Consider the following 141416-nt stretch of genomic DNA (forward strand, 5'->3'; position numbering starts at 1 on the left):
CCCTATTGATGGACATTTAGGTTCTCGGCACTGCTCATTATTACTGTCAGTTCTGTAACAAGCATCCTTATGTCTCCTTATGTACAGATGTGAGAGTTTCCTTAGGGTATAGATCTAAAAATGTAATTGCTAGGATAACTCTTTGGCATACAGATTGAAAAAAATGAAGATGCAGGATTGTGACAAGTCAAGGCTTGAGGACAGTCACATTGTAGCTCATTGGATAAGGCTCTTCATCATCAGAGAACCGCATAGTGACCTAGGTCCTCATGATTTCAGAGCATTGTGAGCTGATTTTGAAGTGGTACTAGAAGTGTGGGAAGATGTATAAACATAATGAAAACAAGAATTAGCTAGTGGGGTCTCAGTCCAAGGTGTGAGTGCTTTAAGGCAAAAGACCTACTTTTACCAGAACTTATTATGATAGCACTAATTTGTAATGTCGCCAGTAATATTGCTTGTTTATAATCTGTCACCTTAAATTTTTACAAAATGCAGAATGTTAAATTCAAACCCATTACGGAATGTCTATTGTCTGAAAAAAGATACTTTCTGTTTGATTTCACAAGATTTATTTTCCATTTAATTTCACAAATCAGAGGGCTCCAGGTTGTGACACAAATTGTATCTGTTTGCTGTGTTCATTCCTGTACACATCTTAGTGAAAAACTGTGCTGGTCGGGTTGGCTCAGGTTCTGCACATTCTGGAACTGGTGGAACTGGATTAGGACATTGCAGTGGCCACTCCAGTGGAGCTGGGGTGGGGGACCCACATGCCTGGTGTCTGCTAATCCATCTCATCCCCTTAGATTTCATTTCAATTTCATTTCATTTCATTTCATTTCATTTCATTTCATTTCATTTCATTTCATTTCATTTCATTTCATTTCATTTCATTTCATAGAAATGCACAAGAGAGCACACAAGCAGGGGAAGGGGCAGAGGAAGAAGGAGAAGCAGGCTCCTCACTGAGCAGGGAGCCCAATGCTGGACTTGATCCCAGGACCCTGGGTTCATGATTTGAACTGAAGGCAGACACTTAACCGAATGACCCACCCAGGTGCCCCCATCCCATTGTCTTTTAATCATCTCACTGCTTTCTGTGGAGGAGGAATCCTATTGTACACCCGTCTTGATAGGCAGAGGTAATTATATATATTTGCTTGGGTAAGCAAATCGATAAACTTGCAATAAAGTGTATCAGACCATTTCTTTGGCAGGACCAACAAGAACAGCTTGTGAAGCAGAGCCGTTTCCAATGGAGCATGAAAAGTTTTGAAAATTCTCAGTAATAGCAGAGAGCAGCATTTGAAACCATCCTTAAACAATTGTTTGTTTTCCTCTTCCGCAACCACGTTTATAAAAATTCAGTCAGACAGGCGTTTTGTTTTGTTTTAAAATATTTTCAGTGAATTGTTATCTGCCGAATGCACATGTGTTCCTGCACTTTTTCTTTCACGATTGAAACTTTAAACCCTTCCCTTAAGTCCCCCTGAAAAACCTTGCTCTGCCCAGTAAGGTTTGCATATGTGAGAAGGGCTGAAGGGATTTGGACCCTGGAGAAACCTCCCAATTTAAAATCTGTCCTGTGTAGTTGTGCACCAGAAATGGCCATGGTCAGTGCTGCAGGGGCTCTTTGTCTTTATCTTCTACCAAGATTACTCACCTCCAAAAAGATCTTGGTTAATTTGGGTGTTTCAGTTTAGTTAATCAGATCAGGAGTGCTTGTGAACATAGCAAGAGGCATGATTGAAACATTTATAAAAATTTGGCTCATAGTAAGCACCATAATTTGTTGGAAAGAATTACCTCTTCAGTGACGTTAAAAAAAAAAAAAAAAAAAAAAAACGACCCCAAAGATTGTGGTTTATAACACCACACCTGGTCCAGATTGTACTGGACGAATCCATATTTGCTTCGCTGTAAATGATTTTGAGGGTGGAATTCCTGGGTTGTTTTCTGTCTTGTAAGCCCTTGACATTGTACTGGTACCTGTGTGCACACAAACCTCCTGACATGGGAAAGGCCAGCTCAGCCTCCCACTGAAATGCAGGTTGGCTGCATTTATTCTGCATGTTCCTAGAATGAGGAAATGATATGACAATAAACAGAAATGCCCTTGCTGAGGAGAGAAGGGAAGCTGGTGTTTATCTGGTCAGGTGGTTTAGATTAGCCATGATGCGGCTCTGTATTATGTTACTTTAAATCTTTGTGTCCCAACAGGACATAAATTATGAAGATTGTTACAGTATGTTTCATCCTCTGTAAGATCAACAAATTGGAATAATTTTTTTTATAGGAAAATCACAGTGCTTTTGGCAAGGCTATTGAAGCCTTTAATTTGACTTGAGTTTTTCTCAAATATTATGGCCCGATGGAGAAAGTAGGATTTGCATAAGGTATGCAATAATAAACTTTGGAAAAACAAAAGGGAAGCATTTCTCTTGAGGAATTGGATCAAGTGGCAGAGTACTCCCTCTCCAGCAACATCTCTGTGTCTTCTTTGTGCCGGTGTGTGAGAGCCGGTGGTGTTCTTCTCCGGTGGTGTTGCAGGCAAGCTGTGCAGGTCTTGGTGTGGAGATGGAGCTTCATCGGGTGCTGCCGGCCCGTCAGCCCTCACGTGCACAGAGAAGGCAGCTGCTCCGTGGTGGGACTGGATGGGAGCCTGCTTGAAAGAGGGAAAGCCAACTTTCCCATTTATATACTTCCAGGAAAACAGACTGTTTTTCCCCCTCCTCAGGATATTATGAATGATTAAAAAAAATACCCCAAACCCTAAAAACCCAACGTGATCAACAATTGAAGCTAAGGTAATTTATATAGGAGTACTGTAGAAAGAATTGACCTAAGTAAGCATTTGTTCTTTTAAAGATTTCTTCTGTCCATTACTATTTCCTGAATTGTTAGCCTTACTTGTGAATTTTTATCACAGAGACTTAATTTTTTCCTTCATATCCAGGATGCAACCAAGTTTACTTGGCCACACAGAGCAACTTTTCTAGAGGAAAAAAATTGCATAAAATTACTTTGTGTAGGATTCAAGCAGATTGGAACCTTTGCAGTATTGCCCAGTAACATGTTTTCTGTGCAAAGCACTCTGCATGTTTTTATGAGAACACCTTGCACAGTGAAGCTAAGTAGTAGAGCTTCTGATTTACAGGGACGGGGAGAGGGAGGTGAGTGAGGTTTAGGATTCGTTCAAGGCCAGAGAATGAGACAGAGCTGGGATTAGAACTTTTCAGGATGAGATGACACCATCCACCAGACCCTCTGAGTCTTTTGATACCAAAAGCAGGGTAAGTGCTAAGTCTGTTTTACTCTCTCTGTGTGTCCAGCCCTGAGATTTTTCTTCAATTCTTTAGTAATACTGTTTAAAACAGAAACAAAAAAGTCCCTAGTTTCAATCTTTTAACTATCCAAAGGTCTCTCCTTAAGCCTCATCATAACAGGTTGAGGATAAATTCTGAATATATTTGTGGTTTGCTTTAGCTCAGTGTCTGAAGACTCTGACAGGTTCAGGGACCTTTTCAAGTTCACAACCTATGTGTGCACTTTGAAACAAATAAATACAGACGAGTTAAGAGATGGTCTCCTTCTTCACCAGGCTTCTTCTGGATTGGCAGTGTTTTCTGAGAAGTGGGTCTGGCAGGCTGTTTGCTTGCAGTGATGCATTGCAGCCGTCTATCGCTGGAGGTCCTCTGCTGAATTATCTGGAGGTCTGATCGGGCTTGAATGTTTCAGTGGTATATTTTTCTCACAGAAGATATTGGCAAATGTCATCAAAACTGTACTTAAAAACCCTTAAAAGGAGAATTGATCCAATATAGAAATAAGCAAAGACTAAGTATGAATTTGTTGATGGTGGGATAGACCTTTTTATACAGTTACAGATTTTGTGATGTGAGATGAGACTCTGTTTTGCAAAATGTGTACTGCTCATAGAAAATGTATTTTCTGGACAGGTAAGCCAAATAGGTATTGCTTTGTTTCTTTAAAGTATTTTTTGAGTACCATCTCTCCCTACCCCATGCTGTGAGAGTAGGTGTTCTTTCTGCTCTGAACCCTTGTTCTATTCCTTCAACTCTTTTGGTTTTATTGTTGGAGGATCTTGACTTTCAGTTTAATTTAAAATACTCCAATTGGAGCAGAAGCTTTTTTGCCTTCTCTCTATTTAAACTTAGGTACAATAATAGGGCAGGACAGTATCATGTCAGATAATATATTGGAATCACATAGTGCAGGTAGTAGTAGCATCTCTTTAAAAGGAGCCAGTTGATTATAAAGAAGAAAAGGTCGGGAGTAGACTGCCATTTGCCTGTTATTTGATTTTTTAAAAATGTATTTGGCTAGATATTCCATATATCTTAGTGATCTGGATGCATAAAGTTGAAGCCTAAGGATATTTTTCTATATAAATTTGAATTTTTATAAATTGCATAATGGTGACAATGACAAGGAGCCTGAATTCTAATTCTTGAAGGATTTAATTCATGAATTCTAATTTGACTAAAACAAAGCAAAAAATATTTGGAAGTCTTTGCCATACCTCTTATTTCATGAGACTCCTGAAGGATAACAAACAGGAATTATCAGCTGATTAGGAAAGACAACTTCCAATGAGGCTTTTCCCAAGCACCTAACTGGTGGTCATAAGCAGCCGTAGAGAGAACAGGGAGGCATGAGAAGTTACTTGATATTAGGGAACTCCAAGTAAATGGCTTCTCTAGTGAATTCCTGTTGGGATGATTTTGAAACCCATATTTTCACTTTGCTTTAGAGGGAAATGATGGATAGGAAACTGGTGAAGTGTGCTGATTCCAAGAGAGCAAAACTGAAGGATTGTGAGAAATTTCAGATGAAGCTAATCACACAGAGCTGTTGATATGCCCCATAGTAGCTGATGATGATATGGGGAAATGTAATTTAAACTTACATGCAGAGGAATTTGGAAATTAATCATGTCTTTTTAGGGAAAAGATTCTCAGCTTGTGATCCTCTTGTCCATAGCGCTTCTTTGGCTCACATCAGATATGTGGTATTTGTCTAGTTAGAGGACTTTCCTTAAAAACAAAACAGAAATGATGGGCTCTTAGGTATAATTGTGGGTAGAGGTGTTGATGTTGGTTCAACTCTGCTGCCTGGAGAAGCGTGGATACTAGTAGACCTCTGTCAAAGAGTAGTCATCTAGCCTAGGAAGTCAGGAGGAATTTATTAATGTAATTATAAATCCTAGTTCTGCAAAAGAAAACTGTTTTGCACCTTGCTTCATTTAACAGTATATTTTTGAAGATAGTATCATATAATTAGCTAAAAGCTATCTTATTTTTCCACATGGCTGTTTGGGATACTACGGTAATTGCCAAAAATGATGACTTAAGAACTTTTCTGTAAGGCTCTGGAATGTTACGGTTCTGTGAGCACAGCTTTTGAGGGTAATGTTTAGAAGTGAGCATGCTACCTCACAGGTTGTATATTTATTACCAACAGCTTAAGGGGCACTAATTTAGCCTACAGTACAGTAGAGCCAGCTGCTCATTTGGTACCTTGTGGGCATTGTTTCAGGTGCCTCGGAGAAGCCAGTTTTAAGAGAAAAGTGGGATAGTCTTGGCATGAATTATTGGAGATAATTCTCTACAGTGGATCAATTTGAAGGCAGGTAGAGTAGTGGCCTGGGATTGTTGGGGGTTGTGTCTGTCCCCAGACACCCATACTAAACTGCTTAGGTGTTGGTCCTCAGGTAAGGTCTTTAGTCTGGCTCTTCAAGGACACAGGAATCACCTGCTTGCCTCATATGCTCACCGACAGATTGCCATTTCCACTGGAAATCTTTCTATGAGGATACTTACTTAGAGAAACAGTTTTCAGTAGGTTTCTGATTTTTCATCCTTGTGAGGGTGAATTTCTTTGGTCTTCAGTGGTTCTTCTCATAGGTTTGGAAAGGATCTTCCTGTCTAGGCCCCAGACATTGTAAAGTTAAAGTGTTGGTGATGATAATAATCAGTAGCATTCACTGAGCGTCTCATAGAATGCCTGGCACATACTCCATTTTTACATAATAGGAAACTGAGGATCGCTTCAAATGTTAAGTGGTTTCTCTGAAATCAGATAGCTAGTGAATAGCAGCACTAAGATTTCTTTTCTTTTCTTTTCTTTTCTTTTCTTTTCTTTTCTTTTCTTTTCTTTTCTTTTCTTTTCTTTTCTTTTCTTTCTTTCTTTCCTTTCCTTTCCTTTCCTTTCCTTTCCTTTCCTTTCCTTTCCTTTCCTTTCCTTTCCTTTCCTTTCTTTTCTTTTTTCTCTTTTCTTTCTCTTTTCTTTTTTTTTAGCACTAGGATTTCAATCTAGGTCTCTGACCCTAACATTTCTACACTAGACCAACATGCTCAAAATATGAATGACACTTCGGAGAAAAAAAGCATGGATCAAATACATCTTTGGTTGGGTCTGTTCCTCACAATTCTCATGTTGCTAGTCCAGAGTATTCTTCTGTTGCCGGCAAATTAGTATCTGATGTTCCCTTTGCAGTGGCTAGAACAGTTAACAGTGTTTCCATGAGAAAGTCATGGTGAGTCATGTAATATTCTGGGGCAAAGAATGCCTTTTCTTGGTGCACCAGGCAGTGTTTATGTGGTTGATCAGTCACAACACCATGGGAAGGCCCCGTCCTGTGACATGTGCGTGCTTGGCAATGATCTTGCTGTGCATTTTGCTTAATAATTTTCATTATTTTTAATTAAAGTTGAAGAAGTGCAGACTCTAGCTGAAATTAAGGTAGGTTGTATTGCCGGAATCTGGTAATTACTTTAATTGATCACAAGATAGTTTCCTTGATCACCAATTAGACTAAATTGCCGATCATGTTTCAAGACGTGAAGAAATGCCCAAACTGATTTATGTAATAGTGTTTTCATTTCTAATCAGACGTAAATATCCTTTCCTTCCATAGCAATTGTGTTTTCTAAAAGAAGAGTTGTAGGCCTACAAACATAAAGGTGATTCACAAACAATAGAGTTCTAATTCATTGAATTAGTAAAGGAAGTATTTAGAGGCTTAATGGAGATTGTACTGGGGAAATTACTTTGGAGTCGCTGGTGCTCATTTTCTTAGTGGGAGATATGTTCTTTTTTAGGGCATAATTACAATAGTCTATAATCAAAATATAAAAGGCAGCAGATTTAAAGAACATCTATCAAAGAGAATTGCTCTGGGTAATGAAAGATTTGTATTGTAAATATGTGCTAGAAGTTAAGTCTTAGAACTTTAATAAATTGTACATGTTACTTGGGCTGAAGCTGCATTTTACATTCAGGGTACTTCTGTTAAACATTTCACAGATTGATACAGGGTTTTTGTTTTGGTTTTGTGCATCTGATAGTCTTTCATATTTTCATGGAATAAAATGGAACAAAAGGAACTTTAAGAAAAATTAAAGTTCCCTAGGAATACTTGATTTGGGGTTCATGGAAAAATCTTTTAATTGCTGATGGTTTGGAGATTTCCAAATGACAAACTTCATTGGGCCCAATTTACCGTGATTGTTGTGCTTACATTCCTTAATATGGCAGAGTGACTTAAAAAGTCATACTTCATCATGCATTCATTGACTTGTTCATAAAATGTTTGTAATTTGCAAAAGAGGAAAGACTGAAACTATTATCAGCCATTATATGTTATTTGTTGGCCATATGTTTGTTTGAAATGGCCATAGCTCAATAGAATATGGCTCATGGATAAACTATGTTGTAAATTGGCACTAAAAACCCACCCAAACAGGTAGGCATATGTTAAGAAGCTAACATGAGCCAAAATATTTTAATATAAACCAGGTTACATATGTTGCACTATCTCAGTTCCCTTTAGAGTGAGATCTTCATTTGCATGACGTCTTCATTTTTCCCCAAACTAATTTTTAAAAGTAGACCAGGTATCTATATGGCACAAATTCAGAGGCACCAAAGAGATAGTAAGTCTTTTCTGGTCCCTTCTTCTCAGCCACCCAGTTTCCCCTCTCCACTGCTGTCATTCACAGTTACCAATCTCTCATGTATGGTTGCAGAGGTATTCATGCATATAGTTTCCTCTCCTTTGTACAATTCACAGACTATTGTTATGCATTTGGTTTTCATGTAGTAATGTATCTTGGAGGTTTTTCTTTTTTTTTTTTTTTTCTTGGAGGTTTTTCTATGTCAACAGAGAGTTTCTTCATTCCTCTTAATGGCTGCATAGTATTCCTGTGTGTAAATGGACCATCCTATATTTAATCAGTTTCTTGCTGATGGACCTTTAGCTTTTTAAAACCTGTAACTCTTACAGGCTGTGCTGCAGTGACCATTCCCCCCCCCCCTTTTTTAAGCCATTTATTTATTTTAGAGAGAGACAGAGTGGGAGGAGAGGCAGAGAGAGAGGGAGAGGCAGAGAATCCCAGGCAGACCCTGTGCTGAGCATGGAGCCCCACATGGAGCTTGATCTCAGGATCCCGAGATCATGACCTGAGATGAAACCAAGAGTTGGAGGCTGAACCAACTGTGCCACCCTGGCGCCCTGCAGTTACCATTCTTCCAAGTCATATATAAGTGTTCCTGCAGGATTAATTCCTAGAAGTGCAGTTACTTAGCTGAAAGGCATAGGCATTTTTAATTTGGGTGGATATTGTCAGATTCTCTTCCAGAGTGATGATATATTAGTTAATATTCACCAGCATCATGTGAGTGCCTTTTCTCCTGTATGCTCATCAACAGAATTTTTTTTTTTTTTAGATTTTATTTATTTATTCATGAGAGGCAGAGACATAGGCAGAGGGAGAAGTAGATTTCCTGCAGGGAGCCTGATGCAGGACTCAATCCCAGAACCCCAGGATCACGCCCTGAGACAAAGGCAGACGCTCAACCACTGAGCCACCCAGGCCTCCCTCATCAACAGAATATTATCATACATTTTGACCTTTATCAAACTGGTAAGTTTAACTTAGTTCCCACCCCCTGCAGCTTTATTGAGATATAGTTGATGTAAAAGTTAGTATTAATTTGTGCTTCTCTGAACATGTATGAGTCTGAACAGTTTTTATGTTTAGGAACCATTTGCTTCCTTTGTTACCTGTTATGTCCTTTGCTTATTTAAAAAACTGGTGGTTAATCTTTTTCTCATTAATTTGTTTTTTTGTTTTTTTTTTTTGTTTTTTTGTTTTTTTGTGTTTTTTTTTTGTTTTTTTGTTTTTTGTAGGAGTTCTTTATATGCTAAAGAAATACGTACTGCAAACCTGGCTTGTTTATCTTTTAATTTCATTTGTTGGTTTTTATTGCTATATAGAAAAAAATTTTTAATGTAGTAAGATTTACCTGGTTTTTTTTAGGAGTGGTTTAAAGTTTTCTGCCAATAGAATTCATATATTTTTTGTTAAGTTTACTCCTAGGTGATTTTTGGTGCCACTTTAGATGGGATCTTTTCTTCCAATATATTTTCTAGTTAGTTGTTTGTATAAAAGATCTTTTTTTTTGGCTTGTTTTATTCTTGACTTTAATGGGAATCTTTTAGTGTTTTCCATTTAAGAATATAACCTTTAGACCGAGAACATAGTCTATTAAAGAAGGATCCAATTTGGGTTCTTCCTAACTGCTGCTATTATGAACAAACAGTGATACATTATCCATATAGCCAATTTTGGTATATGTATTTTGATGCTGTGGTTACATGCTCCTATATACCTTTCAAATATAAAGCAATTTTTGTACTCATTACTTGTTATAAATAAAACCATTGATAACCACAAAAAGAGAGGCCCATATATTTTTAATTCATTAAGAATTTTAATACATAAGAAATACTGAATTTATCAAATATCTTTTCAGAATTTATGGAAATCATATGATTTCCCTCTACATTTATTAATATGGTAAATTATATGAGTATATTCCTTATATTGAACATTCCTTGCATTCTTAGAATAAATCCCATTTGCTCATGGTTCTTTGTTCTTTTAGTATATTGCTAGGTTTTATTTATTAAGATTTCACTTAATATCAGATCAACTTGTACTTTCATTGTTACATGCTATCTTTGTGAGAATTTGGGCATAGTGTTATGGTGGTTTATAAAACTAATTTGAAAATGTCCTCCTTCTGTGCTCTGGAACAGTTTAATTAGTATTAGAGTTAACTCTGCCTTCAAGGTTTTATAGAATGGCTCTGTGAAATGGCTAGAACTGTCATTTTTTGGTGTTATTCTTGTTTATATGTTTTTTTTTCTTCTGGGGTCAGTTTTGATTTTTTGGGGGGTAATTTTTATTGGAGAACTGTTTTACCTATGTTTTGAAATTTCTTTGTATAAATACTTGAATTTGTTTAAAATTTATTTTTTTGTATGTTTTGAAATTTCCTTTATCTGTAGTTACTTCTCTATTCTCATTTCCTTTTTTTTTTAAGATTTTATTTATTTATTCATGAGAGACACAGAGAGAGAGAGAGAGAGAGAGAGAGAGAGAGAGGGAGGCAGAGACACAGGCAGAGGGAGAAGCAGGCTGCATGCAGGGAGCCTGACGTGGGACTTCAGGATCACGCCCTGGGCTGAGGGTAGTGCTAAACCACTGAGCAACCCGGCTGCCCCTGTTTTATTTATCTATACTTTTTCTCCATATCTTTTTGTTTGTCTTTAAATGAAGTAGCCAGTTTCCTAATACATAATTGTTTCAGCTATTGGATTTAAAAGTTCTGCCATTTTTTTCTTTGCTGTTCATTTACATTTGCTGCTTTCTTTATTTTATTTTATTTTTTAAAGATTTATTTATTTATTTATGATGGACATAGAGAGAAGAGAAAGAGAGAGAGGCAGAGACACAGGCAGAGGGAGAAGCAGGCTCCATGCCGAGAGCCCGACGCGGGACTCGATCCTGGGACTCCAGGATCGCTCCCTGGGCCAAAGGCAGGCGCCAAACTGCTGAGCCACCCAGGGATCCCCTGCTCTCTTTATTTATATTCATTCTTGTTTTCCTCCCCAAGTTTATTTTTTAAATTTATTTTCTTATAAGTTCTTAGTTTAAATATTTAAAGGTGTTTATTCTGATTACTGTTTTACATGTGTCCTATATATAGTGCATACATTAATAATTTCTATTCAGTTTCTGTTTTGATTTCTTCTCTGAATCAAGACTTTATTTTTTTTTATTTTTTATTTTTTAAAATTTTTATTTATTTATGATAGTCACAGAGAGAGAGAGAGGCAGAGACACAGGCAGAGGGAGAAGCAGGCTCCATGCACCGGGAGCCCGACGTGGGATTCGATCCCGGGTCTCCAGGATCGCGCCCTGGGCCAAAGGCAGGCGCCAAACCGCTGGGCCACCCAGGGATCCCTGAATCAAGACTTTAAAAGAAGAATTTAAAAACATTTCCAGATAGTACTTTTGCTACTTCTGCCTTCTCATTTTGTTTTTAATTTTATCAGAGAATGTTGTCAGCACTATTTCTACTTTTTGGAATTGATTGAGATTTCCTTTGTGGAACAGTGTATGTTCAATTTCTGTGAATTATTTTTTTAAGATTCTATTTATTTATTCATGAGAGAGAGGCAGAGACATAGGCAGAGGGAGAAGCAGGCTTTCTGGACGGAGCCTGATGGATCCTGGATCCCAGGATCACGCCCTGAGCTGAAGGCAGATGCTTAACCACTGAGCCACCCAAGCATCCCAATTTCTGTGAATGTTAAGTAGATATTTTAAAAGATATATTCTCATTGTTTAGAGTTGAAAGTATACTGGTTAGATCTACTTTATTTTTTATTTATTTTTATTTTTTTGTGGACTAGATCTACTTTTTAAATGATATATTTAAGTAGTTCATCTTCCTTTTGTTTGGTTATTGTGCTGTGGGTTAGGAAATAGTAAGTAAAGTTTCCACTACAGATGTTTCTGTTTGTCTTGTATTTCTTGCCATTTCTGCCTCATTGATTTTGATGCTGTGTTACTTGTAGTATAGCATCACAATTATTCAATCTTTAGGGCAGCCTGGTGGCTCAACGGTTTAGCACCGCTTTCAGCCCAGGGCGTGATCCCAGATCTCCCCTGGATCAAGTCCCATGTCAGGCTCCCTGCATGGAACCTGCTTCTCCCTCTGCCTGTGTCTCTGCCTCTCTCTCTCTCTCTCTCTCTCTCTCTCTCTCTCCTCTGTGTGTGTGAGTGTGTCTCATGCATAAATAAATAAAATCTTTTAAAAAAATTATTCAAGGGCAGCCCCGGTGGCGCAGCGGTTTAGTGCCGCCTGCAGCCCAGGGCGTGATCCTGGAGACCCTGGATCGAGTCCCACGTCAGGCTCTCTGCATGGAGCCTGCTTTCCCTCTGCCTGTGTCTCTGCTACTCTCTCTCTCTCTGCATCTCTATAAATGAATAAATAAATAAAATCTTAAAAAAAAAGGAAAAAATTATTCAATCTTCATTGTGGATATACTTCATCATAAGTTAAGTATTTTTTTTTACATTTTTAAAAAGATTTTATTTATTTATGCATGAGAGACATAGAGAGAGAGAGAGGCAGAGACACAGGCAGAGGGAGAAGCAGGCTCCACACAGGGAGCCCGACGTGGGACTCGATCCTGGGTCTCTAGGATCAGGCCCTAGGCTGAAGGCGGCACTAAACCACTGAGCCAGCCAGGTGCCCCAAGTTTTCTGTTTTTTAATTAGTTGTATTATGGCTCTTTACATTTATTGGTTGGAAAGATGTTTGGTCTTATAAAATATGATGCAACCAATATACCTTTTTTTTTGCCATTAATTAATTATTTAATTTTTAAAGATTTTATTTATTCATGAGAGACACAGAGGGAGAGGCAGAGACATAGGCAGAGGGCTTGCTACAGGGAGCCTGATGCAGGTCTCAGTTCCGGGGTCCCTGAATCACACCCTGAGCGAAAGGCAGACATCTGCTCAACCACTGAACTACTCAGGTATCCCTTTTGCCCTTAATTTAAATCATAATATGGATTGTGTTTTCTTTGCTTCATTTTAATTGTGTTTTCTTTCACTTAATTGTGAATTTTTCCATTACTATTTTTATTCTTGTGGATACTGTTATACCTATAATTTTATTTAATTTTTAAGATTTTATTTATTTATTCATGACAGATGCACAGAGAGAGAGGCAGAGACACAGGTAGAGGGAGAAGCAGGCCCCATGCAGGGAGCCCGATGTGGGACTCCATCCCGGGACTCCAGGATCGCGCTCTGGGCCAAAGGCAGGAGCTAAACCGCTGAGCCACCCAGGGATCCCCTACCTATAATTTTAAATAGCAGACATAATCCTCTACTTCTTTAGATAGCATTTATTTATTATTTATTTTTATTTTTAAAAGGATTTTATTTGGGATGCCTGAGTGGCTCAGCGGTTGAGCATCTGCCTTCGGCTCAGGCGTGATCCTGGAGTTCTGGAGTTCTGAGATTGAGTCCTACAATGGGCTCCTGCAAGGAGCCTGTTTATCCCTCTGCCTATGTCTCTGCCTCTCTCTCTGTGGTTCTCATGAACCACAGGGTGGGGAGAGTGCACATATACAAGCAAGGGGACTAGCAGGCAGATGGAGAGGGAGAAGCAGGCTCCCCACTGAGCAGGGAGCCCAATGATGGGACTTGATCCCAGGACCCTGGGATTATGACCTGAGCTGTAGATAGATGCTTAACCAACCTAGCTCCCAGGCTCCCCATATATAGCATTTCTCTAGATAGTGTTCTCCCCACTAAGCAGTATCAAAACTAAACTTCTACTTTCTCCTACTTTCCCTTCACCATGCAGTTTTGTTACATTTTATTTTTAGTTCTAGTGCTTAGTTTTATACCTTGAAATATGCTTGTGATCTCTCAGCTTTCAGGCTTTTTACAGTTTCATCTGTCTTCCCTATTTCTTCTCTTTTTTCTCCATATCTTTTAACAGTTTATAACATTTGCATTCCATTCCATGACTACAATCCCCACAATTGTCTTAAATATATTCCTAGAGCTGAGTGAGTTAGTTGCTCACTGCTGATGTGACTCTTCAAATTCACTAACCTAACTAGGATATCTAGAAATGGTTAAATTTTTGCAATCTATAAGTTTAAATCTTATTTCTGGAAATTTTTTTTGAATTACATCTCTCATTTCTTTCTGTGTTTATAGTTCTCTTTTTTACAATTAAAAAATATTTATTTATTCATGAGAGACACACAGAGGCAGAGATACAAGCAAAGGGAGAAGCAGGCTCCCTGTGGGGAACCCAATGTGGGATTTGGTCACAGGATCACAACCTGAGCTGAAGGCAAACGCTCAACCACTGAGCCACCCAGGAGGCCCTTTTTCGCAAAATTTATCTATATGTTAGATCTACTTTGTCTTCTGTACTTATTTTCTAATTCTTATAAACTCTTGCTGACTTCAGTTTCATTTTTTCCACTCTTTTAGTCCTGTCATCTAAGCTTCTTATTGGGTTGTTAGTGGTATATATTCTGCCTTGGGCTTTTTGCAGTTTTTATTGATGGAATGGTTTTAGAAAGCCTAGACTTTTAGCTGGCTCAAGGCCTGTAGGTTCCAACTGGCATCCTGGGAACAAGTAGCTAGGGCTTTAAAAAGAAATTGTAGAAAAAAAAGGACAGATGCTTTTCACCATCTGCCAGTTTTGCTGTTTAGTCATATTCCTTCTTTATTAATAACAGATAATCAAAATTCCCTTTTGAGGTTCTGCTTTTTTTCTTCTCCTCTCATTTCACTTCCTTGCAGAAATCCTTTTACTTTAATTTGAGTGTGTATTGTTGTGAATGTTTTTAATTTATGGATTTAAAAATATAAATATTTGGGGGATTATTTGGTTCTGTTACATGGAAGAAGGATTTTGAAATTGTCTCCTTGCTCCTAGAGCAGGAGCAAGTGTTCTTTCCCTAGGGAAAAATTAGGAGTAGATCCTATTTATCAAGCTTTGTGTTATTTTATTAAATGCAAATATTAGGTGATAGTTGAAGGGAAACATGTAAAGCTGAGGAATACACAAATTTGGAAGATCTTTGGAAGTCTTTTTTTTTTCTTTTCACATTGTATGTAGATATGGTAGAAAGTTTTTCTTTGATCAATGTACTTCTTAGAATCTGGGTGTTCTCTCTCTATATATATCTCTCTCTCTTTTTTTTTAAGTAGGCTCCACTCGTGTGGAGCTCATTGTGAAGCTCAAAGTCAGGACTGAGAAATTGAGACCTGAGCTGAGATCAGAAGTTGAATGCTTAACTGACTGAGCCACCAGGTGCCCCAATGAGCTTTTTCTTTGAAGTCATTTCTGTGCTAAAATAGATTGTGCTACCATGCTGATGGCATGCTAGTAATCAAAGATTTGAGGAGCACTTCTATGTTCAAATCATCCCTTGATCCACTTGGTTCTTGGAAGTTGTTAGGGATGCTAAACATCACTTTGGACCTTTAAGATAATAGTTAAAAGAAATGATGGCCACAGGCCAAGAACTTGAATGGTGACTGACTTTACCCAACTAGTATCTTGTCATTAGGCTGTTTTCCCTGGTCAGTGTGCATCAGGGGATTACCCTATAGTGTGTTATCTATTTCCTTGTGTGTGGGTTACAGTCTCTATTTATGGCATGTGGGAAAAGGAAAGCGCTATTCTTCTGGGAGACAACAACTGAAATCTTAGATTCTTAAGGCCGTGGGAGGGCTTTTCACCTGTCATTACATTTTATAAAGTTTATCACGTGCAGTTTGGCCAGAGCAGTCTGGGGTAGCAGTATCTGCCATTATTGATCTCTTGCCCAGTGCCAAGTGCTGTGCTAGGTACTTTTATATCCTATATCTCATTTTTATTTTTTTATTTTATTTTATTTTATTTTTTTTAATTTTTATTTATTTATGATAGAGAGAGAGAGAGAGAGAGAGAGGCAGAGACACAGGCAGAGGAAGAAGCAGGCTCCACATAGGGAGCCTCATTTTTAATTAGGGTGATTATGTGAGCTTTTTATTATTATCTTCAATTTACTGATTAGAGAACTGAGGCTCACATGACAGGTTGTAGAGATGGAATTTGAATTCAGGCCTCCCTGGCTCAAAAGCCTATGCCTTTTTTTTTTTTTTTAAGATTTATTTATTTATTTAATTATTATTTATGATAGACAGAGAGAGAGAGAGAGAGAGGGAGAGAGAGGCAGAGACACAGGAGGAGGGAGAAGCAGGCTCCATGCCAGGAGCCCGATGCGGGACTCGATCCCGGGACTCCAGGATCGCGCCCTGGGCCAAAGGCAGGCGCCAAACTGCTGAGCCACCCAGGGATCCCCAAAAGCCTATGCCCTTAATGACTGTGTTACTATTTCTCAGGGATTGTGGTTAACTTTTTTGAAAGTTTTTTTGTGTGTGTATGTGGACATATTTTAATTTTATTTAAATTCATTTAATTAACATATAATGTATTATTGGTTTTAGAGGTAGAGTTCAGTGATGCATCAGCCTTATATAACACTGAGGGCTCATGTGCCTTCAATGTCCATCACCCAGTTACCCGATCCCCCTTTACTCTCCTTCCTTCCAGTGACCCTCAGTTTGTTTCCTACGATTAGGAGTTTCTTATGGTTTGTCTCCCTCTCTGATTTGGTCTTGTTTTGTTTTTCCCTCCCTTCCTCTATGATCCTCTGTTGTGTTTCTTAAATTTCACATGAGTAAGATTATATGATAATTGTCTTTCTCTGATTGACTTATTTTGCTTAGCATGATATCCTCTACTTCCATCCACATCATTGCATATGGCAAGAATTCATTTTTTTGAAGGCTGAGTATAGTATTCCTCTGTATATATATACTGCATCTTCTTTGTCCATTCATCTGCTGATGGACATCTGGGCCCTTTCCATAGTTTGTTTTGCTGCTGTAAATGTTGGGGTGCAGGTGCCCCTTTGGATCCCTCGTTTGTATCCTTTAGGTAAATCCTAGTGGTGCAATCTGGTTCATAGAATAGCTCTATTTTTAACTTTTTGAGGAATCTCTATACTGTTTCTAGAGTGGCTGTACCAACTTGCATTTCCACCAGCAGTATACGAGGGTTCCCTTTCTCTACGTCCTTTCTAACATTTTTGTTTCTTGACTTGTTCATTTTAGCCATTCTGATTGGTATGAGGTGGTATCTCACTATGTTTTTGATTTCTATTCCCCTGATGTTGAGTGAAGTTGAGCATTTTTTTCATGTGTCTGCTAACCATTTGTATGTCTTCTTTGGCTCGTATCTTCTGGCTCATTTTTGATTATTTGTTCTTTGGGTGTTGAGTTTGATAAGTTCTTTATCGATTTGGATACTAGCCCTTAATCTGTTATATCATTTGCAAATATCTTCTCCCATCCTGTTGGTTGTCTTTTGGTTTTGTTGACTGTTTCCTTTGCTGTGCAAAAGCTTTTATCTTGATGAGGTCCCAATAGTTCATTTTTGCTTTTGTTTCCCTTGCCTTTGGAGATGTGTCTAGTAAGAAATTGCTGCGGCTGAGATCACAAAAGTTACTGCCTGTGCAAAATCCTCTAGGAATTTGATGAATTCCTGTCTCACATTTGTCTTTCATCCATTTTAAGTCTATTTTTATGTATGGTGTGAGGAAATGGTCCAGTTTCATTTTTCTGTGTGTGGCTGTCCAGTTTTCCCAACACCATTTGTTGAAGAAGCTGGGTTTTTTTTTGTTGTTGTTGTTTGTTTGTTTGTTTTGCCATTGGATATTCTTTCCTGCTTTGTTGAAGATTAGTTGACCATTGAGTTTAGGGTCCATTTCTGGGTTCTCTTTTCTGTTCTATTGATCTATGTGTCTGTTTTTGTGCTAGTATAAAAGTCTTTTAAAGCTAAATAAGAATAATGCTTTATAGGCAAATAGACTAAAAAATTCTCATTGTACATAATTTAATGCAGGTTAACTCTGTATTTGGATAATTAAAACAGACTTTGCACATTTGACAGAATCTGGAGAATCACATTATGAGATTAAGAGGTAGGAGAGTGAATATTTTTTTTCCACTGATAATTCCAAGAGTGATTAGATGGATTTTGCTTGAATTTTCTTCTTGACAGGGAAAACCTTCAGGCCTTTAATTAAAGGCCAAAATGGGAGCCTTTATCTGGAATACAATTGTTCTGACATAGGAACCATTTTGAATAACATAGAATGGTTTAAAATAGCATCTTCCATACTTCGCATATTTACTTGGAAATGTGCTCTATGTCAATTTGGTGATCCAAAAAGCATAGCTCAGCTAGCATCAGATCAGTTTTTCTGGATTGGGGTAATGTAGTTAAATATTTATTTATGTGGCTACAATGAGTACTGCCCTGTGAATTCCACTGTAAATTTGTAGTTAATATACCATTACCTTAGAGTCTTACCAAGTATTTCTGCCTTTGGACACATTAGAGACAGACTCTCCTATTGTTTGCATTTGCCTTCATAAAAACTGGAAAGCAAGCAAAAGAAAAGTTTTTTGTCCTTTCAGGACAAGTTTACCTTCTGCTTAGCAAAATTAGGTTTGCACTTTCCCTATGGAACGAAGACAGAGCCCTACAGGGCCACTGTTACTCATGTGCCTAAATCTGCCATCCTCTGCCCTGAGGAAGAGCGTGTTCTGTTCCACATGGCATTGCTGAGCAATTCCAAGAAGACCCAGAGCAGGCAAGCCAGACTTCCCTGTCTCACTTTACATGTCAAAAAAAGTCTTTTATCCCATCCTGCCCTGTCTGGGAGATAGGATGGGGAAGGTGTTCAGTTCTGCCAGCGCTTTTACTGAAGACAAACTTGGAAGATATTTTTCCATAGTTTTGGGATTGATGCCTTAGTTAGCAATCTGTTCACCAAACACAATGGAGTTGTGACCCAAGAAAAGTAGCCCCGAAGCTTTAGGGCCAGGTAGTGAGATCCAGGGTACTTGGTTGAAGGGAAATTACTCCTGTGCTATTTTGGCAAGTCTTGTCCTGAGGACAATTAAATAGTCCAGACAGGTCACTGGGTGAGACCAATTTCCTGGTTTGTTTATTTGAGCCTGATTGTTTTTCAACATTGAGCCAGCAGGTCATGGTCCTGCTACACCGTTACCCCAACTCTGTGGAGAGCAATCCCTTTCATTTCTGATTTCTGCAGGCTTCCCTAAGGATCCTAGCCTTGTCTTTATCGGGCTGGATTGCTCTGGTCTCGCTCGGGCAGGTCCAGAGTAGAAGGCAGTGCCACTAATCAGTTTCAGCTTCATTTTATGCAGGCATTTGGCTTTATGTCCCGAGTCGCCTTGCAAGCAGAGAAGATGAATCATCACCCGGAATGGTTCAATGTGTACAACAAGGTAACTAAATTGCCTTATTTGGGGATCACCTTCACTGTGAAGTTTAAGAAATTTCATTCTTCCTTGTTATCCTGTGCAATGATGTGTCAAGTGTCATTGTGCTTAGGAAAGGGTTCTTTTATTCTTTTGCTGTGAATCCCTGTGTATTATTGCAAATTAGTAACAAATTCTCAGATCTACTCAAGAGAGCAGTGACAAAACTCTTTTATTTTCATGCTTGTCTTCTACTGAAACTAATGTGAGTGAGTTCGGCCAAATAAGGCTTCTGAATTAAAGTTGAAAATCAGCCATGCAGATACATTTTAAACTCTCCTAAGGTAAATATTTGAATGTAATGTAGCAAATAAGAGAGATATGGCCTTATTATCTTACTGAAATAACTACTCAAGAACTGTGCTTTAAAAATAACTGTTAAATTCTACATTCTAAGTGGGAACTGACCTTCATTAGACAAAGAGCAGGCTAAAAAGAAAGATTTTAAGTAGTTTTGAAGGGGGCTCAAAGTAAGAACAGTCATGCCCCCCCCCCCCCCATGTCCTTGCCTTTATGGTCATGCCATTTGAAGTATCTTATCTAGACTTCTGCATGATTCTCTTTTCTCTCTCTTTGAAAGAAAGAACATTTTCTGATGTACTTGTGATTTATTGGAATAATTCAGAATACGCAGGTACCATGATAAACCTTTCTTACCTAGTTGCCTCTCTCTGCCCATAATTTTACTTTTGCTTTTTAATTGATTTTTCAAGAAGCCACAGTCTGTTCCTCCACCCCCCACCCATTTCCCTAATTTGGAAATGGGCTTTTCTGACTGTAGTTCCTAAGATACTACATTTGATACTTTGGTTTTTCTCAGTGGCCTTAAAATAGTTGTGTAATTAAAGTAATGGGAGTCAAAATGGAACCGTAGTCTGTCTCTTTTTTTTGAGGGACAAGATTACAGATTCCGGCAACTGGATTGCCCTTCACGTGAAAGGACCTTTTTTTTATCTGTGGGCAGCTGCTGGGCCCAGCCTGAAGCCCACGGTGCCCCTGCAGGAGACTTGGTTTTGGAAATGCTGCACTTATTCATAATGTAGTGTTTTGTAAATTATTTAATCTCTGCACTGTGTATTAGATGTGAATGTTGAATAATAAAATGACTTGTGAACTACCAAAAATGAGTAGCATGAATTGTAGCTCTAGCTTTTTAAAACTGCTTCTCTGTTTCTTAGGTGCAGATAACCCTAACCTCGCATGACTGTGGCGGACTGACCAAGAGAGATGTGAAACTGGCCACGTTTATTGACAAAGCAGCTGCTTCTGTGTGATTTCTTGGAAAATGCAAACCCTGTGTGCCTCTTAGCCATCATGTATGTGAAAGGCAGTTGACATAAACGAACTCAGTTGTCAATTTAAGTTCACCTTTTGAACAGTCTTTTGTACAATCAGTGCTTAATTACAACATGATTAAACTTGGGCCTGAGGATTTCTCATTATTTCTAATCATATACATGAGGTAAACCAACTCAAGTAATTATTTTCACAATATTCACAGAGAGAAATAACATTCTTTTAAAAAATTTTTAATTTATTTAGTTTTTTAAAAAACATTTTATTTATTTATTTGACAGAGAGGGAGAGAGCGCATAAGCAGGGAGCAGCAGGCAAAGGGAGAGGGAGAAGCAGGCTCCCTGACTTGATCCCAGGGTGCTGGGGTCATGACCTGAGCTGAAGGCAGACACTTAACCAACTGAGCCACCCAGGTGCCCAAGAAGTAACATTCTTAAAGACTGGAAATTGTGATGTGAGAGTATGCACACATTTTATAACCCAGAAGTTTAAGTGATTATGGTGACTTTACCAAGGCATTATGATGGAGAATAATTAGAAGTAGAAGAATGGTGAACTCTGTAGATAAAGGGTTTTAACCATATATAACGATCTTATGGTGCCGAAGTTGATTTGGATTGTAGCTATTTTAGTTACATAATTAGATTACAAAAGCCACAGAAATTGGGTAACAATACCTTGTGTTATATCCTGTTCAGAGAGGGAGTTGAAGGAGAAGACTAAGTGTCTTATCCATGGCCTCTGGCAACTTGGGGCATTATAAGGATTCACCATCACAGTGACCAACTTGGCAGTTCATTATTTGACTTACTGCCTTAAGGGGGAACTAAGTGTCAGGGCACGTGGGTGGCTCAGTTGGTTAAGCCTCTGCCTGTGGCTCAGGTCATGATCCCAGGGTCCTGGGATAGAGCCCACATTGGGCTCCCCACTCAACCCAGAGCCTGCTTCTCCCTCTCCCCTACCTATTCCTCCCCATGCTTGTGCTCTCTCTCTCAAATAAATAAATAAGATTTTTTTTAAAGGTCTTATTTATATATTTATGAGAGACACAGAGAGAGAGGCTGAGACATAGGCAGAGGGAGAAGCAGACTCCCTGCAGGGATCCCAGTGCAGGACTCAATTCTGGGACCTCAGATCACGACCTGAGCCAAAGGCAGACACTCAACCACTGAGCCACCCAGGTGCCCCAGATCTTTTTTTTTTTTCTTTTTTTAAGGAGGAACAAAGGGTGGCTCAGCAGTTGAGCATCTGCATCAGGCTCCTCCTGGTATGGAGCCTGCTTCTCTCTCTGCCTATGTCTCTGCGTCTCTCTCTGTGTCTCTCGTGAATAAACAAATAAAATCTTTTTTTTTTTTTAAAGAGGAACTAAAGGTCATTTTTGAAAATCATCTATAGTTTGTGACTCCTGAACTAAGGGTCTGTTACTACCAAGTTAGAAGCTACTGAGCTTTTATACAGGATTGAACTCTGTTTATTCTGTGTGTCATAGATAGGAGAAAAAATGGAATGCAAAGTTGTCTATTTAATGAATACCCAGCATTTGCTTCAATGTGGATGAAACTGGAGGGTATTATGCTGAATGAAGTAAGTCAGTCGGAGGAGGACAAACATTATATGGTTTTATTCATTCGGGGAATATAAAAAATAGTGAAAGGGATTAAAGGGAAAAGGAGAGAAAATGAATGGAAAATATCAGAGAGGGAGACAGAACATGAGACTCCTAACTCTAGGAAACGAACAAGGGGTAGTGGAAGGGGAGGTGGGTGGGGGGATGGGGTGACTGGGTGATGGGCACTGAGGGGGGCACTTGATGGGATGAGCACTGGGTGTTATGCTATTTGTTGGCAAATAGAACCCCAATAAAAAAAAAAGTTGTCTATTTAAAAATTACAGTTACAGTGTTCTTTGAAGGAACTCATGAATGTACTTATTATTTTTTAACAATTTTATTTATCAGAAAGAGGAAGAGGGAGACAGAGAATCTGAAGCAGACTCCGCACTGAGTGCGGAACCTGATGTGGGGTTTGATCTCCCAACTGCAAGATCATGACCTGAGCTGGAATCAAGAGTCTGACACACTCAGCCAACTGAGTCACCCAGGCACCCTAGGAATGTACTTATTTTTTTAATGTATTTTAATTTTTTAAAAATTTATTTATTTGAATGAGAGAGAGAGCATGAGATGGAGTGAGGGGCAGAGAGAGAAAGAGAAGCAGGCTCCCACTGAGCAGGGAGCCCGATGCGGGACTCATGACCTGAGCCAAAGGCATATGCTTAACCAACTGAGCCACCTAGGCGCCTATGGAATATACTTATTAATAAGATTAGAATGTAGATTAAAATAATATATATATCTGCCCAAGGAGGTTGTGTTAATCCCTTGAAGCATTGTGGTAGCAGGATTTAATAGGGATCATCTTTGTAACCCACCTTGTTTCAGAGACCAGAAAAATCTGTATGTTATAACAAGTAAACCTTCCCCTCCCTACCCAACCTTGGCGTTAGTCCGAGAAACCATATGGAAACAGGACAAGGAGGCTGAGCTCTCTGAAGCTGGTTCTTGATTGAGTCTGTTGGCTTGGGGGAGACAGTACCACTCTCAGGTACTGTCAGTGATAAACTGACAGTACCTGAGAGAAGAGAGACAAAAGACACCCAGGTTCTTTAGCTGTTGGGAGATCCAGGTTTATTGCCTCTTAGAAATTTACTTTAGAGGAAAAAGCATAACTTTTTTTTTTTAAGATCTTATTTTTTAAGTAATCTCTATCCTCAACTTGGAGCTTGAACTCACAACTCTGAGACCAAAAGTCACATGCTCTTCCACCTGAGCCAGCCAGGTACCACCCTGTATTGTGTTTTTATAAACTCTTTCCTATATTATAGATTTTGGAACTTTTGTAAATTTTATTACCAAAGATTTTTAGCTCAGTTAGTTTTTTCACATGAATTTTTAAAACATGAACAAGTTTAAGCATATTTAAAAATAAATGAGGGGATCTCTGGGTGGCTCAGTGCTTTAGCGCCTGCCTTTGGCCCAGGGCATGATCCTGGAGTCCTGGGATTGAGTCCCGCATCGGGCTCCCGGCATGGAGCCTGCTTCTCCCTCCTCCTGTGTCTCTGCCTCTCTCTCTCTCTATGTCTATCATGAATAAATAAATAAAAATCTTAAAAGAAAATAGAATGAATAGTACATCGAACCCTTGTGCACTGAGATTTAACAGTTACCAAGATTTTATACCAGTTACTTCATAGAATTCTTCATTTTTCTTTGCTAAAGCATTTAAAAGCTTTAAAATAGCTTTAAAATGTAAAAATCCCTAATAGCATGTCATTTTGCCCTTATATCCTTCAGTAAATATCTCTAGATAATACAGTCATTTTCCTGTATAAACCATAATGCCATTATTACACCTAATAAAATAAACCATGATTCTTTGGTATCACTTAACACCCAGGCAAAATCAGATTTCCCTGAAGGTCAGGAATGCCTTTGGACAGTAATTTTGATCTAATCATGAAATTCACCTATCACATTCGGTCTCTGTCATTTCAATCTACAATGAGCAAGCTCCCCCCTTTGCTCCCTTTTCCGCATGTCATTGACTTACTGTAAAAATGGGATCATTTGTTGTTGTCCTGTGGAGTATCTGACTTTCTGAATTTGTTTGCTCCTTTTGGTGTCCTTTGACTTGTTTCACTGTACCCTGAATGGAAACTTTTCCCCTTATCTTGAATGTAGGCGTGAGAGGCTCACCTTGTTGGCTGTTAACCTATACCACACATTAGCACGATGGAGAGAGCAGGATAGGGCTTGTGACTGCAGTGGTGAAGACCCGAGAGTGCATCTACTAATTAGCAGCTCCAAGAAGGTTTGATGTAAGGTCCTTGTTAAGGGTTGTTGCATCTTTTGGAACTCACAGACTTTAGAGAATCAGCGATCCCATAGTAAAAGGCTGTGGAAGTACTCACTAGGGTAAATGGCAATAGAACGAATCTCCAGACTGTTCAAGTAACTGACATTTCAGCTCAGAAGACACTTGTCAAAGTTGGAGACTCCTGGGTTCCCTTCTATTCCACATCCTTGTGCGATGGCAGTGTTTTTTCTGATGCAGTAAGCTTCCGATTTCCCTCCATTTTCTTTGTAAATGATCTCTGGCGTAGAGAGGAGTTACAAAGACATGAACTATGACCCCTTGTATGACCTCCACAGGTAACAAAACAGGTGGCGGGATGTTTGACAGTTCCCTTTTCTAAACTGAAGTTAATGTTATGAAAATAATGGTTACTTTCTGGCATCGATAGGAGTTAGGAAATCTTTGGATAAACAGAATAAGGATGGTTCTTTATGTTTTTGCTCTAGAGAAAGCAGCAGTGTGTATATTGTGTTTGGACACAAACCTGACTCCCATTAATGTCCTGCAGGACTAGTTTAATTATGCAACAGTCTATATGCTTTCTCATCCAGTGTTCAAAAAGACACTGGTTAAACTCTATCACTTTAAATTTTGTGGAATTCCCTGCAAAACACCAAGAGCTGGAATAGGGTTTGGTTATAAAATGTGAGCTTTTTGTTTCATTGCCAGTTCTTGAGACAAGTAAAGGAATGACACTTGGCCCCGGGACTTGAGCCACCAAGCTGCCATGCCTGCGTGCTTGACTGCTGACTTCCCTAGCTGTGTGTGGCTGGGGTGGTGATGCAGAAGTCAGGCACGATGTGAGTTGCTGCTGGAAGGACAGAAGAGATAGATGGCCCTTTGGCTTCTTGTCCAGGGTATCTGTTGTGCCCACCTCTTCATGAGAAAATATGGATGATTTCACTTGGCCCTGGAGAAGCTTTTCACTTCTGATTCTACTCACCAGCTGAAGTTCCATTCCCAGACTAGATATCTTCCTCAGTGACTTCAGAGACCACATTCAATTGTGCTTAGCTGTGCTGATGTATACTAACAACAATTGGACTTTGCGCTTCCAGCTGGCCATCTTTTCTCACCCCTCCAAGCATCTTGAAAGAATTCTTTATATTCTTAATCTCCTCTCAATTTCTCTCCGAAAGTGTGCTTTTGATGCTTAAAGAGGGAAGGTATGGAAGTATACCATTGGGGTTCCTGGAGATGGACTCCCACCATGCTCACTCAGGTGCTTGAGTGAGCATAAGGACCCCTGATGTCATTCATTTGTATATTCATACAGCATACATGTACCAAGGGCCTTCTCTGTGTCCCAACTTGAATAGGCATATTGATGTATGGGGCAGGTGGAAACAGACTCAGGTGGAGTACTGAGTCAGGCTTTTTCCCAGCAGCTGCTTCAGAGGGCTGTTGTGGGGATGTTGGGCATTAGCTAAGAAGGCCTTAGGGGGCATATGACCCCCTAAGGAGGCAGTAGGAGGTATAGGAGGAGCTGAATAAATATGTTATTTCCCAGTTCAGTATATTGGTTGTTGACAAGAGTATTTTCCTACCAAGAATAGTTATATACACTTGTTTCAGAATGCCTGGGACTACAGAGATATTGTGGTGATCATTTGCTTGTTCTATGGTTCAAGAAGTTATGTTTTTACGACTATGATCAATTTAGCCACTGAAGATTTAATACAACAAAGGGTTACCCAGATTGCTCTGTCTAGATTTGCAGGAGATTAAAAGAAGGAAAGCAAGGAGAATATACTGATCCCAAGAATTGAACAGAGCAGAAACACTATTGCTTCTGTACTTAAAATATATCTGACCCACAGGCTCATGAGCTCCTACGCTCTATCTAGGCGAGTCATATGTGCACATTACATGCCGCCCGCCCCATAACCTAGTGCTGGGCATGACTAACCTCTGTTCCTTTCCTCCCACTTCTTGTGTTCTAGCCCCAGATCCATAGAAATCTTTTCTGTCCATCCTGCTGTTTCCAGTCCTGTGCCCTGGATGTATGCTCTTAGCTCTTAGAGCCCCCAGAGAACTTTGCTCTTCCCTTTTATATGACCCTTAATTTACTCTAACACATCATTAAGAGGATGTGGATGGTAGAGATCAGCCAGGGAGTATTTGACTCTGTGGGCCTCCAGGCTAGTAAGGTACTAGAATGTTCAAGAATGACCTCATAAACAAAGCGTTCCCTTCCTGGGCTTTGCTCTCTGGCTTCTTAGAATCTGGATGCCAAGGAAATCCCTAAGCAGAGATTTTTTTGTTAGATAATCAAGGAATAAAAATTAGAAATTTGGAAAATGTCTCAACAGTTTCATTACCAGAATGATACAACAAGAGTCATTTCCAGCTCACTGTTGGATAATCCATCACTGGTGTTCTGTGCAAGATTCGGGAAATTTCAGTAAATATTCTTTATTTCTATTGTTTGTTTAAGAAATGTGCAGATGGCAGCTTAGGGGAGCAGGCTGCCAGTGTTCTCTTAGCTTCTTCACAAACATACTCTTCCGCTGCCTAAAACGAGGTATGTGCCCTTGAGGACTGGCCTTCTGTGACTGGTAAGGTTGGTGAAGGCTCAGCCAGACATTTTGCTTCTTTGGCTTTAATACCATGACTGGCTAGTTAAGTCAGCTTCAGTCACTCTCTCATTTGACCCATATACTGCATTTGACTCAGTTTAGTCCTTTTTATCTTTTTGTCCTTCTTACTTTCCTTTTATTAGCTACTAGGTTAGAAAATTTGAAGGTTTTTTTGGAGGTATTAGACCTCAAATCAGACAAAATTATACATCCTGTTTTTATAGATTATAAAAGTATATACATTCTGTATTTATTTACTTTTAGGAGAGTGTGTTAATTTGTTGCATATAGTGGGGAAGTAATACATGATTTTGAGAAAAATTGGAAAGCACAGGTAAATATTAATAACCAAAAAAAAAAGTATTACCTGTAAGCTCACCATCCACAGGCAGGCACTATCAACATTTTGGTGTGTTTCCTTCTCAGTTTTTTCTACTTGTTTTTGCACAGTTGAGATAATATTGAGTAGAGAATTGTGTATCTTGTTTTGTTTTTATCCGTTGCCACCCAGTGGATCATAAACATCTTTTTAAACCATAGAAAGTGCATAGGCATATTTTAGTATTTATATAATATTCCATGAGATGGATATGCCATAATGTACTTAACCAGTCTTTTTTGTTAGACTTTTAAAGTGTTTCCAAGTTCTCACTACTTAAATAATGGTGGGATGAACATGTTTGGCCAAAGCCACTTTATTCCAGATTGCATTCTCTTGGGATAGGTTCCTTGGATCAAAGGATACAAACAGTACTAAGGCTTTTCAGAAGAGTTGGCCAATTTACATGCCCCCAGGCAGTTTATGAGACTGCCTCATCACAGTAACTACTCCCAGCATTAGATACTATTATGTTTAAGTCTTTGCTAATTTCTTTTTTTTTTTTAAGATTTTATTTATTTATTCATGAGAGACAGAGAGAGAGAGAGAGGCAGGCAGAGACACAGGCAGAGGGAGAAGAAGGCTCCATGCAGGGAGCCCAGAGTGGGACTCCATCCCGGGTCTCCAGGATCACGCCCTGGGCCGAAGGTGGCGCTGAACCGCTGAGCCACTCAGGGAGCCCCAAGTCTTTGCTAATTTCATAAGCAAAAACAATCATTGTACCTAATTTGCATTTCCCTGGTTAGTAATGCTACTAAACATTTTGGGGGAAGTTCATTACCATTTGTATTTATTTCATGAATTGACTGTGTGTTTGCCCATTTTTTTCTTAGGGTGTCCAGTTTTTTAATCATTGATTTGTGAGCACTTGTATGGGTGATGATTTGATTATTACCAGTTTTTCCTACTAGACTGACAATATTTAGTTTTGTTCACCTTGTATCCACAGTGCCTGCTGTCTGCTGCCTTGCTTGGCATTTGTAATCACTCAGTAAAAATTTGTTGAATGAGTAAATGAAGATAATGCTTTGTTTTGCTTAAGAAGAATTGGTAACCTCTCCCCCGCACCACCCCAGAGGTCCAAAGAAAAGGAACTAAGTAACTAAGTGGGAACAGATCAACTCAGGAGTCATCATACATATTTTATTGGTCATTCAATTAGCATTGTGTTACAATTTAAAAATGCATTTATTTAAGTAATCTCTGTACTCAGTGTGGGGCTCAAACTCATGACCCGGAGATCAAGAGTCACTTGCTCTACTGACTGAACCCGCCAGGTGCCCTGCATTGTGTTGCAATTTAAAAATATATTTAAATTTATATTGACAGAGGGGATAAAGCAGACCCTAGTCTCTGCAAATGTGTGTAATGTTTGGGATCTAGTTTTATTGTAAGATAATCACACCTCTTATTCAACTTTTTGACAGGAGGAAAGATACCCAATGTCAGGCATTTGTGAAGAGAGTCATAATGAGTCGTCTCTTTAAGATAATGATGATTAGCATCGTCTCACTGAATGCCTTTTTTGTAGTCTTGTGGACTGATTATAACACAAAATACAACTTGTTCAGACTTTTTGAGGTAAGCAGACAAAATGGGTTAACTTTCTTCTGTTTCATCCTTTTTATTGGTGAAAACATTAAAAAAATTTTAAGACATTTCGTTCAAGAAAATTTTCCATAGAAAAAATTCTCAAGGACTTGAAAAATATAGTCTAAAATCTAGGAACATGATAGCAATAGTAGCAGTGATGACATGGTTTTTCAGTCTCTGAATTTCCTCTTAAAAAAAAAAAAAAGCATCACTTCTCGGCCTTTTGGCTAAGATCAAGTGTAGTAAAAAAAAAAAAAAAAAAAAAAAAGCAACTTGGAGGGTCTCTGGATGGCTCAGTGGGTTAAGCATCCAATTTTTGGTTTTGGCTCAGGTCATGATATCAGGGTTGTGACACTGAGCCCTGTGTCAGGCTCCACACTCAGCAGTCAGTGTGAGATATTATATACATATATCTTTTAAAAAAATGAGCAACTTGGGAGCAAAACCAAAAACCCATGGGCAGCATCGAAATCAAAACTAGTCAAAAAAATATCCTTACTCTGAGCCACAGCTGCACAGTATGAGTCTCTGAGAGGAAGCAGAGGACATTAAAAAAAATAGTAATTGGAAAATATGGGCTGATATGAGAACAGCATTTTTTATTAACATATACTGTATTATTAGTTTTTTTTTTTTTAAAGATTTTGTTTACTTATTCATGAGAGACAGAGAGAGAGAGAGAGAGGCAGAGACACAGGCAGAGGGAGAAGCAGGCTCCATGCAGGGAGCCCGATGTGGGACTCGATCTTGGGACTCCAGGATCACACCCTGAGCCAAAGGCAGATGCTCAACCGCTGAGCCACCCAGGTGTCCCTATACTGTATTATTAGTATATAATGTAGAACTTAAGTAATCTTAAATTACTTAATTTAAGGTAGAATTTAGTGATTCCTCAGTTGCATATAACACTCAGTGCTACTTATATCATGCCCTCCTTAATGATGTCCATCTCCCAATTACCCTTTCCCCCAATCCATCTCCCCTCCAACCACCCTCAGTTTGTTTCCTATGATTAAGAGTCTCTTATGGTTTATTTCCCTCCCTGTTTTTGTCTTATTTGTCCTTCCCTTGCCCTATGTTCATCTGTTTTGTTTCTTAAATTCCACAAATGAGTGAAATTGTACAGTATTTGTCTTTCACTGACTTATTTCACTTACCATGATACCCTCTAGTTCCGTCTACATTGTTGCAAATGGAAAGCTTTCATTCTTTTTGATGGTTGAGTAATATTCCAGTGTGTGTGTGTGTGTGTGTGTGTGTGTGTGTGTGTATACACATCTCATCTTCTTATCCATTCATCTATTGATGTACAGCATTTGATATTGGGAAGAGTGTTGTTCAGTCCAGTACTGGGTTAGTACAAGAGGTTCATAGTAATTTCTGAAGGGCCTAGAACAGTCTAAACCTTGTGAACTTTGAAGACTGACCAGTTAGGGCTCCCTTCAGGGACACACCCCCTGCTCTCCACCCACTTAGGAGAAATAGTGGGAGTGGAATAAAAATTGAGCAGGGTAGAGACCCAGAGCTGAAGGAAGAGAAGGCCCAGATAAAATTGGAGGAGGGGAATGGAACAAAGAAACCTTAAAAATCAAGCTAGCACATCTTAAAACACACCACCAAAACAGATGAGTTATGTGAAGTTAGAGCCATAGCATCTAAAAGTTCAGGAAAACTAATGTCATATAAAAAAAGTATACTAGAAAGAGATTGAGGTAAAATCCCATACAGAATTATGAAACGAGAAAAGAGAATGAAGTACAGAATAATATCCATGTAGATAGTAGAAGCCCACCACAAAGACATGTCCAAAAAACAGATAAAAACTGTAGCATGTTATTTCAAAACAAGGTAAATTTTCAAGATCATGAGACAAGGGGTGCCTGGTTGGCTCAGTTAAGTGTCTGCCTTTCAGGTCAGTTGATGATCTCAGAGTCCTGGGATTGAGCTCCCTGCTTGGTGGGGAGTCTGTTTCTCCCTCTCCCTTGGCCTCTCCCTCTGCTTGTGCTTGCTCTCTCTGTCAAATAAATAAATAAAATCTTTTTAAAAAGAAGGAAAGAAAATGATATGAGATAGGAAAGAACAGAGGTGAGGTAACAAAACTCAGGAAAGAATTAGAAATAAAAGTCACTTCAAAAATGAAGATGAAACTAAGAGTGAGTAAACATAATGGGTAAGCTTAGAAGTATTGGATTAATGGAGATTTTTAAAAAAGATTTATTTATTTATTTATTTATTTATTTATTTATTTATTCATGAGAGAGAGAGAGAGAGAGAGAGAGAGTTAGAGACACAGGCAGAGGGAGAAGCAGGCTCCATGCCAGGAACCCAACGCGGGACTCGATCCCGGGACTCTAGGATTGCGCCCTGGGCCAAAGGCTGGCGCTAAACCGCTGAGCCACCCAGGGATCCCCAATGGGGGAGATTTTTAAAACTCAATCAGAAATGAAGAAATAAAAAGGATTCAAGAGAAAATGATGAATATGGAAAATGAGGGAAGGGGCACCTGGCTGGCTCCCCAGTTAGTGGAGCATGCAGCTCTTAATCTTGGGGTTGTGAGTTTGACCCCCCATGTTGGGTTTAGATTACTTTAAAGTTAAAAAAGAAAAAGAAAAAAAGATTAAAAAGACAAAGAAAATGGGGGGAAGAAAAGATCCAACATAAGGATAATAAGAGTCGCTGAATTTGAAACAAAAAGTAAAGGGATGGAGCAAACAAATCTATAAGAAATGCTACCTGAAATAAAAGAATTGAAATTCTTTATTGAAAGAGCACGTGTTGCACCCCTGAGTATATGGATTTAGAACAACAAACACCAAGACATTCTAGTAAAAAATTGGATGGAGGAAATTGTGAGCATCTGGGCAAAGGGGCTGATAAGGAAAGGGAAAGTATTGGCAGGCTTTGCCGTGATAATGCTGTATGGTAAAAGAAAATAGTAACGTGTTTAAGATACTTAAGGGAAGAAAGTGTAAACCAAGAATTCTAGATCCATTATAATTGACTTTCAGATCACGCACACACACAGAAACTGTCAATAATCATGAAAACACTTGGGTGATAGTGTTCCCTTAAGCCCTTACTTCGGAATCTGGCAAAGAATAAGTTGCATCCAACCAAGATGACTAGAGACACATCAACATTAGGATGGGTGGTGAATGCTGATTACAATTATTGGTAGAACTAATCATAATTGTGGGTTAACAAGAAGAAAGCATATAATGAATCTATCCCATGACAGTGAAGATATAGTGTGACTCAAAACTGGAGGAGAATGGGGAGAGTTTTTTTTTTTTTTTAATTTATTTATGATAGTTACAGAGAGAGAGAGAGGCAGAGACACAGGCAGAGGGAGAAGCAGGCTCCATGCACCGGGAGCCCGATGTGGGATTCGATCCCGGGTCTCCAGGATCGCGCCCTGGGCCAAAGGCAGGCGCCAAACCGCTGCGCCACCCAGGGATCCCAGAATGGGGAGAGTTAAAGCAAAACAAATTTTAAACCATTTTTAGAAGTCAATTTAGTGGCGACACTAGTAGTAGTGCCATTTTGAAACTGTTGAGTCTATAATATGGAATAAAGCAGGTGGGTAAATATGTGGCAGTTTAGTTCTATTATCTTCAGTACTCTTGAGAACTAGGATACTCATGGAAGAAAGGACAAACAGATAAAGATAACTAAAAACTTTCTTTTGACATTTAAGTTGGAAATGTCAGGATAAATTACTAAAGTATTTTATCCTTAACCATGAAAAACCGAGAACATTGCCACTCAGTAATTATGCATCTTTAGTGCTCATAATGTGATGTTGAAATGCTGTTTCTCTAAGGGATTCTTAGAGAAATGATTGACTGCCAGTCAAGGCAAAATATATACCAGATGTATCAGGAATATCTTGTCATACACATAACAAGGAAGCTATCAAAGATTATGGGAGTCCTATCAAAAGGACTTAGGAGACTACTTGAAGAGACTCCAACTTGCAAAAGATGGGACACTTTGAGCTTCAAAAAGGATAATAATTACAATGGATTGAAACTCATCAAACAATCCATAAGTTTATAATGAAACCAGAAAACTAATGTTGCTTTTGGAGAGTAAAAAAAGAACTAATCCTTTATTTAAAAAACTATTAAATTAAGATAAAGAATCAACCATTACTGACCTTACACGAACCATATTACTGAGTGACCATATAATCAGTAAGGAAAACTCTATAGAAGTATCCCAATTAATAAATGAAAAAATGGTAGAATTAAAATATCACTATTTTCAACCCCTGGTGAAGTAATGAATCTAGGCAATGAGTATGAGTGGCTGCTACCATATGTCATAAAAGGAGAGACAAGCAGACATATGCCTGCTATGAAAGAACAGAGCCTAAAATTTTGCCAAAGAGATGAAGCATGAATCTGATCTTGCCTTTGGATCCAACTACCTACTTCTGGGAAATAGAGGACAGAGGAGCATACTGAGCTGCACTATGAGTGTGTAGTCAGCAAAATCCAGACTGGAAATTCTACCAGTCAAACTGCTTGGATTCATCAACAAGTAAACTGAAAGGAAAAAAGGAATGGAAGACTTAAAAGACTTAACAAATTTTTTAAAATTTTAAAGGAGAAGACTAAAGTATTAGTTCCAGGGATCTACAGGGGTACCTATCTATAGAGAAATGCAAGAGAGTGATTACTATGAAAATCAGGATAGTGGTCACTTTGGGGGAAAGGAAGGAAGTTGTAATTGGAATGGGGCACATGGAAGGACTTTTGGGATGGCTGGTGAACAAAGTTGCTTTCCTTGACCTAGGTGATAGTTACCGGGGTATTGGTCTTGTAACAGTCTATTAAGCTATATATTTGTTTATTTGGTTCTATATGTATGTTTTATTGTAAAATAAAATGGTTAAAAATATACTCTGTCTTTATTTATGGTAAATAACAAATTTCTTTCTTGGTGGTAAAAATGGCCTGCATCAACATAATGTGGGGTCAGAAATCATGGAGGTGATGGAATACCCTAATCAACACCTGAAATGTGAGGATCAATGTTCATTTGGTACTTCTGTGAGCTTGTTGGTATGGCAGTGCATCCACACCAGTATTCTATAGTGTTTGGTAATGGACTGTAGAACATCATGTTAGGTATAGGATTTGATAGGAGTCAGGGAAAAAGCTGAGTTGAGGAATCTGAATCTTTGATTGCCTTACAGAGGCCATATGGGTCACAAAACATACATCCTGTAGGGCCCTGGTTTGCAAGCCTCAGGGATGTTCTGTGCTGTGGAAGGGATGCAGACAGATTTCAGTGTTATACGAATTGAGGTTTTTGGCAAGTTACTTAATCTCGAAATTGTTCAGCATCAACATTTGTAAAGCACTGTTATTAATACACACAGGATGGCTGTGAGGTCATTGGAAATAACATGCATGAAAAACCTTGATTAGCTATGAAACTCTGAGAAATTATTACTATTTTGGAAGATCTCAATGAAGGCATCAGGAAAGTTCTGAGAAGACCCCGATCTCTCACCTTTGGAAAATCTTGAGACTCTGCAAGCAGAAAATGAAGGCTGAGACAGAGATGTAAACTGCTAGAACATTAAATATATGCCCCAACACTCAGAGCCTCATAGAAAAGGCTCAGAGACTTAGTGGGTCCTGACATTTATAGAAACATCTATCCATTTATTAGCAGGCCATTAAGTTAGCTGTGGAGACTTTGTTCACGTATGATAAAGAATACAGACTTCACAGAAGTACTTCTGGAAAGTCCCTTTAAAAGGGGGGGCACCTGGGTGGCTTAGTTGATTGAACATCTGCCTTTGGCATGGGTCATGACCTCAGGGATCATGACCTGGGTCATGGGATTGAGCCCTGCATCAGGCTCCCTGCTTGGTGGGGAGCCTGCTTTTCTCTTTCCCTCTACTCTTCCTCATGTTTTTTTTTTTTTCTCTCTCTCTCAAATAAATAAAATCTTAAAAAAAAAAAGGAATGGCAACAGTAAAATTCTAAGGAGAGGGCAGCTTCTAATTTCCAGGGTTCCAATTTTCTATAATTTAAAATGTCCACTTTCCAAGAACAACAAAATCATGAAACATGCAAAGAAACCGGAATGTATGGCCTCCACACAAGTAAATAAAAGTACACTCAGTAGAAGCTGTCTCCAAGGAAGCCCATCTCTTGGGCTTACTTAAGCAAAGATTTTTTAAATTAGCTATTGTAAATATGTTCAGAGGACTAAAGAAAAATCATATCTAAAGAACTAAAAGAAAGTATGAGAGGAATGTCTCATCAAATAGAGAATATAGAGAAATTATTAAAAAGAGCCAAATAGAAATTCCTTAGTTGAGAAGTGCAATAATTGAAAATTTCACTAGAGGAATTTAATAGTAGATTTGAGCTAGTAGAGGAAGAAATTGAAAAACAGAAAGATTGATTAATTGAGATTCTCCAGTGTGAGGAACAGAAAGAAAAAATGAAGGAATGAAAATGAGCAGAGACCTGTGGAACACCATCAAATATGGTATCCCAGAAGGAGAGGAGAGAAAGGACAGAAAAAATACAAAGAAACAATGGCCCCAAATTCCCCAAATTTGATGAAAAAACAATCTGCACATCCAAAAATATTAGTAAACTCTAAGATTCAGAAATTCATCTAGACACATCATGAACAAACTGTTGTAAGTCAAAGAATTTGAGAGTACCTGTGGAGAAGTGATTCATCACATACAAAGTATCCTCAATAAAATTAATGCTTATTTATCCCAAGAAACTACAGTGGCCAGAAGGCAGTGGAGTGTTGTTTTCAAAGTATTGAAATAAAAAGACTGTCAACCAAGAATTCTACATCCAGAAAACCCATCCTTCAAAAATGAAGGAGTGATATTGGTGAAAATGGTAGAGTAGGTAGCTCTAAGGGGTCCATCTACCCCCAAAAAAATACCTGAAAAGAGGCAATAACTGTCAGAATTCTGAAAAATCGTCAAAGTTTTATAGCAAATGAGTAAACTGTGAATCAAGAAAGAGTCAACTTTTATTTACTTTAAAATTTTATTTTAAGAAAATATTTATTTTAGAGAGAAAGTATGAGTGCTGGGGGAAGAGGCAGAGGGAGAAGGAGAGAGAATCCTAAGCAGACTCCCTGCTGAGCTTGGAGCATGACCCAGGGCTTGTTGCAGGGCTTGATCTCATGACTGAGATCATGAGCTCAACTAAAACCAAGAGTTGGACACTTAACCAACTACATCACCCAGGCGCCCCAAGAAAGAGTCAACCTTTAAAAGTGAAGAAAACTTTGCAACATTTTTATATGTCCCTGACCCACTCCCTTTTTCAGCATGGTGATAGTCCTAAAGATGGCAGCTTGAGTTCTCAGTGAGGGACTCTGGTCTCCTTGGGTCCAGAAGCAGTAGAGCAGACTTTGTTCTTAAAGAATTGTATTGTCTACTTTATCCCTTCCTTCTTTCCTTCCTTCCTTCCTTCCTTCCTTCCTTCCTTCCTTCCTTCCTTCTCTTGTTCCTTCTTTCCTCCCTCCTTTTCTTCTTTTCACTTGAAGCATTTAAGAAAATCTCTCTTTAAACACTAGCTAAAGGAAGAGACTTCAAATACCACATATGACAAAGAATACAGTTTTTAAAATATTTTATCTTTAAGTAATCTCTGTACTTAATGTGGGGCTTTGAATTCACAACCCTGAGATCAAGTCATATTCTCTACTGGCTGAGCCAGCCAGGCACCCTGCAAAGAATACAATTTTACAAAAACAACTACTACTCAGAAAAAGTAACAGACTCTGAGGAAAGGGAAGAATATGATTTTTAGAGTTACTACATTGTAGGGACACCTGGGTGGCTCAGTCAGTTGGGCATCTGCCTCTGGCTCCGTTCATGACCTTAGGATTCTGGGATGGAGATCTCTGTTAAGCAAGGAGTCTGCTTCTCTCTTTCCCTCTGCTTCTGCTCATTCTCTCTCTCTCTCTAATAATTAAAATCTTAGTTACTACCTTATATTTAAAATGTCTAGTTCAAAAAAATTAAGTGTGCAAATAAACAAATAGGTATGGCTTTTATACAGGAGAAATGAATAGAAACTGTCCCTGAGAAAGCATAGACATTGGAATTGCTAGACAAAGACTTTAATAAGTCCACTGTGTAAAATATGCTCTGGGAGCTAAAAGAAACCTTGGGCAAAGAGCTAAATAACCAGAAAAAGTGTCTCAAGAAAGAGAATGTCAATAAAGAGATAGAAATTAGAACCAAACAGAACCAAACAAATTCTGGAGCTGAAAAGTACAATAACAGAAAAATTCACTGGAGAGTTCAAGAGCAGACTTGAGTAGGTAGAAGAAATAATCAGTGAACTTGAAGACAAATCTATTGAGCTTAGTCTGAGGAACAGAAAGAATAAAGAATGAAGATAAATGAACTACAACAAAAAAAGTACAAAAAAAAAGAAAGATAAATGAACAGTTTAAGAGACCTGTGGGACACAATCAAGCATATCAACATATACATATTGGAAGTTCCAGAAAGAGAGGTGAGAGAGGGAAAGAGGCAGAAAGAATATTTAACAAAAATGGTAGCTAGAAATTTCCCAAATTTGGTAAAGGATATATGCATCCAAGAATCTGTAAACTCCAAGGACAAACATAAAGAGATCCACACTGAGACACATAATTGAGCTGTCAAAAACCAAAGACAAAGAGAATCTTAGGATCTTGAACTCTCAAGAGAGAAGCAATTTGTCACATATAAGGTATTATCTATAAGATTAGCAGCTGGTTTCTCAGAAACTGTGGAGGACAGAAAAAAGTGACAGAACATATTTCAAGCACTGGGAGAAAAATATTGTTGACCAAGAATTCTATATCCAGCAAAACTGTCTTTCAAAAAATGAAGGAGAGGGGTACCTGGGTGGCTCAGTTAGCATCTGACTTTTGATTTCAGCTCAGATCTTGATCTTAGGGTCATGAGTTCAAGCCCTGCATTGGGCTTCACATCCAGCATGAAGCCTACTTAAGAGAGAGAGAGAGAGAGAGAGAGAGAGAGAGAGAAAATAAGACATTTCCAGATATGCAAAAGCTGAGAGAGTTTGCTGGTAGAAGCTCTACACAAAATGCTAAAGGTAGTCTTTTAGGTGGAAATGAAGTTAGACAGTAACTGGGTTGCCCGGGTGGCTCAGTGGATGAGTGTCTGCCTTTGGCTCAGGTTGTGATCCCAGGGTCCTGGGATTGAGTCCCACATTGAGCTTCCCACAGGGAGCCTGCTTCTCCCTCTGCCTCCCTCTCCCTATGCCTTTCTCTCTGTCTCTCATGAATAAATAAATAAAATCTTCAAAAAGAAGGTTAAAAAAGAAAAGAAACTAGACAGTAACTTGAAGCCACTTATAGAAGTAATTACATAGGTAAATATAAAAGGTCAGTATTATATTTTTAATTTGTAACTATATATGTGTGTGTGTATGTGTATGTGTGTGCATACACACACTATGTGTATATATGGTTTAAAATAAAAATGCATAAAACAATAATTATAGTTAATGGGTGTATAATGTATAAAGATGTGTTTTGTGACAACAAAACGTGAAAGGGGGAGATGAAATTCTAAGGAAATAATTGTTATATACTATTGAAGCTAAGGTTGTATTAAAAATGGATTGTTAGAAGTTTAAGAGCTTAAATGTAATCATGAAAGTAACCACCAAGAAAAGAACTAAAAAATATATAGAAGAAGAAAAGAGAAAGGAATCCAAGTGGTACACTACAAAAGAATCAAGCATGAAAATGAGTTGTAATAGAGAAATTGAGGTACAAAAGAGATGTGACACATATAAAAAATTATAAAATGCCAGAGGTATTTCTTCTTTATCAGTAATTATTTTAGGGGAGTCCCGGTGGCTTAGCGGCTTGGTGCTGTCTTCAGCCCGGGGCATGATCCTGGAGACCTGGGATCAAGTCCCATGTCAGGCTCCCTGTATGGAGCCTGCTTCTCCCTTTGCCTGTGTCTGTCTGTCTGTCTGTCTGTCTCTCTCTGTGTTTCTCATAAATAAATAAAATCTTAAAAAATAGAATGGAGAAAATTATTCCATGCAAGTAGAAATGAAAAGAGAGCTCAGATGGGTTTAAAATATCAGCCAAAATAGACATTAAGGGAAAAATTGTTACAAGAGACAAGGATATTGTATTTTGACAAAAGGGTCAATTCACTAAGAAAATACAATGATTTTTCTCAAATGCAGATGGAGCGTTCTCCAGGATAGACCATATGTTAGGCCATAGACAAGGTGTAATAAATTTAAAAATATGAAATCATACAAAGTATTTTTTCTGACAAAAATGGAATGAGGGATCCCTGGGTGGCGCAGCGGTTTAGCGCCTGCCTTTGGCCCGGGGCGCGATCCTGGAGACCCGGGATCGAATCCCACGTCAGGCTCCCGGTGCATGGAGCCTGCTTCTCCCTCTGCCTGTGTCTCTGCCTCTCTCTCTCTCTCACTGTGTGCCTATCATAAATAAATAAAAATTAAAAAAAATGTTTAAAAAAAATGGAATGAAACTGGAAATCAGTAATAGCAGGAAAACTGGAAGAATGTTCAAATATATGGAAATAAACTTAAATAACCAGTAGGTCAAAGAAAAAAATCACAAGGGAGGTTAGAAAGTAAGGTAAATGAAAATGAGCACACAGCATAACACATAAGGATTATAGTCAATAATATTGTAATAACTTTGATGACACATATACCTACCCTTACTATGGTGAGCATTGCATAATGTATGTGTCAAATCACTGTTGTACACCTGAAACTAATATAAAATTGTATTTCAATATACTTCAATTAAAAAAAACAAACTTATGCAGCAAAAGCAGTGCTCAGAGGGAAATACATACCTGTAGATGCCTGCATTAGGAAAGAAAAATTATTATTTATTTATGATAGTCACAGAGAGAGAGAGAGGCAGAGACACAGGCAGAGGGAGAAGCAGGCTCCATGCACAGGGAGCCTGAGGTGGGATTCAATCCCGGGTCTCCAGGATCGCGCCCTGGGCCAAAGGCAGCCACTAAACTGCTGCGCCACCCAGGGATCCCAGATTGTACCTTAGTAACCTAACTTTATACCTTAAGGAACTAGAAAAAGAAGGGCAAACCAAACTGAAAGCTAGCAGAAAGAAGGAAATAAAAAATTTTAGAGTGAGATAAACATATAGAGAAGAGATAAAACCAAAATTTCCTTTTTTTTTTTTAAAGATTGACAAAATTGACAGTATTAGCTAAATTGGCTAAAGAAAAGGGAAGACTCTAATTACTAATAATAGAAATGAAAGTTGGGACTTTACTACTGACCTTATAGGAAAAAAGGGTTAGAGAAGAATAAACAATTGGATGCCAACAAATTAGACAACCTAGATGAAATGGACAAATTACAAGAAACATACTAACCGCAAAACTGACTCAAGAGAAAAATAGAAGACTGACATGTTGGATCAGACTTATATTAAGTAAAGAGGCTACATTACTAATCAAAAACCTCCTAACAAAGGAATACCCACATTCATATGGATGTGCAAAGAGCCCTGAAGAGCCAAAACAATATTACTGAATACGAAGTACGGAGTTGGAGGACTTGTACTTTCTGACTTCAAAACTTTAGACTACAGAGATATAATAAAAAACAGTGTGGTATTGGCATAAGGATAAACATAGACCTATGGAATACAATTGAAATTCTGGAGATAAAACCAAATTAAGTAGGCTAATTGATTTTCGACAAGAATGCCAAGACTGTTTAGTTGGGGCAAGAACCTTTGGGCAGCCCAGGTGGCTCAAGCGATTTAGTGCCGCCTTCAGTCCAGGGCCTGATCCTGGAGACCCTGGATTGAGTCCCACATCGAGCTCCCGGCATGGAGCCTGCTTCTTCCTCTGCCTGTGTCTCTCCCTCCCTGTCTCTCTTTCTCTCTGTGTGTGTCTCTCATGAATAAATAAATAAAATCTTTAAAAAAAATAGTCTCTTCGTCAGGTTCTAGGACAGCCTGCTATCCACATTCAAAGAATAAAGTCGGACCCCTACCTCACACCGTATTAAAAAATTAACTGTATAAAAGCTAGAATTCTTAGAAGAAAACATAGAGGTAAATGTTTATGGCCTTGAATCTGACAATAGATTCTTAGAGATGATACCAAAAGCATAGGCCACAAAAGGAAAAGTAGATAAATTAGACTTCATTAAATAAAAACATTTGTGAGTCTAAGAGCACTATCAAGAGAGTGAGAAGATAAGCCACAGAAAGGGAGAAAGTATTTGCATATCCTGAATCTGATAAAGGGTTAACATGCAGACTATATAAATAACTCCCACAACTTGACAGTAATAACAATAACAACATATGAGCAACCCAATTACAAAATGCCCAAAGGAGATGAGCACTGAGTGTTATGCTATATGTTGGTAAATTCAATTTAAATTTTAAAAAATGCCCAAAGGGCTTGAATAGTCATTTCTTCAAAGAAGATAGTAAATGACCAATAAGCACATTAAAAGATGTTCAGAATCACTAGTCATCCCTTTAGAATGGGAGATGCAAATCAAAACCACAATTAGATACAACTTCACACCCTAATTATTACAACTATTATGAAAACAAAAACTGCAAAATGGAAAAGAACAAGTGTTAGTGATGTAGACAAGAAGAAATTAGGACATTTGTGCATTGCTGGTGGGAATGTTAAATCATGTAAAAGCTCTAGAGAACATCTTCTCAAAAAGTTAAACATAGAATTGCCGTATGATCCAGCAATTCCACTTCTAAGTGTATATTCAAAAGAATTGGAAACAAACTCAGATACTTGTACACCAGTGTTTATAGCACCATTGTTCACAGTAGCCAAAAGGTGGAAGCAAGTCATGTGGACACATGAATTGCCACATGACACATGATTGACAAATGAATAGATAAAGAAAATGTGGTCTATATGTAAAATGGAATATTATTCAGCTTTTATAAAGAATGAAATTGTGATACATGCATGCTACAATGTGGATGAACCTCGAACACATTATGCCAAGTGAAATAAACCAGGTATAAAATGGCAAATATTGTGTGGTTTCACTATAAGTGAAAGTATTAAAGTACCTAAAACAGGAAAATTAACACAGACATAAAGAATGGAGTTATCTGGGGGCTGGGGAAGAGGGGAATGTGAAGGTACTGCTTATTGGGTAGAGAGCTTCTGCTTGAGAAAATGAAATAGTTCTGGAAATGGATGGTAGTGATGGTTGTACCATATTGTGAATGCACTACTTCCACTGAACTGATTGTACACCTACAAATGGGTAAATGTGTACTTATCATGTTATATATATATATTTTTTTTACCCTAATCAAAAACAAAGGTTATGAGTACTCAAAAGTTAAACCCCCCTTACGAATTTTACTTTTTAAAATGATGAATTTTATGGTACAAGAATTATACCTCAATTTAAAAAATTAATGAGCTGACCTTTTGGAAAAGAGCAACCGAATAAAATCAAAAAGAAGGAAAAAGGAAGGAAAAATAGAAGAAAAGAAGGAAAGTAGAAAAAAGGAAATAATAAAGATAAGAGCAAAAATTAATGAAATAGAAAGCAAAGGGGCAGCCCGGGTGGCTCAGCGGTTTAGTGCCGCCTTCAGCCTAGGGCGTGTGTGATCCTGGAGACCCGGGAGTGAGTCTCACATCAGGCTCCGCCCGCATGCAGCCTGCTTCTCCCTCTACCTGTCTCTGCCTCTCTATCTCTCTCTCTGCGTCTCGTGAATAAGTAATAAATCTTTTTTTAAGGAAAGCAAAGATTCAATAGTATTAATAAAGCCAAAGTTCGATCTTAGAAAACGATGATAAAATAGCTTTCTTCATGAGACAATCAAGACAAATGACAGCCCTGAATCATGTTAGGATTTTTTTTTTTTTTTAGATTTTTTATTCGTTTGAGAGAGAGCAAGAGTATAAGCAGAGGGGAGGGTCAGAGGGAGAGGGAGAAGCACAGTCTCTGCTGAGCAGGGAACCTGATGTGGGGCTTGATCCCAGGACCCCGAGGATCATGACCTGACCTGAAGGCAGATGGCTGATCAACTGAGCCATGCAGTCGCCCCTAGGCTTGCGTTTTATTTTTTATTTTTATTTATTTATTTATTTATTTATTTTTTATATTTATTTATTTATTTATTTATTTATTTATTTATTTAAAAAATTATTTAAGTTCAGTTTGCCAACAAATAGTATAACCCCCAGTGCTCATCCCATCACGTGCCCTCCTTAGTGCTCGTCACCCAGTTTCCCCACGCCCCCTTTCCTCCTCCCCTTCTGTAATCCTTATTTGTTTCCCAGAGTTAGGAGTCTCATAATTTGTCTTCCTCTCTAATTTTTCCCACTCAATTCCCCTCCTTTCCCTTAAAAGCCCTTTCACTATTTCTTATATTCCACACATGAGTGAAACCATATAATTGTCTTTCTCTGATCGACTTATTTCACTCAGCATATCTTCATGTAAGTATTTATTTTATTTCAAAAATATTTTATTTATTCATGAGAGACACAGAGACAGGCAGAGGGAGAAGCAGGCTTCCTGCGGAGAGTCTGATGCAGGGCTTGATTCCAGGACCCTGGGATCATGATCTGAGCCAAAGGCAGGCGCTCAACCACTGAGCCACCCATGTACCCTCATGTTAGCTAGCTTGTTTGCTTGCTTGCTTGCTTATGTATGTATGTATGTATGTATGTATGTATGTTAGCATTTTAAAATTAAAATAACAGATACAGTAGATGTCAGAAATCTAATAATTTTGCCAATAAAATTTGAAAACCTAGCTGAGATAAGATAATTTTCTAGAAAAAAATTGACAAAACTGACTTTCAACAAAAAAGCAAAAAACTGAGCTAATTTTTATATGTCCTTATATTTCTTTTAATGGGTATAAAGTGTTGAATTAGTTGCTAAAACTTTATCCCCAAAACCTACAAACTAACCTGTACTAGATGGTTTTACATTCGTGGAAGATATAATTTCAAACATAAAATGCTTGCAAGTGATCAGATAAATGAGTATACCTGCCCTGCCCACATATAGTTCATCTTGTAAGGCTGACATAATCTTCATGCCAAAACTAGACAAGGACAGTATGAGAAAGAAAATCACACCCAATTACATGAACATTAACACAAAAATCCCATGGGGATCTGTGGGTGGCTCAGCTGTTTGGTACCTGCCTTTGGCTCAGGCTGTGATCCTGGAGTCCCGGGATCAAGTCCCACATCAGGATCCCTACATGGAGCCTGCTTCTCCCTCTGCCTGTGTCTCTGACCCTCTCTCTCTCTCTCTCTTTCTCTCTCTCTCTCTCTCATGATTAAATAAAGAAAATCTTAAAAAAAATTTAAAAAAATACAAAATCCCAAACAGAACATTAGGAAACTGAATTAGAAAATGAATGAAAAAGAGTATATGTTATTGCCAGGTTTGTTTTTTTCAGGAATGCAAGTATTAGAAAAATCTACATATTTTATTAACCAGCTTAAAATATTAGAGGAGAAAAAAAGATAATTTCAAAAGATGAAGAAAAAAGTTTATCATGAATATCCTTTAAGATAAAAACTTAGCAAACTAGGAATAGAAAGGGCTTATTTTTAACCCAATTAAGGGTACTTTGTAAAACTTGGATCAAAATTCACACTCAGTGGTGAAACTTTAGCAGTATTCTCTTTTAAGGATTAGAAAAATACTGTCATTTTTGCATAGAACTCTCAAAAGAATCTGAAAAAAATTGTTAGTAAAGTTAATACTAAGTCCAATAAGTTTGCTGGATATATGATTAATAAATAAAATTAATTACATTTAGTATATTAACTGTAAAACAGCACTTCAAATAGCAAGATATGCAAAGTATTTAGACAAAAGATGTAATAAAATCTAATAGATCTAATAAAAGATTTGTGAATTTTTAAAAAAGATTTTATTTATTTGAGAGAGAGTGAGCAGGAGCATGAGTAGTGGGGGAAGAGCAGAGGGAGAAGCAGGCTCCCCACTGAGCAGGGAGGCCAGCCTGGAGCTCTATCCCAGAACCCTGAGATCATGACCCGAGCACCTGAGTGGCTCAGGAACTGGCTGAGCTACTCAGGTGCCCCTAGATTTATGTGATCCTTAAGGAGAAAACAATATTCAAATATATAAAGGTCATTAAAGAAGACAAAGAAATGTAAAGATCTATCAGACCATGGATAGAAAAGCTCAATTTCTTAGAGATGCAATCTCCCCAAATTAATCTGTAAAATCAGTGCAATTCCAATAAGAAATAAAGGCAGTGTGTTTTTCATGGGTTGCCAAAAGCTGATGCTAAAATTTAGAGAAACAAAGAGAATCTCTCTGTCTGTGTCTATAATAAATAAATAAATAAATAAATAAATAAATAAATAAATAAATAAATCAATCTTTAAAAAAGGCGGGGGAAAAAAACAAAGCGGCGGGGGGGATCCCTGGGTGGCTCAGTGGTTTAGCGCCTGCCTTTGGCCCAGGGCGCGATCCTGGAGTCCTGGGATTGAGTCCCGCGTCAGGCTCCCGGCATGGAGCCTGCTTCTCCCTCCTCCTGTGTCTCTGCCTCTGTCTCTCTCTCTCTATCATAAATAAATAAATAAATAAATAAATAAATAAATAAATAAGTAAGTAAGTAAGTAAATAAATAAATCTATCTTTAAAAAAAAGAATTAAAGAGAAAAAGCAAATAAGATGACTTTGAAAGTTAAAAGGGGGAGAAAAGGGTAGACTTAACCAGATAAAATTTTGTGTAGAGCTTTAGTAATGAAGGCAAGAGTGATGACGTAGTAGACAAAGAAGCCAGTGCAATAGGTAAGAGTGCTGGGAAATAGATCCTGGCCCATACAGAGACCTGGTACCTGTCAGGGGGCGCTGTAGGTGAGGGGCAAAAGGGTACCTACTGCTAGAAACAGTACTAGGACCATAGGGTGTGTGTGTGGGGAAAGCATGTAACTGGATCTCTGCCTCACAGCGTACACAACAGGGTTAAAGACCCAATGTGAAAAGTGACACTTCAGAATGTTTAGAATAGAATATTTATAATAATCTCAGGAGGGGAAGTTTTCCTTTTTTTTTTTCTTACAGATTTTTTTAAATTATTTTTATTCATGAGAGACAGAGAGAGAGGCAGAGAAAGAAGAAGAGGAAGAGGAAGAGGAAGAGGAAGAAGCAGGCTTCTTGCTGAGTCCCCTGATGTGGGACTCAATCCCAGGACCCTGGAATCACACCCTGAGCCAAAGGCAGCCGCTCAATCACTGAGCCCCCAGGTGCCCCAGGAAGCTTTTTTAAAGCTTGTATTATAATATATATATAGTATATAATACAAAATATATGTCATGAAAAAACAGTTTGGTTCTTTTGATTCCATTAAGATTTTAAATTTTTGTTTATCAAAAGATCATTGAAAAGGTGAAAACATAAGTCAGTGTAGGAGAAGATATTTTCAGTACATATAACGGGTAAAGAATCAGGATTCAGAATATCTGAAAAAGTGATCATTTGGTAGGCCAATAAGAAAAAACCGAAAACAGTCCAGCAGGCAATTTGGCAAAAGATAAGAAACAGGTGGTTTACAATTTAAACATATAAAGAGACATCCAACGTCATTAATTAGAGAAATGACAAATATTCATCAGTCTGACAAAAATGAAGAAGCTCAGCCCTGGGAAGCGTTGGTTAGCAGGGAAGACAGTGGGAACATTGCTGGTATTAAATTGGTACAATAGCTTCAGAAAATACATCTCACTATCCAGTGAAGTTGCAGTTACTCATATCCTACAACTTGCTAATTCTACCCCGAGGTATATAACTGAGAGAAGCTTTATACACAGATATGATAAAACATACAAGAATTTACTCACTCTTTTTGTACTCTTAGGTTGTTTGCAATAGTAAAAATTACCAACAAGCCAAATATCACCCAGTGGGTAACGGGTTAAATAAATTACAGTATTTTCATGAGTGGTGTTGCTACATAGTAGTAGAACTATAAACTACATTTACACATACCAACATAGATGAATCTCGTAGTTTTATTTATTTTAAAAAAGATTTATCCATTTTGGAGAGACAGAGCACACATGTGTGCATGTGCATGCTGGTGGGAGGAGGGACAGAAGGAGAGGGAGACCCTCCGGCAGACTCCCCGCCAAGCACAGAACCCAATGGGCATGGGGCTCAATCTCATGACCCTGAGAACATGAGCTGAAATCAAGAGTTGGATGCTTAACTGACTGAGCCACCCAGGCGCCTGAATGTAATTTTAAATGAAAAACAAAACAAAACAAAACAAAACACAAATTGCCAAAGAATACTTCAGGGTCTATGCTGTTTCCATAATGTATAAAAAATGCAAAAAAAATGCCATGTACTTTTGGGGTACCTTTGTGGTAAGAGTATAAAATACATGAGCATGACCTGCTGCCGACTTACAGTAGGGTTACTTTTGTGAGAGGGAAGGGACTTGGTCAGTGGAGACTACCTACAATGGTAATAATATTTTATTTCTTAAAGCTGGGTGGTAGTATATGGTTCATTATATTATTCTTTATACCTTTTTGTGTATCTTAAATATTACATAGTCATTAAAAAATAGAAAGGTATGTAAATGGTTGCCAAGTAGAGGGCCACAGACACAAGTATGCAGGACAAATAAAAACACCAGCTGGGGATCCCTGGGTGGCGCAGCGGTTTGGTGCCTGCCTTTGGCCCAGGGCGCGATCCTGGAGACCCGGGATCGAATCCCACGTCGGGCTCCCGGTGCATGGAGCCTGCTTCTCCCTCTGCCTGTGTCTCTGCCTCTCTCTCTGTGTGTGTGACTATCATAAGTAAATAAAAATTAAAAAAAAAAAAAAACACCAGCTGCCTTCATGTTATCTAAGTGGGTAGCTATGGCTTGAGTTACATTTTCCAGTGGTAGTGTCTGACATGTATTGAAAAGGTGACATACCTCACAAACTTTTCTGTTTCCCTCCAGAATCTCTCTCTAGCCCACTTCAGCCCACCCCAAATTCATCTCCGAGAAAGCATCACCGCTGACCCTTCTGTCTGAAGCACTAAAGTCTTCCTTGGCCTCTTGCCTTTCCTGAACACCCCAACTCCGGCAGCCAGGTCCTGACATGGTAGCCTCCAAAACACACACTCTCTCCTCTTCCTTTCGATGCCAACCATCCCCCAGTCTAATCATTTGCCTGCCACCTGCCTCTTCCTCCGTAAGTCCCCCCACCCCACTAGTCGTCAGTCTTGCCAGTCTTCCCACTAGTCTCTTTTCCACGGAGGTCTCTTAAGCATGCCAATCAGTTCCTATCACTCCCTTGCTCAGAATCCTCCAAGGTGGGTGTTAAACTTCAAAGCTCTCACCAGGCCTATAAGGGCTTCCCTATGTGGCCTGCCCCTCCAACGGCATTTCCTGCTCTGCTCTCCCCTTTCTCTTCTAGTATGCTAACTTCTCTGTTCTTTGAACCAATCTTTGCTCACCTGAAGTTATAGATGCATGAAAATTTGAATAAGATTAGATTATTTCATCAAGTGTAAAAGTGGGAAAAAAGCAGAATGTTCGTCAGAAGTAGTTAACTGATTTTCAGTATTGTGATGAACATTACTAATATATATTAGTAGATATTTGAGTATTTCATCTCTATTCCTGAATATTCAGGTGGGCCAGAAAACTCTTGGGATCTTCTCTTTGGGAAAGCTTACATTCAGGTCACCTGATATGTTGAGTTGCCTTATACTGGGGTCTAGATGGTCATTCTGTTTTCTGGTCAGTCCGTCGTTCTTGAGCAACCTGGGTGTGACCTGGCTGTGACCCCCAGGGCTGAGGGCTGCAGGGAGGGGAGACGCAGAAGGGGAAGAGAATCAGGCACAATACTATGTCTCCACTGTGTGCCTGGGGCTCTGCCTGGGTTTCCCTCACACACAGGGGACCTAGGAGTACACTCTCCCCAAGATGCACACAGCCAATTGGGTGCCCCAGGTAGGGAGAGGACAGAACTATGGGGTGCTGCAGCTTGGCCTGACCATCTAACCCTTGACATCCCTGCAGGTCTCAGAGCTGGTCTTTGTGTCCATCTATAGCTCCGAGTTCTGCATGAAGCTCTACGTGGACCCCATCAACTACTGGAAAGATGGCTACAACCTGCTGGATGTAATCATCATCATCACAATCTTCATCCCCTATGGTCTCCGAAGATTCAAGGGCAAGCACTACCCCTACCTCAACATTGCTGATGGCATGCAATCCCTGCGCATCCTCAAACTTATCACCTATAGCCGTGGCATCCGGGTGAGTGACCTAGGGGTGCCATGTCTGCCCACTAGCCCCTGATGAAGTCATCATTCTACCACCATCATCCAGTTACTGAATCCTACTGTATGGCAGGTTGATCTTTACCAATGGTATCTCACCTAATCTTAATGAGGAAAAGTGTCATCATCTCTGTTTTACAGATGGAGAAATTGAGACTCACAGTCCCTCAGCAGTTAGATGACACAGCTGAGATTTGAGAGGTGTGGCTGGCTCCAGTGGCCACACAAACTTTTCCTCTCTCCCATGCTACATGGTGCAAGGCCTTTAAACTATGTTCCCAGGGGTCTCTTGCTTTTTGGTGGCACTGGTCACACACTTTCAGTTGTATGCTTTCCCCATACAGCTAAAAATCTGCTGCTTCTCTGGATGAGAACAATCTCATTACTTTGTTCAGGCAGCTCTAGAGATGGTGCTCCCGCTGAGAGGTCGTGAGGTGACTAGTTTTTCTTTGCTCAGAAGGTATCAGAAAAAACTTCATCACTGACCCAACCTGCCATTGAGCATTCACCTCGGGGACAGTATGTTTCCCTGGCACTGTGCCCTGTGTCCACGCTTCTCCCGAAAGGGGCTGCTTTGGACTCATTGGACCAGCTAGGGTGTGTGTCAGCCTATTCTGCTGAGAGATTGCCCCCAGCCAGGCCTGGGCTTCTGTCTAGGACCTGGGCCCTACACTTAGCAGTCCCAGGCCTGGGGGACAAGATGAGGAGAATGTTAAAGAGCTTCCCCTACCACAGATCCCCATTCACTCATTTTATGCTCTCATGTAGTGCCATGGCTGTGTGTCCTCTCCCAAACTCAGGCCAGCCCTCCTCTCCTCTCCTTCCCTTGCATCCTGGGAAGATGTGTCTGTAACTCCTAGTCCCTGCTTCCTCACTGGTCATTTATGCCCTGGCTTCTTCCCTCCAAAGGAACTAGCCTCTCTGAGGTTGTCAGCAATCTCTTTGTTGCCAAGTCCACTGGCCAGTTCCATTGTCCTCTCACTGCCTCTTTTTGCTGTTCCTCCAGCCTCATGAGCACTTCTTGGGTGCCTGCTTGCTTTGCCTGGTCTTTATGTGCGGTTTTCTCAGGACTATACCCTAAGTTCTTTTCGCCGCTCCCCTAACTCTGCATATCCTCTTTGGGTGATCTTTTCCACATTTCAGGGATCTTCACCTGCCCATGGCTCTCTCTGACCTTCAGACTCACAGCTTCCTGGACAACTCACATGCTCCTCAAACCCATCCTGTCTAAGCTGGAAGTCATCGCTCTCCCGAAGTCATATCCCCAGACTCCAGCCCCTCCTTCTGTATTATATCTTTTTGTGAAGGCTGTGCCCCACCCCCATTCAACTGCCAGGTCATAAATTTGAGTGTCAGCATTGAGGCCTCTGTCTCAAAGTCCTGTTGCACGGCCTCCTACGTGGTTAGTGACCTGTCCACATCTTATCACCTCCTCCCACCCCACCCTGCCCATCATCTTTTCACCATTCTCACCCGCCTTCATCAGGATTCCTGCACTGGCTTCCCATACTCCTGCGAGAGCCCTGGGGCAGAAATGCCCCTGCAGAATATAAATAATAGTGAAAGGGAATATAAGGGAAGGGAGAAGAAATGTGTGGGAAATATCAGAAAGGGAGACGGAACGTAAAGACTGCTAACTCTGGGAAACGAACTAGGGGTGGTAGAAGGGGAGGAGGGCGGGGGGTGGGAGTGAATGGGTGACGGGCACTGGGGGTTATTCTGTATGTTAGTAAATTGAACACCAATAAAAAATAAATTAAAAAAAAAAAAAAGAAATGCCCCTGCAGCTGGGGAGAATCTCTAAAGGGTACATCAAATCATGGCAGCCTTCCTTTCAAAGCTGAGAGTGGCTCCCATTGTTTGTAGGCCAGAGATGGACCCTATAAAGTGTCCTAGAAGCAGGGGAGGGATGTGTCAGAGGTGCCAGGCATTGGAGTCCACGTGGACAGGAAAAAAGACTGGAGGTCCTTGGGAGGCAGATACTGGGTGATAGATACCTCAGATTGAGGGCACAATCAGGCGATTGGAAATGTAGTCTGCTTAGTGCAGTTGTTGGACAGACACCAAGATAGTGGAGGCCTAAATTGGTGCAAAGGTCACTGGAGATGAAGGAGTTGAGGGACAAAGAGGCCTGGGGGATGGTTGATATTCCATAGGGATACTGAAGGCCTCGAGGATGACAGCAGCATGTTGTGGATCCTGCAGGCAGAGATTCCAAGACATGAAGGGGAATGGTTAGCTAGAAGGCTGGCTCTTTCTAGAAGCAGGAGCTTCACCAATGGAGATAGCGTCTCTGAGAGAGAGGCAAGGGTGGCCTCCTGAATCAGGCTGGGAAGAATAGGCAGCTTCCCTTGAGAGGGCTGCTAAGGAATGATGTCCTGCCAAGGAAAGGGTTTTCAGGTGAGGCCAGGAGAGAAGTCAGCACAGAATGAAAGTGGCAGAAACTGGTGGGAAACATGTGAGGAAGAAGGTGATGGCTGTGAGCTGAGGGAAAGGAAGCCCAGGGCTGCGTGAGGAGGAGGGAACCATATAGGACTGAGGTCTGGGGCAGGGACACTGACCCAGACTGACTCCTTGTGAAGCTGAGGGCATGAGCTATCTGCCAAGTGCATCATCTTAGCTATGTTGTGGCAGCCTTGTTAGAGGCTAAGGCCTGAGGTTTACAGCGTGGCAAGGATAACCCTTATTTGCAGGGCAGGGATCTAGTAAGGAGAGGACAGCCCTTCCCACTGGCCAACATCTATCCCAAAGCTCAGCCTGGCTTGCTTGGTGACCACAGCCTTTGGTTCTTGTAGACATGAACAGAGACCCATGGGCATGCAGATAGAATATTCACACAGACATATGGCCCATGTTTGACTTCAGGGGTTTCTGTCATTAAGCAGAGCCTTGTATCCCAAAGTTGTTCCCTGGGGATCATCAGGCCACTTGGCTGTGGCTCACCTATGGCCTTTGGGATATCATAGGACCCCAGATCCCTAGGAGCACAGAAGTGACTCTAAATTACACATCCTCTGTACACTGGCCAGGTGGAGCTGGAGGTGGAGACCTGTACCTCTGTGCTAATTTATATTCCTTGAAGTCTAAATGATGCTTTAACAGAGTCATAGCCTCCAAGCCCACAGAGCTGGTACTCTGGCAAATTCTTGGCTCCTGTCCTCTGATTAATTAAAATGACATTCTGTCTCCCCCACCTCATGACAATAAACCTGGACAATGAGGAAATAGTTCCTTGTTATTTTGCACACAAAGAGGTTCTGTTGGCTGGGTACCAGGAGGCCACACTACCCCTGTTCATCTGTATTTAGGCCCAAAGAACAACCATCAGATGCTGGGCTCCTACTTCTTGGAGCTCATCACTTTCCACACATCTAAGCAGCAGCACAGAAGGGCCCTCTGAGAGTGGCCAGGCCTGGGCACCTGCCATGCCTCAAGATCTTCTCCTTACCCTGAATGCCCCAGGGCCAGGAGGGCAGCTGTGGCTTAACCTAGAGCTTTGGATGGCTGAGCTAGCAGCTAGGAATTGCTTCCCCAGAGAATTTGGGAATTCAGAATCAGGCACTTATGGGAACCAGGTCATAGCTTTGAAAGCCCAGGACTTCCATGGGGAGGAGTCATCAGCCTGTGGGGTTCTGGGCAGTCATCCACTGGGACTGGATTTCTGTACCTCTGGACTGCAGACTAATGGAGCCCGCCTGGATTGTGTTTGAAGGACATTGTCAGGGCCAGCTGTCAGGAGTCCCACATGTCAGGCCTTCTGGTGAGCGTGACCTCTTCTCCACTGTTGTTCTCGAGGCTGCTCAGCTTTGGCCTCAGGTTGCACTGGGCCTCACGCTGGCCTGGAAGTGCAGCCCCCAGCCAGGGCCAGTCCTCCACTCTCCTGTCCCTGGTGCTCTAGGTTCTCTGGCTCAGGGCTGCCCCTTCCAGGCCCACCTGGGCAGACGTCATCCGTACTGTATGCCTGTGTAGTATTTTCTCATGGCCACTTCCTTCTTTACCTGCAGTAGTTCTTGTGAAAGAAGTTCTGTCTCTGTGTCACAGGGAGGGAGGCAATTTTGTACATCTCACCTCTTGATTTTCTTCTCCCAAAGAGAGGAAATGTTCACCTCTGTGGGCAGCTGTCAAGCCAGTCCACACGTAGGGTAATGCCGGGGCTCTCAGCTTGTCTTTCTGATTCCCACATTATCCCAAACTGTCATCACTTCCCTGTCCTGGGGCCCAGCTCTCTCGAGTGCTTCTTTTCATAGTGTGAAACCAATAAATGGTTTCTGGACCTGGAAAATGAGGCTTTAATGGTTGAAGTTGGTGGCACAAGGCAAAGGGCTCAGGAGTTGGTTCTAGCTCTGCCACTTATTGGAATGTGATGCTGGCCAAGGCTCTTTGCTTTTCCAAGCCTCTGCTTCCTCATCTTGAAATGTGACAAATGATAATGGTCACCTGCCTTGAAATCATGTCTGTGGCAGCATCTAGGTAGGTGACCATGTCTTAAGCACCTATTGTGTGGAGTGTAGAGAGTGAACAATGAGGAGGCATCTGCTGTGTGGAGGCAAGCCAAATGCCCACTTTCTAGGGCATCTGAAACAGAATCCAGAAAGAATGGGAAGTCATATTCCTCTCAGCCTTCGTCATTCCCACTCCCAGGGTAGCTCCCCTACTCCTCCTGGGCTTGGCAGAGCATTCAGGGCTGGCCCTCAGCTGAGAGGCAGGAGCAGGACACCTTGCGATGACCACAAAGGCAGGCCAGGGCTCAAGTGGAGTGGCCAGTGGTGCTGCTGGAGAGACACCCAGGCCTGAGGCAACCAGCACCATCTGCCCATGAGTGACAGAGGATAGAGGCCAGGCACCAATCAACCACTATTGGATTGGTCCAGCCTTCAGTTTGGACACAGTTCACAATCATCCATTCATCCATCCATCCATCCATCCATCCATCCATCCATCCAACCCTTTATAGAACATCTACTGTGTGCCAGGCCTGGCACTGGATACTGGGGACAGCTGGGGTCTGGGCAGACTGGACCTGTCCGCTGAGCCCCACCCAGTCTGGCTATCTGGCCTAGCCCCAGTACCTCTGCCTTGCAGACACTCATCACTGCCGTGGGGCAGACAGCCTACATCGTGGCCTCCGTGCTCATCCTGCTCTTCCTCCTCATGTACATCTTCGCTATCTTGGGCTTCTGCCTGTTTGGAGTTCCAGACAAGGGTGACCCGAATAACTGGGGGAACCTGGCTGTGGCCTTCTTTACCCTCTTCAGCTTGGCCACGGTACTGTGTTTGGGAACAGTGGTGGGGGCAGAGGCCTTACAAAGGGAGAGCCAGCTGGGTGTGTGGACAGGCTGAGCCTCACATGGGGTCCTCCTCATGTTCAGATACTTAGCTGGGCTGGGGAAATGGAAGGCTAGCCTCTCAGGAGAGGCCAGGGCCCTGCCCAGGGGTCCATTTCTCTCTCTAATCTTGTGACTCCCTAGAGCATTCCCATTTGTCCCACAGGGTTGTAAAACTTTAAAAGAGTTCTCAAAAGAGAACTCTTTTGGATTAAGTTTACTTTAGAAATGAAGCCCATGTCACATAGGCTTTTTGGGACTAGGCTATCACAAATCCACCTAGAATCAAGCTGCAAAGCCCAAGTCTGGAAGGGTAGACTCTGAAATCTTTCCAAAGGAGGGCCTTGCAGAGAGACAATATAGTTCTTGGAAGGATGGGAGGCCTTTTGGAGAAGAGCCCCCAGGGCACCTTGGCCAGTAGTGTCTATATCCAGTGGCACCTTGCATCCCCAGCCATCATGTATGGACTGGAGTCCTTGGACAGTGGGTGAGGGGCTGATGTGAAGGCAAAGCCAGCTGCCTCCTCAGTGGGGCTGGGGCTGCTGTAGCACAGGTGAGGAGGAGGCCTGCCCCAATGAGCCTTGGCACTTGGCACACCCTGCCTTGCCCAAGCAGGTTGATGGCTGGACAGACCTGCAGGAGCAGTTGGACAGTCGGAACTTGCCTCTCAGCCGGACGTTCACCATCACCTTCATCTTGCTTGCCTCCTTCGTCTTCCTCAGTATGTTCGTGGGTGTAATGATCATTCACACTGAGGTGAGGCTGCCCTTGTGAGGCTAGGGGGTCAGCTTAGGTGTGGCAGGCAGAGCCATAGGCCAAGTGTCCAGGACGGGGTGGGGAGGTGGTCAGGTGGGCCCTCCTGTCCCCAGCCCTGCTCTTCTTCCTGAGCCAGTGCATTTTCCTGTCTCGTGATGGTAGTCAGCAGGACAGGGGCTTGGGGAGTCACTGCAACTGCAGATGGCAGCTTGAGTTGAGGCTGGCCCTGTATGGGGTGGGGCTCCTCCTGCTGAGGAGCAATGCAAGGCTAGGGAAGAAGAAAGATGGGGGTAGGTGGGTGGGGAGGCAGTGAAAGCCTGTGTCTCACCTCCATCTTTCCACTCTCTAGGACTCCATTAAAAAGTTTGAGCGGGAGCTGATGCTGGAGAGACATGTGACACTCATGGAAGAGAAGCAGGTGATTGTAAGGCGGCAGCAGGAAGAGGTCAGCAAGCTGATGCAGATGCAGGTAGGCCATTTCCAGGCACATGGACCATCAGACCTGAAGGAGTGACCACAGAGAGGCCCTTGGGGCCAGTGTAGACAGCAGGTGGTGTTGGGCATCTCTGGTCTTAGGCCGGGCAGGTTCCAATGCTCTGTGTTTTCCACAGTTTGGCTTTATTCTCTATATTTTTGTATTTCTCTGGACCTCTTAGAGAGTTGAGAACTATAGTTACGGTTTCTCCCTTCTCCCTGGGCACAACTCCACTGCCAGGCCCACTGCCTGGAATGCTTTTGTGACTGAGGCTCCTTGATCACCAGGCAGCCCATAGGCCCCATTTACGGAGTTGAGTGAGGTCATGGAGGTCCTGATAGGTGCTCCTGGTTTTTCTAAAGTGGAGTGAGGATAAGCACACCAGGCTGGAGGTCTCCTGTCAAGCATGATACACCTGTGAAAGCTTGGGGAGGGAACATTCTTTTTTCAGCCTAAGCTCTCTGAGCTCCTCTTGCAGAGCCCTGGGTTCTCTGCTGGGGGGTCCTGAATCTCCACCCTTCCTCCCCTGTGCAGTCAGTGCATCACTCCTCAGACCCTTCTCTGAGCTAGAGACATCTGTCTGGATCATGCCCATTTGTCCAGGGCACAGTGAGAACACGCCCAGCCATACTTGGGCTCTCCCTGGCTCTTTTCCATGTCAGCTGTACTCACTTCAGTGATGGTGGCTTATGAGGCTATGGTGGTCAGGGGGATTGAGGCTTGGAAGGAGTCAGGGCGAACCCAAAAGTCAGCTCAGGCCTTTGCCTGGGCCCCTTGTGAAGGGTCCCCAGGTCTCTCTGCATCTTGGCTATTGCTTCTTCATTTCCATTGCCCTCTTTACGCTCCCCTCTCTAGAAAAACGCTGACTACAAAAGTTTTAGTGAGCTGGTGGAGAACTTCAAGAAGACCCTGCGACACACAGACCCCATGGTCTTGGATGATTTTGGCACCAGCCTGCCCTTCATCGATGTCTATTTGTCCACTCTGGACAACCAGGACACCACAGTCTACAAGTCAGTACCCACCCCGCTGCCCCTGGCCCCTTGGAAACCAGGCCTTTCCTAGTCCTGAGGTTTCCTTCAGGGTGGGGCCAAGTCAGGTGGTCTGGGAGAGCCAGGGGGCGGTGGCCGATGTGCAGGGTGGGTGAAGCGAGGTCCTTCTTGGGGGTGCAGGACTCTGTGTGCACAGGGGCGGCGCTGCAATATGGACAGGCCTGTGACCCAGAGGCATCTGTCCCCCTGCCCCTCCCCTGGTATCAAGGTGCTGGTCCCTTGGACTCTTCCAGCCCCTTTCTCACTGCCCCCTTTTGAGAAGTCAGAGGAAAGAGTGCTGCTTGGCAGGGCAGGAGCTGAGGCTCCTGGCCTGGTTCTGACACAACCTTCTTTTGGGACTCTGGGGAGGTCTCTGCCCCTTTCCCATCTGCCACATGGGGGCTGATTCTATAAAAACAGTGTGTGGAGCTTTGAGTTGGCTGGGCTCAAGGCTATGCTACGTGTGCATCAGCTGGAGTTATACCTGGGCCATTACTGAACAGGAAGGGGAGGGGCATGAGTCACAGTGAGCTCTTGATGAAGGGAGGGAGAATGAAAGCAGGGTGGCTTCATGACAACAGCCCCCTGGAGGGCTTCATAGGCTGGAGGAACTCCAAGGAGGGGGTCAGGGAACATCCACTTGCGGCCTAAGAGTGGGGCCAGGCAGTGTCTGGTCACCTTCACACAATGTCACCAACCCCACACATGGGTTAAAATCACTTACTCTGGGGGCCACAGGCAGAGCAGCAGACCCAGATTTTAGCTGATCTGATCCAGTTCTATAGTCCCTGCTCTTCCCTGAACCCATACCTACCAGATGTGGTGAATCCACAGGTGCAAGCATGTGGGGGGTGGGGCTGGGGCGGCATGGAGTCCCCGCCCGGAGCCCAGGCCCCCTCTCCTCTGGCTCCTCTTCCAGGCTTCAGGAGCTGTACTACGAGATTGTACACGTGTTGAGCCTGATGCTTGAAGACCTGCCGCAGAAGAAGCAGTCCCAGTCCTCCGAAAAGGCTGATGAGAAGTAGAGGGGGCGTGGGCAGCCAGGCACTGAGGTGCCTCGCAGGTCGAGCCAGTCTCTTGTTCAACACAGGCTTTCTGAATTGCCCTCTCTGCAGTTACTTGGGATCATGGTATTTGCCTGCCACTGCGGGATGGGTCCGAGTAGGCACCCATGAAGTCTGATTGCTCCCCATTCCACATGATGCATTCAGGCCTGGGGAGTGGAGAGAGGGATGCTCAAGACTTGCCCTTGGCTAGAGGCCACATGCAAGGGTCATACTGGCTGTCTCATCCCTTGACCCCAGCAGCGAGGGCTCACTGGGTTCCTGGAGGACCCCAGACAAAGAAAGGCCTCCAGCAACCCCATAAGTGTGTATGGCTTCTTTGGGCTGGTATAACCACACTAATCTTGGAACCTCTTAAAGCTGGGCTCCTCTTTGTGGGTGCCTCACACCAGGGAAAGCAGTATTTCTATGTACCTACTCCCTTGGGGACCCCTCTTTGGAAGTTGACTTTGCTTTTTCTCTAGGCTCACAGTGGTCATGTTGCTGCAATGGGTGTGGTCATGACCAGTAGGACTGTATTGTGTGGGCATGGAGCTCACAGTAGCCTGGCCTGGGGCAGTGGCCCACCAGCAGTGCTGGGGCATCTCATATGGTGTCCACGGAGCAGCAGTATCAGGCCCTTTGGGCTGTTGCCCCTCCTATGGTTAATTAGGACTCTTCACTTAAAAGGTGACATTTTCTGTGTCATTCCTGGCCACGTGACTAGCAGGGTTGCCCCTGTCCTGGCACTACCTCGATCCAGCCATGATGGAATCTTCTGAAGGCATAGGAAGAGCAGGATTGGTTGAAATGACACCCCCACTGCCCCTCTGCTCCCATTTCTGGGGGCTGTTCTGGAGGTTCATCACTTTAGCAGTGCCCTGTCTGACAGTGGGAGGAGTATGTTCTGGGTGGAGCTGGGGTAGGACACTGGCATCTATAGTTGAGGGGAACAAAGCCCCAAACCCATAGTGGGGAGTCAGGTCAGCAGAAAACACATGGGGTAAGACAGAGCAGCAGGACGAAGAATCCCTGTGTGGACCCATGGTCTCCCACTATGGGTGACAGCGCCTTCAAGGCCTTGGGACAAGGGCACATGGAAACCTTTCCTCATGGTTTTGTTCATACATCCGACTCCTCCTTACTGAGCTGTGCTGGGTCCTGGGGGTACTGTAATGAGAAACCCACAGTCCAATCCTGGTTCTCTTGGGGCCCTCGGTTATGCGGAGGAAGCAGTAATCCAGCCAGACTGGAGGAGAGATTTTCCCTGAGGAAGTGACGGTTTTTTGAATGCAGAGAGCACATGTCTTCTAAGATACTCAGGTTGTTGGCATTTGCAAATGTTCACACTCTCAGGGCCAAATTGAAAATCGTGTAAAAGTGCGAAGAAGGCTTGCTCTGGAGGGTGAGACCCATCACCATGCTATAGGGGAGCCCTCTGAGGGCAGGGGCTGTAGCCTCGCTGTTTCCTGAGGCGCAGAAGAGCTTATGCCAGTGCATTGGAGGGCTCTGGTTCAGGCCTGAGGCAAAGCAGGCATTGCTGCTGCCCGCCCTGCTGTGCACACTGTTGGCATGCTGTGTGCCTACATTGCTCAGGAGAATATGAAAACACATTCTCCTGCTCTCACCAGGAATCCTGAGAGTCGCCCTAGGTCCCTGGATGTGAACAAAAGATTAAAAAATCAGCCTCAGGGAGGTAAGTCGGAAAGTGCTACGGTTCTGGAATGTAGAGGTCAGGATTCTGTAATTGGGTGACCTCAGGCAAGGTGCTAGATCTTCTGAAAATTCAGCTATTTCCTCTGAGAAATGGGCTGATAAAATGGACCCACTTCTAAGGATCAAATGAAACATGTGTGAGGCTGTGAGGAAAGCTGTGGTCAGCTGTGGCCTGTGCTGCTTCGCTGTCAGCTCTGCCTCTGCTGGGTGGCCAGCTGCAGTGGGCCGTGCTGGTCAGGTGCAGAGAAGCACGGGGCCAACACCAGGGTGGTGCCCAGAGCAGGGAGCAGAGGTCAGGAACCTGTGTTGGGGGTGGGCGGTGAAGGGGTCTCTACGGGGAGCTGGCATGGAATGGGCAGATGGCGCAGGACCTGGAAGGCCTGTGTCCCTGCAGGGGAGTCCCAGGCACAGGACTCTGGGCTGCGGTGTGCCGGGGCGAGCCGCCTTTAAGGGCACAAGTAGAAGGCTGTCACAGAGCAGAGAGCCAGGAGAGGGTGACGTGTGGAGGGCTGGCCCAGCACCGCTGCCAGAACAAGCCAGCGGATATTTGGCGCAAAGTCCCAAAGCAGCATTTCTGTTTGGCTCTATTCGTCTGCAGAGCAAACACTGGCAGATTGGAATTCCCACTTGGGTCCTCACCAATTCAAACAGGCTTGGCCACGACTTTCAATTGATTTGCTTGGGGCAGAAGTGCTCTGCCTGCCCAGGCCTGGCAGTGGAAAGCAGGACCCTCCTCACCAACCCCCAGCCTTCAGATCCAGCAGAGCTGTCCCCAGATGGCTCGTTCATCTGCATTCTGCCAGCCTGGTGGTTTGGTAGCTGCCTTGGAATGCTGGGGACCTGGGGCTTGAGTCTTTTGGTCACACTCAGGTCCTCCCCTAGCTCCTGTGGGAAGGATCTAGAATCCAAGGCTGGAGGTGTTTGGAAGGTGGCCGGATTTTTTTTTTTTTTTAAACTGCTTGTTGATTCCACAGCAGGAAGCAGTCCCTATATTATGGAGATCCGGGCAGTGAGTGAGAATATAAACTCTCTTCTATTTATTCCAACAGCCCTTAGAAATCTTATGGAGATGCTAGAAACTGCACACCTTGTGTTTTCTTCAAATGTGGATGAGACAGGACCCCTCCTAATTTAAAAGGCCCTTTACCCAGTCACACTCCACTCTCAGTGGTCTCTCTCCCTGCTTTGGTCTCTGTGCCTGGCCCCAGGTTGCCTAGGCCTGTTTGCTTGGTTCACAGGCTCTCAAGAGAGAGGATGGCTCTGAATTTCTAAGTAGACTACCCAGAAGGGAGAGCAATGACTGCTAGTTCTAGTCCCAGGGCTTGGGAAATGATGAGAAAGGGGACCCCATGTGACCGAGACAGATTTATCCACATGTGACTGCCCCGCTCTTCCCCATGTTCTGCTACCCGGAGCTCTGCTGGTCAGCCCCACCCCTCACCATTGTTGAGTTCTGTCTGTGACTTTACTATAGACTCTAGGTGACAAAGTGCTGGGGGGTTGGGGGAGAGCCAGGACTAGACAGGGAAGGGAAGAGAATTGTTGAGCTTGAATGCTTTCTTAATTGGTGCTTTCTAGGTCTCTTCTCCGTGATGGAGAATCAGGGTAAAGGGTGAACAGAGAGCAGGTGAAGAGACCAGTCAGATTACGGTGGATCTACACCAACAGGAACTGGGACAGGGAGGGAAGAAGAAAGCAAAAGCCGAGGACCAAGAGTCAGAGACTTTTAAGCAGAGGTTCTGACCCAGCTGGAGTGTGAGGCTTGCAAAGGGGAGAAATGGACATGACAGGTGTCCTTGAAGGGGGTGGGAACTGGATCCTCACTGATGTCCTCTGAGAGAGGCAGGTCATGCTTGGGATCATTCTAGGATGACTTTTGGTTGCTAACTGTGCCCTTTACAAATGGAACCCCCTGAATAGATTTGACCATGTGGAATCTGGATTATATTTGGCCAAAAGATCATTCTGTCTAATAGAGACCTCTCAAGCTAAAATTGGGAAATGTTAAAGAGGGCTTTGCAAACCACTGCCTGAATCCCCAGCTGGGCTCAGAAGCCTCTAGGTGAAGTGGCCCTGGGGGTGGTGGTACCACATGTGGCTGGATTTTTGCGAAGTGAAACCAAAGTCTGAAAACAAAGTGTGGAAGAAGCCAAAGAGATATGAAGAGTCCATTCTAGAACTCTTGGGAAACTGGACTGACCCTAGCCTCTGTAAACCAGTGACGGGACAATGATGTTCTCACAACAGAGGCACCCCATTGCCCCACAGTTCAGCACACATAGCCCTTGACTCCCTCCTTCCCCAGCAGGACCTTGATGCCTACTTGGTGGTTTGGGATAAAAAGTGCTCTTCATAAAAAGGCCTCCAGAGGAGGAGGCATCCAATCAGGCTTCGGGCCCAGGCTCTGAAGGTATAGCCCATTCTCTTTGTTGACAGTGGAAACAACGCCTTCTATTCTGTTTTTTCGGCATTTGTGTTTACAAGATACTTTCATATACATGATTTGAGACTTGTTGCAACACTTAGGTATTTTTGTTATTCCCATTAAACTGGTAAAACTGAGGTTCAGAAAGGTGATGGAAACCACTCCCTGCCCCAAGTCTGTACAACTACGGAGGAAGAACCAGGATTCACAGCCGTGCAAGTCTGGCGCGTGTGCCCTTCTCCTATGAAGCTGTGCACCAATCTTCTAAGGAAGATTTTATAAGTGGGTAAGCAGGCACTCACAGGGACCATCACTTGGCCAGGATTGTCATTAAAGGGCAAAATGCAGGCTACACACATACCCTCTGCTCTACAGCCTCACAGTGACCTTGATCTTTCTTTTCAAAGCTATTTTTTGAATTTTAAGATTCAAGCCATGATTGCCTTCAGAGCAGGGCCCGATTCTGAAGTCTGCTGGCCCAGTGTCCCCTGGGTTGGCCCTGGGAGCCTCAGAGATGGAGAGGAAGGCAAGAAGCAGTCGGTGTGCATGAAAGGGTTGTGACTATTGCGCCTAATCAGGAAATTACAGCCTGGGCAGCAGAGGGTTTGGCTTAGAAGTCACCCTTCCCTGGGTTTCAGTGAAGTCTGCCCACATGAAGGCTTGGCCAGCAGAGGGGATGTGCCGAGCAGGAGTGAACTTGGCAGGTGGGATGAGCCAGCCTTGTCAGTACTTTGTAGAGCAGACCCAGCCGTTTCTGTACCCAGAAGGTTGGCCTTGGGTGGTGACCTTGAGGTCTGTTTTTTTCTGGCTCTCTGCCTGCCCCTGTACCCACAGATAATTCATGAGCAAGGGTAGAAGCTGTCGGCACCCAAAGGGGGCACTCTGTGAGTCTCTTGGCTCGAGTAGGTGGCTTTGCCCATGACCCTTGAATGAGTGTGCAGAAAAGGAATGAAAGTTGGCAGGTGGGAAAAGCCAGTCACAGAACTGTACATACATGACACCATCTGTATTTTGTTTTGAAAAGGAGAAATAAAACCACATATACAAAGTGGCAATGCAATATTTGTTCTCTTCCAGGTGGCAAAGATAATACACAAAACCTAGTATTGGCCAGTATATGGAGAATGAGCCCCCTTGTCCACTTCTGGCCGTGCCCATAGGTGTGGCTTTCTCCTACGGCAACGCAGGTTGGATTTTTATGTGCGTGTTCCCATGGCTCAATAGTTCTGCTCTTGAAATTACCCCAAGGTGCCAAATGACTAGTGCACAGAGATGCATGGATAAGGATGTTACTGTGGCCTGTTATAATAGAGAGACAGTGGAAGAAAACAAGAAGTTGGAGTGCCTGGGTGGTTCAGTGGTTGAGCATCTGCCTTTGGCTCCAGGGGTGATCCCGGGATCAAGTTCCTCATCAAGTTCCCTGCGGGGAGCCTGCTTCTCCTTCTGCCTATGTCTCTGCCTCTCTCTGTGTCTCTCGTGAATAAATAAATAAAACCTTAAAAAAAAAAAAAAAGAAAGGAAAACAGGAAGTTACTTAAATGCCCACTGGTGAGGATGCTGGTTAAGTTCTTATGAATCTGTATATGTGGCTCTTAAAAATAGTGATTTTTTTAATAAGAATAGATGTTCTTGATCTCATACTGAGTGAAAAAAGTGGCTTCTTGAGCAACGCATGACAGGATATCCTGTATGTAACAGTGTGTGCACATATATGATGTATGTGTACCTACACACATATGTAGATAGAGGGATATCTGGGAGGACATCGCTCATGGTGGTTTAGTTTGTCCTCACACTTTTCTGAACTTACAAAAAAATTTAAAAATATTTTATTTAGGGGATCCCTGGGTGGCTTAGCAGTTTGGTGCTTGCCTTTGGCCCAGGGTGTGATCCTGGGGTCCTGGGATCGAGTCCCACATCGGGCTCCCTATATGGAGCCTGCTTCTTCTTCTGCCTGTGTCTCTGCCTTTCTCTCTTTGTCTCTCATGAATAAATAAATAAAATCCTTTAAAAATATTTTTTATTTATTATTTGGGAGAGAGAGAGCAAAAGAGCATGTGAGCCAGGGGAGGGGCAGAGGCAGAGGGAGAGGGAAAAGCAGACTCCCTGCTCAGCATGACGCAGGGCTCGATCCCAGGACCCCAAAATCATGACCTGAGCCGAAGGCAGATGCTCAACTGACTGAGCCACCTAGGTGCCCCAGAACTTTAAGAATCTTAAGAATGAATATGTATGCTATAATCAGGGAAAATCACACAATTTTCACCTTGAACGAAATGTTAAGCTGGGTGGGGAGGGTGTGCACATGTACCCACACCTGTGACATGTAGAAGGGCATTCCATGCAGAAGGAACCCCATGCACAAAGGAATGATGGTAGAGCTATAGAGGGCTTAGCAAATGTGACCACAGTGTATGGGGTGTGGGGGTGGGGGTGTTGTGGGACTGGGGAAGTAGTTTGGAGCCAGATCCTGAGGAACTTGAGTGTTCAGCTTGGCAACGTGGAAGCAGGGCAGTAACCTGGCCAGATTGGATTCCTGCCACCCAGGAGAGGCCTCACTCCCCTCGCTTGGCACGTAGGACTTCCCCAATCTCTTTCCCCCTTCCTCTCCCCAAACCTCCCATGCTCCCTTTGCCAGGACTCAGTCTGTACTCCTCCACTCCTGCACACTCATTCCAGTCCTATTTGTCCTTTGAGGCTCAGGGCCAGGCTCTCTCTCACAGGAAGCCCTCCCAGATTGCTCTCGCCGTTGGCCTTTTGTACCTGACCTTCAACTCAGACCCACAGGTACTTCCTCTCTCAGTCCCAGTGGGTGAGGGTGGTGGCCTGGGAGTCTTGTCCTAACACCTGGATGCCAGTGATGGATTGCCTGAGTTATGCCAGCTTTTGAGTCCTGGGGGATAGAGGAGGAGTGGGCAGTACAGACCTAGGAGCGAGCTGAAGCTGGTGTCACAGGCATGGTGGCAAACACTCTGCCTTTTCATCACTCTCCCCATTTTGCAGGTGAGGAGAGGGGGCTTGGAGAGGCGGATGTGGCACTAGAGTGGCGGTGCTGAGACTTGAACCTGTCTCACTCCAGAGCCCATACTCTCAATCTCTGTGATGTGCTTGTGTTGGGCCCTCACACTCCCTGGACGTCAGCTGAGCTGAGGCAGAGGAAGGACCATCCTGTGCCTGGCCACCCCAGGCCCAGTGGACATGGACATCAGGGTGGAAAGGCGATGCCATGTCACTCAGGTGGTAGCTCCTGACCCAGTGGAGGATCTGGGGTGTTGCAGTAGCCCTTCTAAGGCCTCGTGGGTGTTGTCATCCCCAGTGAAATAAAGCAGGCTGCTTCCCTTAGGGCGGGCTGGCAGGGCCACCATGGTGGAGGACGGGGTAGAGGGGCGGGAGACCGAGCTGGTGGAAAGTCTCCAACCATAGGTGGTCAGTGAGAGGAGAGAGCCTACCCCAGAACCTTCCATACTGGTCACATCCAGGGTCTCTTCAAACCCTGACATCGAAGCCCACGAGGCAAGCAGGCAGGCCCAGCGCCTGTTTGACAGAGGGGGACACTCAGGGTCCATTGAAGGGAAGGCCAGGCCCCAGAGAGGAGGAAAGCCCAGTCCAGGGCTGGAAGCCGGGGGGGCCCAGGCCTCCCCCAGGCACCCGGACCAGCTGCAGCTCTGCTAGTATCCTTCTTTTGTTGGGCTGGGTCAGTCTCTGTGGCCTTGGGGTGGGGGTGGCCAGGGGTGACCTCAGCAGCCCCACCCTGGGGTCCGGACTGTGGGAGAGTCAAGGAGCTTTGGAAGTGTTGGCATGAAGCTCTGGAGAAGCTAGGCATTCACCATGGATAGTGTATGCCTTGGTGACTCCAAAGGAGTGGCAGCTTTGGGGATGGAGGAGGGGTCCTGGGCCACACTGTGTGTATGTGTGTGTGTGTGTGTGGGGTGTTTCATGTAAATCTATCCTTTATTAGATTGCGTTTATCCGCCGGGACAGAGAGGTATGTGCATGAAAAGGCTGGAGTAAGGGTGGGGATAAGCATCCATCCCAGTGTGTCCTGGAAGGTTCCCAGATAGGCCACAGGCGGGAACAGTTTGGGGAAACCCTCACTGGGCCCTGCCACAGCCTGGCAAGCAGCAAAGTGGCCGGCTGCTTTGTGGCTACAGTGTCTTGGAGAGTTTGCCAAGCACTTTCCGTGAAGTCACTGGGACGTTAAGCCCTTGGTTCAATTAAATGGGTTAATATGCTTTGTCTGATTCTGATGGATCATAATAATATAATGTGATAATAGCAATAATGGTGCTATTAGCTGTGGTTATTACACGTGCCCGCACTGTCCCAGGCACGAGGGGAAGGTGCAGCACACATTCCCGCACACTCAGGCCTCATTTTCCTCTCGTAAAACCCCATTCTTCAAAGCTTCCCCCGCCCCACTCCCTATATCCATTTTCAGGACAAATTACCAACACTTAAAAAAAATTGGCCCATTTTGTGTGAAAGCCAAGTCCAAATTACTGTTACTCTCCCCCTTTCTGTTTTGAAATTTAAAAATGAGGAGGGGGCAGGGGGCTGAGGGAGCTGAGAGAGGTGGAGAGGAGGGAGAAGGGGAAAGGGGGGAAAATGTATGAACGGAGAAGAAAAAAACAAGCCTTCTTGTTTAAGTAAAAATGTATTTCTGGAATGATGTTTTAGTTTACTCAGGCAGAAAAATTAGAAATGGTGTGCTTATTAAGCAGGCTAAGTAAGCATGACTATTTTTAGTAGTGTAGTAAAACCTTGGTAATTTGGACCTCTTTAATAAAGATTCCATGATCATGCTGGCTGGCAGGCACACCCTGTGTGCATATGTGTGCGTGTGTGTGTGTGTGTGTGTGTGCAGTCAAGGTAGGAGTGCACAGAGGTTGCTGAGTTGGAGGACCTGTGGTGGGGGACCAAGAGGGCCAGCAAGGGACACATGGGACAAGGATGGACTCCCTGCCTACAATAGCCATTTTTAAACCCTGACACCCCCCCCTTTTGCTTAGCCAAAAAAAAAAAAAAAAGAGAGAGAGAGAGTTACAAATTATTATTCTCTCCAAACATTCCTCTTGGCACCTATTAATTTGGCCTCCATTTAAAGAAGAATGTATTTGAAAGCAAAAATTTCATTTCTGTAAGAATCTGAAAGTAAAGGTTTACCTGATACTTGTCACACTGGCCCCCAAATGAGGCTGAATCCTGAGGGTTGACATGTCATTCCAGGCCAGTGATGACTGACCCCATTGGAGTGAGGACAGGGACCCATGGGCATGTCACTCCCTGTCCTGCTGATAGATCACAGGTCTTTGTATTTTTAAAGTAATCTTCATTGTTTCATGTCACATTACAAAAGTAACTCATGCTTAGTGCAAGACGCTTGGAAAGGACAAATGAAAGAAAAATCCCTCATTTCCCACCACCTCAAAGTGGCTAGTGTTAACATTTTCTGCACATCCAGGAATTTCCCTCTGCATATATAAGAGCAAAAACGATATGGTGCTTATATACTGTTTTATAGCCTGTCTTGTTTAGTTTTCTTTCTTTTGTTTTAAGATTTTATTTATTTATTCATGAGAGACACACTGAGAGAGGCAGAGACACAGTCAGAGGGAGAAGCAGGCTCCACTCAGGGAGCCTGATGCAGGACTTGATCCCGGGACTCTAGGATCACAACCTGAGCTGAAGGCAGACATTTAACTGACTGAGGCCACCTAGGCGTCCCTCTGTTTTAACCTTTTAAAAGTATATTGTTCAGTGGCGTTAACTACATTCACATTGTTGTGCAACCATCACCACTATCCATCTGCAGAACACTTCATTATCCCAAAATGAAGCTCTGTACCCATTAAGCCATGACCATTCCACCTCCCTGGTCACCGTTTTCCTATTTTCTGTCTGCATAAATTTGCCTTCTCCAGTTATCTCAGATAAGCAGAATCACAGTAGTTGTCCTTTTGTGTCTGGCTTATTTCACTTTAGGATAATTTTTTCAGGATTCGTCCATGTTGTAGCAGGTGTCAGAATATCTTGTCTTAAGGCTGAATAGTATTCCATTGTATGCATAGACCCCATTTTGTTTATTCATCATCTGATGGACAGGTTGGGTGGCTCCCACGTTTTGGGACTGTGAATAATGCTGCAATGAGCGTGGGTGTACAAGTATTTTTTTTTTTTTGAGTTTTTGCTTTTGTTTCTTTTGGGTAAATACCCAGAAGTAGAATCGCTAGATCATATGATAATTCTATGTCTAATTTTTTGAGGAACTGCCATACTGTTTTCTAGGGCACCTGTACCATTTATGTTCCTACCATGGGTGCATAAGAGTTCCAGTTTTTCTACATTCTTGCCAACACTTGATATTTTGTTTTATTCCTAATGGATGTGTGGCAGTATCTCACTGTGGTTTTGATTTGCATTTACCTAATGAGTAGTGATGCTGAGCATCTTTTCATGTGTTTATTGGCCATGTGTCTGTCTTCTCTGGGGAGATGTCCATTCAAATCCTTTGCCCATTTTTGAATTGGGTGGTTTGTTTTTTGTCGATTCACTTTTTTTTTTTTAAAGGTTTATTTATTTGAGAGAGAGAGAGAGAAAGCAGGAGGAGGGTCAGAGAGAGGGAGAAAGAAAATCCCAAGCAGACACCATGCTGAGTGCAGAGCCCCTTGCAGAGCCCCTTGCAGTGTTCAATGCGGGGCTCCATCTGAGGGCACCAAGATCGGGACCTGAGCCGCAACCAGGATTCAGATGCTTAACCAGCTGCACCACCCAGGTGCCCCTGTTGATTCACCTTTAAAAGCAGTGCCCAGAGCTGCCTGTGCTGAGAGCAAGGAGTAAGTGTGTGTGGAGGAAGGAAAGAAGCAAGAGAGAGGCTAGAAAGGAGCAGGGGGAGGGAGAAAGGGCCGAGATACGTTTTGTGGAGTGAGGGGGAAGGGAAGGCAGGCCCTCAGTTCCTTTATTCAGCAGGTGTTTATCCAGTGTGACTGGGTGCAGACACTTCTCCAGGTGCCGCTGTGCACACCTGTCCGCCTCTGCGTGCTGACTCTCCATGACTGCAGCCTCCCCGCCTAGCTGCCAGTGCCCTACCTCTGGGAGGCTGTGTCCACACTAGACAGGGCTGTTGGTTCTGTGGTCAGGCTGGGACCTGCGTCCCTGAAAGCTGTGTGCCCTTGGACAGGTTACATGACGTGCCTGAGCCTCAGCGTCCTCATCTATAAAATGAGACATAAGAGAAATAGGAGCGCCTGGTGGCTCAGTCAGTTAAGTAGCTACTTTTGGCTCAGGGTCTTGGGATTGAGCCCCGCCTCCATTGGGCTCTCTGCTCAGTGGGGAGTTTGCTTCTCTCTCTCCCTCTGCCCCTCCCTCCCTCTCGTTCTCTCTCTCTCTCAAAGAAATAAAATCTTTTTTTAAAAAAAGAGAGAGAAAATATGTATGGTGCACAGCAGGGGCTAGTGCAGAGTGAGATGTGGCCACATGATGGAGACAGCCAGAGCCAGCTCCCCCACCCCAATCGCTTTTGACCTGTTCCTCTGCCCCAGGTCACAGCACCCCCTCCCCTCCCACCAGCCTGGCTGGGCTCTGGTGGCTGGCTGAGTCTCTTGAAGTTCCTATAGCAACACAGTAGGTAGACACCTGCTCTGGGCAACACCAGCTACACAGGAGTGTGAGGAGTGGGGTTTTGTGGTGAGGGGGCAAGGAGGCAGGCCAGCAAGGGCTGGGTGGAAGCCTGGGAGGGCTTCCTGAGGAAGGCCAACTGGAAGCAGGCATCTAGGAAATGAGAGGTTTGTAGTACTGAAGGAGACAGGAGTTTGGATTTGATGGTTGATACTCCAGCCTTCGCCAGCCAGAGAGTTTCCTTGTGCCCTCACCTGCCCACACCATTCTGCTGCCCTCATCCCAGGGCTGTCTCAGGCTCCCTGTCACCTGTGCCCTCTGTTGCCCTCCCTCCAGAGCCAAGTGAGCTTAGTGGAGGCAAATGCTGGGGGCCTGGTGCCTTTCTTTCTCTCCCAGAGCACACCTGAGCCCAGCTTTTTATTAGGAATTGAAATGGATTATAACTGTTTACCCTTCCCCTGATCCCCTGCTGCCCAGTACAAATGTCAAGAGAGTGTACAGTGCAGTGGAGGGGGACCATGGACCTGGATCAGAGGGCTGGATTGTGGGTCCCACCTGTGTCTCATTCAGTGTGGCATCACAGGCGAGCTGTTGCTTCTCTCTGAGCCTCAGTGTCTTTCCCTGTGAGGAGAAGGAGCCCCTCCCTCCCCTGAGGAGTGAGCCTGTAATTGTTATCTAGTGCTTCGTGGGGCCTGGACTCAGGGCCTGATGTCAGCTATCAGTAAGACGATAGAGCACAAATGAAGCGTCCAGGCCTCTCTGTCCCATGTTGCAGGGACCCCTTAGTGGAGAATTCTGGGCTGAAGGTCCCCTCTGCTCCCCTGGCTCATCTCTCAGAGTCCTGACTGCCTGTGTGCCTCTCCTCAGGCCCAGTGGACAGCAGGGATTGGGCCCTGTTCCTCCAGGCCTTCCAGTCCCTGGCTAGGGGACAATGGGCTGGGTTCCTGAGGGTCCAAGGCCAGGATGGGTCCCTGGGTAGGATGTGGTGGGAAAGGCATTTGTGGTTCACATCCACGACACCAAGCAAAGCTGGAGGGAAAAACGGAGTGGGGCTCCATATGACATTTTCTCTGTTGAGACACTTAGAGAAGCCCTGTTAGTGTGGAAAGTGGGGAACTGGGCCATTCCTTCCGGGGAGAGGCAAGATGTGTTGCTCTAATAACACTGCCACCACTACCAGTAATAACCATATGCCAGCCCCACAACGAGTGTCTTATGTGTTATCTCCCTCAATCCTTTAAACAACTATGTGAAGTGATTTTTATTCCCTTTTATGGAAGAGGAAACAGGCTCAGAGACATTGTCTCTTGTCCAAGGCGACTCAGAGGGGGGAGCCGGGACTCAGACCCTTGCTCTCAAAGACCACAGCAAAGCTTCCTAGGGATGCCAGGGCCAAGTAACTGGCCCAGGAGATGGGGAGGTTGGTGGGCATGAGCCACCCTTACTGTCGTCTCCCCCATTGGCTCCCAGGGACTGGGACAGGTACCCTGCTGGTGTCTGCTGCATTCTCCCAGGGCAGCAGCAGGCTCGGGCATGTGGAGCTAGAGGATGACACAAGCCACCTCCAGGGCCTAGATGTGCTGGGCAGTGCCCCCTCCCAGGCGGATCTTCCGGCTGTGACTTCCCTGCCCCTTCTAGATGATTCTGGCAGCTGTACGAAGGGATGCCATGGCACCGAGGGAGGCCTACAGCCTGGCTGGGGCCATAAAGCTAGGGGAGGTACCTGGGTTCCTCTCAATGACTGGGCACTCTGGTGGTTGTGCACTTTGCCTCGATACCCCACTGTGCCTGCAGAAAAGTGCTGGGCACCAGCCTCTGACCCGCCTATTTCTAATTCACAACTCTAAACCTGCGGCAGCCCTTTGGGGTGTCCAGCACCAAGCAAGGACCAGATCTGCTTTTCTCCTTCCTGGGGTTCATCATGTGTGGCCAGTGGAAGTCATGATCCCTTCAAGGTCACATTCCTCTCCCTTCCTGCCATGTTGCCCATGGTGCATGGCAGGCGGCAGCCCAGTGCAGAAGGCAGAGTGGGCACTGCCCGGGCTGGAACCCACTCTATCACTTCCCGCTAGGGACCTCCAGCAAGTGACCTGGCCTCATCAGGGAAAGGCGATGGTGGAACTCTTCCTCCTCGTGTCATTGTGCAGGTAAAAGTGTTGACCCACGAGGAGGATACACTCAGCACTGGGCCCTGGACCCTGAACCGGCTCCAGAGATGATAGCGCTCAAGACAGAGACAGAGCCCCGCTTCTGCGGAACAGCCTGGCTTGAGCACCCTGTTCCAGGCAGACCACTCCTTTCCCCTGTTCTTTTTCTTCAAAAGCACTCAGCCCAGTTTGTAATTATACACGTGTTTGTTTACTTGTCCATGAGAGCAGGGACTGTTTTCCAGCACTCGATCCTGAGCACCAAGGGCAGGAACACAGTAAATGAATGTTGCATGAATGAATGACACCCCCTTCCCAATTTTCTTCAGGTAGACCAGGACCAGGACTTTTTGCCCTTTTTTTTTTTTTTTTTTTTTTTTTTGAGGACTGGGCTTTCAGAGCCCCATATATTCCTCAGGCTTCCTTCGGAGATGATCCTGTAGCTGGTACAGCTGGGAAGTGCTGGATACTGCTATCTGCAGCCCTAGAAGAGCTGGGTCAGAAGAGCTGGGTGGAGCCCAAGATAGGGTCTCACACTGCCCTTGGTGGGTGATGGGGTCATTCTGGGACTGCTTGTTCCCCTGCCACCCATATCTGCAGCTGTCTGGTTTGTGGCCCCAAAGCCACACTGGAGACTCCACCAGAGCCCCTTATTGGCCAAAGTCACCTGAGGCTGGGTCTGACTTACGGGAGAGGCCTCTCTGCCTCTGTTTTTCCTCGGGTCCCATCTCCTAGGTCTCTCCTGCCTTTTGCCCTCCACTGAGACCAGGGGCCCCCTGGCCTTAGCAGATGTGTGAGGCTGGGGGAGGCACTCTGAGTCCAGATGTGATTGTGTTTATGTTTCCAGGGAGTAAGGGGTCGGAGCTCTGGACTGGAGCTGTTGGGGGAGGGGTGGTCTGGCTCCAGCCCCCTGCCCCAGCCTTCCCTCCTCCCTCCTCTGGCCTGCCTCAGACCCTACACTATAAGTCAGTCCTACAGCATTAGGTTGGGTCGTTCTCCAGGAAGGACGCTTCCTCACTCATCTAAATGTGGGAAGACCGTGGAAAGATGCTTTGGAATCTAAAGATGGTTGACTCCCTGTGACTTTGGCCCTGTTGCAAAGCATGGTGAAGTCCCAGTTCCACCATCTATATAATAGGGACAACACTCCTGACCTCAGAGGCAGTGTTGACCTGGTTTGAGAACGCGGGCACAGGGCCCCTCCAGCTATTAGCTCATGATTAAGCCTATGGTTGTGCCCTACTTCCGACTAGGGCTAGCCTGGGTCCAGCTCCAGGGCAGTGCCAAACCCAGTCACAAGGTGATTCTGCAGCCGAATACCAACCCCTCCTTCCTCCCCCGCTGCAGCTGCAAACATTTTGTTTTGCCATTGGAAGTGACTTAAGGGAAGCAGGATTTTACAGGCAGTTTAAAGGCTGGTCTTGTTCAGTAGTTTCCAAAGCCTGGGGAGGGTGGAAGCACCATCAGCCTCCTTCCGCTAAGTTGGGGTGGAAGGGAAGTGAGATGTTAATTCTGTGCAATGATCACTTTCTCCAGCACAGCGTTGCTGGAGGCCCCAGAGTGGGATTTCTACGAGAAAAGGCTGAGGGAGGCCCTGACTAGACACTGGGGGATCATGGACACTCCGTCCTCCTGGAACAGCTAGGGCAGGGCCCACAGGGGAAAACGCAACCTCAGGACTTAAAGGAGCTCTCAGCGGCCCTCACCGCAACTGCCTGGGCGGTCAAGGGCCACAAAGCACCCTGAGGGCTCCGGGGTCCGCCAACACAGCTGGGGAAGAAAGTCTGCGGTGTCCGTGGGGTGCTGGCTAGGGCTGAGCGGTGCATCGCCTGAGCCGGCGCGCAGAGGGAGCTCGGAGCAGGGCCCTGGCGGAGGCTGGCTGAGCAGGGCAGGAGACGCAGTGGTTAGAGAGAGCACCTCGGACTCCACCAGGAGGCGGCCGCAGGGCTCCTGTCCCCTACCCACGGGGCCGCGGTGGCGCATTCCCTTTCCACCCGCCTCCCTCCTCAGTTCAATGAAGCAGTCGGGGCTCGGCAGCGGTTAGCACGCTTGTACTATGGTTTTAATAGACGTACATGGACAAGTCGATATAGACAGATTTATATTCTATACAGTCAGTCCGACATACACAGGGACGCTGTAAACAGGGGCGCGGGCCGGAGAGCGGGTGTGCAAAGTGGGCGCGGCGCGGTGGGGAGGGGGGTGTCCCGGCCGCGCCCCGAGCTCTCCCGGCTCGACTCTTGCACGGCGGGCGGTGAGGAGGGGGCTCTGCGCCCGGCCGTGGGGGCCGCCTCCTAGCCCGAGAGCGGAGCGGCGGATCCGGGCCTGCGGCGAAGCTCGGCGGCGCGGGGGGCGGGGGTGCTAGGAGCCGAGCCCACCCCATTCGCCCGCCACCTCCTCCTCCGCACCGCCAGCTGCGGCTCCGTAAGCCTCAACGGGACCCCGGTGCTCGGGCTGCCGAGGGCTCCGGGCGGCGCGCCGCGGCCGCGCGTGCCCTCCACAGCGAGTCCCCGACCCCAGGCTGCGCACCTCCTCCCCGACCCAGCGCCCGCTCCAACTCGGATCCGAACCGAGCTAAGGTACGCTCGGCCGGGCCCAGCTTGGAGGGGGCGCCCCGGTTCCGCCGGGGCGGGGGCCGGCCCGCCCGGGCTCCGCACGTCCAGTTCGCAGGCGCGGCCGCGCGCTCCGGGGCCAGCGCGGCGGGAACGCGGGCTGCCAGGGCGTCCTCCCCGGACCGCCGGCCTCCCGCGCCGCGTCCCCTCCGCGCAACCGCCCGCCGGGCCCGAGGGAGCGAACACGCACACCACCCGCGCCATCCCGAGGGAAATTGCAACTCATCCGTTTTGTTTTTTTTGTTTTTGTTTTTTTTTGTTTTTGTTTTTTTTGTTTTTTTTTTTTCCGCAGCACTTTTCTCCGACGTCTTTTTGTTTGTTTCGTCCCGTTTGGGAGGGCAGAGTGGGGTCCGGAAAAGCAAACACACAACCAGCCCGGAGGTGGGGAGGTGGGGAGGAGAGGGCGGCGCGGGCGCGGGGGGCGCGGGGGGCGCGGGCGCGGCTGCAGGTCCTCCGCGCCGCCCCGCCCCGCCCCGCCCGGGCGCCGAGCCGGCCGCGGAGCCCGCGGGGCCTGGCGGGGCGGTCAGCTGTTGTACTGGCACGCGTTGAGGCCCGAGGCCGGGCCCTGCAGGCCGCCGTAGCCGAACGACGAGTGCTGCTTGGACTTGAGCCGCAGGCTGGCCAGGCTCGAGTTGCACGTGTCCCGGTAGACGCTGTAGGGCGAGGCGGGCGTGCCGTAGGGGCAGGCGCCCGGCGACATGGCCGAGTTGAGCGAGGAGCCGGTGAGGTTGTTGATGTTGTTGAGGCCCGAGTTGGGCATGCCGGGCACGGCGCCCGGGCCCATGCTCGACGGCATGGTCATGGAGGAGATGGAGCTGGGCGCCGAGAACATGGACTGCGACGACAGCGGGCTCATGGAGTTGAAGAAGGTGAAGCTCTTGGTGGAGAGCGGCGCCGGCGCCAAGCTCTTGGCGGCCCAGTTGTTGTAGGAGTAGCCGGCGGCGTACACGTCCTCGTAGGGCTGCACCAGGCCGCTGAACTGCGGCACGTAGCCGCCCTTGCACAGGTCCAGCTGCTGGTTGCGCTCCCGCTTCCGCCACTTGGCTCGCCGGTTCTTGAACCAGACCTGGGGGGAGGGTGCAGGACGAAGGTCAGGGCTGCCGAGGGCGGGAAGGTCCCTCCACCCCCCCACCCCCACCCCCTCCACCCCCTCCACCCCGAGCCCTCCGCCGCCGCCGCCGCCTTCGCTCCGGATTTCGAATTTCGTCTCTTTTCTTCGTGATTTCCGCCCCTGCCGCTGCGCTCCTGTTAAGGGTTCCTTTCCTGTACCCAGAAAAGTTTTCGTCTATCCCCTTTTCTGATCTATATCCTCTCCCCAGAGTTAAATCTTATGTCTTCTCCTAATACGGATCGATCCTCTTTTATTTTAGCAAATATTCGTTTGCTTTCTTCCGGCTCCGGCCTTCTCCCCTAAAGGGATCCCGGTCTATCTCCTAAATATTCCATTCTTCTTCTTCTCCCTCTAATACAAAAGGTATTTTTCTTCCCTGAAACACAGGCTCTCCTGACTCCTTTCATTCTTCATCTACCTTTTCATTCCTCGAATAGTCTGTATCCATCTTAATTGGGAATCTTTGATATTCTCATTTTTGCCCCAGATGTTTATTTTCTTTTGGTCCACCCCGCTATCTGAACTGCTTTCTTTTCCCTCCAGTCCCCTTTCTCCGTTATCCCTCACTTTTGATCCTTTTGATTCTTCCCCAAATATTTAGTTTTCCCCGTCTTCCCAAATATCTGACCATCACCGTTTCTCTTAAATAGGTAATTCTTTATTTTTCTCAAATATTTGATCCTTTCGCCCTCCCTTATTTAATTTCTTTCCTGCCACCTCCATATATGCCAAATACGTTTCTCTGCAAATATTTAATTTCCTTTCAGTTCTTAGTAGTTTCTCTCTAATCCCCCCTCCGCTTTCTCCCACAAAATTTAGTAAGAACCTGTTCTTTGCCCACTCCTGGTCCCTGCCCATCCTCCCATTCTCATACTGTGTGCCCTCTATCTTCCGTGGCCCTCCTCCAGCCCTGGGCTGAGTTTCCTGAGCTAGCCTGCAGGACCCCTGCATCTCAGCCTTTACCAATCCTCCCCGCACTGACATTGCCTGATTCCACCCCCACACCACCCCTACCACCATAAACCCGGGCAGGATTAGTGAGTACAGGATTACTGAGTGCTGTCTTCACTCGTGTCCCACTGGGCTGGCCAGCCTGATGGGAGGGGGCAAGAACTGGGGTTACAGCAGGGAGTCAGTAGGCCAGGTAGCACTTTGGGCTGGCTTGGGACGTCCTCCCAGTTATCTGTTTAAATATTTGCGCACTCAGAGAAGAAATGATACTCTTGTGGCTCTGGCAAGAGAACCTCTATTCTCTTGCTTTTACTGGAAACCAAAAAGAGCAAGGAGAGGGAGGGTGCAGTCTGACCACGGGTCAGAGATCTTACATCTCCAAAGGGACTGGACCTGAGGGTCACTCTTCCACCAGAGCTGCTCCTCCTTCACCTGACCCCAGCCCTATAGGAAAGGGCAACAGGGAAAGGGTCCAGCTACTCACTGGCTGACTGGCTGGAGACCAGTCAGGTGGGGACTGTGCTGAGCTTCTGCAGAAGCAGGCTATGATTGGGACCACTGCCCCAGGAGGTTCTGAGACCTGCAAGCCTAGGTACCCTTCAGGCCTCTGCCAGGTTGCCAGGCAAGACCTGCCTTTCCCTTTCGTTTTTGGGGGAAGGCGGCCCGCAGCTCCGAGGGCCCCCTTGGCGGGGAATCCTCCGTGCAGTCTAGGGTGATAACATCCGCATGGGGTCTGGGCCCTGCAGGGCAGGGGAAATTCCCTTGGGGCCACAGATCTTGGGGTGAGGCTGCAGTAGAGCCTGAGGGTCACTAGGATAGGCCAGGCGACAGCCGCCGAAGGCTCTAACCACCAAAGGGCACAGCAGGAGCCGCCGGAACACCCGGAACACCCGGGCCTAAAGCTGAATCCTCCTCTCCGGTGGAGAGTGGTGGGACGGAGACAAAGTCTGAGCGCCGGTCTAAAGCTTTTGGAGGGCTGCGGCAGAGCCGGCTAGGAGCGGTCCGCACGGGTCCCCTTGGGCGCGCACGCTGGGCTCACCCTCACGCGCGGCTCCGTGAGGTTGGTCCACACAGCGATCTCCTCCCGCATGCTCATGTCGGGGTAGCGGTTCCTCTGGAACGTGGCCTCCAGCTCTTGCAACTGCTGGCTTGTGAAGTGCGTGCGTTGCCGCCGTTGCTTCTTTTTCTTGGCGGGGTCCTCCGCGCCACCGCAGCCTGCGCCTCCCGCACCGCTGTCCTCCGGCCCCTTGACTTCCCCGCCGCGCTCCTTCTCTGAATCGGGCAGGACAGGCCCTAGTCACCTTGGGTTTATGCCCTTTCGCACCCCGTCCCGGCTCCACCGAAGCGCCAGCCATCAGCGCTGGCGGCCCTTCCTCCCGCCAGGAGCCCTAGTTTTGTTCCCGCTGGAAAGAGCCTGTCGGGTGCCTGATCCTCACTAGTCACCTTTGGTCGGACGGCCCCGAAGAGCCAGGGAACCCGAGGCTCCGGCCTAGGTTCCCCACTGGGCAGGGCCTGCCCTTGCAGCTCGGCTCAGGCTCAAGCCCTACTGCCTATGTCGCCCGCAAATGTATGAAATTTTGAGGGCTTTTAGGCATTTAAATCTGGGGGTGTCTCTGCTCTTCTGAACTGATATCAAATCTGGCTAGCCTGAAGCCAGTGGGTCGGTGGAGCAGGAGCCAGGCGGTAACCTGCAGCCCCTCTACTTTCTTCTCCCCAGGGCTGTGTGGGAGCCACATTGGGCAGGCACAACACAGCTGTGTTCTCAGCCTTAGCTCCAGGCCTCAAGTCCAGAGGCCCAGAAAAGCCCTCAGGCGGCAGCCCAGACCCACACACTCTGTCTAGGTGACCTGGGGCTCTAGCCTCTCGCTCTCTCAGGGTACACAAAACACATTCAGTCATAGACACATTGAAACAAACAAAAAAAATTAAAAACAAAATACAGAAGCCCAGATAAACTCAATTCTATCCCAACACCATGGAAAGGCTCACAAACTATTAAAAATAGGCAGGTAGGAACACAGAGCAAATGCAAATTAAGAAGCAAGAAACCTCCGTGCAAACAGACCCCTAACTAAATACAGTGCTGTACGCGTATAAACTCCAGGCAGACGCGGGCATTTATTTCTCCGGGATAAAAAAAAAAAACAACTTAATGTACTGTTGTAGATAGATTTTTTTTAGCCCCTTCCTAATAATGCCCTTCTAGGGATAGTCTTTAAGTCGCAGGGAAATACAACACTATAGTTAGATAAATTACCAAACTAACACTGCTGCAAATGGATTTTGAAAAAAAAAATCCCGGAGAAACGCGCCATTTTGGATTGACTTTTAAAAATCTCCAAGAATAATGCTGCATGTGGATGTTTTAAATTCCAGAGAAATATGCCTCGCGTAGTGATTCTTTCTATATCGAAAAACACAGTTAAAAAATTTAATATATCCTCACGGAGTTGGTTTTAAAAAGCAATCGCTCGCTGTATATTTCTCCAGATTTTAAAAAGTAAAAACCAACCAAAGGCCACGCTTCAAACTTTTGAAAACAAAAGTACAGTCCAGCGTGGATTGCTTTTCTTAGCCAAGCAAACAGAACCTCTCAGAGAAAGTCACTTAGAGATGCAAAACAGAAACAAATAGAGATTAAAAACGCGTAGAGAAACACTCAGCGGTGGATTAAGAAAAAAGCACAGCGGAGGCGCCCACGACCCGGGGAACAGGGCGCCCGGCGGGACGGGGAGCGCGGGATCCGAGCGGGAGACCCGGGGGCGCGAGCGGCCGAGGATCCGCCGCGCCACCGCCCGCACCGCCCACCCGCCGGCCCCGCTCGCGGCCAGCTTGCGGGGGAGCAGCCTGAGTTCGGGGGGCAAAACGGCGGCGCGGAGGGAGACGCGCCCCAGCCGAGCCGGGCCCTGGCCGGGCGGCCTGGCGGCTCCCGGGTCCCTCCACGAGGGGGGCCTGCCCGCCAGCTGAGCCGCACCTCTTGGCCCGCTCGCCCTCGCTGCCCTCTTTTTTTCTACTTGAGGTGGTCCCCCCTTCCCCGCAGTCTGTTTCTGTGACTTTTCCCGCCACCCCTTCTCTTGGATTTCTCCCTCTCCATCCGTGCCCACCGCCTGTCGGGGTGTGTGACCCCGTCTCCCTGCGCAGCGTCTCTCGCCCGCCGCCCCGTTCCTCTCTCCACCTACTGTCCTGCGGTCTGAGCGGCCCCCTGGGCGCTCGTTGCGCAAACCGAATTCTTTTTCTTCCGGCTCCGTCTGCTCCCGATCAAGAGGGGCTGTCGGGCCGACCCTCCCGTGGTCGGTGCCTGCATCTGCCGGGGTCTGGGCGCGTGGGCACCGGCTGGGAGCAGAGCACGGAATTCCGTCTCATCAAGCGCGCAGATTTCCGCGCTCCCGGTCCGACGGAGGCCGGGAGAAGAGGTCCCGGAGCTCGCGGGGCTCGGGCAACCTGAGCGTGCGGCGCGGGCGCCAGGCCCCGCTCCCCGCCCCGCGCCGGGCCGAGCCGCGCTTACCTGGCAGCTCCGTGTCGGACGACTCGCTGGCGGAGTTCTCGAGCGGCTCGCGGGGGTCCGCGGCGCGGGCCAGGTGGAAGGCCGGCCCCATGTCGTGCGGCGGCGGCGGCGGCCGGAGCCCCTCCGGCAGCCGCTCCAGGCTCATGCCCCCCTTGAAGGCGTCCATGGAGGCGGGGACCGCGGCGGGCGCTCCCGGGGCCGGGGCCGGGGCCGGGGCCGGGGCCGGGCGCGCCCGGCCGCCCTGGCTGCGACCTGCGGGGACAAGAGCACAGCGCCTAAGCGGCTGCCCCCCAGGGCTGCCCGGGCCCGCAGCGACGCCGCGCCCGCCCCATGGACCGCCCGGGGCTGCGGGGCCGGGCGGGCGGCGGCGGCAGCGGTTTCTCGCGACCGGATCCCCGGCTTCGCGCTCCGCGCTGCGCTCCCGCCGCTCGGGCCTCTGCCGCCCGCCCGGCCCCGGCTCCGGCTCCCGATCCGGGGCCGGTTTCTAAGGCTCCGTACGGCGCCGGCAGAGGCTGTCTTAAAGCGACAGCGCGCACCGCCAGGTTCCAGCAGTCCCTGCGCCAGGGGTGGTGGGTGGGGTGGGCCCGGGTGGGAGGGGGCTGGGGAGGGGGGAGGGAGGGAGGGAAGGAGGGAGGGAGGGAGGGAGGGAGCCGGCGAGCGAGGGAGCGCGGGCGGAATCCGGCCCCGAGCCGCCCGCCCTCCCCCGGCCGTGCCCTCCCCCTCCCCCTCCCGTCCCCTCCCGTCCCCCTCCCCCGCCGCAGCCACCTTCCCGCCGCCTCCCGCCCCCTCCCCCCACCCCCCGCGGCCTCGCCGCGCCGCGCCGCTCCCTCCTTCCCCGTTGACACACCGACTTCTCCCTCGGCCGCACAAAAGAAACGCATCTGGTCTCCAAGTCCCGCGCGGCTCGTGCCCACCTCCAGCCCCAGATGACTTGTTTTGCGCAGAATCAACTCCTGTCTGGGCCGCCTCGAAGTCCTCAGCCCCCGGCGAGAACAGCCCAGGACGAGAGAATGTTCCCGGGGCAGGATCGCACGGAGCGGGCGCCTCCGAGCCAGCGCCAGGGCGGGGGCAGAGCCCGGGGCCCGTTCCGGCAGCTCCCGGCGGCGTCCCCGTCGAGGGGCCGCTGGCCCCTCCTTCCTCGGCCTCTTCTCCCGGGACCTGAGGCCGGCTGAGTGACAGCAGCCTGCGTTCTAATGGGCCCCCGGATGCTGCCTCCTAATTAGCTTGGACCCTGTCGTCCAAGGCTGCTTCTCTGGCCTCCCCCTCTGCACCGCAGTCAATTTTCCGGGATTGGGATTGAACTGATGGCTTCTAATCAGACGAAACGTTTCTGTTGGCTCCAGGCCTCTGGCGAGTGCAGCAGGAGACCCCGAGAGCCCCGCCAGGCCCCACAGCCTCTTCTGCAGGGCTCTCTTCCCTTGTTTTGCACCAGTCCAGCCGAATCAGCCAGGCCCCGGCCTTGGCAGCCAGGGGGTTGGCTTCTGCCCCCTTCAGGGCAGGTTTGTAGCGATCTGGGGCCTCCTCTGGGCTTTCCAGAGCTGCAGGCACCTGGCCTCGCGAGCAGGCCAGGTGCCTGCAGTTTCCCAGCCCGGAGTCCGCAGTCCAGGAAGCCTACCGCCTTTGAGCTTCTCTCTCTCACACAGCAGTAGCTGAGCGGCAGCACCGCCGAGGCCTCCTGGGGGCAGACACCGCCCGGCCCCTCCCCACCTCTGAGAATGATCCCCTTCTGGAGTCCTCCTATGACAGTGAAGTTTGTTGAAGGATTTTGCCGAACAATTGTTAACCAGCCCCGAGACCTCAGAGTCTTGAATAAATAGACGGCAGCTAGGGTGGTAGGGTGCGACCCTGACCCGTGCCTCTGGCCACAGCTAGACCCCAGGCTGCCCTCCGCCCCTCGATTGCTGACCAACTCCCCCAGATAGGAGTAGCGCTGGGCAGGACAGTAACCCGGAGGAGAAGCACTGCTCTACTCTCCAGGTGCAGCGCCTCACCACAGGGCCCATCTCTTCCTGGGGCGGAGGGAGTGTCTCTGCTTGGGGGTGAGGATCTGGGGTGTTCTTCAGGTACTGCCTTCTAGCCCTCACCCTGGCTCATCAGGAGACCCAGAGCCTCAGGCTGAGTTACTTGGTGTGGATGTGGGGGAGAGTGTGCAGGGTGGCAACAGGCCTGCCTCTCACTCCTCCGCGTTAGCCTGAGACCCCCCCCCCCAGCTCTGGGTCCTGGGAGAAAGCAGAGCTCCTTAGGGGTGACACACTCTCTCTGGGTGCCTCTGACTGCAGGGTCAGGGTCCAGGTCTGAGGCCAGAGGATGTATCTCAGGGGTTTGGGTTAGGGAGGCTCAGCAACTCCAGCCCTTTCCTTTCCTCCCAGAGGGGAATTTCTCTGCGTGGAGACACCTCCCCCCCCATGAAGATAATCTTAGATGTGTGTTGGGGGGAGGGTGGCAGGAGGGGGACATGGGAAGTAGGGTTGCCCAGCATTTGCCCTCAACCTCATCTTTTACCATATTTCTTGGTTGAGTCTCTTGCTGCAGCAGGTAACTCTTTTCAAGGACAGTGTGTGACCCAGCCTGCCTGGGCACAGACAGGACCCAGGAGCATGCATAGACACATATGTAGTACCTACCCACATAGGTGTGCTGCATACACAGATGCACCCGTATTCACTACACCCACCCATGGGGTGCTGGGTGTAGTCACATAAGTGCACACACAGCTGACCTCTGGGTTCCAGAACACTGCTCAGTGCAAAATCGGGCTGGTAGGGTACAGGAGGGCACGTCCTAAGCCTGCCAAGTGTCAGGCCAGTGTGGGAAGCACAGTACCCTCCTGGGTGGGGACATGGAATCAATGGCGTGCCTATGGGCGTTTGGAGGCTGAGTCCCAGCCTTTCGCTGTCCACGGGGTGTAAGAGTCAGATCTTCCACAGATGGAGACTGTTCTGTGACTCTGCAGCTCTCTACCTGTTCCCTCTGAGGGGTTTGCCTCCCTCACTGTTGACGCATTTCATGCAGTTATTGAGCACCTGCTGTGTGCTCCTCTGGACCCGAGCCTCTGGCAGTGTTCTAGGCAGTTGCAATGGTCCCTCTATTTGGAAATCTTGATGCCTGCTGTGTGGATATGGAAAGGCCCTTAGACTACTGTGGGTGAAGCTCCGCGTCCCTGGGCCCGGAGCCCCACAGAGCGACTGAGACTAGTAGGGACAGCCCAGGGCAGTCTGTTCTGCTGGGCTCGGGCAGTGCTGAATGAGCAAGGGGTGAGGAAGGGATTGACGGAGAGGACGCCCTGGCCTGCTAGAGTGCTGGCTGGAGAAGGGCCCTGGGCACTTTGTCCTCTTCCTCAGCCTCACCCTCTGCTAGGCACTATCCCAGGCAGGGAAGGGGCTTCATGCAGACTCACAGACATAGGTCACACACACAGGACAGGAGGCAGCTCCCTTTCAGAAATAAAAGCAGGGGTTCATTGTTCTCCCAGCTTTGCTGTGTGACCTTGGGCAAGGCTTGGCCTTACATGTGCCCCCGTTTCCATGTCTGACCTGGGACTCAGCAGTTCCTACCAGCTCACTTGGCGATGGGGATAGGAAGAGAGTAGGGAAGGGGGCTTACTGGAGATGGAACCATGTGCCCTATTCCCCATCCCTCCAGGCCACGCAGAGCTAGCAATGATTCTATGACTTTCAGGAAATTTGGAGGCTTAGAGTCCTAGCTGGGTTGAGCAGAGGAGCCTGGCCTGTTGTGAGGCTTGAAGTAGTCACCATAGGGACCTTTCCTGAGGCCAGGCTCACTCAAAACAGATTCTGTACCCAAGAATGGTTTAGCAATTTTACTTGGGAAGAGTGGTTGGAGGATCTTCCTGGAAGACATCCTTCCACCCACCTTTCAGGGGGTACCCTGCCCTAATCTTTGCACTAGAATCAAGGGATTTTAGGAAAAGGAAGGAATGTGCTGTGGCTTGCCCTCGAGGCCATCCATGACTCTCTGGGACATTCCAACCCTAAGCCTCTTAGGCCGTGGAGAAGTTCAAACTAGAAAACCCAGTTTTGGGAGTGCATCTGGGACCACCTACCTCCTTCAGTCTGGTCTACCCCCCCCTCCAATAAAAGCTCTTGTTTCTTTGAATACAAGCAATTACTGGGTGAGGGGGGAAAGGGGTGCTCAGGTAGGGGCTAGGAACCATCTCTCCGGATTCTCTAGGCTTCCAAAGTCCCTAGCCGGAGCCTTCCTGTTCTCTGGGGTTCCCCCAGCCTCTCCTGGTGTGGAGACCTGGGATGCACTCAGGCAGGATGGCTGAATGCGGTGCCCGCGGGAGCATGGAACTTAGAACTCTGTCAGCAGCTGGCAGGGCTGGCCTCATGGCTCACCCGCGTCCACTCACTGGTCGTTCTCTGGTTCCTGAGAATGGCTGAGCGGAGGGGCCAGAGAAGCCTGGGCAAGTGGCAGAGGCTGGTGGGGAACTTACAGCTTATGCTGTTACCACAGCCTCCTCTTCCCAGGAGCTGCTTTCCTGAGAGAAGGGCACTCTGAGCCTGGCTGGATAAGCAACAAACGCTGCCTCTGCACCCTAGAGTCCTGGCAGCCTGGTCTCCATGCCCCCATCCACCTCTTTTCCTTTTCGAGCAGAGATGAAGAGCTCAAGCAGTATGAGGATAGGGGAGGGAGCCGCCAGGTCCCCCTCGCCCGCTGCCTCTGCTGCCTGTAGCTTTAGCCAGTACCCTAGACCTGCGGTCTTTGGCCAAGTGGACAGCAACCTGGGATTGCCTTCCTCCGCCCGATGGCTGTCAGAGGCCACTGGGATGCCAATAGAATACGCAAGCCTTAGTTTCTCGGAAAAGCGTGCTCAAATATTTTTAGATTCAAGGGATTCCTAAATCAGAAAACCTTGGAACCAGGATTGCAGCCCGGGGTTCCCATTTCTGCGATCCTGGCCCCAGGGCCCGCGCTTGACCACCGCCGCGGCGGCTCCGGCTTAGGAGGCTGGTCAATCTCAGACTTCCAAGACCCGGTTCTAGAGAAGCGGCTGTGTGCTCGGGAGCCCCGCGACAGCAACCGTACCCCGGAGAAGCCGCGGGAATGTCTTTATTGGATGTTTGCGAAGAGCATTTGGGGTTTCTGTCTGGGTAAGGCAAAGCCCGACCCTCGCGGGCGAGGGCAGGCCGCCGTGGGCTGGGGGCGCCTCGGAGCACGGCGGCGGGGCGGCGGGGTCCTCGGCGAAGAGAGCCGGGGCTCCGGCCGACGTCCGTGGCTTTTCTGCGGCGTGGCTGCCCGAAGGAACCAACGAACCAACGAATGAAGCGGTATCGTTTAGAAAAAAAATACCCTCTTGACGCGAAGCTGCGGCTGAAGTCCCCGGGCGTGCGGAGGGGCCAGCGCCTGGGCTCGTGCGGGGGCCCCGTCCCGCGGCGGGGCGGGAAGCGGCGGGCGGCCCTCGCGCCAGCGCCTTCTCCTGGAGGTCCCCGGAGGCCTGCGCCTCCCCGGGGGGCTGCGAAGGGCGTCCCGGGCCGTGCCCCGCGCAGGGCTGGGGCCCGCGCCCCCGGGGTCCCCGGGGTCCCCGGGGCCGAAGCGCGGGGCGGGACACCGAGTAGGTGAGGCAGCGCTCGCTCGGCGACGGCGGCTGGGGCGGTGCGCGGGGCGCAGGGACCGGCTCCTCGCGCTGCCTCGATGGCGCCCGGCCTTGCGCGCGGTGCGCCCCCCGCCGCGCCCCCGCCGCGCCCCCGCCGCGCCCCACGAGCGCCCGCAGCGCACCGTGCGGAATCCGCCACCGCCTCCCCGCGTGCGCCCCGACCCCGCGGCGACCCAGCGCCCCCAGCCCAACGACTCTTACCCACGCGCGCTGCGCTGCCTGCGCGGCTCGTCGGCTCCGGGCTCGCTCGCCACGGGCTCCCGCGGGGGCTTCGGCTCCGGCGGGGGCCCCGGATCCAGCGGCGTCTCCGGCTGTGCGCGCAGCTCCGGTCCCCGCTGGTTCGCTACATCGCACCGCGCAAGGTCCGGGCTGCCTCGGCTCGGCCCGCTCCTCCCGCCGCCGCCGCCGCCGCCGCCGCCGCCGCCCGTCGCCCGCGGGGAAGGCGGGGACACGGGCCGGGGAGGCGGGAAGGGGGGAGGGGAAGCGAGGCGCTCGCCGGGACCAGCGGGGAGGGGCGGCGCGCGGTCCTGCGGGCTGGGGGTCCGGGCCTCCCTCGGGGCGCAGGCGGAGGTCGGCGCGGGTCGCCGCCGGGGTCCGAGGCCGGGGAACGCGCCCCGGGACTGCGCCCGCGCGCGGAAGGGGGTCCCGGCCTCGGCGCCCTGCTCCTCGCTGGGCTGTTTCCCACCTGGCACGCCGGGGGCCCAGCCCGACCTCGGTTTAGATGGGGTCTGGTCGGAGTTTCCCCAGGTCCTGCCTGCGGCCGGTCAAGCCGGGGGTTTTAAGATTCGACCTTTCCCCTTTTCTGCTCAGCCTGCGGGAGGAAGCTGCTCCTGCATTTTGGCAGGGAGCGTCCGCAGCGCACGTTTTGGCAGCCCAGGAGGTTTGAAGACCCACCCCAGAAATTTCTGTGTGTGTGTGTGTTGGGGGGCGCAGTTACTGGGGAGGGGCAAAGCCCGACCCCTGCCCTGCCTGCAGGGTCCCCCCTCCCCACCTCTCCTCCTCTGGGGCTGGGCTGATGAGCCGAGAGAAGATCCCCGCCGCGGAGCACAGACGCTTCTGCGGCCACTCGCCCAGTCCCTCGCCCGCGCACCCTCCAGCGGTGGCCCTGCTCGGCCCTGCCTAAGGGAGGACCGCGTCCATGTGGCCCCGCTGGCCCTCCCTGGGAGATGGGCAGGACTAATGGGAGCTGGGTTCCACCCGATGGTGCCCATGGCCAACAACCCCTCACGGAGGCTGGAGGGGAAAACCAGTTGGCGGCCGGGGCTCCTGCTCTCCAAGCCGCCAGTATGAGACTGCTGCTGCTGGGGCCCCGGGGGGACAGGGGGTCGGCGAGTCAGTAGGTCGCGGCCGCCCTGGGGGACGGCGGCAGCTGAGCTTGGCCACGGGGTCCGGGCTGCCGCTTGGGCTCCAGGTGCCGGGAGATGGCAGTGCGGCCGCCGGGCATCAATGTTTCATGAGGTGCCGTCACCAGCGGCGCCTCCCTGCCCGGTTCCGGCCGACAGCTGCCGCGGGAGACGCCGGCCGCGCCCGCTCTGCCGCGCTGCTGGCCCGAGTCTCCGGGGCCACCTGGCCCGGGAACGCAGAGACAGGAACCCCTTTCCAACTCGCAAAGCCTGCCCGACCCGAGCCCGCAGATCCCACACGTTCAGGCCCCGGGAAGTGGCCCCTGCCCTCTCTCTGGCTGTTGGGGGACTCCAAGCCTCCCCTCCACTGTCAACAGCAGAAATGGCTCTCTGGTGGGTGCCTGTGGCTCCGGTGCACACAGGATCGTGAGGGTTAAGAGCCGAGTCCCCTGCACCCCGCAGGATTTCAGACCTGGAGCTGGAGGTGGCCTCGCAGATGTGCAGCCTTCCAGCTTGGGCCCTCAACTTTGGGAATTCTAGCTTCTGCTTCTCTGCTGCCATGATACTGGCTTTTATGTGTGAAACTGGTCTGCTGGCCGATCTGCTAAGCTGAGACACTTCGGACCTTGGGGCAGCCTTCCCACAGACCCAGGGTGGCCCCCAGCATCTCTAGGAATAAATGCAACTGCTGCGTCCTTACTCTGCATGGAGGGTGCGACAGCTGCCTTGCTGGGCTGCCTTCCATTCTGGCATCTGCCCTGGGAAATCAGACCTTCCTACCCCTGCATACTAGCAGTTTTCCGGGTTTTGTTCCCAGCAACCACAGGGCATGTGTATGTGATCCTCTGTGTGTCCTTGTTTCCAGGCAGAGCCTGTGGTGCCATAATGCTGCCTCTGAGACCCGAGGGCGAGAGTAGGAATCTTGTCTGCATCTTTTACTAGCCGTGTGGACTTGGGCAAATCACAGATCCTCTTGCAGCTTCAGTGTTCTTATCTGAGAAATGGGAATGATAAGAGTTTTCATTTCACTGAGATATCTGTGGGATGATGGAGAGAGCTGTGGCCCCCTTTGGGGAGATGGGCAGCTGGGCCGAATGTTAATGGTGAAACCTGCCCGGTTGCTTTGCTCTTTAAAATAGTTTGCTCTCATTTTTGTTTCCTTCTTTGTGGTCTTGTTGTTTGAGTCAGGCAGGAGCAGATCCTTTCTCTGATTTCGTGAACCTGCCCCCTTATGCCCTGCTCAGCTTCTAGGAAGTTCAGACCAGGGAGACTAGGTGGGTGGGTGGAGGTGGAACCAAGGCCCAAAGGCTTGGAAGCTCTTGGTGAACTGGGTGGGTCAAACATATTTTTTATGATGTTCTTTTCACTTCTTCCAAAAAGAAATTTCCACAATTTCTCTTTAGGTTCTGACACCTTGGGGCACACACGTTTCCTCTTTGAAGGCAGAGGGATGCACCATCAGAGAGAGGAAGGTTGGAGCTGGGTCGACCAGGAACAGAAGTAACACAGTCCTTGTATCAAGTATCACCTTAGTGGGATCCCTGGGTGGCGCAGCGGTTTGGCGCCTGCCTTTGGCCCAGGGCGCGATCCTGGAGACCCGGGATCGAATCCCATGTCGGGCTCCTGGTGCATGGAGCCTGCTTCTCCCTCTGCCTCTCTCTCTCTCTCTGTGACTATCATAAATTAAAAAAAAAAAAAAAGAATCTGTTAATTGGTTTGCCTCCCTCTCTTTAAAAAAAAAAAAAAAGTATCACCTTAGCTGTGAGCTGTGAGCTTCCAGGGACCTAGTCAAAAAAGATCAGCAGAGATGCTGATGCATTTGCTTTGTTTTTCCTTCCAAACTGATATATTTCCTCTAATCAGAAGTTTTTCTCCCTAGTACAAAACTCTGAGATGAATTTGTCACATAAGTTCATATTAAACATTAGCGGCAAATGTCTTCAGCCACATATATGCAGAAAGGCACGTAAATTCTTTAAGTAGTTTTTTTTTAGAAGACTTTATTTATTTATTTACTTATTCATGAGAGACAGAGAGAGAGAGAGAGAAAGAGAGAGAGAGAGAGAGAGGCAGAGACACAGGCAGAGGGAGAAGCAGGCTCCATGCAGGGAGCCCAAGGTGGGACTCCATCCCGAGTCTCCAGGATCACGCCCTGGGCTGAAGGCAGGTGCTAAACCACTGAGCCACCCAGGGATCCCCCTTCACGTAGTTTCTTATCTCAATATCCAGTAAAAGAAGGGAGAGTCTTTTCCTAGTACTTATTTAAGTAGTATTGATGTCAATATCTGTGTAACGATTGGTTAAAACCTCTTGCCCCTACTATTTGTAAGCTCCCTAAAACAGGGCTGAGTCTATCTTTGCCAACCACAGGACCCTCCCTAGGGTGGGCAAAGGGATTTGGCTGTGCTGATTGGTTGGGTGCAGCTCACATGCCCAAAGCTGAGCCAATACTTTGTGTGGCAGAGTGGCTCTGGGCTGTGGTTGGCTAGGCTAGGGTCACAGGATCCACCCCAGAAGAGGGGGGAGCCCCTCCATCTTCAGGAATACTCACTGCACTACCCCAAGAGTACTGGCTGCTGTCCAGGAACGAGTTCTCTGAGCTCCTTGTGGTGGAGAATGGATTGGTTTTCAAAGAAGTCTCTGCCCTGTGAAGGTTCTCAGAGGGCTGCTGATGGTGTTGGTAGGGCGTCCATTGCAATGGGATCGGGAGACATTGGCTCTGTTGGGACAGTCTGAAGTCCCTCAGGACTGTTCGTGCACTCATCTGTAGAAAGAGTTGGAGGGCTACCAGAAAGTCTGAGGGGGTGGAGCTCGGTGTCTATTGACTCATACATAGGGATGGATCTGCAGAGCAAGAGAGGGATCTATTTGTACTCTTCTTCATCTGTGAGGAGGGAATTAAAGGCTCTAGGGGTAGAGAGGAACCCCTATGATCAGATACCATATTAATTTATTTGAGCGTAATTATATTGCACTCTGAGCTTCCTGGCAGACAAAGCAAAAATAGAAACCATTTGGACATTTTAAGTATTTTCTTTCATTGCAGACCTATTAGTATCTGCATAGAATAGTGAAAAGAGCCTTGATCTTGGGACCTTCCTGGGCTGGCCTCTATGAGGTCAGTAAGGTTAGAGAGCACATATTCTGTGCCTGCGATTGCAAAGGTACAGGGATGGATGGCTCCTGCTTATTTGGGCTGGAGGCAGACACACCAACCCATCACCGTATTTGGAGCACAGTGCTGGAGAGGAAATCTATTGCCTGCTGCTGAGGGGTTTTGAGTGCTTTACAGGTCTTGAGTTTGCCTGGAACAGTTTCTCCACTCCCTGGGAACAGCACTGGGACAGGTGGGAAGACATGGAATGGGGAAAGAGGAAGCTGGAGAATTAAGAAGGAGCCAGATACCACCGGGCTTCAAAGTCCTTTTTTTTAAAAAAAATATTTATTTATTTATTTATTCATTCATTTATTTATGATAGAGAGAGAGAGAGAGAGAGGCAGAAGCAGGCTCCATGCTGGGAGCCCGACACGGGACTCGATTCTGGGTCTCCAGGATCATGCCCTGGGCCAAAGGCAGGCGCTAAACCGCTGAGTCACCCAGGGATCCCCGGGCTTCAAAATCCTTGTTGGGAGTGTGGGATGCTATCCTGAAGGCAAAGAGGAGCAGAGGGAAGGTTTAACCAGTGGGAGATCTGGTCCCATTTCTACTTTACAAAGATCACTATGCCTGGAGAGTGGAGAATAGGTTTGAGATGGGATAAGGGGGAGTATTGTGATGTTACCACTCTCCCGCTCTGTCCATCCTTTTATGTGTCCATCAGTCCATCCATTCACCATGGACACGGGAGGCCACAGTCTGGCCTGTGAGTTGTTGTGACCCCTGCCTGCCTGCAGCTGTCACTTGGAGCCCTCAGATCACCCTCTGCAGGCCTGGGCTGTCTGTCCCATCCTCAGGGGCTTCGTGCCGGGGCTTCAGCAGCCCTCTGGATGGTGGCTTGCTGCATGGGGAGACGGGGTGCCAGGGCCCGAGGGGGCATAGCCATTGCTGGAGACAGGGAATCCGGGGAGCCAGCTGAGGGAACAGCCCTGTCGGAAGCTTTTAAAATAATTACCCTGGCTTGCTTTGGCTGACTGGCTGATGGCAGCCTATTAGCTCTGAGTTGGAAATTCTGAATTGTTTCATGACAATTGAAAATATGATTGGAGGCCAGGAGGGAGCTGTGCATGAAATATTGATGTTTCTCAGTGTTGTGGGGCTGCTCCCCCTTGTTCCTCGGCAGGGCAACCTTGAGTGCACAGGACTGGTTGCTGCGGAGCGACGGCTCCCCCACCCCCCAACTCCTCAGCTGACAGCCCCGAGGGGAGACATGAGTGTGTTTTTGTGCTAAGTTGTGAGGGTGGTTTGGGGACCTGTACCTCTAATGCCTTACTCCAAGCTTTAGCCCCCAGCACTCTGTAGTTTCACTACCTGTGCCAAGCAGGATAGAACTTGGGGACTTGAGAGCTGTGTGTCTGTGTCTGGCCTAGATTCTCCTTGGCGCTCAAGGTTCGTCTGGATTCAGAATGAGGGGGACCCCAGCTCTGCCTCCTGGTATTGTGAGCTTCACTTTCTTGGCCTTTCCATGGGGGATACCAAGAGTTCCTACCTCGCTGGGCTGTGAGGTATAGGGAGACCCTGGTGTGCCGGGCCTGGCCTCAGCCACAGGCTCCCAAGCTCCTGGCCCTTAGTACGTGCTGGGGTCGCTCCAGGGCCAGCTAGAGGAGTCCTTGCTGGATCCCCAGGGCTTCACGGCTCTTTTCCTGGGCAGAGTGCTTTGAAGTCCTTTGTGTTTTCCCTTCTCTGTTCATTATAAATACCTAGTGCTGGGAAGGTGTGTGCTGGCCTGGCAGGCACCTCTCATGGATGAGTTGCCCTGGGATCTTGGTGAAGGACCCAACATGCCCAGCCCAGGCCTTTGCTTCTGGAGATGAGGCTCTGCCCTGGCAGAGGAACCTAGTGGGCAGTGGCCGCCTGGCTGCCTGCCCTCGGGACCTGCCTGGACGTCCGGATAAGGGCCCTTGCCTTTTTGAGCCGTTGATCTGCCAAGCACGGTACATGGTTCACTTTTCTCATCCTGAGGGGTGGTATTTACCCATTTTATAGATGAGGACAATGGAGGCCATGGTTCTTTCCTTCCTTCCACAGACTATACTTAAGTGCTTCCCCTATGTGCTGGCACTGAGGGACACAGGGGTCATGGACAGCCCCAGTGCAAGCCTTCATGAGGGACTGGATCTAAAGATGAATCTGTCTTGAGAAGTGGTGCAGGTCAGGAGCCATGGGACACAGAACAGCGGCAGCAAGCTTAACCCGGGATCACGGAAGACTCTGGAGGAAGTGACCTTCCCACTGAGCTGTGGGGGTAGCAGGAGTTTGCCCTGGGGCTAGGGTGAAGCAGGGTAGTGACAAAACCAGCGAAGGGCACTCTCTGGATGTTCTTATCCGTCTGACGATAGGCAAAGCCCTTACATCCCACCTGCCCAGGCTGCCACAGTGGTAGCCTGGAGAGACACCAAGAAGGGCTCCGCAACTCCAAGGTGCTGGGTTCTTGGCCTGTGGGCCTCTCTGGGCTTCATTTTCTTTCCGGATTTGTTTTGTTTTGTTTTTTAGAGAAAGAGAGAGAGACAGAGGTGGGACAGGGGCAGAGGGAGAGGGAGAAGGAGAAAGAGAACCTTAAGCAGGCTCCGCACCCCACACTAGCCCATTGCTGGACTTGATCTCATGACCCTGAGATCCTGATCTGAGCTGAAATCAAGTCAGATGCTTAACTGACAGGCGCCCCCTAGGCTTTATTTTCGTCATTTGAAAAACAGGAGGTTGGATTAGTTTTAGCCGCAGGGCACATTTTCCAAATGTACCTTTATGGGGCTCCCTAGATCAATGTAGCACTGCTGTGGCTGAAGGTGGGTATACGTGTGGGGTCAGGTCCCCCCCCCATATCCCCATCTAGCCCTGTGGCCACCCCGAGGAGCCCCAGGGCTCCCTGGACCACAGTGTGTAAGCGTCAGGGTAAGGAGCCTCCCCACGGGGCTGTCCAGTCCTAGTCTCCTGGACCCTGGGGGCGGCCAGGAAGCTCCCTCTTCAGTCCCGCTGGCAGGCCCCCCACGGGCCTGTTGTTCCTTGCTCCTTTTTAGTTTCCTGATAGCCATGTGTGATTCAAGTCAGCAAGCATCTATTAAATACCTACTGGATGTGTGCACAGGGACTAATGTTTCTGAGCACCGGCTGTGTGCTCAGGTCCATGCGGGGCTCTTCATATCGAGTCATTTCCTCATCACAGCCAGCTGTCAGCCTGTTTTATAGCTCAGGGAGAAGAGACCTGGGGGAGGCTCGGTGACTTGCCCACGATCACGAATCACAGTGACATTAGCACCAGCTCCCGTGGATTAAGCACCTGGTGTGTGTGCCAGGCCTTTGCAGCTCTGTTCCTGTGCATTAGTAACTTCATCTCTCAGAGCAAATCTGTAAAGCAGGCGGTGTTTCCATCTCCAAGGATCAAGCCCACATTGGGGAAGGAGATCCTCCTGGGCCTCTTGCCTCTGCCCGCCCAGCCTTTCCCCTTGCCCTGCGCTTGGGGGTCTGAGGCAGCTTACATGTGTGTTTTCAGGTGGGTGAGCTCCCTCCCATTTCTGTTACCACTGTGCATATAGGGAAACTGAGGCCCAAAGACTCCCTTCCCTCGGAACATCTCTGCCCTCGGGGGCCTTCGTCTGGCACGGGCCTCTATCTGTCTGCTCCCTGGCAGTGACTATGAATTCCAAGTCTGGCTTCTCTGCAGAGTACCTGGCTTTCTGGGGGCAGTCTGCCCATCTGTCAGGATTGGTCAGGGCACACTGACCTTCGTTGGCTGGGTGTCACCCTTCTGAGGAATTCAGGACATGTAAAGGGAGAGCTGGGGCGGGGAGAGCCAGTGGTGGCTGCTCTTGCCTCCCCATCCCTGTCCTTCCTGTCCTTCTTTTGGGTTCTAGCTCATGCTCAGTACCCCAGCCACAAAGCTTGAGTCCTTGCAATCTGCCCTCCCTCCCCTCTCCGGACACCTCAAACTCATTGCCATTTATGTGGGTCTATCCCTGGGACAGGGCCTGCTTGTGATTTTTGCCTTGAGGGGAAATGCATGATACTGAGGACTAGGTGGGATTTCATGTCGGGTGGAGGGAGGCTGGACTTCTGGTGGATGGAGAGACACCCACCCTGCTGTACCTGGAGGTGGGGCCCCAGAGGATGGAGCTCCCTCTGAGCCTTAGGGGCAAAGCTTGTCTGTGCACAGAGCCCAGATCTCTGCCGAGTAGACAAACACACAGTGAGGGGACGAGTCTTGACAAATGTTTGCCAAGTCCCTGTCTCACTTGGAAGTCAGGAGTGAGCTTGTTTGGCAGAACAAAGGGGAGAGGAGTCTGCGGAGGGCCATAAATAGTGAGGAAGGAGGAGCAGCCGGGCCTGAAGGCTCCGTGGGACCTTGTCCTAGGCTGGTGTCTTCTGCTGCAGGATGTCCCCGTCCTCTCCCAGAGCTCTGGACTGGCTGGCTACAGCTGGGACCATGCTGGTGGCAGCCTTTCCGCCCCTTGAGCCGCATCTCCCTGGGAACCCTTGGGTGCTGGGTCACCTGCTGGCAGGTGAGAGTGACCTGCACATCCCAAGGCCCCTTTCCTCTAGGGACCAGGAAGTTTGGCTATAGTTTTTCCAAGAAGAGTCAGTCTGGCACTAGACCCTGGGAGCTGGTGATGCCTGGATGTACTCAGGCTGAAGGGGCCCAACCCCCTCACTACTCTGGAAGGGTACAAGGTGACCTTCTTCTCTCCACCCATGGTCCAGACAGATATGGCCACCCAGTTCTTCAAGCAGGGCAGAACAGAAAAGGTGGAGGGTGGAGGGTGGAGGGAAGATACCCTACTTGGGTCTCAAGTATGCTCGGCTCAATGTGAGATCCATCTCCTTGGCTGGCCCCTAGCCCCCAGTTTACCATGGGCATCAGGTGAAGGTCAGCAGGCCTGGGGATAGAAAGAGACAAGATTTCCTCCAGAGCAGAGTGGGAGGCTGGGTAGGAGAGTGCACGGAATAGGGGAGCACATGGGAAATGAGGAATGTGGGGTGTGTATGGGAATCTGTAAGCTTGGTGTAGTTCGGGGTCACCAAGTGCAGAGGATGGTGGGGACAGGACAGAGGATCCCTTGAGGAAATGGGGAGCCACTGAGGGTAATAGCTGGGAAGTGGTCTGAGTGGGGCTCTGCTCTCCGATGTGAGGAGAGGGTAAGAGACAGGTGAGGCAGGCCTGCATGGGAGGCCAGAGGTGGGCTTCAGGGGCCTCCTGGCTTTTCCCTCTGGGCTGGGGAAGAAGGTCCTGGAATGAGTGCAGGTGGGGATGGGGGAAGCCTGATTGCTGCCTTCACTGCCTTCACTCAGATGACGGGGCCCATCACTCAAGGGCCAGGCTCCCTTCTTCCTGAGTAGCGGTGGCACAGAGCCCCGAGCTCCCGGATTCCTGGGCCCCACACCAGGGAGCTGGCTGGAACTTCCAGTGCCTCAGACTGACTTCCCGCGCTTGTGCATTGATTCTGCCTCCTCTGTACCCCACATTCTCCAAGGAGCCTGCTCCAGAGGTCTCTAGGAAGGGGAGTGGTGGCCTGGAGGCCTGGTAGACAAAGTCCAGGGGCTCTTCCCTTCCGGAGCCTGTCACAGGTCCACCTGGAGTTACTGGCCGAGCTTCCCTGGCTGTGCACCTCGCTGTGGCGGTGGGACCGGGGGGCCTCAGGGCCTGAGAGGGGAGGTCATACACACTCCCGCTCGGCTGGGGGTCCATCGAGGGCAACGGTGGGGCCTTGGAGGAGCCCTCTTTGGCCTTCAAGGAGGGGCAGGAAGGGACTTGGGCAGCACAGTGTGGTGGAAGCTGCTTCAGGGCAAGGGGCATAGGCCGCCCAGAAGGCTAGTGGCTCGCCCTGTTGGGGGGACAGAGAAATGTAGGATTCTGACTTTCGTGGGGCTGGGTTCTGGGTCCCTGTGTCTGCTGGGCTCCTGCTGCCCACTCACCACTCTGGTGGCCGGCGGTGGGCTGGGTGGTAGGAAGGTGGGAAGAGGGAAGCATGGAAGAGGGATGGTGGAATGGGGATGCGGTGGAAGAGGGATGCTAAATGTCTTGAGTTCCATCTCGATTCCTCAACCCGATTTGATTTTTTTGGGGGTAGTTTTATTTTATGTACTTAAAAAAAAAAAAGGCCATCTCTAAGATCAGGTTGATGAGCGGTTCAGTATCTTGAGTTTGGTGGTGATCGCATGAGTCTACACAAGTGATGAGATGACAACACGCTACACATCCTTTATAGCGGTGTTGGCTTCCAGGGGCTGGTGTTGTACTACAGGAATATGAGATGTAGCCATCGGGGAACTTGAGGGAGGGTCCACTGGCCTGTTTTTGTACTATCTTGGCAACTTCCTGGGAATCTACATCATTTTAAAATAAAATGCTAAAGGGGTGCCTGGGGGGCTCAGTGGTTGAGTGTTTGCCTTCGGCTCAGGTTGTGATCCTGGGATCCTGGGATCGAGTCCCACATCAGACTCCCCGCAGGGAGCCTGCTTCTCCCTCTGACTATGTCTCTGCCTCTCTCTCTGTGTCTCTCATGAATAAATAAATAAAATCTTAAGAAAAATAAAATGTTAAAAAGCCAGTTTGGGGTTCGGCTTGAGGGTCGAGGGCATGTCCCCACAGAGAGCACAGTAGGAAGCTGTTAGAAAGGAAGGAGATGGAGGGCCAGGGAGACAGAAGGGGAGATGGAGAGTCACTGGCACCAGGCACTAAGAGGGAGGTCTTACTGGGGCTGAGCCCATCCAGGGCTGTGGCTGGTGGGACTCACAGAGCTCGCATGGCCATCAGCACCACCCGAGGGGAGTGGAGGGCAGCTTGGCTGTGTAGTTGTACCTCCAAAGGCACCTCAAGAGTGGGGGCCCTGGGTATCATCCAGTGGAGGAGAGGCACATGTGGGGTGTCTGCACCTTTACGTGCCTGGGTTGCTCAGTGGCAGGTGTCTGTGTCCAGGCCCGAGGGCACAGGTGTCAGAGCCCCCCCAATTCTGGGTGCCTAGCTCCAGCCTCCCCATTGCCCTCGAGAAGCAGGGCTATTCGAGAAAGTGTAGGCGGTGAATGCAATCCTCTGGCCATGTACAGGCTCTCTGGTCTCATACAGTTGACACTCCAGACAGCTGGAATGAGCCAGATTCCAGGCCATTCCCCTTGTTGCAGCTGCTGCTTTGTCAGACCTCCCCTGACCCTGCCTTACCTGGCATCTTCCACTGTGATCCAAGAGCGGTGCCCTCAAAGCACTCTAAACTGATGTTGCCACCTTGGCCCACACCCTTTGCCTGGCCTACACCCCATGTTCAGCGTGTTCAGCATCAGGCTGGGGCTGCCCAGGCTGCCGGAGAGGCTCTTGCTAATTGGATGCCAGTCTACCATGTGCTCTCCACCCCTGCTGCCTGTGTCCGGCCTCCGCCTCCCCTCCAAGGGGCTCAGCAGCCCCCCAGCACCAGCCACTAACTGACTGCAGGCGAGGGCGTCTTTTCCTCTTACTTTTGGCAAACTGCTACTCCCAAACAGCTACTCACAAACCGCCCAGAGACGTCTCTTTCGAGTAGCTTCTCCTGCCCCCTCCCTGGGCCATGCTTGTATCTACTACCCCGCTCCCTTTGCACAATCCCTGAGTTTTGCTTTTAGCATATCCTGTATTTGTAGGTTTCTTTTTGGCTTCAGGCTCTGGGCTCCCTAGGGGTCAGGACTACGCTTTTCTCTATTTCTGTAATCTTTTCCCTTACCCCCAAGCACACTGGCCCACATTAGGAGCTCAGTAAGGTATGCCACACATGTGGGATGGGGAGTAGGGCCCCCATCCTTCCGGCAAGGCTGCTGTGAAGGTTTCAGGCTTCCAGGGCATGACCAGTCTGGGAAAATAAGCAGTGAATACTGGCATCTTGGCTACTTTTGCTGGTGGGAGACCTGGTCACCCAATATGAAGACTGCTCCTATCTGTTGAGCTCCTTCAGAGGGTCCCATCAGGCAAGGTCAGGGACTGCTTACGTGGGCCATTTTACAGATGAGAAAACTGAGGCCCAGAGGGAGTTCCCGCCCCAGATAGCAAGGGGAGGAGCTGGGATCCAGATCTAGGTTGCTTGATGGGGGAGCTCCCCATTCCCCAATTTTTCGGCATTACATAATCCTGGCATGTTTCGGGGGGCGGGGGGAGGTGAGGATGGAGGAATCCCAGGTCCAGCCTTGTGGACTGACTGTTGAGAGGCTGTCATGCCCCAGGCCCAGTGGGAAGCACCGGGTTATGCTTGGGGAGGAGCCCGAGACTCCCTGCCTGAGTTCAGTGGGTTTTGGGACCAGGGTTCCAAAGTGTCCTGATGCGGCATGCTTACTGGTGTCAGGAGAACGTGAGTCCCAGTCCCAGCCCCAGCCCCATCCTCATGGGCCTGCAGCCCAGTCAGGACTGCCAGGAGGGCCTGGCTCTGCAAATTTACTGCCGTGCTCAGGAATTCCTGTCCACTCCAGATCAGGGTGTCTGGGGCACAGCCGCCCGACTGGGAGGAAAGCTGGGGTTATCTTGATCTCCAGATGAGGTGGTATCTGCTTGTGGGGTTGCTGGGGAAGACTCTTTGCCTTGGATCTTGCTCACTCTCTCCTTCCGGCTCCTGATAAAGAGTCGCAAACATAGGGCTGTAAAGGTGGCCATAAAAACAGAGAAGAAATGCTGGCACAGCTGGCTTATCAAAGCGCATCTCAGACACCAGTCAGCTCTCCTACTTCAAGTTTATTTCTCCTCCTCTGCTTTCTCTCAGAAGGTGTCTCGTAAACAGCTAAGAGGGTCATTTATAAATGTCTCTGCCTTCTCCTCTGAGCACCGGGCCTGTGGCTTTGCTCTCTCTGTTCCTCCAGGCACGGAGCTGGTGTGGGCACTCCCTTCTCCTAGGTGCCAGCAGAGATGAGAATTGGAAGCCAGAGCGGTCCCACTCTCCCCAGACGGGGGGTGAGTCTCCCTAAGGTGAGTGATGATGACATCCTTGGCTTTGGCCCTGTCAGCATCCTCCCCCCGCCCCACTGCCGTGATCTTCATGAGGGTGGGGGCTCTGGGCACGGAGGGGGGGCACCCTGCCCTAGGCTGGCCTCTGAGGCTGACCCACGTCACAGAGTGACTCCTATGGCATTAGAACTGAAAGGGCTCTAGAGGCGGCTTTGTCCAATTCTCTTCTGATCCTGCGGAGCCGGGGAATGGCAGGGGGCAGGTGGGAGGTGGAGCCAGGAACAGACTATGGAGGAAATACAGCCTTCTGACCCTAATGGCAATAATCCCTCCTGCTTCTGGAGCATGTCTTAAGATGGGAAGGGCTTCAATGTTCCCCATTTTGTGCGCTCCTTGCAGTGACTCTTTGGGCAGAGAATATTATTCCCATTTTACAGATAGTGGAGCATGGCGCTCCCAGGTGCTAGGTGACTGGCTTGCCTGGGGGCTCTCTTAACCAAGACATAGCTGTGTTCTCTCTTTACCCATTTAGTCCCACACAGAGCTTTACTTGTTGAGTTTCTTCTCAATAAGAGATGTTCATAGGCGGTCACCTAATCACAGCCCTCAACACCCCAGCCCTCTGGTTCTAGCTTCCTGGCCTGTCAGGCCCTCAGGTGCAGAGCTACCAATGAAGCAGAGTGAGTAGTAGTCTCCTGGGCCTTTCCTCCTTCTTCCACTGGGGGTGTTTGGATTCCTGTCAGCTGGGAGGCTTGTGGATGTGGTTGGGCAAATCCCCACAAACGGTGAGAGGCAGAGAGCACTCTGGGTTGTAGCTGAGAGGGCCCCAAGATTTCCAAGTTGGGTGGGTGGGTGGGTGGGGATGGTCCCAGTGGGTGTCGGAGGGGCCCTGGCCACTCCCACTCCACCTTGTTGGAGTTTCTATCTCCCTGGTGGCAGCCTAGGGCTTGGCATACAGCAGGAAATGCTAATTGCACAAATTAGTTCAGCCTTGGGTGGCCAGAGTAATTGCACCTACTTTGACCCCAGAGTGGCCTCTGCTATATCCCTTTCTCTTAAAAGGGATGTATTATATTATGTCTATATTATATCTATCCAGAACCCACCCACCCTAGTCAGGTGGGAGAGTTTCCATACTGGTTGCTCCTCAGTCCCCCAAGACTTGGAGGCTTTCTCTGCCTGCTGGAGCAGAGTTCACCCTTTGCAGGGGGCCAGGAGCTCATCCCCTGTTTCTGCACTTCTTGGGCAGTCACACAGCTGATTCCTTCCTGCGGCCGGACGTGCTGTGTGGACAGTCCTCCAGAAATCAGTATTCCGTGTTTCAGGAGAAAAGGCACTGCCTTCATTCGGGAGGAAATGCAGTCTTCCCTGGGGTGTGGGGGGAGGCAGGCGACTTTGCTGGGGCAGGGGGCACAGAGGGCTGGTGGCAGAGCTGGGTTTAGAATCCTGGCCTCAAGGGTTGCTTCTTGCCCCTTGTATCTTGTGCTTTCCCGGTGAAACCTGCTGAGCGGTTAGGGGAGCGTGCGGCCTGCAGGCTTGCGAGCCATGCGGGGGAGGCCTGGGGGCGCGGCGGGGAGGCCCCGTGTCTGCCCACTGTCCGTAATATATTTGAATTATCTCTGCAGATGAGCCCTGATTTAGCAGACAGTCTAGAGTAAACCTTAGCTTGAAGACAAATACAATTGACACTGGGCTTGAGTGGTTCAAAGGTTATTGGCACAAAACTGTCGGCTTTGTTTAGCCGACGGGCTGTATTTATGACGGCGCTACGGCAGTGCCATCTATAACTCGTCGGCGGCGAGGCTGATGTGGGTCCAGAGACAGCCTATTTACACTCAGCCTGGAGTTGAGTTTCTCTGCTGGGAAGTGAAAAGGCAATTCTATTCTTGGCCAAGTCGCTTTATGGGCTGCTGGCTTACTTTGGGTCCTCGGTTGAGCTCGTCGGGGATGGACCATGGGGAATGGCTGCCTGGGTGTGTGCAGGGGGTGAGCTGGGGTTGGGGGAGGTCCTCAGGGCCGCCTGGAAGGACCTGGTCAGTGTGTTTCACTTGGACCCCTGAGTGAGGGCTCACATGCACAGAGGTGGGAAGTCTGGGTCCCTGGGCCCGGGGCCTTGATTTCTTCCTGTGTCTCTTGGCCGCCCTGGTTCGTTCAGGAGAAAGCAGCGGTGGGTGCGTGAGCGCTGTGCTGGAGAAAGGCGTTTGTCTGCAGGGGCCAGGCATGTGGTAAAGGCACAGAATTCCTTTGGAGAGAAAGTATCCCATGGAAAGAGCCGTAGCCAGAGCCGGTGGAGGTACGAGTGGGGTGGCTTTCTGGAAAAGAGGATGCAGTCTGTCTTGAGGGCCTTGACATGTGCTTCTCTCGTGACCCATTCATTCCCCTGCTGGGAATCCAGCCTGAGAAGGTGGTCATAGATGTGGACCTAGGTGTTCGCTGCAGTGTTATTTATAATAGCACAAGGGCAGAGCAGCTGTAGGTAGATCTAAATGGATTCATATGAAGGATTTCAAATGATTTGTCAGGATGATTCTAAGTAGAGGAAGGGACGGCTTGACAGATCGTGAAGTGTGTTTTCTGTGGTGTAAAACAAAGGAGAGGAATACAATAGAATGTAAGTGGAAATTAGTTCAGAGAATGGGGATGATGATTTTTAAATTCTCTTATATCTTCATATAAATGTCTGCTAGGGGCGTGTATTGCTTTTTATTCCTAGGGACACTGACTCTGTGAATAAACAAAAATACAAGTTCCTACCCCTCTTGTGGTCTCTGCTGTTCTCTGGGTCTCAGTTTCCCTGGCATAAAAGGGGGCTCTGGGCTGCTCCCATACTGCCCTGGCCCAAGTTCTGAACAGGGACGAATGACCCTCCAGGCAGCTTTGGTAGACTGCCCATGGTCACCGTGTCCTGGGTCTCATGGGTCACCTAATTTTAGTGCCTGCTGGGGCAGCTGCCTAAGTGTGGCCCCAGCCACTGGGCAGACAGTCAGGGTGGTGTCCACAGCATTGCCAGCATCTCTGCCAGCTGCTGAGGTCAGAGCACAGCTCGGGACCCAGGCTGGTTAGATCACAGAGCCTCAGGGGGATTCTCAAGTGTCCATAACACAGAACATCACAACCGCGTTTGGTAAGAAATCTACCGAGTGGAAGGTAAGGGGTAGGGGTAGAGTCCCCCTTGGAGGGATGAGGGAGAGGAAAGGGCTGCTGGCCTTAAGTGCCAGAGAGTCAGTTCTCTGGAATTCCAGAAGCCAGTCTGCCATGAGGGGTTTCCAACATATGTCTAGGACTTGGCTCTTGGCCCAGTTCCGCCTGTTGGTTGGGGACTTGCACGGAGTTGGGAACATTTCCCAAAAGGTCTTGACTTTGTCTGATAGCAGGCAGCTGTGGGCACCATGTCCTTGGCTAGAATAGCTGGGAATGTGGGGTCTTTGCAGGGTGTGAAGTTGAGTACATGTCTAGGAGGAAGAGAGGTCAAGGGCAAATGGAGAGTGGGGCTCAGTTGACGAGGGAAGACAGGCCGCCATGGCCTCCTACCAGGTCTGCTGCCTTTAGTCCTGTGTCACCTGTCATGTTTTCTAAACCCAGCTCTTGTCACTCTCCTTCTGACTTGGCCCTGCAGAGCCTATGAATAGAGCCAAGAACCCTTAGTATGGCATTCAAACCTTTCTCCAACTTGGCCTCAACCTGTTTCCTGCTTTTATGCCCACTGACTTGCTGCTCTAGCGAATCTATGTTCTATCCCTTCTCTGTTCTTGAACACACCAGAAAACCCCAAGTCCTTGGGTTGGAATGCCCTTCTATTCTGCCTCATTTAGTCACTACCTATTTATGGAACACCTGCTATGGGCTGGGTCAGATTCACCTGATAAGCTCCTATTCAACCCTCAAAACCCGGATGTCTTCTGGTCTGATATGCCTTCACCAGCATAACCCTCCAGGTCACTCTTTCTCCATGGTTGATGACATCTTGTATCTTGTATTCTCAGAGTGTTGTATCTGCTTTTCCCACCGGGCCTTGGTAACTTTCCTCTGCGTTCCTGGCACAAGGCATAATTCTCTGTAAATAGCTGCTGGGTGCTGTCATACAGAGAAGAGCCATTAGTGAATGCCAACAAAGCAAGTGGGAGGATCTATTCCCTGGAGTTCTAAGGACATGGGGCAATGATAGCAAATAGTATTAGCTTACACTTACCAAGCATGTACCATGTGCCAGGCACTGTACTGAGTACTTTCCATGTATCAGCCCATTGAATAGAACCACAATCCAAGAGATTGCCATCGTTACCTTCTCATTTTACAGGTGAGGAAACTGAGGCACACTTTTCTGTGTGGGATTTGAACCTATACAGACTCTTAAGCTCACACACTATTGCTTCTTCCTCACCAGGTATTGAGGTGACACTTTTCCCCTGGGAAGTGAAGGGCAGTTCCATACTGGGTGAGTCCTGGTGCTGATGTCTGCTGGCAGCCTTGCACGGATGCATGGCTTGTGGAGGATGCCCTCGGAGGATGGAGGATTTTCCCCAAATCTGGACATGTCTTTTTTTTTTCAAGGATTTTATTTATTTATTCATGAGAAACACACAGAGAGAAGCAGAGACATAGGGAGAGGGAGGAGAAGCAGGCTCCATGCAGGGAGCCCGATGCGGGACTCAATCCCGGGACTCCGGGATCACACCCTGAGCCAAAGGCAGACGCTCAACCGCTGAGCCACCCAGGCATCCCATGGACATGTCTTTACATCTCTTTTCTCCACCCTTGCTATCTTCCATGTGGGGCCCAGCGGTACCTCATCCTTTGCCTCTCCTTCAGGAAATGGATTCAGGAAATGCTTTCATTTTGTACTTGTTTATGAAGCTTCTACTGCCTGTCAGTCCCTTGTCAGGCCTTGGGGGTAGAGCAGTCCCTGCCCCGATGGAGCACGGTCAAGTCAACTGGCATGGCTCTCACATGTGGTCCAACATCGTTGGCCTGGCGCAAATCCCTGGTGGTGCCCGCCTCTCCTGGAACCCTGGGGTAGCCTGGGCATTCCTGAGGACTTCATGCTTTCCTCACCATCCACCTGTTTCGGGCTCTGTTTGCTCAGTGTGTGGACAGACCGAGCAGGAGGCTGCCCTTCGGGCCGAGTGACACACTCAATCTTACATCTCTGGAGAACAGACTTTAATACCATGGCGGAGGGCCTGGTGGTGATGGCAATTCTCTAATGAGTTAGGGTGGGTACTTGGGAGCCCGTTGGTGAGAGGAGGGACCTGTTTGCTTGAGCCACAGTGGAGGTGCCTTGGTTGAAGGATTGCAGGTAGCCTTAGACTTGGTATTGGTGTCCTGGGGCTGTCCTAAAAATGTACTTCAGACAGAGTGGCATAAAACAACAGTGATTCACTCTCTCACCTTTCAGGAGGCTGGAAGTCTGAAAGCAGGGCCTCACCAGGGTTGGCTCATTGTGGAGGCTCTGAGGGAAACTCTTTCCTGTGCCTTTGTCTTAACTTCTGGTGACAACTGGCGGTCCTTGGCCTTCTGTGGCCTGTAGATGCATTGTGCTGCTCTGCCGTTCGTCTTCCCCTGACATGCTCCTTGTGCATCTGTATCTGAATATCCCTCTCCTTCTAAGGCCACCAGTCCTGTTGCATCAAGGGCGTACCCTATTCCAGTATGACCTCGTGTTAACTAATTATGTCTGCAATGACCCTATTTCCAAATGAGGTCATGTTCTGAGGTACCAGGGAGTCAGGGCTTCAGCGTGTCTTTTTGGGGAACACAATTCAATTCACCCCAGACCCCCTGAGGGAACTATTTGAAGACTGCTTTGTGGAACTCCCAGACTCGGGCCATTGCCCATGTCTCCTGGGGGTGGGGGGGGGGTGCTCTAAAGAGTCAGCTGCCTGCCTTTTTGGGTCCTGAGGAGGCAGGGTTGGTCTGAAGCCCCTGAAGCCCACCAGGGGCCTCAGCTGGAAGGGATTCCCTGCAGGCTTGGGAAAGCCTTGGGAGAGACAAGATGATCAAAGATGACAGAGCGGGTGGGGAAGCCTTTCCTTTTAGAAATGCAAATGGCATCTGTGGAGGAAGGGGATGAAAGCAGTTTTTAAAAAGACATTAATCTCCTCACTCATTTCCTTCTGATGGCTGGAGATGAGTGACAAAGCCTCGTAATTGAAGATGGTGGGGCTGATAATTCAGTGGTAGCCTGGGGAGGGATGTCTTGGGCTGTGAATCATGGTGCATTACACAGATCGGGGTATCTCCCTGATTGTATCTCCCGGGCTCTCGGAGCCTCTTGCTGGCGCACGAAGGCACACACGCGTGTGAAGGCTTGAGCTGAGCTGGTTGTCACGCTGCCCAGATGCAGCTTCCTGGCCCAGGGAAATTTTCTGGGGGAGCAGCTGCTGCAGCAGGCAGGAGGTGGGTTCCTACTGTGTGCAGGCACCCTGCAAGGGTCGGGGAGAGAGTACTCGGGTCGCAGTGCGTGGTTGTTAGGTGTCTATTGATGGGAGTGTGAAAGGCTCAGGGTAGGATCCTCAATGCTCAGACCCAACCCATGTGAGGCCCCCAGTGCTTTCCTCATCCCTCCCCCAGTGGCTTAGAGGGCGCAAGCAAGTCTGAGCCCACAGAGTCCCCACTGCTCAGGATGATGCTGGCTTGGTGTGGGTACTCAGGGGCAACTTGACCTTTCTATTGTAAATGCCCTCAGCCTTCTGCCTGTATAAGTTCACTGTGATCCCCTACCCTCAGCCAGACCCATGGGCTGCAAGGACAGGCAGGCAACGGCAGGCAGAGAGGAAGCCGGGGTAGGAGGGTACAGACAGACAGGAGGGGCCCCCACCCTTATACCCTCTCCATTGCCTCTGTTGGCGGGCACATAGTCGGTGTTGCTAGCACCTCGGACAGGTCCAGCCCTGAGCCAGGCAGGGTCTGAGCACTGGAGACAAATGAGCGCCCTCTTCCCCAGCTCCTTCCCTGGAACACCTGCAGTGTGGGTGTTGAGGGGTGCCCCCAGCCCCCGAGATAGCAGCTCTTGGCTCTTGGGTGTGTGCTATGGACAGTGTGCTGAGTGCTGGACAGGAGATTTGGGGCCATTCTGTGTGTGTGTGTGTGTGTGTGTGTGTGTGTCTGGTAGGTAAGTACGTAGGTAGTGAGTATTCAGTAATTCATTCACTCATTCTCTAATTATTCATTCATGAGTGCCCATCACATGTGTGATTCTGGGTTCCAAGGTGGGAACAAAACCGACAAGGTCTCCACTCACATGGAACTCACAGCCCGTAGAGGGGGACAGATGTGACACTAGCAGTCACATCGGTAGACACAGATGTTCTGATGCCAGGTGGGGGGGTGGGGGGGATCTGCTGAGTTTGGTTGCTGATTTGTGACGTTTCACTTCGTGCCAGAATATTCACACTTCTTATTTATCTGAAGGTCCTTTTGTCAAAGTGATTTCTTGTGTCTATGATAGCAGAGCGGCTGATGTGGGGTGTTCTGGATCTCTGTTCACTTGCCTTCCAAACTGTCTCTTCCCCCACCCGCCGAGGCCGCAGCGTTGTGGGGAACAGTTTGGACATCACTGCCCTGGGGGTTGGGGTGCTGGTTGGAGTCTTGCAGCAGGGCAGGCAGATGGTGGGAGTGCTGTAGCAGGAAGATGCACGGGGCAGGGTGGTCTGAGCCTGCCGACCCCTGCAGGTGGAGCAGCCCTGTGCCAGCTATGAGGGGTCCAAGCTGGCTGATGAGCAGGAGCAATGGCCTGCCAAGGGGACCCTGGCTACCGTGTGCTTGGACACCTCTGAGCATAGACTCTGGCCCTTCTGCAGAGCGCAGGCTGCCTTGGGCACAGGCTGAGCCCCTTAAGCAGTACCCCCCCACCCAGGCCCTTCTGTCAGGAGCCTGAGGAGGTGGAGCCACGGTGGCAAGGGCTCTGGGGTGGTGTTAGGTTTCTGTCACTGCTGGAACAAATTACAATAGGTTTAGGGGCTTAAAATAGTGCACATTTGTCATTTTACAATTCTGTGAGTCAGAAGTTGACAAGGTCTCACTGGGTTACCATCAAGGTGTCGTCGGCAGGCCTGCATTCCATCTGGAGGCTCTGGGAGAGAATCTTTTCTTGTCTCCAGCTACTCGAGGCCGCCTGCATTTCTTGGCTCGCGGCTCCTTCTTCCGTCTTCAAAGCCAGCAGCATTGTGTTTCTCTGGCTCTCCTTGCCCTGGCGCTTCTCTCTGACTACAGCTGGGAAATGTTCTCGCTTTTAAGGACTCACAAGGTTAGATTGGCCCACCCAGGCAATCCCGGGCCATGTCCCCATTTCTGGACCCTTAAATTAACCATGTGTAGAAGCCCTGCTTTGTTATGTAAATCACACAGTGGCAGGTTCTGGGGATTGGGAAATGGGCATTTTTAAAAAAATAAATATTTTATTTATCTACTCATGAGAGACACACAGAGAGAGGCAGAGACACAGGCAGAGGGAGAAGCAGACTCCCTGTGGGGAGCCCAGTACGGGACTTGATCTCAGGGCCCCAGGATCATGCCCTGAGCCAAAGACAGACACTCAGCCACTGAGCCACCCAACCACCCGGACATGGGCATTTTGGATGGGGCCTCTTGTGTCCCCACCCCAGAGACTCAGGGGGAGCCACAGTCGGAAGCAAGGAAGCCTGTGACTTCTCTTTGGCTTCTGGGGTGGGAGCCCTTCCAAGATCCACAACCATAGAAATCCTCCAAGCACAGTGAATGTGGAGGACCCTTACTTAGATGGCTACCTTACTATCCCTCACCTGCCTCCTCTTCCATGCCTGCACCCCATTATCTACAGTTCCCCAAGCGTGCCAGCTTCCTTCTTGCTGCTGCACCTCGCATGTGTTTGCTCTGCCTGGAACGGCCTCCTCCTTCCACCTTACTCTTAACCCAAACTGGTGAAAACCGCTTGCCTCTGGCTGACCCCCCAGACAGCTGCCCTGCCTCCTTGCCTTCTTGCCTCTGCTTCCGGCTGGACTGGGGAGCTCCCCTGCCTCCTTGCTGAGTTGTCGAGGCCCACGCCTGTCTTCACCTCTTCCTGTGAGTTTCTGAAGGTGGAGCAGGACTTTTCCCTCTCTGGGGCCAGTCTGGGCCCAGCCCCGAGTGTGGAACCAATGAGCTTTGTGAAATCAATGAGTAAAAGAATGAATAAAAAAAAAAAAAGAATGAATCAGCTGAGGGAGTAGAGGTCTTGGAATGGGGCCGGGTGTTAGGAATGATGATGGGGGAGGTAGGTGGGTCCCCCCCACTATCCAGGATGGGGACCTGGCTGGTTCTCAGGTGTGCATGCATAGGTGGGGCTGGAGGAGGGATGGGGCTGGGAGGTCTCTGGGGGGCCGGTGTCCCTGTGGCCTCAGTCATATGGTATGGATGCTGAGGGGCTTTGGGCAACTCGGACATGGCCTCACACTTAAGAGAGGCATCCTGGCTGTGAGTGCTGCCCATCCTTGGCTTATTCTACACCCGAGGTGGGTTTTTCTTCAGGCTTTCCCTGCAGCATGTCTGAGCTTGGGGCTGGATGCATGGTCAGGGAGGGAGCTGAAATGATGCAGGCCCATGAGTAACAGGGGATGGTGGCTTCTGAGCACCTAGGCTGGGAACCCATTTCTGAGATGGGAAAAAGGCACAGCTGCTCCAGAGTCCATCTTTCCCCCTGTTCTACCCCTGCTGCTGACCCCTGGATACTTCCCTCAGGGGCGGGCAATGACTTTCTCTCTGTGTCCTCACGCAGAGAGATATTGTTTTCAGGTGATGGAGTCCCCCCAAATGCAGACAATGGGCTGGGGGAGCACCCCTGGTCTCAATGGCCTTCCTAGCAGCACTACTGTGTTGGGCCATAACAGAGCCTGAGGCATTGGAAAAACCAGTAACATGGGGCCTTTACTTAAAATTTTGGTATTTTATTCATCGTGGACTTTGCCCTGGTTTCGATTTTACAAAATATTGCACGGAAGTACTTCTTATCTTGACTACTAGGTTTTTTGGTGCTTCCTTACATTTTGTGCCGTCCTCCCCTCCCTCTGATCCTGGCCCTGCTTCCAGGAGAGGGCCCTGGGATTCTTCATACCTACAGGAGCTCTCCCGCCGGCGTCTGGTCCTCTCTCCTGAGGAAGGAGAAGGGCAGTGTTCCTTGGGTGCCCAGGACAGGAGGGGCTGGTGACATGGCCACCTTGGCCTTTCTTAGGACCTGCCATGGCCACCAGCAGGCATGAGTGAGGGCTGAGCTGAGGAGGCCCCTAATGGCAAGGGTTACTCTTGGGTAGGCCCAGTCTAGCAAGCGAGTCCTCCCACTCCTTCTGGGGTCGGAGGCCCAGCCCCTGGCACACCTCGAAGCCCAGACCAAAGATGTCTTCCTCTTGGGGTGTGCAGGAGGCCCAGGCACGTGAGCTTCTAAGGCTGGGCGTGGGAGAGGAGGCTCTTGGAGGCTGGGGCCCGAGCAGCCATTCCCCGCAGCCAGGGGTGCCTCTTGGTGGCAGAGGAACCCTGTTGTGTCGCTGACGGCGAGCCGTGTTGGCAGGGCCTGGGCTCCCGGGCCTGATGCTCAGCACACTGTCAGCGCCCAGCAAATAATAAATAATAATAATATCTCTGGCATGTTAAGGGAGCCAGAGGAAGGAGACAACTCAGAAAACATGTGTTGTGTCTCGTGGCGGGTGCCAGGAGGCTGAAATCTGTTCCGCGCCTCTCTCTGGGCGGGGTCTGGGGAGCCGTCCCGCTCCCCCGCGGCTTGGCGTGGGAGGACGATGAGCGAGCAGCCGGGGCCTGTGCTGGGAACTGAGGGCTCAGGGAGAGTTGTCGGGGGTTGCCCTGGACTGTCATTAAAAAAAAAAAGCTCAAACTACCCTGAGATGTCTTCTGGCATTTGGGGATGATTGGGTGTGGGTTTACACCCTGAATCTACCCCTTCAGACAAGCCACTTGGCCTCCGAGGGCCTCCCCTTTCCCTCACCTCTAAGATGGGAAGTTTACGGTGGCTCGTAGGCCGGGGTAGACGAGGGGCTGGCGCCGGCTCCGTCAGCAGTGTCTTGGGTCCTCAGCGTGAGGCCTGAGTTTGGTCCTGCGCGGGGAGGTGCAAGGGGCTGGGTGCCTGGGTGGCTGGCACTAGCCCTGGGGCTGGGGAGGGCGCGGCAGCCCTCTGTGGGGGCACTTCACCCTCAGTGTGCTGCTGCCTGGTGCTGTTTGTCGACTGACTGTGGGACCCCGGAGCTCTTGGGGTGCAGAGGATGGAGGTTGTAGTACTCGGGGTGGGAGCCCGCTGGGGACTCAGCAGTGTGGGTGGCGTCCCCTTGGCGGCCCCCACACGTGACGCCTTCTGTGGGACCTGCCGCCTGGCCGCCCCCACGGCCCCATCCTGCCCTGGCCTGCCTGCTCGCGAGTGGAGGAGCCCGGGCAGGAGCGTGGGGAGCCCAGGCCCCTGGGGGAGGGCACCTGGCCGCGGCAGGGTCTCCCCGCCTCCTTGCTTCCAGAGGCTTTATGGCTCCTGTCCTCCCACTGCCCGCGTCTCCGGGGGCCGCTGTCGCGCTGGCCCCGCCGAGGGGCTCTCCCCGGCTGCACGCGTGGGTGAGGCCCACTGGCCGTCCCCCGGCCTGGCTCGGCGTGGTGCCCCCGGGCATGGGCCACTTGTCCAATGTTGCTGTTTAATTGGCCTCGCCCAGCCTCTGCCTGTTCCGACACCCTGTGATGACACGGGGGTAGCGGCGCCGGGGCTGTAATTACCGGGGCTGAGAGGCAAGAGTCTCCTGGTGCTGCCGCGGCCGCGGGCGGGAGCCCCGCCTGCTGTGTCCCCAGAGAGGAGCTGCTCCGTCCCACTCCCACTCGCCGAAGAGCCGCGGGGCTGCCCTGGCCCGCGTGGGTTTCCGGCCGCGGCCTCACGGGCGTCTCTCGCCGCGGCCGGGACTCGGGGCCGCCGGAGGGCCGGGGCAGGACAGGCACCCTGGGTGGTCTTGCCGGCCGGCCCAGGCGCCAGCTTGCGACCGCAGGGGTGCCCAGGAGGCCGGGGCGGGCCACGGCCAGTGCGTGGGGCTTTTCCCAGGATAAGTGCAGCGTTAGTGAAGCTGCCCGTGAATCCTGTGTGTGGGGAGACAGACCAGACTCAGCAGCAGGATTCTGGCTTCGCGGCCGGAGTCACCTTGTCTCAGGCAGTGATGGCTCGATGAACGGGATGAAGGCCGCCTCCAAATGCACCAATAGACATTTAGCATCTTGGTTGGGTGAGGGGACAGCATGTCCTCGGGGGTGGGTGCCTCACTGGGAGACGCGTGGGCAGCCTGCTGCCATGGGGATGCTTGGGGACCGGGCGATGGCCTGGGAAGGGATGCTCACCTTTGTCCAGGTATGTGAAGGGCACGTGTGAGGAGGAGGCGGCGGGTGACAGGTTTTCTATGGATGCATATGGATCGTCACAGCTGCTGATAATTAGACGACCTAGAATGGAGAGGACTGGGCTGCAGGGACTCAGGCCCCAGTGCTCAGGGTCCCTGGGAGGCAGAGGTGGGGCAGGTGCTGGAGACACATGAAGAGAACAGTTTTCACCTGGGGAGGGGCTCAGGTTTCTGTGCCTCGACACAGCACCCCTAGCCCCAAGGCTAGTCTCGGGTCTACCACTAACTGTCACCTACCCTCTGGGTGGGTCTGTCTCCTTCACTGTGCCTCTAGCCTTACTGCCTGGGACAGGGTGTGAGGCCCAGCTGCCTTTCTGATTTTGTCCCATGGGTGGTATAAAAGGGACATGGGGACTGGGGTGCAGATGGGGGCTCTGGGAACTGTCTGTGGGCACAGGGTGCAGGTATACTGGGCCAGAGTGCCACAGGGCCCCTGAGATCAGTGTTGGTAGATGAGACCCTTTCTCATAGGACTTCAGGTTCCCCAATGAGACTTTGGGACCCTCTGGCCTTGGGAATGTGACGTCCCAGTGTGTGTCTGTATCCCTGGGGCTGCTCTAGGGATCTGGGACTGTGAAAACTCCCTGAGGCTGCAGGGCTGGGTGGGGGCAGCAAGCCCTCCTCAGGTCTTCTCCTGGCTAGCTCCTGTGAGCAGTGGCATGGGCCACGCACACAGTAGGCTCTTCCTCGGTCAGCACACCCAGTGGGCCCAGCTAATGGCATAGCCCTGGCTGCAGATGGGTGAGCCTAATCTGTGGGAGCCAAAGATGAGCTTTTTGAGGGTCCCCTGGCCTTCTGGGCTTGCTCTGGGGCAAGGGGATGGGGTCCGGGCAGGGAAGAGGAACTAAAGCTCATAGGGGAGCATCAAAGGGCTGGTGCGAGGTTTATTGGGGCCTTTACTGCTCTAGTTTTCATTATTTACACCCTGTTGATTCTAGGAGCTCCCGTTAAACGTGTAATAAATATAAAAATATTTTACAGGCCAGTGAAAATTCCACAGCAAAAATAACTCTATAAAGAGGGATTTCGCCCCTCTCTGCCCGCTGCCGAGTTCTGTGTGGCATTGCTCTAAGCCCGGTGGCTGGCAGCAGGGCAATGAAGTGGCTGGGTTCCTGGGTCACGGGGGGCGTGGGCTGGGGGTTTAATTAGCCCCTTTACCAGCCCGTGAATGAAGTCGCTCCTCCCAGGCCAGGCCTGCCGGCTCTCGCAGGTGGTGGTGGGCGAGAGCCGCCCAAGAGCAGCCGCTGGAGGGCTGGGCCGTGGAAGCAAGGGGAGCACGGGAGGCGGGCCCTCCTGGACAGCTTGACATGGGGTCCTGGGTGGGGGGGCAGAGAGGGTGGGGCTGAGGAGACAGCATGGAGCAGGGACTTGGAGCCTGGGCTCTGTGTCCACACTGCTTGGTTCCAATCCCACCTCTACCCCCTGGTAGCTGTGTGACCTTGGACAGATGACAACCTCTCTGTGCCTCGTTTCCTCCTTTGTAAAATCCCACCCCCCACGACGGTTGTGAAGTACGTACCTGACCCATAGGAACGACTGAGAGATTATCTTATACTCCATAATTATTTTTGTTTTTTAATAAAAAGCAAGACAGTCACAGTTCCAGGCTTGTCAAACTAGGTACAGGGAGAAGGTATAGGGAGAAGGACTCCTGCCACTTCTGTGAGAGCCAGACTATCCAATGCAGGAGCCACTAGCCACAGGATGGCTATTGAGAGCTGGAAGGATAGCTGGTCCCAACTGAGGTGTGCCATGAGACATACCCAGGATTTCAAAAGCTCAGTATGAAAAAAATGCTCTAAAATATCTCATTAATAGTTTTTTAATATTGCTTGCATGTTGAAATGATATTCTCTATTATTTTGGATTAAATAAAATGTATCATTACTTTTAATTTCATGTTTCTTTTTTTTTAAGAGTTTATTTATTTATTCATGAGAGATGCAGAGAGAGAGGCAGAGACACAGGCAGAGGGAGAAGCAGGCTTCATTCAGGGAGTCTGATGTGGGACTTGATCCCAGGACCCTGGGATCGCAACTGGAGTCAAAGGCAGATGCTCAACCACTAAGCCACCCAGTTCCCCTACTTTTTTTTTTTTTTTTTAATGTGGCTTTTAGGAAATTTAAAATTAAGTATGTGGTATGCATTGATGGCCTGTGTCATATGTCAGCTGGACAGCTCCTCCATCCTCTCAGAAGGACAGGCAGGCCAGAAGCCCTTGGACTCTCCTGCCCTGGCCGGTCCAGCCAGCACCGTTTTATAGGAAAGGACACCCAGGCACAAGAGGACAGCGGCCTCCCTGAAACCTCACAGTTGTTGGTGGCAAAGCTGTACCACACCTGCACACCCTTGCCTCTTTGCATCCCAGAGACACAGTGACACTTGGCATTCCTTCTTCCCTCCTTTGGTCGTGGAGAAGATTGGATCCGGGGACTTAATGACCACTGTGTGCTTGCAGGCTTGTTAAATGAGTCTGTGGCATTCAGTAAATTTCCTGACGTGTTAGGGATACGTCGCTTCCACATGGGTATTGCAGGTGGCTCATCGCCTGATGGAGCACAGACTAGTGCTGCCTCTCAGAGATGTGGTGAGAAGGGACCTGTGCCTCCCTGTGGGCCCTATTGCTACTTGGGCACGAGGTGGGATGGTCACAGAGAAGTTTCATGAACGCCGGTAAAACCTTGTATTTACTGTGTGCTGACAATTACCCTGCTTGCAACGTGCTCTGAACCTCACAGTGGCCCCAAAGAGCTCGGGACTAGAGCATCTGTACTTCAGAGGTGAGGAAATGGAGCCTCAGTGTGGTTAGTAGATGGCAGACCTGAGACTTGAACCCAGGTCTGCTTAGTTTCAAGGCCTGCGATTGGAATTCAGCTCATGATACATTGCTGTGTGCCTCGCACGCTCCCCTGCTGTCGGCCCCTTGTTCTCCCTGGTCTTTGTGGCTGCAGTGAGGGCAGGGCTGGACTGGATGCTGTCCTGGCGTCTCGGTGCAGACGCTGGAGTCAGCGGCTTTACTGCTTTTGCTGTGTGAGTGAATCACAGTAATAAGTCACTTGACCTCTCTGAGCCTTGTCTTCCTTCTCTGTAAAATGAGGAAAATAATAATGTATGCCTTCCAGAGCCAGTTACATGAAATGCTGTGCTCCTGGCACATGGTGGGTACTCAGAAAAGAAATGATCATGGCACGGTGATGATGCTGATGAGGTTAGCGATTTGGTGAGAACCATCCAGCATGGACATACTCCACTTTTCAAAAGTAGTCTTCGGAGTGAAGAGAGATGAGGATGTTCCTTGAACCCATTTTGGAAGTGTGTCTCGTGTTTGCTCTTCTCCCATTGGGTGGAGGGCCCACGTGGTCCAGAGTCACCCTAGGGTAGCTGGCCAGTGGGGCCTGAGGGTTGCTTTTGAGTACGGCTGTGGTCTCCTGGTGCCTACTGAGCCTTGGCTCTAAATACCTCAAATGGTGCTCACTCTCTTCCCCTCCCTTGTTTCTCTGCTGGGCTCCTGTGCTCATTCTGTCCTGCTTGAAGAGGGAGGGTGGGGGTCAGGACTGGACCACCCTCCCCACCCAGCGCTGCTCAGGGGGCTGGCCTCCATAGGAGCCCAGGCCAACAATGGCTGCAGAGGAGTGGCCCTGCAGTCAGGAGCTGGCCAGATGTGTCTCAAGGCATTTGCCACTTGTCACCTCCTTTGGTATGTTCTACTGTCCTGATGGAGGAGATTAAGAGGGCCTGTTGTCCCATTTTGTAAATGAGGAAACTGAGGCTGAGGGTATATTCAGGGAGGAGTCTTCATTAGGAAACTCAGGACCCTTCCTTTTAGGACAGCTGCTTCCTGGCTGGGCAGAGAACCAGGACTTGCCTGGATGCTTCCCTAATTCAGGATGACCCCACCTTGGGACTCTGGACCCTCTTCCTATAGGCTTTGGCCCATTCTGTTTGGACCTCCAGACCCCTGAACCTGTTCCCATTTGGAGGGGGACAATTTTTGGACTCTCCCAGGCCTGCCCTCTTTGCTTTCCCTGTCTCTGCCCATCCTATCTCTCAAAGGAGCCCTGGGTGGGAGCTGTTTGTGGAAACCGGGAATGGGGTGGTGAAGAGCAGTGGGGGCATCTTCATCCCTACCTGACAGTGGGGCCAACTCCCCGGCCCAAGTGTGCAGGGGAGAGAGGGTGGAGATGCCAGGCTTTCCATGGCCACCGCCTGAGACCAGCTGCCTGGCACAGGCCCTTTGGTGTTTGCAGCAGCAGTGACGGTGTTGGGGGGCTGGTGGGCAGCAGTACTCGGGGCTGGGCAGGAGCTGGGCTCTGGGCCGCCGCCTTTGCACACTGCTGCTCTTGGTATAAACTCCGAGAGGTGGGTGCTATTGTGATTCCCATTTTAGAGATGAGAACTCTGCGGCAGGGGAGTGGCAAGGAAGCAGTACCACTGCAGTTTGAAGCCCGGGTGGTCTGAGCCCAAACCAGGCTCCCTGTGCCAGGTGGCTCTGCCTGCCCCTGGGGTGCTGGGTGCTCTGCCTGCCCCTGGGGTGCTCTGCCTGCCCCCGGGGTGCTGGGTGCTCTGCCTGCCCCTGGGGTGCTGGGTGCTGGGTGCTCTGCCTGCTCCTGGGGTGCCGGGGGCTGCATCAGGCCTCATCGTGTAGCTTTGGGGCTGCTTTCCCAGCGCTCTGCCCTCCCCAGCACACCCAGCCACCCGCCGTCTCTGCTCCCTTGATGCCCCTGCCTTCCCTTGCCACACAGGAAAACGCATTGGGAAGCCAGTGATTAAAGGGATGCTGCTACAGGAACTTCCTTAAATCTGCTCCAAATCTATAGAAATGGTAAATTGTTCCCAAATTTTGATTCTTAGACTTGGCCACAGACTGGAGATGCAGATATGAGAATCAGAGCCTGCTAATAAGGAGCCCCAGGGTGAAAGCCACGTGTGTGTTTTGAGCCGTGTGATGCACACTCCACTGTAACGCCTCCTCTTTTCCCTTTGAGCAGAGTTTACAGAAGGGACCATTTCACAGACGGGGACCCTGAGGCCCCGAGGAGATTATTTTATTGCTGTTGTTATGGTGGATGGAACGATGCTCCTCCACACTGTCCTGTGAATGGAGCTAATTCAGTGGTTCTAGACCACAGGCAAGTGGCTGCCAGCCCAGAGCTCCTGTCCTTGCTGTATCGTCTGCCAGAAGGGCCAGCTCTGGGGACACCGGTTTCTGGGGGAATGACTATTTTTTTTTTTTAAGATTTTATTTATTTATTTATTTATTTATTTATTTATTTATTTATTTATGAGAGATGCAGAGAGAGAGGCAGAGACACAGGCAGAGGGAGAAGCAGGCTTCATGCAGGGAGCCCGACGTGGGACTCGATCTCAGGACTCCAGGATCACACCTTGGGCTAAGGGCAGGCGCTAAACTGCTGAGCCACCCAGGGATCCCCTGAGAAGTACTGGTTTTGGGCCCTGGCAGGTCCCTGCCCCCGACCACAGTGACAGACAGCACAGATGCAGTGCCGAGACCTCAGCAGGGCTAGGAATGCGGAGCAGAGAGCCAGTGTCTCCAGGCTGCTGAGTTGGCGAGCACATCAAAGGCAGCGTGGACAAGGGCCTCAAGTAGGGCTTAGGGGCCGAGGGGTGTAGCCCCCTCAACGTGGGGGTTCTCCTTGCTTCAGGGACCTGGCTGCTGGTCCAGGGGCCCCTTGCTCAGACCTGCGGTGCAGGCTCTGCTGCTGTCGATCCTTTGGGCTGGTGGGTGGCAGGCCGACCGAGTTTGCTGGTGGGCGGGGAGGGATGTATGTCTGACCCTGTGTCTTCCTGTCCTCCTGCCTCCTGCTGCTTCTTGGCGGGGCAGGGGCAAGGCTGGGAGACCCCTCCCTTTGGCACGTCCCAGTTCCTACTGGTCTGACCTGCTTTGCTTCCTCCCTTCTGCTAATGCATTGGAACCACCCATCTCGGTTTGAGAGATTGTGCTTCTTCGGCTGCTGTGAGTCTTAGCCTCAAGTCCCTAACTCCCCACCTGGGCCAGATCCTGGGTGGGTGGCATCCCCACCTTTCCCTCTAGGCACATGGGCTGGGACTGGGGGCCGTTCTCAAGCACAGGGGTGAAATCGCTTACACAGGATGCTCTGTCCACAGTAACAGAAGCCTTTGCCGGCTTGTCTACCTGGGGGCACGCACCTTGGCAGGGGGACGCTCAGGAGGGGAAGCACGTGAGCTGCCCTGGGTTCCCTGAGGCTTGCTGTCCACTGTCTTTGGGACTTGACCGTAGGGTTTTCCAGATGTGGTTTGGGAGGCCCACACCCGCCCATGGCAAGGAGTTGGAGGGTATGGGTGGTTGGCTTACAGTAGGATCCATGCCTCTTGGGCGGTGTCTCCCCCACAGGGGCCCCGTGAACCCATTTTGGCTCTGCCTCCCCCATCACAGCTGGTGGCTTACTCTGCCCACATGACTTGGCCTTGGCTGCAGAGAGGATGGCAGCTGAAGTATATGGCCATCTTTTGGGGTCATGACCACCAAGCAAGAAGGCCCGAACTGAGGAAGAGTGGCCGGTGCTGGGGCTACTCAGAAGCCTGGTGCCTTCTGTGCTAGAAGGCTGTCCTGGTCATGAGGTATTGTGGAAGTAGACTCAGAGTCTTACACGGATTGTGGCTGTTGAACAGCTGTCCATCTCCTCCTCCTCTTGGGGCCACACTCAGCTCTGGCCTCTCCGCTTTTGGGATGCAGATTTGGCCTCCTTGGCCTGTGGCAGGCAGTGCTTAATCTCTCCTTTGTGTCGTCACAGGCTGGGGTGAGAGCTCAAGGGAGAGGAGGGTACCTAGGTGATGTAATTAAGCTGCACACTTGGCACAGAAACCTGACTTTAATGTGTGTATCCCATTTGTTGGCTGTTCTAGGCTGTTGTCCCCAGCCCAGGCCCAGGGACTCATTACAGGTGTGGGCTCTGGGGTGGTTCAGGGGCCTGGCTGGGCTGGGTTGTGCCTGCCTCCGGCCTCCATAATGGCTCTGCTGTGACAGGCAGGTCAGAGGCCTGGGGACTGCCCTGCAGAGGGGCCTGGCAGCCGGCGCGAGGGGCCCCTCGCTGGAGGAGGTGTCTGGGTTCTCCCACGTGCTACTGGTTGGCCTGGTGCATGGAGGAGAGGCAAAGATGGAGCTGGGAGAGAGCTCCTGCCAGGGCTCTCTGGAGGACGTGAGGAAGAGCATTCTGGAGATGTGGGCCCTGCGGTGTGGTCCCCAGAAGTGGCTGTGAAGCTCTTGGTATCTGGTGCATCTGACTGTCTCCGTTTGGGGCTTTGTGTCCTGGTCCTTTGTTTGTGGAGGGGAGTCCGTTCCTCCCCAGAGGCCGATGCAGACGGGCTTGACCATCACACTTGACAGTGTATCATAGAGGAAGAGCCCACCTGGCTCTGGTCAGGGTGAATGTCAGGAGCAGACGTGGACTCTGGCTGGACAGACAGGCGTGGATGGAGTGTTCACACGCATGTCCACGGGCAGCCCAGCAACCCTGAGGGCACACAGTGCACCAAGGAAAGCTCCTCTTGCTTCCAGAGTTGGTTTTGGATGAATATATTCACTGTGACTTGTATTACATTCTACCCCCCTTACTGTTTGACTCGCCTTAGATTTTATAATAGATTTGAGGGATGGCTTGCCTGATGAATGAATTTGTTTTTTCCTCCAGGAGCTTCCTCTCCTACCCCCCCCCCCAAAAAAAAACCCCCAAGAAGTTTCCAGCATTGTTTCCGTTAGCCCCCACGTGCTCCTGGAGTGGAGGATAGGAAATACTACTTGGAGAGGCCAGGGTAGCCTCTGCACTGGCACTGCCCCTCCAGAAAAGCGCTGGAGCAAATAACGACTAACATTACTGAGAGCCAGACTGTGCTAGAATCTCCTGGACCCTCAATGTTCACTATTTTAATCCTTAGACAACCTCTTGGGTTACGGGCTATTAGGAAAGCTATTTATGGGTGAGGAGGCTGAGGCACGGAGTGGGTAAGTGACATCTTCAAATCATACAGTGACCAGGTGACAGTCTGGGATTGGGCGGTGGGCTGTCAGCTGTCAGACACTCTCTGCAAGCAAGGGCTCACCACATCCTCACCTGGCTTATCCTGGCTATCTGAGCTGCACAGGGAGTGCCTCGGGGCCAGACTTTGGCAGTGTCTACTAGGATGGTTTTGGTGGAAGGCCCAAGTGGACCCCTGCTTGGTCTCTACAACTTACCCTGCGATGTGCCTGATGGCCAGGCCCAGCTCTCCTGTTCCAATCAACTCCTGGCTCCGTGTCTCATGTAGATTCAGGCACAGTAGGATAGTTATCTATTCTGAGAAAGGCATTAGTGTAGAAACTAACTCTGCCTTAAAAATATGAACCCACATCTGTGAATGAACCTATAAAAATATGCCTCAGCTGGGGTGGGCAGGCTCTGGGTTGGGACCTGGGATCCTGGAGATAAGCGGAGGGTCTTATTCAGTCCATCTGCTCCACTGGACCCAGCCCAGAGCTGCTTTCGGTCTCCATAAACACTTGTTTCTAGATGTTTATTTTGGGGTTTAATGAAAAACAAACTGGATAATTCCTGCACCTGTACAGGGGTCACATTCTCAGGGTCCTTTGGTGGGCAGGTCCCCTTCATCCTCACAGTGGTCCGCTGAGAATATCCCCACCCACACATCCCTCACCAGCCCATGCTGCTCGCCTGGTCTCTACCTTTGCACATGCTGTTCCCTGTGCCTGGACTGGCCTCCCTTCCCCCTCCTCCTTGGGCCTGGCCTGGCTAACACCTACTTGGTCGTCCAGGCTCACCTGGGATGTCTCCTTTTCTAGGGCTGTTCCCAGATCCCCACTAAGTTGGGCAGGGGCCCTCCCCAGGGCCTTCCAGGAATCAGTGATCACTGTGCAAAGCAAGCGACTGGGCAGTTCCATCTCCCTTGGTGACAGGACTGTCTTTGCTTCCCTGCTGGATCCCCAGCATGTCATAGGATCATAATAATGAGCAGCTGTAACAATAATACTGATAATAAGCACTTCAGGAACGCCATTTCCATGCCAGGCGCCGTTGTTGGCATTTGACAGGTGTTTACTGATTGACTGCTCACATCAGCCCTGGGAGGCAGGTCCTCTTCTCTCTAGTTGGCACCTAAGCAAATGGGCACAACTGTCTACCTGACCCATGGTTATACAACTAGTAAGGACCTGAGCTGGGATCCTCACCCAGCAGTCTGCTGTGGGGGCCACTCTTAAGCCCCATGCCAGGCTTTCTCCCATGGGCAGCATCAATGCTGGATCAATATCTAGTCACTCATCAATAGTTTTGTCCTCCTCTCCAGATATAGACTGAAGCTACAGAGGGAAGGGGTATGGCTAAGGCTATGTGTTGGCAGTGAGCAGCGGGGCCACTCCAACCCACGCTACACCACGTATTCCTTGAGGATGGGGACTTGGACCACTTTGTCCTTGCATGTGTCACCAGCTTCTAGCTTGGAGCCAGGGGTGTAGAAGGTGTTCATCTCTGAGAATGACATCCTGTGAGTCTTCTGCACCTATCATTTACACCCGCAATCCCAGTACTGGGATGTGGGCCTCTCGACCAGGAGCCCTTGTGAATCGCAATTTGGGGTGATGGCTGTTGGATGGCTGTGGCATAGTGGGCAGGCAAGGGCAGTGGTGTGGGGGTAGGAGGCCAAGGGAGGGCCTACGCTCCTGCTTCCGGCCTTGTGGGGGGGCTTTCCTTCTGCCTGGCGGAGTTCACTCTTGTCTGGGAGCAGGGCTGTCTGGGAGTGCCTCCCCGCAGAGATCTGGGATGGAGACTCCCAGAGTCCCCCCTGTGCGGGAAAGGAAGGTAAAGTTTTGTTTCCCATGAGCTCCTTGTGGGCCCGGAGGCCCCTCCTGCCAGTGGTGAGCAAACACGGGCACTGCAGGTAGAAGCAGTGGCGTTGCCTTTTGTTGGGCACACCTGGCTCAAACATCTCCCTAGATGGGAGTGACTCTGTCCGTCCCTCCCCCCTGCATAGCAGCACGGAGTCGGTTCAGACATTCTCATTTGGGCTCTGACAGCTGTGTCAGCTTCTGGCCTCACTCAGAGGCAAAAGGCACGTCGGAGATGAGGTTTAAACCTGTTGCCAGCCGCCTCCCTGCCTGTCCGAGTTCTCCTGCCCTGGCCCTAGCTGCAAGTCTGTTCTGCTTGCCTTAGCGCCAGGGTCCAGGCCCGGCTCATCACGTGTTTCTCGATAGCCCCTAGACACAGAATAACCTCCCATGTCATGCACCCTTTTCTCCAGAGAAGTCCAGAGCTTCTTTAAATAGGTGTTGAGAAATTAGTGTCCCTGGATTAAGTTATTATACTAAGTGCCCGGTAGGGGACACTGACCACGGCTAGCTTGCATTTCCTCATTGTTTGTGGTGAGGTCAGCAGCAAGCCAGAAAAAGGGCAGATCAAAGGTTGTTCTTGCTGGTCCTTGAGCCTGGAATTGAGAAATCCATCATTAGGCTGTTTGGTAAAATTATTTTCGATAATTCTCTTTTGTACTAATAAGTCACGTCACCTGCTGAAAACTCAAGCTTTGCTCACCTTAGGCTTGTTACTACAATAATAATTAGAGGTATCTCGTCCTCTTTGTAAACTAGCAGCACAATGGCTGTTAAATAAAAAAGGGAGCTATAATTTATTTTAAGATTCAGGGATTTTGTATGTGCAAGTAGGCAGCAATTATGGAACAAATACTATAATTATAATCACTTTGGCGAAGTCAACGAGGTGGTAACTGGCTGAGATGTGTTTTCTGGTTAGAAAATACATTATCTCAGTTCTGAGCAAAGTGTATTAGCCCTCCTGTCCCTGGATTCTTGGGAGCTGAATCAGAAAACGAATAAAAGCTTGGAAAAGCTCTATCTCCACCTGATTTGCCCAGGGAGGAATGGGGCTGACTCTTCTGCAGATGAGCAGGGATGTTCCTTCAAATGTCAGGCAGGTGAGGGGCTCAGGCTGAAAGACACCCTTCCTGTGCCGCACGAGAGAGGCAGTTGTGAAGCCAGCCCCTATCCCCTTGAACAAGCTGAATTCTGTCCCCGAGTGTCTAGAGCTGTCCTGAGTTGGAGCCTCCTTTGGGACCTGCCAGACCAGAGCTTCTGCTGGTGATACATGCCTAGGAGAGCACAGCACCCCTTTCTTGTCTCCCCTATTATAGGAACATACCCTGGAACCCACAGTTAGATCCCACAAATGAACTCATCTTTATCTGCTGATGTGTTTTTCTAAGAGATAATTTTTAACTCTTGAGCACAGCTTTCTTGAGAGCATCACTGAAACATCTCAGAACTTGCTAGATGTTTTGAGACCTCTTTGGATTCTTGGTAGGTGGTCTGATGCTCCAAGTTTCCCCACAGCTGGATGGTAAGGAGTTCAGAAATGTTGAAGATAGGCCGACATCTGACCTCTCTGGAGTAACTCAGGGACAGAAGATAGGACCCCATGTTGTAATTTGTAGGTCACTTTTCTCAGTCTAGAACTAACTTTAGGATCATGTGGCCCTTTTGATAGATACATTGATTGGAGCCACAGTTTACATTTTTGAGAAAAATCAGACTCTTGACAAAAGTGTGCAGTTAAAAGGATTTTACCACCTTGATTGGGAAACAGATCAGCAAAAGCAAAATCCCTTACTAAAAGCCATAATTGATGCACCTGGATGGCTCAGTCAGTTGCATGTCTGACTCTTGGTTTCTGCTCAGGTCATGATCTCAGGGTTGTGGGATAGGGCCTTGCTTTGGGCTCCACGCTTAATGGGAGTCTGCTTGCAATTCTCTGCCTCTCCTTCTCCCTCTGCCTGTCACCCCACCTGCATAAGTGTGCTTGCTCTCTCTCTCAAATAGATAAATAAAAAATATATATAAAAAAATGTGAGTTCCATGAGGTTAAGGATATGCCTGTTCTGTTTTGTTCCTTGCTGCTTCTCTAACTACTGAAACAGCATTTAGATCATGTAGATGTTTACTAACTAAGAATGAATCTCCTCAAGAATAATTGGGCTTAGGATGCCTGGTTGGCTCAGTGGTTGAGCGTCTGCCATTGACTTGGTGTGATCCTGGGATCTGGGATCGAGTCCCACATTGGGCTCCTGCAGGGAGCCTGCTTCTCGCTCTGCCTGTGTCTCTGCCTCTCTCTCTCTCTCTCTCTCTATGTCTCAAATAAATAAATAAATAAATATTTAAAAAGTAAAAAAAAAAAAAAAAAAGGAATAATTGGACTTGCTTAAGTCTTTCCCGTCAGAATGAGACATGGATGTATCTTTATGGTTATGGTCCAAGCTCTCTTGGAAAATACTTCCCTTTTGGGGACAGAGAAAAGATCAATGGACCTGTTCTCTCAAGGAGACCTACCTAGTCTTGTTGCTCAGGAACTCACGGAAGCAACAAGTGTTGATTTTTAAGGGTGTTGATTTACTGAGAGCTGTGTTGTAGATTTTTGTTAACACTTTCCAGTCTGTTTGGGTAGCATTAACTTTAGCCAGATTTTGTACATTAGTCATGTGTGTGTGTCTGTATTTATTTATGTGCCTAAATAGCAAAGATCAATATATACTGAGAATTTAAGGCGTAATGTATAAGTATCATAGTGGGATGTATTCTACTGTTTGCTCATCTGAGCTCATGTCAAATATGTAACTAAGTAAATGTACCTCATTTTCAGGGACACAGATGGGGCTTGCCTGGTGTTTATTGCCATGTAAAATCAAAGGCTCTGAATCATACTCCTGAATCCAGGGTATGGTGGGTGCGTGCCGCTGAATCTGTCTTGTCCCTTGGGACCAGTGCTCTGAGGCTGCAAGTGGGTATGTGTGCATTTTTCTTTTTTCTCAGTGGACATCTAGAAAAGAATTCCTGTTTGAGGGTTAAGTAACTGGCTTGGAGGGCAGCTTGTCGCTAGTTGGTAGCTGCTGACCTTCCAGCTTTGGTTGGGTTGATCCGATTAAAAGAAAACCTAACACATCCCCTCGGTCACTGGGGCCCTATTCCTTTCCCTCTAAATGCTCAGGGTTGCATCCTCATGAGTATGGCTGTTGTGGGTCTGATCTAGGGGAAAGAGGTGGCCACAGGCCGGAAGGCCCTGCAGTGACAGACGCTGCCTGCAGCAGGCCCAGCTCGGGTGGTGTGTACACAGCAGGGGTTCGGGCCCAGGTGAGTCAGCGCCAGCCTGGGAAATGCACGGGTGATGATGGATGGCCGTGGTGCTCGGATGCACCCCTGACACTATTTGCACAAACAGGGAACTCAAAAGAATGGGGTTTTCATGAGCTTATATAAGTTAGTTGGCAATGCACGGCGCCCCAGCTGTGTGGCATGACAGGACAGAGCTTTGCGTTCCTGTTCCGAAACAGGTGACTTTAAGAACCAGTTTGCCTATGTCAGGACTTGAAATGGTTTACTCTGCTGTCGTTAACCCTCCCCCACTTTTCTCTTTGCCTTTCTCTTTGTAAAAACTTTCTTTGCAAAGGGATTCTTAAAACGGGGACAGTAGGGCTACTGTTGCTTCCCGCAGCCGCCCAAGGGGTTTGCTTTTCTTTGGGACTCTGACTTCCTTGAAAGATGCATCAGGGAGGGGACAGCAGGTGTGTATGGCTGAGTAGAGGGTGGAGAGGGGGGTGGGTGCAGGGGTAGGGGTGGGGTTGGTTGAAAACCCACCTCAGCACATTCCTGGGGGCATCTCCAGATTTTTTCTTAGCTCTGTGAGAGTCAGGCACCAACTCAGTGAGGAATGACCTCACACTCACACGTACTATACCAGTTTGCTCCTTTTGTTGGCCCTATTGTGAGGTAGCTAGGACAGGAGTTATCATCATCTATAGAAGATAATAGCATTGGGGTGCCTAAGTGGCTCAGCTGGTTGAGCCTCTGACTTTTAATTTTGGCTCAGGTCATGATCTCTGGGTTATGAGATCGATCTCCGCAGCAGGGAGTCTGCTGCTTTCCTCCTCTGTCTCTCTCTGTCCCTCCCCTTGCTCATGCTACTCTCTCTCTCTCTCTCTCTCATAAGTGAATCTTAAAGAAAAAAGATAGGGGCACCCGGGCGGCTCAGTCGGTTAAGCATCTGCCTTTGACTCAGGTCATGATCTCAGGGTCCTGTGATCGAGCCCCACATTGAGCTCTCTGTTCAGCGAGGAGCCTGCTCTCCCTCCCCCTCTGGCCCTCTCCTCCGCTCATGCATAAGCTCGCTCTCTCTCTCTCTCTCAAATAAATAAATAAAATCTTTTAAAAAAAGATAATAGCATCAGAGAGGGGATGTGGCCCTTGCAAGGTGTCCCCCCACCCCACCCCCCGCCACATGCCAGAATAAGGCTAGCCTGCAACCTTGATACGGTGGCTTTGGTGCCATGCTCTGTTCCCAGGCAGGGGTTAGCCCCCTGACCTTCTGGCCTCCTGCAGGCTTGATGGCACAGGAAGACAGGGACTCTTGAGATGGGGAGCCTGTATTTCAAGACCGCATCAAAATGTGGGCACTACACTTTGTCAAAGGTGGGGTACCATTCCTTTTTTCAGTGCTGGGGGTACATTCTGGGAGCGTTACAGCCTCACTGCTTCCCATGATGGAGTCATTTCATCACTACTGAGATTATGGAGGCTATGAGTTTTATACAGAGGGAAGCATCTCCTGTAAACCTTCGCTCTAGCTTTAGCATTTATTTATTTATTTATTTATTTATTTATTTATTTATTTATTTATTTTTTTTATTATTGGTGTTCAATTTACTAACATACAGAATAGCACCCAGTGGCATTTATTTATAAGACTAAAGTTCTTGTCCTTATTAAAAAGCAGTACATGACTATGATAGAAAGGTAATACAAAGGAAAAATGTTTAATAATATCACCATCTTGATACAAAACACATAACTGGATCATGCTGACTATATGTTTTTGTGACAAAGATTTTCCTCTTACTGTATTGTGCACATGCATGGATCTTGGTGGGTATAACTGAACATCTTCCCAGGGCCTGCAGCTCCTGTGCACCTTGGTTGGAACCGTACTTTGTAGATGGATATGTAGGCTGCTTCTTCCTTTCTTCTTGCTCCATGTGGGTGAACATCATCAGGGGATCTCTGCTCATACGTATTATTCAACAAATACTGGTAGAGAGCAAGGCACATTTTTCTTGGGATAAATTCTTAGAAGTGGATTTTCTGGCTTGAATCATGTGGGTGCTTTTCAAGTTACCACACTCATAGTTAAAGTTTAAAGAGTGCGGGAAGGAATATAGTAAAAATGTGAAAACCATCAACCTCGGCTCTAAAATAACCTCTGTTAATAGTTCTTAGGGACTCCTCCAGAAGTTGTGTGTGTGCATATGTGTGCCTTTTAAACAGAATTTATTTGTAACTTTCTTTTTTTTAAGATTTTGTTTATTTTTGTATTTACTTGAGGGGGTGTGGATGAGTGGAGGGGAAGGGGAGAGGGAGAGGAAGAAGCAGACTCCCTGCTGAGCTAGGAGCCTGATGCAGGGCTGGATCCCAGGACCCTGAGATCATGACCTAAGTGGAAGGCAGATGCTTAACTGACTGAGCCACCCAGTGCCTCTGATTCATGACTTTCATAACAGCGTGAACAGTGATTATTCTTCTTAATAGAGTGTTCTGGGCAGCTTCCTACATCAGCATGACACAACTTCATGGTAGAGCTGTATCATGCTTTAAAAAAAGTGGCAGAAAATGCTGTAGTGAACATCCTTATGTCTTGATTCAGTTGTACAGGTGTCACTGTAGGAAACGCTTGGAATAGAACCGCTGAGTTGGAGAGTTTTGCCCATTGAAAATGTTTACAGCTTTTGCTAAGTCAGTGTGGGTGTTTGAATGGTCACACGTTTTACTGATTATTTTACAGAAAGGCTCTGTTTACACTCTTAACAGCAGTGGTTGAGAATGTCTGCTTCCTGACCTCTTCTACTCACTTTGTGGATTATCAATTTTAAAAGTGTCTATTTATTTGGTAAAATAAAAAAGAAGGGATTCAGTATGTATACATTAATTTACATTCCTCTGTTATTAGTATGGAGTCCTCCCACTAGTTGGGATAGTGCTTTGGAGCTGACATTTATTATTATTATTATATTATTATTATTATTATTTTATTTTTATTTTATTTTTTTAGAGGCTGAATTCATTTCCTAATTGGGTAACGGCGGGCAAGTTAGATCGAACCCTAGAATACTTATCTGCAAAATGAGGATAATAATACCTATCTCTCAGAATTGTGGAGCCTTTCTGACCAGCTTTGTCTCTCTTGGGAGATTGCCTTTTGCAGGCCAAGGAAGCATCCCCACTTCCTCGTGTGTGCCTGTGGAAGGCTGTTCTGGTAAGAGCCCTCTGCCTTCCTGGTAAGGGACCTTCTGGTGTATTTTTACCCAAAATTGCCATCCTTTCAAGTTGTCAGCTCCTCTACTCACTCCCACACCCTCCCTGACCATTCTACTCCTCTTGTGCCTGAGGCCACAGGGTAGCTTCAGCTCTGGCTGGTTTTGAAGGAGGTGTGGCCTGTGAGCTGTCCTGCTAGAAGGCAGATCTTAGGACCCCTCTCTAAACCTTGGTTAGGGATTGGTTGAGCACCTACAGGCACCAGACACTGTGTTGGCTACTTCGCATGACTCATTCCAATGAATTTGCCAGTGGGCATCATTATCCTGGCTTGAAGAGGGTTAGAGTGGCTCAAGGCCTTTCCCCAAGTCAGACAGTGTCAGCAGTAGAGCCCAGAGTTGGCTGAGTCGCACTGGCCTGTGTTCTTGTTGTCATTTCATGCTGCTGAAGACTGGGGGTTCCCTAACCCATACCTATTAGGAGTTTGGAACCTTATCTCCAAGTGAAGCTCTGTTAGTGAAGATTGGAAGGGTGCTTGGGGCTCCATGCAGGCTGCAAGAGATGGCTTTCAGGCACCAGAGAACATCCTCACTTCATGTGGCAGTGACTGTCACACTGGCCTCACTAGATTCAGGCCAGCTGGGTCCCTCTCCTGGTCCTGGCCAAATGTCACAAAGAGTCTCTAGTGTGTAGTCACATTGTACCAGGGAGATTGAGAGTCCTGCCTCCATAGAGCTGACTGTAGGGCTTGTGCTATTTATTATTGAGTGTGGCTAAGGCTCCCAACTCAGGAAGTGGGAGAAGGATTTACCTGCAGGTTCCCAACTTCCTGGGCAGTCCATTTGTAGCCTGGGTTGATTGTCTCACACATCCTTCTATATCCTCTGGGTGACATTTTATTTCTAAAAGTGAAAACAAGTTTTAATAAACCATTTTAGTATTTATTTTTCTTATTTCTTTTTAATACATTAAATTTTTAAAAATTTATTCATGATAGACACACACACACACACACACACACACACACACACAGAGGCAGAGACACAGGCAGAGGGAGAAGCAGGCTCCATGCCAGGAGCCCGACACAGGACTCAATCCCAGATTCCAGTACCATGCCCTGGCCCAAAGGCAGGCGCCAAACCACTGAGCCACCCAGGGATCCCCTCTTTTAAATACATTTTTAAAAAGGTTTATTTTTATTTGTTTTAGAGGGAGGTCAGGGTGGGGACAGAAGGAAAGGAAGAGAGAGTCCTAAGTAGACTGTATGCTGAGCATGGAGCCAGAGGGGGTGCTCAGTCTTATGACTCTGAGATCATGACCTGAACTGAAACCAAGAGTTAGATGTTTAACCAACTGTGCCACCCAAGAGCCCCTTATTTTTTTCTTGTTTCTAAGTCCTTGTTTATTTTCTGCTGATTCTTACGATTAGAGTCCAACTACTACAGTACATACCATATTCAGGTGCTTAATAAGTATTTGAATAACAAATGAATGTAATATAGGAAATGTCAATGCCTTGGTCTATCTTCCAGAAATAAATATAATAGCTGGCTAAATGAAGCGTCACCATTCTCTCTCTCTCTCTCTCTCTCTCACACACACACACACACACACACACTTGTTACTTACAGAAATGGGCCCATATGATATATATTGTATTGCATTCATTTAATAACATGTCTTGGACATCTTTCCACATCATCAGCACACAAAGCTCTACCTCCTTTCAGACATCTGCTTTGTGTTCCATTGTATGGATAGTCTGCAATTTATTTAAGTCCTTTATTGATGAACATTTGGGATGTTTCCAGTTTTTCATTTTTTCAAATACTGTTTGTAAATAGTATATTTTGAAAGGCCTCTTTGAGATGAGTAGAAAAATTCTGGAGCATGTAACTCTATACTGGAAATTATTGATCACCTGCTTTTCAGAAGGCTTTGCCAACCTAGCTGCTCAGAATTCAGTACTTTCCCCTGGGTCCTCCTGCCCATGACCTGCTTTGCTATCCTCCACTTGCTCCTCAGCCTGGCATGGATGGGTTTCTTGCCTGCTGGTTTTGAGCTCTTGACAAGTGGCAAGCACACAGCTTTCTCTGGCTTTTCTTTCCCCATTTTTAGTGCAGGGGGCAATTTTTCATTTTAAATTTATTTTCACTTGTCACCGAAGTTATATATTAGCATGAAAGATTAAATACTTACATAACACTTATTATGAAAAGAACCCCCTATTCTGCCTAATATACTCATTTGTCCTCAGCTTCACGTCCCAGAATCAGCCACTTTCAACCCTTTTAGCTGGTCTTTTTCAGAATCTATTTCCATAGTTTTATAAAACGTGTCTGTATTGCTACTTTTTAATGTTTTATTTCTAAGCACTATCTACTGACTTCTCACTATGGAAAGTGAGCATCCAGCTTCTTTTTTGTACTTCTTGTCCACTTGTTACACACACACACACACACACACACACACACACACACACGCTGTCATACTATGCCCCCATGCTCCTAGAGGGAGTTATATTACATGTTTTGATAGATCAGTATTCAATGTTTATATTATTTGGCCTATGCCCTATGAAATAGTGAATATATTCCTTTGGCTACAGAACCTTGTGTTAAGCCACAATCCATAATTGTTATTTGCTTAATTTTATTAATAGTTGCAACTATCACTATTTTGCATCTATTTTTATTTATATGGATTTATTAGTAATGAATTTTATTAATTAATGCATCTATCACTATTTTGTTTCCACATTATCCCCTGGTTGTGCAGATCTCCTCTCAATATATTCAGCAGATGAGTATTTTACTAGGTTTATCTTCCTGAGAAAGCCTCTCTTGGAACCTTCTGACTTGCCCTGGTCTGGACTGGTTGCCCTCTGTCCTGGATATAGATCTATATTCTTGAGCTTTTCCTTCACCATCATCCTGGGAATTGGCTTCCCTTTTCTTCTGAGTAGGATTTCCTGTTCCCTGTGTCCCATGCCATTGTGCTTTTGGTTTACCCTCTCTTTTGGCTTCACATTCTCCATGGCTTCCCAAGAAAGCATGCACTGGAAGTGAAGTTTTTAAGCCTTGTTTATGTTACAAACTCTTACTTTTCTTTTTTTTAAATACTACTACTTTTTTTTTTAAAGATTTTATTTATTTATTCATGAGACACACACACACACACACACACACAGAGAGGCAGAGACACAGGCAGAGGGAGAAGCAGGCTCCATGCGGGGAGTCTCCAGGCTCCCGGGTCTCCAGGATCACGCCCTGGGCTGAAGGTGGCGCTAAACCGCTGAGCCACTGTGGCTGCCCAAACTCTTACTTTTCCTGGCACCCTTAATGTGATAGTTTGGCTGGGTATGGAATTCTAATTTACAAGTATTTTCCTTAAGAATTTTGAAGATTTTGTCCATTGTCTTTTAGCTTTTGACGTTTCTATTGAAAATTTGACTTTCCCAGGATTCTTTCATTGACATGCTGGAACTGGCTCATACTGTCTCATGAATATTAGTGGTTACATTTTCAGGAATTTTGCAAGTCAGTTGTTAAAGCTATTATTAGAAATTAAATAATATAAATGTGCAATTAAATAAATTTTTGTTAAAATAAAGATCATAAATAATCTAAAAAAAAAAAAAAAAAAAAAAGAAAATTTGGATGCCATTTTGATTCTCCAAATTTTGTATGAATCCTGTTATTTTTTTCTCCAGAGCCTTGCAGGAACTTCTTTATATTCCCAGTGATCTAAAATTGATATTTGGTATGATTTTTGGTATGGTTTTATTTACTTTTGTTTGCTAAGCACTCAGTGGGCTATGCAGTCTAGAAAATGATGTCCTTTAGTTTTAGGAAGTGTATTGGAATTATTTTATTTATTTATTTTGGAATTATTTATTTTATATCTTTCTATCCTATTTTCTGTCTTAAAAAAAAACCTCTTACATGTTTTATTGAAAAATAGCCTCTTCTTTGTATCCATATTCTTTGCCTTGTAACACTGTGGTTCCCTCCTTCTCTGACTCTGGGCTGAGACATGTGGCTTGCTTTGGGCCTATGGGATGTTGTAATCATGGTACAGGTGAAGGTCTGAAAGTCACTTGCGTGATGGAGTTTGCTTGCTTTTGTTTGCTGTCATCACCACGAGAAGAACACGCCCAAGTTAGCCTACTGTTTCCAGGAGAAAGATGAGAGACATGTGGAGTAGAGCCAGCTCCCTCCCCAAGCCAAGATCAGCAACCATCCTATGCATAAGCAGTACATGCTTATTGATGTATGCCACTGAGATGTTGCAGTTGTTTATTATTTAGCATTGCTGGGCTAACAACTAATATATTTGATTATTTAGATGTTGATCCTTGTGGCATTGCTCTTTTGCTTTCTTTTTACTGTTCTTTCTGGAGATTCTCTCAATGCTATTTCATCCCTTTTACTGAATTTTTCATTGCTATTGTCATGTTTTTAATTTCCAAGAACTCTTAGGTTCTTTACATGTCATTGTTGCTCTGTAGCATCCTATTGGAGTTTCATGGAAGCATGTAATTTGATTACATTAACTATTATTCTTTAAAGTTTTACTCTCCTTGCTTTGTCTCTTTCCTTTTATATTTTGTCCTCTATCTTTCTTACTAGAAAGTTTCTTCTAATGTCTGATAATGCCTACCTGTTTATTCATATTCACTAAAAAGTGGGTTGGAAGGGGTGTGTGTGTGTGTGTGTGTGTGTGTGTGTGTGTGTTGTGCACAGACTTAGTTCTCCTTTTGGAGAACTAATACTTCTTTTTTTCTAGGGCTGGCTAGGTGATCCAGAGAAGCCTCTTCCATTCTGCAGCTTTGAGGACATTTACTGGGCTACCAGTATTCTGAGAATCTGATGGGGGAAGCAAGCAAGCAGGGGGGTCTTAACATTCAGAGTGTAAACTTACACTTAATTCCCCTATTTGCAGCATGGTATCCCTGCTTTCAACTGTGCTTGGTGTTCCCAAACCAGAGCCCTTCTGCTTAACCCTTCAGAAAAAATAATCCTCCTGTCTTCTGCCAGCAAGGTGAGGGGTAGCTACCTGGCTGTCGGGAGCTGGAGAGGGATCTGTACACCTAAAAGCTGATCGCAAGGGCTTTCAGCTGGCCCTCCTTCTCCATACCCCACCTCTCCTGGGTCCCTGGTGCCTCTAATTCCTAAGGCTTTATATGATTCTCGGGTGAACATTGGGTGGCTTTTTGGCTTTCCTCACTGCTGACTTGGATTTAGATTGCTTAGGTCTGTTAAGTCAGCTACTCTTATCTCCTGCTTCCTAGTTCTCCACATTTTGTTGCTCTTGTTTCCTCTCCTGTTCTTTCTTTCTTTTTTTTTTTAGAGTTTGTATTTTAATTCCAGTTAGTCAACATATAGTGTTGTATTAGTTTTAGGTGTACAGTATAGTGAGTCTGCACTTCCATACACTGCCTGATGCTCATCACAGGTGCGCTCCTTCATCCCCATTACCTATTTCCCCCATCCCCATCCCCCCTCTCCTTGGCAGCTGTCAGTTTGTCCTCTGTAGTTAACAGTCTGTTTCTCAGTGTTCCCCTCTGTCTTTTGCTCCCCCTTTGCTCCTTTGTTTTGTTTCTTAGATTCTACATATGAGTGAAATCGTATGGTATTTGTCTTTCTCTGACTGACTTATTTTGCTTAGCATTATACTCTCTAGCTCCATCCATGTCATTGAAAATGGCAAGATTTCATTCTTTTTTTTTATGGCTGAGTAATATCCCAGTGTGTGTTTGTGTGTGTGTGTGTGTGTGTGCATGTCACAACTTCTTTATTCATTTATCAGTCAGTGGACACTTGGGCTGCTTACGTATCTTGGTGATTGTAGACTATGCTGCTATAAACATTGGGGTGAGTGTATCCCTTTGAATTAGTGTTCTTGTGTTCTTTGGGTAAATACCCAGTCATGAGATTGCTAGATTGTAAGGTAATTCTATTTTTAACTTTTTGAGGAACCTCCATACTGTTTTCCACAGTGGGTGTACCAGTTTGCATTTCCACCAGTGGTACACCAGGGTTCCTTTTTCTCTATATCCTTGCCAACACCTGTTGTTTCCTGTGTTGTTGATTTTAGCCATTCTGACAGGTGTGAAGTGATAGCTCATTGTAGTTTTGATTTGCATTTCCCTGATGATAAGTGATGATGAGCATCTTTTCATGTGTCTGTTGGCCATCTGGGTGCCTTCTTTGAAGAAATGTCTGATCTTTTCCTATTCTTTCTATCTTTGTGTGTTTAGGCCTGTTTTTTTCTTACTTAATGCTTTATTTTAATGGGATATCTTCATTACTTCTTTGAAAAACATGATTCTTATAAAAAATTACAACTGTCCAAGGTAAGCAAACTTCCCTCAGAATCTACCTCTTCATCCAGAACTAATCAACCATTTGTCTTTCCACATAGTTTTGCCTTCATGAATTGTATGCCTCTGTAGGTTGAAATATTCATACTTGTAAGCCTTTGCCCCTACACTTTGTGAATATACCTGAGATCATACTATCCTAGCATATACTATACCATATCATCTTCTAACTGGTCACATTCCCCCAACACTTGGACAAAGATCATGGGCATCTTTCAATCATAAATTAGGAGTTACTGCTTTCTTTTTAACATGCTGCACAGTGTTCTCATATGCTATAATTTATATATCAAACATTTAGGATGTTTCCAATTTTTTGTTCCTGTAAGGAGTGCTACTCTGAATCCAGTGTACCCACATCTTTGCACACCTGTCATTTTGTCTCCTTATATATCTTCTTGGAGTGGAATTGCCAGATGAGGGCAGCCCGGGTGGCTCAGCGGTTTAGCACTGACTTCAGCCCAGGGTGTGATCCTGGAGACCTGGGATCGAGTCCCACGTCGGGCTCCCTGCATGGAGCCTACTTCTCCCTCTGCCTGTGTCTCTGCCTCTCTCTCTCTGTGTCTGTCATGAATAAATAAATAAAATCTTAAAAAAAAAAGGAATTGCCAGATGGGTGTGTACAGCTCAGACATTGGCAGATAGTCCTAATTGCCAAAGATAGGCGTTCACTTTATACTCTGCTCCTTGGTTCGTGAGAGGGCTTTTTGCCTTGCCTCTTTGCTTACCCCTGTCTTATCGTTCTTGGTAATTGTTGCTAGTAGGTTGGATGAAAATGTTGTCTCATTGCTACTTTAATTTGCACATCTATGAGTAGTAAGGCTGAGCCCTTCTGTGTGTCCTGGCCATCATGTGAACTGCTTGTCCTCTGTATGGTTTTTCTCTCTCTTCCAAAAGGAGTTTTCAGACCCTAGTTCATGCCCAGCTTTCCTACCAGGGTATTGTGGGCTCCGGTGTCCAGATGCTGGCAGGCTATGTGGGTGGTTGAGAAGAGGCATCATGCTGGTGAGTGGTATCTAGAGAGCAGTACATGCTCTCCCGTTTCTCCCTTTCCTCCCACAAAGGCCTTTAATTGGGGATTGGCATGGCCTTCTCCCTGGTAAGTGCGAGCCTGGAGCTGACAGGCCCTGGGCACAGAGTGGGCTGCTGGGGTGCTTGGCTCATGGGGCTGCTCTGTACTTGGCCCTGTTGGTGTCTGAGTCCTGGGTGATGACTCTGGCACTGGCCTGAGTTTTGGCATTCACCGGGGTTTACATTCCACAGAGACGGTTGCCTTTTTTTTTCATCTTAAAAAAATTGTGAAATACAACACATATAGAAATGTTCAGTTTAACAAATTATTATAAAGCAAACACCCGTGTAACCACCTCCCTAGGAGACAGTTGACTTTTAACAATACTGTGGCAACTGGAGCTGGCACCTTGCCTTGACTCTTGGGCTGCGTCGTTCTCTGGCAGCCCACCGAGGGCTCTGGGCCAGGGAGGGGCAACCCCTTAGTCATTGAAGGATCATTTCAGGTGTGGCAGCTGTGGGTTAGGGTGCTGGGGTCCGGTGTGTGGCACGCATGGGGGATTGAGTCTGTGATTTCCGTTTCACCCTTTTGCTGACCTGTGTTCTGACAGACTTGGGACATTCTGACCCCAGGAATTTGGGTGAAAACCCAGGTACTAGAGGAAGTCCAGGAATCTAGAGTGTGAAACTCTGGACAGACCAGCAGGCCAGGTCTGATTGGCTTGGATTTGGGGCTAGCCACAAAGCATTCACCCTCCACAGCAGAGCTTGGGTCCTAGCCTGTCTGGGAGCGAGGCCATGTCATGTGGGTGCAGCCTCCCTCTCACTGAAGAGGATTTGAGGAGGGCCATCCTCTGTGTCGGAGATTTTCTTCATGGGTTGGGCTGGGATGTGAGCAGCTGCGAGGAGGTCAGGACTGTGGCTCTTCACTCTGGGTTGGGACAGCTGAAAAACATTCCTGTTCCTGGTGGCTCATTTCCCTCTGCTGTACCAGCCCTTGGTGCTTCTCCAGATGGGATGTCTTCCCCAGTGACCAGCCCCCAAATGGAATGCCCACATCCATTACGGCGCAGTGCCTGCACACAGGAGATGGACCTCAGCCCATTTGCCCACTTCTACTTTCTTTCCTCTCAGCTGCCCCTTCACTTGTTCAGCCCACATGGAGCTTGCCCGTGTATGCCGGGCCCGGGTGACAGTAGAGGGGCAGGCAGACTCAGTCCCTGCCCTCATGGAACTTATGGTCTAGAGTGTCCGATGGAGTTTTCTGTGGTGATGGAATGTTCCATCTATACTGGACAGTGTAGGGAGGGACATGGAGAGACAAGTAACTGGGAACTGAGCACTTGGCATGAAGCAGTGGTGGCCAGGGAAGGCCTCTTGCCTGAGCTAGTCCTGAAGGAAGGAGAGGTGGAGCCAGGCAAAGGGGTTAAGATTGGGGGAGTAGCATGTGCGAAGGCCTGCTGAGGAGAGGGGGTGTGCATGTTCAGGAGGAAGAAAGGGTGGCATGGCTGAGGATGAGTGAATAAGGGAGGGGTCACGGGAACTGGGATGGCAGGGGTCAGAATCGCAGAACCTGGGAGCATATGTGGATTCACCCAGATGGGTATTTGGGGACAGTCCTATGTGGGGCAGCTTTGCATTTTAAGACATTTGCCCTGGTGCTGTGTGGAAGGAGAAGGGTCCGGGAGGTGAGACCAGCTGAAGCGGTGGCGGCATTGGGATGGAGAGAACTGGAGAGACAATCGGAGGGGTAGATGCTGAGGGAGAGAGGCAGGGCTCCCTAGGGACCCGACACTTCCTGCTTGGGAAATGGGGTGGCAGTGGAGCCACGCTGGAGGTGGGGAATGCTGGTGGAGGGGCTGGTCTGGAGGGAAAGAGGCAGGTTCTGTTTGGTAAGCTTTATTTGAGATGCTCGAGCATCTGGTTGGAGGAGCCTGCTGCGAGTGGAGAGGTCAGAGCTGGGGACAGAGGTGTGGGAGTCCCTGGCAGGAGGTCCAGCTGCGTAGGCCTACTTGTCGCTCATTCTCCCACTAAGCTGTCACTCTTGAGTGGTGCAGGTGCAGCCGAGCCTGGGGAAAGGGTATCCTGACCAGGCTGTGGCCGGGGCTATGCCATCTCTACCTGTGCACACATGTGTGCAGTGGAGCTTTGTCTATCTCCAGCCTGTAGTTAGGATGAGGTGGTACTGGGGGCAGAGGAGGGAGGAGCACGATGGGGCAAAGTGGGACCTGAAAGACGGATTTTACCGTGTGGGGTTAGCCTCACCTCATGGACAATAGCTGATCCTGGAGACTCTGGCCACTGGCTGGAGGGAGGAGAGCTATGCGGGGCCCTAACCTCTGCTTCCCATCTGCATTGTGTGACAGTCTCATTTCTCTTGAGATTTTGATCTGACCGCCAGCCTATGGATTGCCTAATTACACCAGTGTCACCTGGAGGGACTAGGACTTTGGAGTACAAGCTGAAACCACTACATGCCAAATCCAGTTGAGGCTGTATAGGTATGGGTGGTGTTCTCGGGTCTCACTGGATGCATGCCAGCTTAGCTGTCCCTGCTCCATACCCTTCCCCCACTGCTAGCCCCTACTCCTTGCCAGTCTGTCACAATATGGACTTGGCTCCAGCTTTTGGTAGGGAGTGAAGCCATTTGGCATTCAGAGGTACAAAAACTTGTCATGTTAAGCCATGTGATGCCTGCATAGCACGTTCTGTTGATTCTCTTGGATGGGGCTCTGGGCTACAATTTCAGGTTCATTTTGTGCTTACCTCTAGCAGTGCTGGCTGGGACAATCCACTGTGCCAGCGAGGATCCAGCCTATTGGGGGGGAGCCATAGAGGGATCAGTAATCTTGGTCTATGGCCTTATTCTGGGCCACCATTCATGGCTCCTGACTTGGCCAGTTATGTGGTTGGGCCCGCTCAGTGAGTATCGCTGTCTTGGGAGGCCCAGCTCCAGAACCAGGTTTGCTTAGGACGTATGTGCACCTGTCTGTGCGCCCGTCAGCCAACCCGACAGACTCTGATTTTGCACTGTCTCCTAAACGTGTCGTCTTCTCTGCACCTGAGTCCCTGCCCCTGCTCTGGTTTAAGCCTTCATCCTGTCTCCTGTCTCTCACAAACCTTCCTGCCTCTAGGATCCACCTGCTCCTCCTGGGCAGTCAAACTTGATCCTATGGTCCTTATCTTTGACCTCTTTGCAGATTCTGTTTCTTTTACGTAGAATGTTCTCATCCCATTACCCACCTTCCCCATTGCATGGCCAGTTTGTAGGCGTTCAGTATCCAGCACATAGTAGGTATTTGTATATTTTTGAAATGAATAAATGTAAAGTTAATGTACGGTGAGTCTTTCTGATGTCAATGAATTGTTGCTTCATAAGAAAGGAACAAGGAAGGAACAAAGAAAGTCTTTCCTTGCTCTCCTTCTTATTTCATGTTTCGCCTATGCTCTGTAAGTGTAAGTACATGTTCATCAGGCTTAGCAAATACTGTTGCATTAAATCATGTAGTATTATCTTTCCATACTGAAAAAAGTCACCGAAGCTCTATTAGAGCCTTCTGATCAGACACGTTTCCTGATACTCTATGAGAATCATGGATGAGATCTTATCTCTCGGTTTCCAGCCTCTGGCTTCCTGGAGAAGGTGGCTTTTGTGTGAACCTTGGACGATGGTCCAATGAAGACAAGGTAGAGAACGTCTCTTCGGGCAGAGAAAGGCCAGAGCTGTGTGTTTTTCTTCCACTCAACCCATTGGTCACCATCCCAGGAGCCAGATTAGTGGCTCTGCATTGTCAATAGTCTGTGAACTTCTTTCCTGGGGTCGGGTACCTCTGAATCTGATCTTGTCTTGCTACCCATCTTCATTTTCCATTACTTCTCACCCCTGAGACTTTGTTCTGGCTGTTGTCCTTGCCCAGGACACCATTTCTTAGGAGACATGTCCTAGAAGCCCCTGCTTCTCTACCTTCACTGCACCTGTGATTGTTAGCACCTGTACATTTTGCATCTTTCTTAGTGTTCCTCCTCAACTGCATGTAGTTTGCTGTTCAAGAGACCTCAAACATCATCTATCCATACAATGTTCTTCAGTTTGTTTACTTGTGTGTCTACTGTGTGCTTGTTGCTGTCGGAGTCGATGGAAGAATCAAGCACATAAGACATGGCATCTGCCCCCATGAGTTTCATGGTCTACTGAGGAGTCAAGACACAAGAGAACTGGCTCCTCATATGAGGTGTTATGATACAGGTCAGGAGAGGGAGCAGTCAATCATTGCTTCCAGCTGGGAGCATCAGGCAAGACATCATGGAAGAGGAAGCCTGTGGGTTTAGTTTTGCCATGTGAGGGAGGGATTTGGTCCTACAAAGTTGGGACAGAGAAGAAAGGTGGGACAGTCTTGAGCAAATTTAAGACAGCATACTGGGGACTTATAAGGAGGCTGGAGGCTGTTCAGATGATGCATGGAGGTGAAACAGGAGACTATGTCTGGAAAAGTAGGTAGGGCCTGGGTCTTAGAGGGATGGAAGGACTCCCTTCTGGAGATGGAGAACTCTTGCCTGGATTGAGCAGTGATGTGTACTGCTACTTTTGATAAGGCAACATAAAAAATGAAAGAAATGTGATAAGGTGCCATATAAGATGATTTGGAGTAGAGAGAGGTGAGGTAGTTGTGAGGGGCCAGGCAGACATGTTTTCATGTTGAGGAAAGTGGTGCTGAGGGCCAGCTAGCCCCTGGTGACCACTGACTAGGTTCAGTAATGGCAGGTGGAAGGGAATTGTGCAAGCTGTACTCAGGGACTTCAGTGAGCCAGTAGAATGCTGCCGGCCATGGATTCTCCTGAGAAGAAGGGACAATGCTGCCCATCTGCCCACAGTACCCATGTTGGGATCGGGCTTTCCTGTTTTATACACTTTGGTTTCATTTGAAATTCTTACAAAAATACAGGCTGCTATTTAAAATGATAAACTTTTTTAAAAATGCAAAACAAAAAAAAATGCAAAACAAAAGAGAGTATGTCTAAAGTAAGTCTGAAGTAATCTGGGTGCTGATGGGCTCTGGGGGCAGAGCTCCACAAAATGGTTCTGAATCATAGCAGGTCAGAGGTATGTGGATGCAGCACGAGTTGAGGCATCTTAAAATCCCCAGAGTGGCTCAGTGGTTGAGTGTCTGCCTTTGGCTCAGGGCGTGATCTCGGGGTCCTGGGATCGAGTTTTGCATCCGGCTGCCTGCATGGAGCCTGCTTCTCCCTCTGCCTATGTCTCTGCCTCTCTCTGTGTCTTTCATGAATAAATAAATAAAATCTTAAAAAAAAGAGAGACATCTGTGGCACCAGTCAACACCTGGTTGGGAAGAGTATGTCAGGATATGAAAAAGACAAACTGTCACTGCAGATTAAAATGCTTCTGCGATCCAAGGGTGGTAGTCATTTCTTGGAACAGTTGCTTATCTTTTAAATTTTTTTTAAAGGTTTTATTTATTTATTCATGAGAGACACACACACACAGAGGCAGAGATACAGGCAGAGAGAGAAGCAGGCTCCTTGCAGGGAGCCTGACGTGGGACTCGATCCCAGGACCCCAGGATCACGCCCTGGGCCAAAGGCAGGTGCTCAACCGCTGAGCCACCCAGTCATCCCATCTTTTACAATTTTAAAATAAACATGAAACAAATCAACTGCTTGAGCCTGGCTTCTTAAATGTTGGGTCTTCATATATGTATTCACGTGACTGATATTTAAGTGATTTGTTGAACTGATCCATTGATGCTAACCTCACGGGACATACACCAGAAGGCAAGGTGAAGAAGGTGGGCTCCCAAGAAGATGGGAGTGAGAAAGTGTTCACTTTTCACCCTCATGGACATTAAGGTACTATAGTTCCTGGAAGTAGGAAAAGCAAATCGAAGTGTGGGTTTATTATACTTACTATTGTCAGATTAATGTGAAAAATAGTGAAAAATGCTGCCAGGGAAGGAAGGTGTGCAGTATTTCGTGGGGAACCCACAGGCTGCATGTTTTGGGAGGCGGGATGGAAGGAGAACAAAGATGAGAAGTGGGAGGGCCGGGAGGAAACCAGGGTGTTGGCCCAGGGAAGTGGGTCACACTGATGCCACTGTAAAATTCTGGGTGCCAGAATTAATATTGTGAAAATGTCAA

The 141416-nt window shown here is 48.1% G+C and overlaps 3 protein-coding genes and 1 pseudogene across 8 annotated transcripts; 3 read left to right on the plus strand and 1 right to left on the minus strand.

Moving 5' to 3' along the window:
- The first annotated feature begins 3162 nt into the window (after nt 1-3162).
- PCBD2 (pterin-4 alpha-carbinolamine dehydratase 2) lies at nt 3163-20748 on the plus strand. Of its 2 annotated transcripts, none has more exons than XM_025432724.3 (3): nt 3163-3296; nt 19212-19292; nt 20504-20748. In XM_025432724.3, exons 1-3 carry the CDS (start codon nt 3249-3251, stop codon nt 20597-20599), a joined length of 225 nt encoding a protein of 74 aa, XP_025288509.1. In that variant the 5' UTR covers nt 3163-3248; the 3' UTR covers nt 20600-20748. The 2 variants fall into 2 exon arrangements, with proteins under 2 accessions (XP_025288509.1, XP_025288510.1); XM_025432725.3 differs by lacking the exon at nt 3163-3296 and adding an exon at nt 8805-8951.
- Nucleotides 20749-22428: 1680 nt separating this feature from the next.
- On the plus strand, nt 22429-58133 carry CATSPER3 (cation channel sperm associated 3). 4 transcript variants are annotated; one of them, XM_049091797.1, is made up of 9 exons: nt 22430-27059; nt 28921-29074; nt 48107-48341; nt 49175-49414; nt 54520-54702; nt 55377-55517; nt 55867-55986; nt 56848-57005; nt 57943-58133. In XM_049091797.1, exons 3-9 carry the CDS (start codon nt 48249-48251, stop codon nt 58046-58048), a joined length of 1041 nt encoding a protein of 346 aa, XP_048947754.1. In that variant the 5' UTR covers nt 22430-27059; nt 28921-29074; nt 48107-48248; the 3' UTR covers nt 58049-58133. The 4 variants fall into 4 exon arrangements, with proteins under 4 accessions (XP_025288245.1, XP_048947754.1, XP_025288242.1 ...); XM_025432457.3 differs by lacking the exon at nt 48107-48341 and having other exon boundaries at nt 22433-26939; XM_049091796.1 differs by lacking the exon at nt 48107-48341 and having other exon boundaries at nt 22434-27059.
- Nucleotides 29294-29468, plus strand: LOC112650622 (U2 spliceosomal RNA; annotated as a pseudogene).
- Nucleotides 58134-74008: 15875 nt separating the features above from the next.
- Nucleotides 74009-80704, minus strand: PITX1 (paired like homeodomain 1). 2 transcript variants are annotated; one of them, XM_049091798.1, is made up of 4 exons: nt 80148-80704; nt 79822-79975; nt 77682-77914; nt 74009-75646 (listed from the first exon to the last, which is right to left on the minus strand). In XM_049091798.1, the coding sequence occupies exons 1-4, from the start codon at nt 80311-80313 to the stop codon at nt 74400-74402; spliced, it is 1800 nt and encodes a 599-aa protein (XP_048947755.1). In that variant the 5' UTR covers nt 80314-80704; the 3' UTR covers nt 74009-74399. The 2 variants fall into 2 exon arrangements, with proteins under 2 accessions (XP_048947755.1, XP_025288799.1); XM_025433014.3 differs by lacking the exon at nt 79822-79975 and having other exon boundaries at nt 75009-75646; nt 80148-80393.
- Nucleotides 80705-141416: the final 60712 nt, after the last annotated feature.

The sequence above is a fragment of the Canis lupus genome, chromosome 11 (genome assembly GCF_003254725.2).
Source record: "Canis lupus dingo isolate Sandy chromosome 11, ASM325472v2, whole genome shotgun sequence".
NCBI classification, from domain to species: domain Eukaryota; kingdom Metazoa; phylum Chordata; class Mammalia; order Carnivora; family Canidae; genus Canis; species Canis lupus.

Excerpts from the sequence above, each read along its gene's own strand:
- PCBD2 (XM_025432724.3), top strand. The coding sequence starts at position 3,249 with ATGACACCATCCACCAGACCCTCTGAGTCTTTTGATACCAAAAGCAGG. Across the intron at positions 3,297-19,211 it reads CTTTTGATACCAAAAGCAGG|GCATTTGGCTTTATGTCCCG; the intron begins GTAAGTGCTAAG and ends CATTTTATGCAG. Across the intron at positions 19,293-20,503 it reads GGTTCAATGTGTACAACAAG|GTGCAGATAACCCTAACCTC; the intron begins GTAACTAAATTG and ends TCTGTTTCTTAG.
- CATSPER3 (XM_025432457.3), top strand. The coding sequence starts at position 26,836 with ATGTCTCAACAGTTTCATTACCAGAATGATACAACAAGAGTCATTTCC. Across the intron at positions 29,075-49,174 it reads ACTTGTTCAGACTTTTTGAG|GTCTCAGAGCTGGTCTTTGT; the intron begins GTAAGCAGACAA and ends ACATCCCTGCAG. Across the intron at positions 57,006-57,942 it reads CAGGACACCACAGTCTACAA|GCTTCAGGAGCTGTACTACG; the intron begins GTCAGTACCCAC and ends CTCCTCTTCCAG.
- PITX1 (XM_049091798.1), bottom strand. The coding sequence starts at position 80,313 with ATGGACGCCTTCAAGGGGGGCATGAGCCTGGAGCGGCTGCCGGAGGGG. Across the intron at positions 79,976-80,147 it reads GTCCGACACGGAGCTGCCAG|CCGGTGCCCACGCGCCCAGA; the intron begins GTAAGCGCGGCT and ends CTCTGCTCCCAG. Across the intron at positions 77,915-79,821 it reads GCCGCTCAGACCGCAGGACA|AGAAGGAGCGCGGCGGGGAA; the intron begins GTAGGTGGAGAG and ends TGCCCGATTCAG.